At 44.1% G+C, this 140,335-nt stretch overlaps 4 protein-coding genes across 8 annotated transcripts; 1 reads left to right on the top strand and 3 right to left on the bottom strand.

The window, feature by feature from the left end:
- Positions 1 to 3,023: 3,023 nt before the first annotated feature.
- Positions 3,024 to 13,712, bottom strand: TMEM222 (transmembrane protein 222). Its single transcript, XM_081921002.1, has 6 exons — positions 13,247 to 13,712; positions 9,912 to 9,996; positions 8,718 to 8,749; positions 7,774 to 7,870; positions 7,258 to 7,388; positions 3,024 to 6,344 (listed from the first exon to the last, which is right to left on the bottom strand). The coding sequence occupies exons 1-6, from the start codon at positions 13,396 to 13,398 to the stop codon at positions 6,257 to 6,259; spliced, it is 585 nt and encodes a 194-aa protein (XP_081777128.1). The 5' UTR covers positions 13,399 to 13,712; the 3' UTR covers positions 3,024 to 6,256.
- Positions 13,713 to 18,414: 4,702 nt separating this feature from the next.
- LOC309375338 (uncharacterized protein) lies at positions 18,415 to 28,688 on the top strand. The gene is made up of 5 exons (XM_081921033.1): positions 18,415 to 18,676; positions 18,847 to 18,951; positions 19,273 to 19,344; positions 19,692 to 19,754; positions 28,537 to 28,688. Exons 1-5 carry the CDS (start codon positions 18,497 to 18,499, stop codon positions 28,543 to 28,545), a joined length of 429 nt encoding a protein of 142 aa, XP_081777159.1. The 5' UTR covers positions 18,415 to 18,496; the 3' UTR covers positions 28,546 to 28,688.
- PHACTR4 (phosphatase and actin regulator 4) lies at positions 21,424 to 103,930 on the bottom strand. 3 transcript variants are annotated; one of them, XM_081920615.1, is made up of 14 exons: positions 103,806 to 103,930; positions 82,539 to 82,585; positions 45,956 to 46,132; positions 45,127 to 45,207; positions 39,269 to 39,433; positions 36,860 to 37,237; positions 32,428 to 32,998; positions 30,272 to 30,489; positions 29,351 to 29,510; positions 28,697 to 28,752; positions 27,397 to 27,458; positions 26,310 to 26,447; positions 24,357 to 24,433; positions 21,424 to 23,871 (listed from the first exon to the last, which is right to left on the bottom strand). In XM_081920615.1, the coding sequence occupies exons 2-14, from the start codon at positions 82,564 to 82,566 to the stop codon at positions 23,856 to 23,858; spliced, it is 2,127 nt and encodes a 708-aa protein (XP_081776741.1). In that variant the 5' UTR covers positions 82,567 to 82,585; positions 103,806 to 103,930; the 3' UTR covers positions 21,424 to 23,855. The 3 variants fall into 3 exon arrangements, with proteins under 3 accessions (XP_081776741.1, XP_081776739.1, XP_081776740.1); XM_081920613.1 differs by lacking the exons at positions 82,539 to 82,585; positions 103,806 to 103,930 and adding an exon at positions 60,802 to 61,167; XM_081920614.1 differs by lacking the exons at positions 45,127 to 45,207; positions 82,539 to 82,585; positions 103,806 to 103,930 and adding an exon at positions 60,802 to 61,167.
- A 22,194-nt stretch (positions 103,931 to 126,124) lies between these two features.
- MED18 (mediator complex subunit 18) lies at positions 126,125 to 131,173 on the bottom strand. Of its 3 annotated transcripts, none has more exons than XM_081920977.1 (4): positions 131,031 to 131,173; positions 128,046 to 128,156; positions 127,767 to 127,852; positions 126,125 to 127,366 (listed from the first exon to the last, which is right to left on the bottom strand). In XM_081920977.1, the coding sequence occupies exons 3-4, from the start codon at positions 127,837 to 127,839 to the stop codon at positions 126,813 to 126,815; spliced, it is 627 nt and encodes a 208-aa protein (XP_081777103.1). In that variant the 5' UTR covers positions 127,840 to 127,852; positions 128,046 to 128,156; positions 131,031 to 131,173; the 3' UTR covers positions 126,125 to 126,812. The 3 variants fall into 3 exon arrangements, with proteins under 3 accessions (XP_081777103.1, XP_081777105.1, XP_081777104.1); XM_081920979.1 differs by lacking the exon at positions 131,031 to 131,173 and adding an exon at positions 130,857 to 131,002; XM_081920978.1 differs by lacking the exon at positions 131,031 to 131,173 and adding an exon at positions 130,590 to 130,791.
- Positions 131,174 to 140,335: the final 9,162 nt, after the last annotated feature.

Consider the following 140,335-nt stretch of genomic DNA (forward strand, 5'->3'; position numbering starts at 1 on the left):
TTAAAATACAATAAAAGCAAATCAAACACAGTAAGTTAAACCAAGTGCAGAATAAGAGTAAAAAAATGTAGGCAACAGCAGAGAGGAAAACTTCAAAACAAAAACTAAAGATTTAAGATAATTTTAACAACATATTCTAAATATTATGCAAGGAGGGAGCTGGCTAGACCTCTAGGGGTGGGGGTGGAGTTCTACACAACCGTGCTCCAAAAAAATTAGAATGGGTGTCCTGCAACTAAATTTTGTTCTAAGTAGACCTATTGAAAGCTAAAATTCTGAGTTTCTTGGGAGGAGGGACTAGTGGTTAAAGCACTCTGGGAATCGTGGCCCTCTGAGAGGAATGCAATTGTGCCTTGGTTTTCAAATGCCTTGGTACTTGTACATTTTAGCTCCCAAACGCCGCAAAACCAGAAGCAAGTGTTCTGGTTTGCGAACGTTTTTCAGAAGCCAAACATCCGACATGGCTTCCACTTGAGTGCAGGAAGGTCCTTGGTTTTTGAACGGTTTCAGGAGTCAAACGGACTCCCGGAATGGATTAAGTTTGAGAACCAAGGTACCACTGTTTGGGTCTTCTTAACAACTCTCAGCATGCTTAACAAGATGCAGCTCCCAGGATTCTTTGTGGGAAGCCAGGATTACTTAAAGTGGCAATGATATTACTTTAAAAATGTATGGTGCAGATGAGACCTGCTTTTAAAACCATTGCTTTTCTCTATACTTTAATAAATGTTCATGATGTCTGTTTGCCTTTAAACTTGATTTCCAGAGCGTTTTCTTTCAGATATTTTCCATGTTTTTGTGCAGACTGCTTGAGTACGTGGTTTTGTTTTTTGATCAAGTGGCTATTAAATCTTGTTTTAAAAATTGAATAAATGAAAAGAAATAACACATGAGGGGGCTGAGCTTGTGTCATGATCTGAACTCAAGCCTCCTTGCTCCCATGACTTGTCCAATTTGCATCAAAAGCATGCAGTCGTGATCTAATAACCCAAATGTCAGCTGGGACACAGACTTTGTAATCAATCAAGGCTGTGACAGTGGAGGTGGAAACAACAGCAAAGTGTGTGAACCGCAAGTCTAAGGAGGCAGCGGTTTAGAGGAACTTTAATAAAGGGAAGCTGCAGGGTTTCAGGAATGAAGCCAGCCAACTAAAAGCAACCTGCTTTTAATTAGGGGCAATGTCAGTGCTTAGCATAGCCATCCTGCCAGTGTGAGGTCTCCATGGACGGGGGGCCCTTGACATCTAAACCAATAAATGCAAGTAGAGAGTGAGCAACTGAAGATCAAGGCAGCTTTGCAGGTTACCCAGAAAAGCTGCTAGCAAGGATGGACCGTTCTTGTCAATTTCAGGCTCTCATTTTTCCCAGTGTTAATTTCAGTTCTCCACATCTGCATCCTTTTGCTGGTTAATACTTTTTTCTTGTCTTTATAGAAAACACACCAGCATTTTAGCACATTTTCCACCTGTATTTTGTATATATATATTTTGCAAGCAACCCTCCCCTGATACAATGTTTGTAAGCTATTTTAACTCATGTATGCTTTTTAGATTGAAACTTTCCCCCAATATATGTATATTTTTGGTGGGTTGAACTACATTGCCAAATTCAAGTAGGTGCAAATGCGGAGAGGTAAATTTTGTTTCAGAAGGTGCAACATACATAGCAGCTTCATAATAAAATGAGAAGTGAACAGAATTTCTGCCTCCACCCAGCTAAATATGAAGGACCCCTCACCTTTCCTTTCCACACACACATCTTCTGCACAGTAGGAAGCAACGGCAAGATGGGAAATTCCCGAGGGCACTTCTAGACTATTCCTAATTTGCAGGTGGAATTAAAGCATGTGCTGGCAAGTTCTGGCTGTGCAATTGAAGTGACTGGCATTCTTGTGCAATTAATCTGTTCCCCCACCCCTGACTTAGAAAAGTTATAGGAAAATGCACTGGAACATGTGGGGGTAACAATTGCTTGAGCTGGCTTAAACCTTGGCGAAATCCTCCAATGTTGCAGGTTCCACTTGATTCATGCATACAAAACAAGCCCCTGACAGGGTCAAGGGGTACCTGCCCATATTTCCTGAAAGCACATTCCAATGGAAATTGTAAGCCCATTGAAAGGGGTCTTCTCCTCTCCCGCCCCCCCCCCGCCCCATCAATGGGCTTCTGTTCACACTCCCCACAGTGAGATAACCCCCCTGCCCCATGTGCTGCATTTCGTGTCTTAGGTTGCTGTACCTGAGTTGCTTCCCCACACCTGCAAGCTCCCCTCCCAAACTCCTATTCAATGGAGCTGTCACCTGAGCATGTGCAATGGCTGACTCGGGTCTAAAATGCCTCAGCCTAACAGCAGGTTCTGTTTTTGAATCCGATGGAAGCTGGTTTGAGCACCAACGGGAGCATTTCTCAAGAAACTACAGGGTACATATGGTTTGTGGCTAATGTTATGTGTACATGGCTTTGAACAGCAGTGCACCGGCACCAGAGTAAGCAGTAATGCGTGCACAATCTGTAATTAAGACACATCTGTCCACCCAGGCTTTGGAGGTGTGAGATGTATATTTTTAGGACCCACCTTGGTTTTGTAATTTTTAGTTGTTTTCAACTAAGACCTTGGGATGAAGGGTTGGTAATAAATAACAATATGTGATAATAGTAATAATGTAGAATACACCTGCAAAAGAACACCATTTTTGGAGGGACTGTTAAGTGGGTGTGAACCTGATCAGTTCTTGGTTTGTATATCCACTAGGAATAGTTTCTGCTTTCAAAAACAGAAGAGGAAAAAACAGGATGTTAACCTTACCTTCCCCTCAAAAATGTTACAGAAATAGAGAAATTAAATATGCTCATCATGAGAATCCACCTTATTGGGGGGGGGGGAGAACGTTAATTTCTCTACAGTGAGTTTGATCATAGCCATGCAGCCGCTGAGCTCTCATCAATTCTGAACACAAGCCCTTCTCTCCTCCCCGACAGCTGGAGGGAGGGAAAGAGGCAGCCTGAACAATGAAGCCACCACTGCTTGGAGACATACACAGAAATGCATTTATTTTTCACCATCATCGGGATTATGAAATCACAGCAGCAGAGTTCAGTATATACAAAGGAATCCAGCACCCCCTGGAGAAACGACTCACAGGACAGAGGCCCATCTGGCTAATCATCAGCAAAGGAGGGGAAAGGGGGGGGACCCCAAGTGGCACATCAATGAAGCTTCCAGAGAAGAAAGGAAAATGAAGAGGCTGGAATGTAACAAAACAAAAAGCAAGAACCCTAGAAAGCCTCGACGGGGTAGGTACCAAATAAACAATGACACCTTTGAGAAGAACCTTGGCACCTAACCAAATCTCTGAAGACATCTAGCCGATGGGAATGCAGAATGCGTGCAGAGACAGTGGCATACAATGACCTCTAAACCACAGGTTTCTCACTGTCCCTGCAACCAGCAAATTTCTGGAAAGAAATGGGAGGCAACAGCTGTATGCTAGCGCATACACACACACCAAGAAACCCTCTGTGCTGCACCCTATGAGTGAGTGACACACAGGTGTCAAAAATCCCTGCGCAGAAGGGCTTCCCCTTAGAGGAAGGTTGTAACTCACACCCTTGCCCTAAAGAGGCGGCGTTAAGTGGGCAGCACAGTATTCAAAAATGAGTGGCAACTAAACAAGTGCTGAAAGAGGAGGGCCAATTCATTCTGCGGGGTGGTGGCTTACGTGATATACGGGCTTGTGGTGAGGATGTCGCAAATTTATTTCTTCCACTAAACCCACCCACTGCCATGGCCATGTCAAGTTTCAATTTTTTTCAGCAGTGCGGTAAACGAAGGCAGGGCTGAAATTGGGGTGCACAGTGGAGTAAAATGGTGGCTTTGTCATAAGGGGCAGAGTTAGATGATCAGCAACCACTTTAAAACTCACCACAGAAGACCTGCAGTGTGTGTTGGGGGCAGGCATGGGAGAGGGCAGTTGCTTCCCATCAGTTCTTGGTGCCCACCATTCCCAAATCCTTTGGAGTGGGATTCAAAACCCAGATTCGTAACTTCTCTGTGCCTTTAGTAGGTTAGCTCATTTGACTTCTGGGGTGCGTTGGAGAAGTTCCAATGTCTTCTCAATTGGTCACCTCTCTTCACCACTAAGCAGGCTGTTCAAGAATGTAGAAATATTATGAGAATGTAAGGGGGGAAAGGGAGGGAGAGAGGGGAGGGAGAGGAGTGATGGGAGTTTCTGGCATCTTTGCTCCTCCTGCATCTATTGCCAACTTTAACATGTGGCAAAGCTTGTACAGTTGCATCATGTCAGCAAAACACTTTTTAATTGACTCAAAAGATCAGTTGAGGCTACTGCTACTGTAGAAAGGAAGTAGGCTTTGAGCGCCAGGTCTGTGAGTTGCTTGGGTTTCCTGGAGCTCTTTTTTTTTTGGCAAATCACTGCAAGATTCCCCCCACTCCAACACACACACACACACACACACACACACGAGCAGGGAGGGAGGGATAGAGTCTCTCTATTCAGTGGACCTGGTCTATTATTTCCCTCAGAACTAGAATCCCCGCTGGGTGTGGGAGTGTAAGCGAAGCGGCAGAGGGGCAGCGGGATGGGCCACCGCACGCATTCACTTTGATCTAAGACCTTTGATCTCCAATCAGCCTAGAGCTTATTGATCAGCTTTCTACAGCTGCCGTTGTTCATGGTTGAAATGGCAAGGGTCCGACACCCAAGAGGACCTGCTCGGACGCAGGTGTTTTAAGGGGAAGACAATGCGCCGCTCCTTTGCACAGTGCAAAGTACTTGGCACTCCAGGGAGTTTGCGAAAGACGACTGGAAAGGGGGGAGATTAGCATGGGGAGGGGAGGGTGGGAGGGGGTGGCATGCAGCAGAGAGCGGTGTAGCACTTTCCGTCCCCTTTGGTTAAAAAAAGGAGGAGGAAGACTGCGCTTTTCATTGCTACATGGGCCAAGGCCAAAATTAAGTGGGCGGCACACAATTTTCTAGTGCAGCCTTCGCCACCCTGGTGCCCTCCAGATATTTTGACTACAACTCCCATCAGCCCCAGGCAGTATGTGCTAGCTGTGACTGATGGGAGCTGCAGTGCAAAACCTAACGTGGTCACCAGGTTGCTGAAGACTGCCCTGTTTTCAGGTTACCTGGAAAGCAGTACAAGAGAACTTGGCTCTTGAATGAATGGTTCTCTTCCCTTCAAAACAGACTTCATATGGGTAGGACTTCCAGCTTCACTGGGCTAGATCAGGCATCTCCCTGGGGCGAGTTTTGCTTCTAGAGTCTTTCAAGGCACAGTGCTGTGCAGAACTACGTTATAAGCCATAGAGTTTAACCATCAGGTGGGTAGAACACTCTGTTTCTATCACACACACGTGCGCAGAAAATCTTTGGGAACTGGTTTTATGAAGGGGAGCGAGATGTCTTAACTCTCAACAAGAACAGCTCAAGGTCACCCTTGGAAACGACTGCACCAAATTATCACTTAGGTTGGTGGGACCTTGCCGGGGGGGGGGGTAGAGAAATCAGCTGCTTTCAGAACAATGGCATTTCTGAGGAGCACCAAATTAAAAGCAAACAAAAAAATGAACTTATTGTGCAAAGGAGAAGAGGACACAACCTCCACGCTATGGTAAAAAGTCCTATCTGCAGAAGCGAAGCCTGAAGGCAATCCCAGCTCTCCTGAGCAACGAGGCTGTCATTTCAGGCTGCCAATCGCTGTGGTACCCAGTCACAGGAACACGGTTACGACCAAGAATGCCGCAAACCCCATTTACCAGCGCAAGCAGGTTTAAAAACCAAACCCCTCCACCTCTAACCCACAGCATCCACTACTATCAGTCCTCATAAAGTGCCATCGAGAAGCTTTCTGCAAGAGATTGGGGAAGCTTACAACCAGCCCCGGCGCCTGCTGCGACGTGCCCAAAGTCCTCGCCACACCACCTACAAATCCAAGTCCAGGTCGTGCATCCCCACGCAGGAACTTTGAACCAGAATAGACCTTTGGCGAGAAGCAAGATGCGGTGGTTCCCCCCTTTCCCTTGATGTTTGAAGGGAAGAATTATGAGGAAGAAAAGGGGGGTGGGGAGGGAAGAAAAGAAAGTCCACCAGGATAAAGGAAGAGTTGTTATTACGCAGCACTTCTTTTCTGCGGGTTTCTGGGCCACGCAGCTTACTTCCACAGCCTTCCTGGGCTCGGAGAGCCAGAGTTTTCAAGACTTGACTTCCAAAGAGGGGAGAACGCTGGCGTCGTCCATCATCGCAAGTGAAGAGTCAGGCTGACTATCAGGATAATCCCCAAAAAGAGGATGAAAGGAAGCCAGGTCTTCACAAAGCCCCCTATGCTGCAAGGCAGACAAAGAGAGATTTAGAGAACAAGAGAGGGAGCAGGGCCAGTCAGAGGTAGGTGGGACCATGAAGGAGATGGGGCAGAAACTGGAGAAGGTTGTTGGGAAACTGGAAGCACAGGAGGGGAAAACAAGCTGTGCCAGTCATCTCGGCTTTACTTAAGCCTGTTAAGGAAGGTTGTGCCATACATTCAAAGCACACAGCTTTCCCCAAAGAATCTTGGGAGCCTGTCCAGGGTTTGGCTCTGTGAACGGTAATCTACAGTTCCCAGGATTAGGGTGGGAGGGTGGCTATTTCCAACCTGTGTACGAGGTGGTGAAAGTGTTTGTGTGCAATTTAAGCTCAGCCCTACTTAAATCTGCATAAATACCAGGTAACTCAGGGGGTTTTTTTCAGCACAGGAAAGCTCAGTTTCCAAGCTGTAATTTAGAAAAGAATAGCTGGAGAAAATACATTAACTGGCTACAGGTAGGTAGCCACATTGGTGTGCCATAGTCAAAACAGAATAATAATAAAAAAAATTCCTTCCAGTAACACCTGAGAGACCAACTAAGTTTGTTATTGGTGTGAACTTTTTGTGTGCATGTACACTTGGCTGTGCTTTTTCAACTGTGCAAGTGAAGTTCCCAGCAGGTTTTGCCCACAGCCACCAACTTCCAGTCCATAAAGTTGGCCACTCATCACAAGGGCTTGCTGTTGACCCTGGGACCAAACCTGCCGTCCAGAAGGGCTTAATGTTGCAAGCACTATCAGATTCTATGAGCCGAATAGTTTTCAAATCCCAATAAACATAACCGGTCACCAGACTGCTACGTACTGCAGAAGCTCGGTGGAGATCAAGGCCCTTGATTGAAGTCTGCACCTCTGCACGCCACAGTATTCACAGCAACAGTCAAGCTTTCTACTCACCTTACGTACTTTCCGTATAGAAGGGAGAGGAAGCAAAGTTTGACCATATTCCAGGAAGTGCTGTTGTCATATCGCATGAGGTTTAAGGCCAGGGCTACGTGAGAGTGGCAGTTGTCACAGCAGAGGTTGTGCTGAAATGGTAAAAAGCACACTGTTGACGATACTTTTATTATTAAATACATATTCATTACCCACCCTTCAGCCTAAGGTCCCAGGGCAGGCTACAGCATTAAGAACAATATTAGAAACAATCTAAAACAACTAGCTGGGGCTTATGGGACTTGGAGTGTGACAACATCTGAGAAGACCACAGGTTGCCGGTCTGCGATGCGGGGTTTTCACAGTTAGAAGGGCTCATCTAAAACAACTCCTTGTTTATCTTCAGTAGCTGGCAAGCAAGCTTGTGTTTCCAAAAGGTTTCTTGATCAGCAGAAAGAGCCTTACTCTGCCCTCCCAGCCCCAAACCAATTCTGGGTGCATGTGACCCTGCCGATTTGAGTACTGAGGTCACCTCACCATACGGTGCTTGTACTCCTCAGAGGCGTCGTGCACCGCAGTATCCCAAGCATTAGGGCCACAGGAATACACTTTGCTGGGATCCAGCTTCCAGTATCTGGGAAAAGGGGGTGGGGATAGAGAGAGAAGAGAACGGAAGATGCCAGTTCACATGTTTGTTTTCAACACCCTGCTCCCTCCCCACACACAACATTCTCCTTTCTAATAAATTCTGCTGCTAGTAGGATTTTCAAATGACATCCTCAAATTTAGATCCAGAAACTCTGAAAGCAAGGCTGTGTGTATGTGTGCTTGTGCTGTGTGTGCATTCATCAGCCATTACTTGTGCTTAGGTAATGGAAGTGCAGAAATTATAACTGGATGCAGCATTTAACATCCTGAGAGACCCTTTCCCTACTTAAACTTGTTTCCCGCCCTTACTGCTGCACACACAATATAGAAAGTGCATGGGTGGAATTTCAGAAGCCGGAAATAAGATGGTTTCCAAAGAGGATTCCCAATGTACTGGGGATCTGCATCTTCTAGCCCTTCCTGCTCCTTATGCTTGGATCTGGGCACAAAGGGGGGGGTAGCTTTAAAGAGGTCTGATAGTTGTCTTCCCCATAAGAATTACAGATTTGGAATCTCCCAAAAGGATTCTGTTCATTCAGAAGTTTCACCAGCTTTTTGTCTTAGTCTGTGGGCACCAATAAATTACATTCCGTCCATTCTCAAAGCAGCAGAAATATTATTATTACACTGGAACCTCAGACGGCTGCAGGTTTTCTGCTTAAGGAGATTTCATGTTATGCTCCTCACTGAGAAGCACAGGTCCTAGTTCTCTGCTGCAATCTTTAGTCTGCCTTGATAGCTAAAATACAGCATACATTGCTCAGCTTTTCTGTGGATACAGTTTCTTTGCAAGTAAATGCATCAGGAGAGGGCGGAGAGAAAACAGCACTTACTTCACAGGCCTCCCAAAAGCCATGTTGTCTTCCTAGTAGAGAGAGCAGGAGTGAAAATAATAAGCACACTTCATTTCCTGAGTAGCATAGAATAATTCATATTACTAAATACATAATCTTAGGTTCTGAAGAATTACAACAAGGGCTGTTTACAGATAGGTAGACGTGTTGGTCTGCCATAGTCAAAACAAAAAAATTCCTTCCAGTAGCACCTTAAAGACCAACTAAGTTAGTTCTTGGTATGAGCTTTCGTGTGCATGCACACTTCTTCAGATACTTCTTCGTGCATGCACACGAAAGCTCATACCAAGAACTAACTTAGTTGGTCTTTAAGGTGCTACTGGAAGGAATTTTTTTGTTTTAACAAGGGCTGTTAACGCCCACAGAAACCTTCCCTACAAGGGCCCCTCCCCTTGATTGACTTGAAAAACACACACCATTCTGTTCTAGTCAATAGAACAGATGTTTGGATGTGCTTGATGCCAAAAGACTTACTCCAGTTTGAAATATTGCTGACACATAAGTCAGACAAATTAGCTACTACGCCCCTCTCTCTCCCACCACCAGCCCCCCTTCATGTTTTCTTTTCCTAAATTTGCTGGGACACTTGGAACAGGATTGTCTTCTTCAATGCTGATTATCTCTCAAGAGATAGAGAGAGGCCAAGAGGTTTGTGCATCTGTCTGCTTCAGAACATTCTGAAACTAGTAACGAAACATGAAATTTCAGAGCTCTTTGGAGCTACTGGAAGGAAAAGGAAACTAACCGTGGAAATCTATACACACTTAGCTGAGAATACATCCCACTGAACTCAAGAGAACTTGCTCTTGAGTAGAGAAGTGTATGATTGCACTGTTATAGCCTCCAGGTTTCGTGTACAAGAGGAAGGAGCAACCGGTGGTGGAGAGCCCAGTCTTATTCTTTACATGACCACCTAGATGAATCTCAACTCAGTCTTGTTATTTAACCACTTGCCAGGTTATCATAGGCAACTAGGAATTCCCCTCCCCACGTGCCCTCAGAATCAGCTCTGGAGGGTCCTCCAACCCCCTGGAGCAGATTTTGAGGGTGCTCAGGGGTGCGGCTGCTGAGAAGAGGAGGAGAAAGCAAGAGTACTGCTGTGATAGTGGAACAGCAGCTCTGGCCACGACTCAGTGGTTGCCAACAAAGCCACAGGAAAAAGCTTCTACTTACCGAGACATAGTATGGCCCTGCAAAGTCCCGGATGACTCCAGCTGAGGTACAAATGCCCATGTGACCAATAATGGGGAACAGCCATCTACCAAAAGAAGAAAAGAAAGTATCAGTGGGCAAAATTTTTGTCCTTGAAAGTAAGTTGCTAAAAAGATGCTGCAGTGGCTGCCCAAGGCCATGGCCTGACAGGACTGAACAGGGTGAGAGGCAGTGACAATTCTGACAGTCCATCAAAGCCAGCAGGACCTAACCTGGGCACAAATCAGATAGGATATTTGGTCTTTTTCCTGATTCAAGTTCCCTGTGCTCTGAATGGTTGTAGACTATATGTATTCCTCCTGAACACACAGGCTTCTAAACAACTACTTTCCAGGCCACAAGTCGATAAGTAGGAATCATCTCCAGGTGATCTGGTGGAAAAAAGCCTTTGTAACCTAGGGGCAGTTGCAGTCAATTCATTTATTGAACATTCATCCCGATTTGTTTTGGGGAGGTTAGATAATGTTGTGCCAAAGCAAGTGTCACCACACACTTTCCAGTGTGTTTCTCCATTAAGACTGATCTTTTGGGGAGGTGGATTTGTCGTGCAAGACCTCACAAGCAACTGATCTGCCAGTTTGTGATTGATTCTCACTTGAAAAATAGCAAGTCTGGAAGCATCCTAGAAAAAGAAAGCTGGAGCTTTATTCCCACCAGTCTTTAGGAGACATGGATTCATTTCACAAGAGCAGCCTAATTGTATGACCTAAATATGGTGGTATGCAATTGAATCCCACCCAAAGTACAGCAACAGTTGGGCAGAGTCCATGGTCTTTAAAGCCATCAAGCATATTTGCCAGAAGATAACTAAGACTGCAACTCTAATCCCACTTACTTGGAAGTAAGGCTGGCTCACTGAATTAAATGAGACTTACTTCTGAGTAATGGGACGCGGGTGGCGCTGTGGGTAAAATCTCAGCGCCCAGGACTTGCCGATCGTCAGGTTGGCGGTTTGAATCCCCGCGGCAGGGTGCGCTCCCGTTGCTTGGTCCCAGCGCCTGCCAACCTAGCAGTTCGAAAGCACCCCCGGGTGCAAGTAGATAAATAGGGACCGCTTACTAGCGGGAAGGTAAACGGCGTTTCCGTGTGCTGCGCTGGCTCACCAGATGCAGCTTGTCACGCTGGCCACGTGACCCGGAAGTGTCTGCGGACAGCGCTGGCCCCCGGCCTCTTAAGCGAGATGGGCGCGCAATCCCTGCCCGCACGGGCAGGGGTACCTTTACCTTTACACTTCTGAGTAAATATGGTTAGGACTGCATCATGCCCCACATGCCAATCTACAGAACGCTGTCAGTACCAGCTGAAGAGGTTGACACCCTCTGCAGCAGACACACAAGGTTTATGGCCAGGGAGCCCCAGAGGTTTGCCCTAGAAGATTGCATAAAACCCACACCTGGTCAGAAAGTTTAGGATCTTTTTTCTGACCTGTAAGAGTCAAGGAACATTCTCTTCTTTTGTCCTTCAGGCTTTCAAAATAATTTCTGAGTTATGTAAATACTTGCAATACTGGACAAATATAATTTCTGTATTTCTAAACCATGTTTGTGTTTTTACACCCCAGGGTGCATTAGGTCTAGGCACCAAAGCCTGCCACATTAAGGCCCAAAAAGACACAACATGGGAGATCATAGAGCTGGGAGAAACCTCAAAGGTTATTGAGACCAGCTTCCATCTTAATGCAAGAAATACACTCTTAGTTACCTGTGATAAGATCCCAAAGCTTTTCTTTAAATGCTATTCAAAGCGGCTGTGTGGTGCACCAATTTTAATTAACGCACTGGCTCCAAAGGCAGGTACCGGGATATAACTCTTTCCCCATAGACACTTTCCCAATCTAAACTGACATCAACACCCTGCTCCTATTTACTCCACAGAAGGGGGGGAAAAGAGATAATCCTAGATTTCCCCATACAAGAGTAGCAGCAATTTTGTGGGTGGGTGGGTGTGAGCATCTGACATTTAGGTCAGGAAAATGAGACCAGCAGGGAGAAAATGTTGAATATCTCTTTCTCCAGCACTACAAGCTGGGGTTCACCATGGCTTCTTTAAAGCCTCCATTCAAAGATCTGACTACAGAACTCCTACATCAGGGGTGGAGAACCTTTCTTAGTCCAAGGTCCACACTCTCTGGCAGGCAACTTTCTACACACTAGGCGAGGCTGGGGCCTGAGGCAACAAAATGGATGGAGCAACAAATGTGACTCTTATTTTTCTACATTCAAGCTACACAAAAGTCAGAGGTGTCTTTGCTGTGATTAACAAGAAGGGTTTTTAAAATTTATGTTGCAAAATGTTTCAGCTTCATCAGCTATTCTGATAAAAATGAAATTATGCTGTTTTTAAGGTGGCAATTATAGAGCTTTGAGGATGGAATGCTCAGATGGATTAAGGAATATTTATTATTTTAGTGATTAGCTGAATCCTAAAAATCCAGACTTATCTATCCATCTCTGTACACACATATTTATTTTATGTTTTTCTGTTGTTCTGAACCTACTGTTCATCTGAAGTGCACCAAGGTGAACCCCCCATGTACTATTTTTTGTAAGCAGGAAAGGAAAAAAAAGATGGAAAAACAAAATTACTAGAACAAAACGGGGGGGGGGGAATGGACCCAAGCAACAGTACCAGCTGTGTAGACAAAAAAAAATTAATCACACCACATTCTAAACTTTTTGTTTTGTTTTAAATTACTTCACAAGGGGGAACATTTCAAAAATGAACAGATCCCAATGCTCTACTTAACTACTTGATACTGCACAATTTTCTAATAAGCACAGTCTTATATATGATCCAACAGCCTACTTCTGAAGTTTGATTTTGCCCCTGAAGAAAAGTGTTTAGGAAAATGCAGAGAGGGACATCTTTTGCCTCTGCTGCTGCTGTTTCCCCCCCTCTTCTCCCCCACCATCCCGTCCCCGTTAAAACTGGAGCTATTGCTTCAATAATTCCTGGTCCGATCTTTGTGTCTTTTACACATTTTAGCTTAAATCATTATTTCGACCTTCCGTTTTATTTTGTGAGCGGCCCAGAGAACTTTATTCGTTAATGGGCAATCCGTAAACAACAGTGCTTTGAGCCCCGCTTCCTTCCAAAACCCATATCTTACCGTCACAACAACCCTGTGAGGTAGGCGAGACCCAGAGCAAGTCTTGCAAGACTGCCCGTGTCGCCCCCCACCCCACCCCAAAAAACCCCATTTCACCTTCCTAACAGCCCTGCGGGGTAGGCTAGGCTGAGCGGGGCAGGGAGGGGGGTCTCCGACGCGGCGTCCCGAGAAGGGGGCGGAGACTCACGTGAGCACGGGAATGGGCGTCCACACCACGCAGTAAGGGAAGCGGCAGCGCTCCGGATCCAGCCCTGCTCCCCCGGCGCCGCCGCCGACCCCCACGCTGACGCCGCCGTGAAACTGCTTCATCTTCCCCACCGCAACCTCCTCTTCCTCCATCACCAGGAGGGGGAGGTTCCGGCCCGGGGGCCGGGTGACGTCACTTCCTGGATGCGGGAGTGCCGCTTCCGGGACGGCGAGGGGGGGCGGGGCGAAGTCCGGCCAGCCTATCTAGTCGCCGCATCGGCGTTGTTCCTGAAGCTGCCTTCTGTCGAGGGTTCTAATGAGCTAGCCTGGTGACAGCACTGAGGGCAGCCCCGTCACTCAGCCGCACGTTCCCTCCGCCTCGCAGAGATGGGGTGGGAGAAGGGCTGGGTTCCTACATCTTTTATTAAACACTGATGATTTTACTAAGTTTCAGTTTATCTTGAGAAGTCCGTTCACCTTCTATTTGCTGTCCGGTCTTGCAGACAGTCAGCGGAGCCTCGACAGTTTTCCGGCGTAGGGGGGAGGTACTGCCCGTCATTTGTGCTGGGGATTGTTGTTTAGTCGCGTCCAACTCTTCGTGACGCCATGGACCAGAGCACGCCAGGCACTCCCGTCTTCCACTGCCTCCCGCAGTTTGGTCAGACTCATGCTGGTAGCTTCGAGAACACTATCCAACCATCTCGTCCTCTGTCGTCCCCTTCTCCTTGTGCCCTCCATCTTTCCCAACATCAGGGTCTTTTCCAGGGAGTCTTCTCTTCTCATGAGGTGGCCAAAGTACTGGAGCCTCAGCTTCACGATCTGTCCTGATTTCCTTCAGAATGGAGAGGTTTGATCTTCTTGCAGTCCATGGGACTCTCAAGAGTCTCCTCCAGCACCATCATTCAAAAGCATCCATTCTTCAGCGATCAGCCTTCTTGATGGTCCAGCTCTCACTTCCATACATCACTACTGGGAAAACCATAACTTTAACTATCGGACCTTTGTTGGCAAGGTGATGTCTCCGCTTTTTAAGATGCTGTCTAGGTGCTGGGATCGCCCCAGCCAATCTGCGGCCAGGGTGGGTGTGGCCTCGGGCCATTTAATTTTGGCGTGGCGCGCTCACTCCTCCTTGCCTTTTCGGAACAGCACCGAGCTTTACCTGCGGTTTTCTTTCGGTCGTTTTTTTTCCTGCTCTAGAAGCCTTTTGTTTTGTTTTGAACTTCGTTGCCTTCCCCAGCAGTGCTTAGCAGCCGGGCTGCAGCCACCGCTTCCAGCCGGCCGGCTGCCTGCAATCAGCTGTGAGGCGGGCGACTTACAGCTGGGGAGCAGCGCGTTTTTTCCTTGGGCTGCTGAAGCAGCGTCCACCGCCCTTCTGCTCTGCCTTTTGACTTCCCGCTCGCTAATTGCCAGGAGGCATTGCTTCAGAGGTCTCCCTTCACCACAAGCCTCAGATTGGGTGAGATGCTTTGGATCCCCTGTTTCCAGTTGCTTCTCCTTGCCTCTCCCCAGTGGCGTAGCGTGGGTTGTCAGCACCAGGGGCAAGGCAAGTAATTTGCGCCCCCTAACCCTAACCCCCAGATGTTGCGCCGGGTGCGGCCGGCCCCCCCTGCACCCCCACGCTACGCCACTGCCTCTCCCCCCCTTAACCCTTTGCTCCACACACCCCACACCTTGCTTCTCTGTGGATTTTGTGAGAACTCCGCCCCCCCTCCCCGCGGCTGTGCTCGTGCTTATTTGCATTTACTGTGTGGGTGCTTTTCAGGGTGTGTGCATCTGCCTTGTGTTGCTGCTGGTCGTTTTGGCTGTGGAACCCTCTTTTCATGCTTTGCTCTGCTATGATCTTGCTATGGCAGTTGTCAGTCACCATGTTGTTGGGGCCAGGTAGGAATGTTTTCCACGTGGCAAATTGACACCAGCCATTTGGTTTTCACCTACCTAGTAGCAACCCACAGCTTTTGTGAGGTTAGGTATTGGGTAAGCTTTTGTTTCGTTGGAAGAGAGGTTGTTGCCCCACCTCAGTAAGGGATCCAGGGTGTGAATACGGTCTAAAGCCTGGGCGTGGGCTAGGGCCATGTCACAGCCCCTACAGGGACCTATCTGACATAAGTTATAGGGCACTCCCTATCTGTGGTTTACTCTTCCCTGCAGACGAGCAAGAGTCAAGACATAGCCTGGCTTCACACCTGCACCTAAGCCAAACCACTCACATCTGTAACCAATAAAGTTGTGGTCTATTTGGACCCATATTCCTTGTCAGTGTGATTTATTGTTCTCCTGGGAACTTTGTGGCTCAGGTGCCTTGGCATGCAAGCACAACTTCCGAGTAAGCATGCATAGAACTGGGCTGTCCTCTGTAGTTTGTTAAACACAGATATACTTTTTATTATATTATTATTTATCTATTATATTATTTATCAAATTTACATACCGCCCTTCATGTAAGGATCACAGAGCGGTTTGCAGTAGAAAAAACACACACCATAAGTGTAACAATAACACACACACACACCCCACACACACCATTTAAAAGGCCATAGACTGTTTATTTCACAAAAGGTCTGGATGAGGAATGTTTTCACCTGGCACTCAGCTACTTCTGCATATGTATTTATAGGACTGGGCTCCATATGGCCCTTTGTGGGTCTGTAGCTAAAGTCTGCAGGAAAACAAAAGAGTTTGAATAAATATGCAGATCATCTCTCAGCGAAGAGAAAAGTAATCATGCTTTTTAACATGGCAGCCGGTTGGACTAGATGACCCCTGAGGTAAGGTTACCAGATTTTTTTTCAATGAATCCGGGGACACTTTTCAACTTCAATGGATTTTGTATGGGGACTAATTTGTAAATCCAGGGACTGTCCCCAGGAAACGGGGAGGTCTGGTAACCTTACCCTGGAGCCCCTTCCAACTCTACTGTGATTCCATGATTTCACGTGCAGATTGTGAAGGGCTCCACAAGAATCTCTCCAAACTGGGTGATGTTAAAATGGCAAATGTGTTTCAATGTAACTTAAGTGTGAAGTGAGGATGCACATGGAGCAAAATATCATACACACACACACACACACACACACACACATATATATGTATATACAATCAAATAAATGTTGTATAAAACCATTTAAAATAATAAATTCAACAAAAAATGTGAGCCCAAGGATTTTCCTTCAACAATAATAATAAAAAAAATCCTATTTCTCAGTGTCTCAGTACAGTTTGATAGGATTTCTGATGCTGCTGGCATTCTTTAAGAGGGGTTCACTGAAGAGCAGCTCAAGATCCAGCTGACTACTGTCCTTGTGGATATGAAAAACCAGGAGATGGCTGGATTGTGGATGAAAGCTCTGCAGAAGTTTTCGTCCTGAAGGAGGTCAAGGAACATGTGAGTGGGCAATGAGGTATCATAACACATAACCTTTGTATAGAACATAGTGGCAAAATAGTGTAACTGATCCCAGCGGGTTTTGCAGTTGGCACTGATGAGTTCGTTTTTGGCAGGTATTGGCTTCGCTTGGAAGTTCACAGTTGAAACCATGAGCTTCCTGGCTGAGCACCTTGCTTCTATGCACTAATTTATGACCAGGGACCTCTGTTGTTTGCTCCAACAGTTTATTAAGCACTTCACTGACAAAATGGTGAAGGTAAGGTGCTGCAAGGATTGTAGAGAAGAGACTTGGACCATTTCTTTTCAGTGTGTGAGCCAACCTCATGCTATTGGGTCCCATGACATGCAATGGAAGCACTTGCTTACTATTGTTTGTTCAGAGGGGCCTGACAATTTCAGGGCAAAAGTTTAACCAGGTGTCCTGAAAAATCTTGTTTTGTGAAAGGCAGAGTTCCCAACAAGTATCTCCTCTTGGCTATCAAATGAGGGGTACTCTGTGAGGCAGTAGAGGTCTAGTGCTCCCAAGTGTATAAACAACTACCTGACTTTTAGAAGACATCTGAAGGTAGCCCTGTTTAGGGAAGCTTTTAATGTTTGATGTTTTATCATGTTTTCATATATTCTGTTGGGAGGCACCCAGAGGGGCTGGGGAAACCCAACCAGATGGGCGGGGTATAAATAATAAATTGGTAATAGTAATAGTAATAATAATAATAGTAATAATTAATAATAATAATTTCTTTGCTGGCACAGATACTGGCAGCAGCACCCTCCGCTATGGAATCCTCATCCTCACGAAGTACCCCCAGGTAGCAGGTGAGGTAAATGGTAAAGTCGTTCTGTTGCACACATTTTATTATTTATACATTTACTGCACTTCTAGGCCCCCTTTATCTTCCAAGGAGCTCAAGGGTCTGCTCCTCCCCATTTCACCCTCACAACAACCCTGTGAGTCAGGGGTCAGCAACCTTTTTCAGCCATGGGCCGGCCCACAGTCCCTCAGACCATGTGGTGGGCCAGACTATATTTTGAAGGGGGGGATGAATTAATTCCTATGCCCCACAAATAACCCAGAGATGCATTTTAAATAAAAGGACACACTCTACTCATGTAAAAACGCGCTGATTCCCGGACTGTCTGTGGGCCGGATTGAGAAGGTGATTGCAGCCTAACTGGCCACATGAGTACTTTTTCCTGTTCTTTTTCAATGCACATTATAGAGGTGTGTGTGTTCTGAATGCAGGCTATTTATTCCACATTTTTCATCCCACTATTTGGCTCCTAAGAAGCCCTCAAGGCTTCTTCAAGTAAGAAAACACCACCCTAGAATAATGTGGACAATGGGATGATCTGCAGGGGTTTGCCACGCCATCCACCTCTTTGCCAACCAGATCAGGATGCGGAATGGTTTGGCTGCAACTGTTGGCCCCTGAGGATGTCACCCGCAGATGCCACTCACTTGTTCACAGGACCCACAGCTACAGCTCATCTGCGAGTGGGAGATACCCAAAGATAAAGCCATTCTCCCATGCTAGCATGTGGATTTGGTTCCCTCTGGTGCCCAAAGACAGGAAATGCTGGTCTTTGCCAGCCTGCTCACATTCCCTCCCCCTTTTGATCAGTGCGTCTTGTGCTCAGAAGAGAACTGTGGTGTGTCCACCACCCCCCAATTCGTCTCCTCAGGCTTGCCTCAGTTTCTCTTTGTGGATAGTCTGGACTGAGCCAGCATCTGACTGTGTTATTGTAGAAGTTTCTCATTTCGGTTTTTATCCTAGCTTCAGCACAGGGCTCCTCTAGACACAAGTGGAAAGGGAGCATGGATTTAACGGTTTCACCTTTGGAAGTGAGAAGGGACAATTTGTAGTCATGGTTCCTCTTGTTTCCTACTTTCAGGATGAAGCCCTGGTTCGCGCAGCGGCAGTTAGACACCTGGGGCTGCTGCAGGGCAGGGCTGGGCAGCAGTGGTGTCCCTGCTTGCCGGAGGAAGGCATTGTGGAAGTGGTGAATGCGATCATTCACCTGGAGGACACAGAAGAGGTGGCACAGGTGAGGGCCTGTATGGATTGTTCTCTGGAACCTCATGGACATGTCCACTTTTGAGGCCGACTAACCTCTCCAGCTTCCTCCCCTTCTCTTGACTCCCTCCCTCTCCCTATCTATGACTTGGGGCTTCTTCCTTTTGGGATGCTCACCCCGCTTCTCTTCCTGCATTGCAGACAGCAAAGGCTGTTCTGAAGCAGCTGGTCCCCAAAGTCATCTGGTGGGCAGAACCAAATGTGTTCCACCTGCACCATGCGCTGCATAAGGCAGCTAAATATTTGGTAAGATCACCTTTATTTTTGGGATGCTTCTAGCTGCTTAGTTGGCTTAGTTGGCTAAGGAGACCAGGGCAGCTTTGCGCAGGGTCATCCCGTTTTATCTTTCCAACCGCCCAGTCAGGTTGGTAATGGGAGCAGCTGTGCCAGAATCCTCTAGAGAAGCTCCTAGCCATGTGGCGAATTGGGCCCAAGTCTCCCTCATCCAGCTCCAGTGCTCTTAGTCTGTGCGTTAAATCACATGGGATGTCTTTGGCACTTAGGTTGGGTATAGGATATTCTCCTATGTGCACAAACCTGCCATTTCTCCATTTTCTTTTCTGATAGATCAAGACGTACAGCAAGGACGTCGTCTGGGGTGCTGGCAAGAGCTTATTGCAGCCTGCTGCCAACAAACAGGTGTGTGTCCCGAGTGGCATCGCTGCTTGTTGGGGTAAGTAAAGCAACACCGCTCCCTGGTAGGGAAGGATGGACCCACCTCTTGAATGATGGAAATTACAACCCAGGCATGTGACTAGGCAGGGGCCCAGGCACCTCCTGAATCTTTTTCTGAGTGCCCCATGGAGTGTCTCAGGATGGGTAATGAATTTCAGGAAATTGGATTGGTATGCAGGGCCACTATGCATTCATCCCTGCTCTGCCCCAGCACATCATGGCCCTTGTAAGCCACTCCTGAGAGTATCTACTTTCCTCCATTCCATTGGCCTTTCAGAGTGTGACCTCGCTTTTCCCCACTGTCCCTCTAGGACACCTGGCTCACAGCACGGCCACGTTCATTATGGAAGAGGATATGTCTTCCTACTGTTCCTGTAAGTGAGGAGAAAATGCTTCTGCTGAGAAGGGTGTTAAATGAAGAGAGTTTAATATTTGAAATGATCACTGCCCTCAAACATCCCCCTATTGAATGGAATGAGTTTGGGGTGGATTACCAAATGTTGTACAGTTGAAGTGAAAAGGGACAAGAATTGTCCCTTCTCCAAAACGGAAACAACCACTGCTTGTGGACACTTGCGATGGATGAACCTATCCATTTCCATTTCTTGTTATTTATGATGTAATGCTCTTTGCTTTTAAAAACTGAATTGAATTAAAACTCACCCAATGTTTCACTGCAGAAGGAATGGCACACAGGGAAAAAGCAAACCTAGACAACAAATGGTCAAATAGTATTTCTTAGAACGGCCAGCTGGCAGGGGAACAGTTCATGGCTAGGAGGTGTCTGGAGGAGCTGGTCCTGGAGCAGAGCTGATGGAATGAGCCCTGCTTCCTATCTCTCCCATTCAGGCAGCTTGATGGAATTACCAGGGAATAAGTTGCATTGAACTCAGTGCAATTAGTTCTGGGCAGACATGCAGAATACTGCACAGTTAAGTAGCTATTCCATGTTAAAAATGCAGCTTGTGGCCTTCCCTTTGCATACTACCCAGCTCCCCAAACTCAACACTTTGAAAATTTAGCACAATTCCACTTTGTTTGAAGCTCCAAGCACTCTCAGCTGCCCTTTCTAGGGGATCCAGGATGCCCTTCTAGAGGGGGCCACTCTGGCGTCTTTAGTATTGATCTAATTTCAGAAGATGCAGACCTCCTGTTCCTTTGAACTTTCTAAGTTATCTAACTTTTTATAGTGACCGTCCTTGCAGAACAGTTCAAGGCTGCCCTCTAGTGGGTAGAAAGTGTCTAGAGTGGAAACATGTTTTGGCCTGATTTTTGAAAGAACCCTGCACACCAGGGATGGGGAACCCTTTTCCGCCCGAGGGCAGCCTTCCAGGGGACAGGGGACAACGGCAGGCAGAGTGGACAGGATGCAGTTTTTTTGTATGGCACATGACATTCATAACACAAAACCAGGGGTTTCTGCACATATAAACTCACCCAATGCTTTTTTTTCTGGGGGAGACACAGGGGTATGCATACCCCTAAACGTTTTGTGAATCTAAATTTGGCCTCATTGATGGGAAGTATTTCAATATGAGTAGGAAAATGAGAGTACCCCTAAACATTTTTTAAGAAAAAAGGACTGAACTCACCTATATCTCCCTTTAAAAAAGAATAATTCTAAGACCGTTCAGGACAAGCAATTGCAGAGGAAATGAATGCATTGCACTGAGTAGATTTGATATAATAATCTCCACATTTCCATCTGTAAGACACTGGGGGTGGGGGTAGTATGTAGCTGCACTTTTTACAAGATAGTTTTTACCTCTACAGGGAGTGTAGAGGTAGCAAACCTCTTCTTCGTTGGAAATTTAAAAACCTCTCCTTCCTTGGAGGTTTTTAAGCAGAGGTTGGATGGCCGTCTGTCATGGATGCTTTAGCTGAGATTCCTGCATTGCAGGGGGTTGGACTAGATGACCCTTGGAGTCCCTTCCAACTCTACAATTCTATGATACTATGACACCCCAAATCACTCTCTGTATCTGGGAAGTGACTGCACAAGAGGTCGGCGATGCAACTGAGAGGGAGAAGAGAAGAGCAAGCTTTTTCTTTTCTAAAAAAAATTTATTCCATAAAATCTTATTGAAAGGAAGACAGCTATACAATGCAATGATCTGCTCTACAGAAATAAATTTTACACACTTTGAAAAAGCAGTTCTGGCATAGAGCGCTTCGGCACTCCCCTGATGTCTACAATAGCTTCTCTCCTTGCACTCTTCCTGAAGAAACGCTATTCAAGTAGCAGTAGGAATCCCGTGGGCTCTCCCAGATGCTGGTCTCCAACTCCCATAATCTCCAGTGTTTGGTCATGCTGACTGGGTCCCCTAGGAGTCCAACAAATCAGGAAGACCACAGATTGCCCATCCTCTGCCTTAAAGGCAACAAAGCCAAACTCCACCCCCCTCACCCCATGCAAAATATTCTCACCAAGTCAGTGCTCAAGAAAACAAAAGGATTTGGGGTGTGATTTGGGGGAGGGGGAGAAAGAGAGAACAAAAAAGGTCAGCTGAGGGGTAGGCGGTAAGGGGTAGAATGAAACCCTTGAGGTACAAAAGCAGAGTTTGAGATCTTTGTATCCCTGGTCTGCCCAGAAAGGTGACTAGGACATATTGGAATGGGGTTATTGATGCTTCAACACAGGGGTGGAGAACTCCCACCAGCATGGCCAATGGCCATAGATTATGACAGTTATAGCCCAAGATTACCTGGAGGCACCCACTTACCTGTCTACCGCTGCCTTTAACAGTTGTATAGCAAAGAGTGTTCCAGGCTTTTGTCCAAAGGTATTCTGCTGGATTCAGATAAAGTGAGTGGTGCAGTCCCCACTGAAATCAATGGTTTTTTTAAGTCTTGACAATCTTTATTCCTATGGATTTCAGTGGGTTCTAAATTCATTTAATCTGGATCCAGTGTCTCCTGACACTCCTTATTTTATGTGATTGTTGCAAGCTATAGCAGCCCTTCTTCTATTGCATCTTACCCACCAGAAGGTTTGGCAACTGGGTAGGCTTCAGCAGTATGTAATGGCTTCTTCTCAAGGCGAGGAAACATAGAATGGCATGGGACACAGCCTTTAGCCATCTGTGCGCTGCCTACCCACTGGTACAGCATCATGTTCTGCAAGGGTAGCTTGTGCAACCAAATCAGTTGTCAAACATGGAGCCACCTACATCCGTCTTCCCCAAACAGAGGCTTGCCAAGTGATGTTGAACTACAACTCCCAGCAGCCTCAGCTGGTGTGGTCAATGGTTGTGGGCCAACATCTGGAAGGCCTGAAGCTGGGGGAAGCTGACCTACGTTAACACGCATCCAAATCCCTCCCAGCCTCTCACACAAAAGGGTGGCCAGCCCTGCAACCCAGCAGTGGCCGGCAAAATCATCCAGAAACATTCCACAAGAGATCAAGGGGTGCTGTATTTGCTAACGTTTATAAATACGAAAAGGTCAATTTCAAGCCCTTCTCAAGCACGTGACATTTGGAACTTCCAATACATTTTGCTACTTGACTAAGAAAAGGCAAGTTCCACTCTAATTTCAGAAAGTTTTTAAAAAGAAAAGGAAGAAGTCATGATTTTTTAAAAAATATACAATATATTCCATGCCATCTGCTTCCTGAAGGCAACTTGTTTTAGGCTTTGCAGTTCCTGTTATATAGGACTAAATATGCACCAGGAAAAAAGAGGTCTCAACGTTACAAGTTTTTTGTTGTCCATCTTAAAAAAATTGTCTAAAAACAGTCCCCCTCTCTCAAAATGCAGCATATGCCATTTAAGAACTATACAATTTTAATGCAGGATGATTTAAAATTGGTCAGTAGTGATTCTGCATATTAAGTACATCCAAAAGACATAAGCAAAAAAAAAAAAAAACCAAACAAAATCTCCCATAATGTGTCAGTTTCCTGCTAGGACAGTATTTTAAAGTTTCCTTTGTACAGAACACATGCACGCACAAGCACGCACACACTCTCAGTCTCTCTCACCCACATGCACAGGCACACATTCTTGCTTCCTGTTCACTACCTACAAAGTCTGCTCCAATATTATCTCTTCCTTTGAAAAAGCCTATGAAACAGATCAGAACATACTATTTACAGCAGAACAGGAAGTGGGGGAGGCATTATCCATTCAAACGCTGGAGCTGTCCACGTCTGATGTGAGTCAGGGCACCCAGCTACAAGCAGGGGGTATTGCTGAATCATCTGAGGTATAGTGTTTCTCCCCCCGCCGTTGTGATTTGATGGCACTTGACAGAAACTCCTTCCAATGAAATGCAACTTTTGGACAAGGCTCTCCCCACCCCTCTTTTGTTTCCCTGAAGAAGGTCATTTCCTGGATACGATCTGAAGGCAAATCTTAGACAAGCCTCAAAGGTTCCTCTTCAGCTCAGGAGAGGGCAACCAGCAAATGCCTCAAGTCATCAGCAACCTTCTCTGGCACATCTATCAGTGTTGGGGAGCGAGTTTTATAAAAGATTCATGGCCGATGAAACCTGCAAGAGAATCACATTGTGCTTGTGAGAATGGCAATGGGCTTGGACACCTTCCTCCCCCCACTTTGGGTCTTGCATGCCGCATCCAGGTCATGCCCTCAGCACATGAGAACCACAATTGTCAAGCTCTCACTGCTAGATGGTGCTGGCCAACCATCAAATATTATCAGCAAATGTCTGCCTGTGTTGATGTCTCCATTGCCCCTCACCCAGAGCACACCCACTGCCTTCTTGGCTCCAGCCTGCCGCACAACGTTCACCAAACATGGGTTTATCAGGGGCATGTCCAAAGCTCACTAAAGATGGGGAATCCATGGGGGCAAGTTTCTGCCCTCTCCCCACCCCAAGATATCACAGACTAGAGAGGCGATGAGATGCTGGTTCAAACCTGACCATGGCAAGAAAGGCTAGTGGGAATGCTAGGAGCCACTACAGTCCTACGAAAGAAGCATGGGAAGGAAAGTGGGCGCCTCCCTCTTACACACCGTGTGAACTGCTTGCTCTCTTCGTGGACTTCCATTTCAGAGCTCTTGAACTCATTCAGCTCCTTCCGGATGGCAGCCTAAATGGGGAGAAGTGGGGAGAAGGAGCCCCGTCAGTTCAGATCTGAGCACTTTCATCCCTGACAGGTGCTATCCAATCAGCAGGGTGCCCCAGCTTTGTATGTCTGCCTTATGTCTATTTCATCCTATCAGAAGCAACCCAGCTTAGCCATTGTGCTGCACTTCCTCTTTGGATGTTCTGACCAGTAGCCAGGATCAAAGCACAAAAGGAAAGAATCTGTCAGGAGACCAGAAGGGCCCTGGGTGGGGAGTGGGGAAACAGCTGGCAGGAAACACTGGGTTTCTGGCAGCTTCATTACTTATGGGGGTTTCAGTATGGTTTATTTACTTACTTATTATTTTGGTTATGTAAGAATGCTTCCCCTGCTTTTCTAATGCATAAGCATCACTTATCACATTCCAGTATCAAGACAAAACACCCTGCGATATATATATATATATATATACACAAGTGTATATATAGTGTATAACTATACACTATACAAGGAAGCGCAGATAGAATATTCACTTCCAACAGAACATTGTTGCACAGTTTTCATGCAGCCACCAAGAAGGCACTCACTCTTGCCCAGCAAACAAGCTCCCCTATCAAAGAGCCTCTTCAACAGATGCAAACACATGGACCTATAAAATAGGTGGCACTTCTTTGTGTAGGTGTATCAGACTGTTATTTATAACAAGCTCTATCAGACTATAATCAGTGCTTTTGTGGTCATCATGGCATTTGGTTCTCCCTTTGCAATATAGCACAGGAAACCTCACTATGCAGGGGCGGGTGAACCGGATGGTGCTGCAAGAGGCATGAGACACAGCCGGAAATGGAGGCAACAAGGAGGATGTTCCTCACTGCCCAGAGGATGAGGAACAGAACAAACCCCTTGAAAGTTTGCACATAGGCACGGCTCAACTTACAAGATGATGAAGAACATGGTGGTGAAATATGGCACTCTCCCATGTGTATGGCACTTTTGCAGAGCACAAGAGAGCAGGAGGTTCCTTGAGAAGTTTAAAATCCAGTATCTTATACAGTGGTACCTCGGGATGTGAACAGGATCCGTTCCGGAGCCCTGTTCGCATCCTGAACATAACGTAAGACACGACAGCGCGTCTGCGCGTGTTGTGTTTCGCCACTTCCGCGCATGCGCATGGCGTCATTTTGACCGTTTGCGCATGCGCGAGCAGCGAAACCCAGAAGCAACGCGCTCAACCTGAAGCATATTTATCCCGAGGCATGACTGTACAGGTGAGCAAATAGAGAACTGCAAACAGACACAGGCAGGGGTGGAACGTGTATTTACTTCAGATGCACATACCTGAACCTAATTCAACATCCTGCCTTCATAGTGGCCGACCAGATGCCTATGGGAAGCCTGTAAACAGGATCTGAACTCAACTGTACTCTCCCCTCTTGCGGTTTTCAGCATCTGGCATTCAGAAGCCTACTGCCTCTTACTGTGGAGCTTTGATGGGAAGTAGGGATGAGGAACCTGTGTCTCTCCAGATGTTCTTGGACTACAATTCCCATCATGCCTGATCACCAGCCACACTGTCTTGGTCTGATGGGGGCTGGAGTGCAACAACATCTGGAAGTCCAAAGGTTCACCGGAACAGGAAGGCAGAGCAGAAGGCACAAAACCACAAAACAAATGGGGGTTTCATTACTGCAGGGACGAAAGACTTTGCAGAAAAGGTGGATTTTGAAGGAAATGACAGGTGATGTCATACGAGTATTATGAAAGGCAGCCCCAGTCCGTAAGGTGCAGATGAAGTTGTTTGAGAAGACAGGAGGCCTTGGACATCTGAGGGTGGCAGAGATGCACTGGGACAGGAGTGTGGAGAGACAGGCTGGGCAGAGAGAGCATTTGCCTTTCTCACCTTGTCAGCAGGGGTTAATTTGGTCCATGGCTTGTCTGCTCGCCTGTCGTAGTCCTGGGCATCTGTTACCTCCACATATTCATTAAACCTCAGGATCTTCCTTGCCTGCAGTTCAGCCACAGTAGGCCTTTGACTAAGCTAAAAGGCAGAGAGGGAGAGAAATTGTGACTTGCAAGTGAAATCAGGTGGCCTGCTTCACAAGGCTAAAGTAGATCCTGGCACAAGCACTGCACCAATCCAGTGTCACAAGTCCTAGCATGGCAGCACTGCATATCCAGGTAGTTGCTCCAGTCCAGTGACTTGGAACAGTGTGGGTTGCCTTGGTGCATCTGTCTGGTGCAAAGCCTCCCAATAGTCAGATATGGAAAGAGGGAGTGTGGTGTATGGACAGGGTGGGTGAGTGGTTTTGTGAAGAGAAAACTCACTTACGTCAACAAAACCAAAGATGTCTCTTGCCTTGGTGCAACCTTGCAAAATAAGGATTAACCCAAAACCCATGAGGAGCAAATGTCACCTCCTAGGCATAATCCTGGTGGGCTGACTGGCTTCCACTAGTGCAGCTGGTGCAGAAGGAAATGTGAACAAAGTCATTTGTTAGGGCAACTCAGTATGGTTGGGGGTTTTCCCTATTTTTATTTATTTATATAGAAATTAGAGACCTGGATAAATTACATCTGGGGCAGGGCTCTCTCCGATCATTTTATGCAGAGAAGGAGAGCTATTGGGGCATCTCAAAAAGGGGTAGGTTTGAGGTGGTCTGCTTTCTGCTCTTCTACTTCAGAAATATGGGGCAGCCTACTCTGTAGACTCTCAGGCTCCACTGTGCAGAGGCCACGTGGAAGTTCGTGGAAAGTGGGGTAATGCATGAGGTGCAGGATCCGTGCCACAAGATGACTCTTCACATGCAGGAGAGCAGTGTTTACAATATTACATTGGTGGATACTGCGCTGTGCTTTGTATATGTTTGTAAATTAAATAACTTTGTGTTGTTTTCTTTGTTGTTTGTAATGTTTAATGAAACTTTTTTAATTAAAAAAATATTAATAAAGCAGTACAGAATTCCCAGCAGCCCATGATGCTCCAATACCTTTCTGGTGAGCCTGCGCTTTATTTCCCTTTTTTCAGCTTGCCGGTCAGCCTCATTTTTTTCTGTGAAAGAGAAAAATGATTGATGATGTCTGAAACTTCTCTTTCCTTCCAACATAGTTTAGCATTAACAAATAAAATGTTGCAATTATTGATCTATGACTGGTACACACCTGTCAGTCAAGTGCTTCTACAGATTTGGTCTCTTGCATGAAGAAGGTATTAGGAACTTGGTGTGTATGTGTGCATTTGATACTATATAAAGGTAATATGGGTGCCCATCCACACCCAGCAAGATTCCTTATGACCCTCCATGCAAAAATCTGTTCCCTTGGAAACAATTCGACCCACTGATTTTACTTTAGACCACTCATTCCCGGCACGAAACAGTTTATTAAATGACTCTGGATAAATCCAAGCAGAGGAAACCAACTAGATTTATGACCTGACAATCCCTCACTAGAATTGTGGAAGAAGAATAGCATTTATCCCTTAGTCCACAGAACGTAGCAGCATGACATTACTGAAATGCTTCTTCTACACAGGACCTGTCAACTGGTGCAAAACACAGCAGTTTGATTTCCTGCTTGGCCCCACCCCACCCCCCAGGAATCATGTTATTCCCACATCGCTGACAATCTAAATTGGCTGCCAATGTATTCCTGGGTCCAGTTTATGGAGAGTTTGGAGTTTGTTTTACATTTAAAGTCCTATGACTTGGGCTCTGCCTTCTCCACATGTCCTCCTCCTTAGGTTATCTGGGGAAGACTCACTCGTGTGTGGCATCCCTCTTAGCTCAGGTTGGAAGGCCTTAGCAGGTAGGGCTTTTTCTATGGGGCTAGAGCCACGGCTGTGGATCTCTCAGCTCAGATGAATTTAAAAACAGATACAGCTAAAAAAACCCACCCACACACCAGTTATAAATATTTTTTTAAAAAAGCAGGCCGCCATATTAAAACAGCATGGCATATTAAAACAGCACTCTTCCTCCTCTTCCTACACCAAAAGGCAGTTCTACCACCTGCAGTTGCCAAGTGGGAAGAGCTTGCCCTGTGCGCTATTCATTAATTGAAATCCAGATCACCTACTGCAGCATATGGTCTGCTGGAAATTCAAATAAAACTTTCCATGCAAATCACAGGTACGGTAGCAAGAATGCTGCACGGCAGGAATAGCAAGCAACGTTGCAGCAGCACAGTGTTTGGGACAGCAGCCAAGGGACAATGCCTCGGAGCCAGAGTGCTATAGAAATGATCTGAAGACTCCTTAGAAAATAAGCACATGGAGAAGCTTCTACTTACGTTGAAGTATATTCCTTTGCTCCAATTCCTCTGCTGTTGGTCTCTGACTTAATCGCCTAATTTAAGAGTAAGCAGGGGCAGAAAGGCAAATCACAATTGCATCCTTTTAGGACAAAAGCACAAAAGAAGACTCTGACACCGACTACAAGAAAACCTGTAGCTTTCCTCATCTTTCTTCGCACTAAGGTAGTTTGCACGTAACCATGGTTTAGCACCATGTGGAGGAGCCCCAATGAGCCCGAGTGAAGTGTCATGCTCACACACACTGCTCTTTTCCTGTACAGCTCTAGAACAGCAAAGATGGTTATATTTTATTCCTGTTTTACTGTATTTTGTATTTCATTGCCTTGTATTTGCATTACTGTGGTTAGTGACTTTTGAGTACCATTCGGTGGAAAAGCAGGATATAAAACACAAGAAATAAATGCATACTTAAACAGCAGAATGTCTGAATGGCTTTGATTTCAGGAAGCACAGAAAGTATCCTCCTGCTTCCAGTGCTGGCAGGCCAGATGTGCAAAATCTGCCTAGGACTGCAGCTGGAGGGGTGGCTGTGTTTAGTACAAATTCAGAGAGGAAAACGGCACCTACCTGGGACATTTCCCACACGATCCCTAACCGAGCCCTATTGTACACTTCCTTCTGCCTTCCTACCTGATCAGTGTCGTCCCAATCTGCTGGCGGATTTCCTGCCACTCTTCCTTGCTCTTCCGAGGAAACGTGGTGTTCTCTTCTGGTAGCTCCTGCCTGGGAGCCATGTTGCCCAGTTTCATGGCTAGGGTATCTTTCCTCTTGACTTTGTTGGCTAGTGCAGCTTTGGAAAGAGAGAAAGAAAAGGAGATCTTGTCACAAAACAAGCAGAGTGGCTGACCCCCAGCCAGCTGTACCCTCACTTTCAGATCGCATTACCATTTTGCTGACAGTCACAGCATGGATAAGTCACAAAGCGGGAGGAATGTGCCACTGCAGCAAAGGAGCACCTGTCTGCTAATGCAAAGCATGTACAGATATAGGCCTTTTTGATCTTGCACCTCAGGGCCAAAGTAAATGTGACATAACATTTATGTGTGTTGCTTAAACACACACACACACTGCATTAGCTGCAGGGAGAGGCCCTGATCATTAATGGGGTCACAGCAAGTGTGGGGAAGGAGAGGTGCGCTGTTTATTCTAGGTCTTGAAGAGGCTTCCAAAGAAATATATACAGGACTTAAAACAGGAATTAAACCTCAAAAACACTTAACCCCCCTGGATATATATATTTTTAATAGCAGATTTTTTTTAAATAGCAGAGCAGCATTTGTAGATAGAACAGGTGTCTGAAACTCAGCAAGGACAGTGGCCTGTCTGACTTCTAGTGGGAGGGAGTTCCACAGAGCTGGGCCCACAGCACCTCTCCTGCTGTGGATGTGAGGTAAACATCCCCCTTGAAGTTAGTGTTGGCACTGAAGAAGAGGAAAAACACACAACATCAAAGGGGGGTTCCCTGTCCTAAAGAAGGGAAAGGGTTAAATTCTCCCCTGCATTTTAGTAGCCCTCTCTGGAGTTAGTTTTGTCCAAAAGTGAGAGCCTTACTGTTATGGCTGTCATCGTCTTCATCCTCTTCCTCCTCCTCCTTGTACAGAATAGGTCCCTCGGAGTCTGAGTCACTTGGACCCTCCTCTTCATCCTGTACTGTCTGGAGGCTGAGCCTGGGAATGACCGTAACAGTGGGAGACTCTCCAATGTAAACATGGGAATTGGAATGATGCACATCCTCTTGGACACCTTCCTCCTCTTCATCATCGTCTGGACTAACAGAAAGGCACACAATTGTGATTTTTAAAACAAAACACTCCAGGTCAGCCTTCTACAAGCGTGCAATTGCATGTATTGAGGTTTTATTTTCTTCCCTTGGCCTTGATTCAGTAGAAACTTATGGTTACCCTTCAGGACTCCTTTCTGACCTCAATACCTGAAGAGCAATTAACCGCCAGTGGCTTCTCCCAACCTGGTGCCCTCCAGATGTTTGGGACTGCAATTGTCATCGGCACCAGCATGACCAAGGGTCAGGGCTGATGGAGGGAGGAGGGACAGCAAGCTGCCCACAGCTCTGGCAACCATTTCCCGCTGCAATGACTAGTCAATGTGTATTACACAGAACATGCTTTACAGATTTCATACTGCCTGCCAAGCTCTATTTTCAGGGCTCAGAGTGCTGGATATTAAAATCATGCCCCACTTGTGAACACCTTAATAATTATACAGTGGTACCTCGGGTTACATACGCTTCAGGTTACAGACTCCACTAACTCAGAAATAGTACCTCGGGTTAAGAACTTTGCTTCAGGATGAGAACAGAAATCGCATGCAGCAGCAGGAGGCCCCATTAGCTAAAGTGGTGCTTTGGGTTAAGAACAGTTTCAGGTTAAGAACGGACCTCTGGAACGAATTAAGTACTTAACCTGAGATACCACTGTAATTAATTAACTAACTAACTAACTAACTTTGTATAGCGCTCTTCATCCATAGATCCCAGGGTGGTTCACAACATAAAATTACAATATAAAAACCACAAAATGCATAATAAAAATGAGAACAGCAACCAATAATCCCCCTCCCACAACATTTTTAAAAGGGCATTGGATGTCAATCAGCCCAAGGCCTGGTTGAAGAGGCAGAAGTTATCCTTCATGCCACGTAAAACAAACATCCAGAAGCTGCTTAGGACTGAACAGCCCAAGAAAGACTATACCTAGGCAAGTTAATACAATCTTACCTTGGTTCTCGAATGTCTTGCCACTCATACATTTTGGCTCCTGAACGCCGCAAACCTGGAAGCAAGTGTTCCGGTTTGCGAATGTTTTTTGGAAGCCGAACGTCCAACATGGCTTTTGCTTAAGTGCAGGAAGCTCCTGCAGCCAACTGGAAGCTGCACCTTGGTTTTCAAATGGTTTCAGGAGTCGAAAGGACTCCCAGAACGGATTAAGTTCGAGAACCAAGGTACCGCTGTAATAAAATACTGTATTTTTTGCTCTATAAGACTCACTTTTTCCCTCCTAAAAAGTAAGGGGAAATGTGTGTGCGTCTTATGGAGCGAATGCAGGCTGCGCAGCTATCCCAGAAGCCAGAACAGCAAGAGGGATTGCTGCTTTCACTGTGCAGCGATCCCTCTTGCTGTTCTGGCTTCTGAGATTCAGAATATATTTTTTTCTTGTTTTCCTCCTTCAAAAACTAGGTGCGTCTTGTGGTCCGGTGCGTCTTATAGAGCGAAAAATACGGTAATAATAATACCAAGTTAAGCATTAAGGATTTTGGTGCTCATGCATCACAAAGTTCTTTGTGTGCCTCCCATTTGTCCTCACCATGGAAGTTCTGCTGGCACCTTCATTACACACCTTTTGGCACCAGGCAAAAACCTTCCTTTTCAACCAAGCCTTTAGCTGATTAATATTCTATAGCCTTTTAAACATGCTTGGGAGAGAGGAGTGGGGTTATTGTTTTATTGTTTCTGTTTTAACTATTTATTTGTGCTTTTAACTTGCATATCTATTTTGGGAACTGCCCTAAGATTTTTTGATGAAGGGCGGTATATAAATCTAATAAATAAAAATAAGTAAATAAGAGTTCAGAAATAATAGACTATTTCAATAAAGTGTTGGGCATGCAGCAGCCGAGAGACTTGGAGTGGGAAATAAAAGGACAAACGGACTGCACAGAACTCCAGACCAGCAATTTCAAGTGGGACTCACACTTTCAGCATCTCAATAGTAACCGGCAGTGACTTCGTTCTGCCCAGGGTCCCGTTGTCGTCATAGCAGCCTTCGTTCTCAAAGAGCAGCGAGTGTGCCCTGTGTGAGCCTTCTGCTGGTGGGGTTGATGGCAGGGGGCTCGTCAGCGCTTGCTGGATGCGGATGTGGAGCGGGAGCGGGGGCAGCCGCGAAGGCATCCGAGGCTCTCCAAAGCCCTGCTCAGCCATCCTCTTGCCTGCATCTAGCACGGAGAGCCCTTCCTGCAGGGTTTCTGCCCGCAGTTCGGAGGGAAGGGGAGGCTCTGCCCCAGGGGTGGAGGAAGACGAAGGGACATGGGCGGGTTCTGGAGGAATGTGCGAAGGCAGAGGTGGCGAAGGAGAAGGTGGTGGGTGATGTGGCAGCATGTGCGCCGGTATCGAGGAAGGGTAGGACGACCTTTCATTAGGCGACTTGGGAGCAGCAGCCGATTCAAGGGATGAAGGCAAGTTTAATGGGATGCCTCTCTTGGGAGGCAAAGGCGGAGAAGGCTTAGACAAAGCTGTGCCACTACTGATTGCTTGAGTCAATTCAGCTAGAAGAGAAGAGAGGAACACTTGTTAGGTATGGTTACAGCAAGCACCCCAGATCACACAAAGGGGACCCAGACCAGGCAAATTCCGGAGAGAGGCAGGACCTTTTCATGCCTTCAGTCCTCACCCCAATGGAAAACAATTTGCCAGGTACCTACAGGTCATTGGGTGGCGCCGTGGTCTAAACCACTGAGCCTAGGGCTTGCCAATCGGAAGGTCAGTAGCTACCGTTGCTCGGTCCCAGCTCCTGCCAACCTAGCAGCTCGAAAGCACATCAAAGTGAAAGTAGATAAATAGGCAACGCTCCGGCGGGAAGGTAAATGGCATTTCTGTGTGCTGCTCTGGTTTCACTAGAAGCAGCTTAGTCATGCTGGCCACATGACCTGGAAAAACTGTCTGAGAACAAACGTCGGCTCCCTCGGCCAGTAAAGCGAGATGAGCGCCGCAACCCCAGAGTCATTCACGACTGGACAGGGGTCCTTTACCTTTACCTTTTTACAGTTCATTGGCAGACAAATGGGGCAGCAAGGTCAAATGGATAATGAACAGAACTGTAAAGTTTTGTTTTTCCTACTCATCCTTTTATTGATGGCTTTTTCCTCTTTTCTTGCCTCATATTTTTAGGTGCTGCTGTTTACACACTGTTAATTTACAGGGTTTGGCTGTTAATGTTTCGCTAGCTTAGTTAACCAAGCCATGATTTATTCAATGAGGGTTTCTTAAACTATGGTTTGTTTGATCAACTGAATGCTGCCCGGTGGCTTAATTACTGTATGTTTAATGCAAACAAACCACAATCTAAAGTCATGTTTTCATTGTTGACTTGCAAACCTTAAGTTTACTTTAATGATAGCTTGGCACTAGATGCAAAACCACCACCCTTCAGTAACCATGGTTTGTTTGGCCACATGTGGGGTGCCTCTGGCCCTCTGGATGCTGCTGAACTATAACCCCCATCATGCCTAGTCACTGGCCATGCCTGCTAGAGCTGATGGGAGATGTAGTTCAGAAACATCCAGAGGGCCAAAGGTTTCCCACATCTGACCCAGATGCTCACTCAACTATAAAGCCACAAGGGGCAGCTGAAGCTGGAAAACAAAAGAACTTTGGAGATACAGGCTATGGTTTCTTTGATCATCTGTGGGGAAGCTCCTGATAAACTTGTGGTTTGTTAAGGAAATCAGGGCCTTCCCCAACTTGGTGCTCTCGAGCTGTTTTGGACTACAGCCCCAGCCAAAACAGCTAAGCTGCAATGTGACAGTTTTACTCTTAAAAAGTGGGGTGTAAAGGCATTTAATAAATAATAATAACCATTAGATTTAGATCTGTGATCAAACCCCTGTTATAATTTTGGGATGTCACTCTCTCAGCCTGAGTTCCTCGACTTACCCCCATCTCAAAAAATTAAGAGAAAGCAACAACCTTGTATAGAAAAATGACAGCTTTAGATCACACTCGTACACTGAATACTGGATTTTTACCTATTATTCCACAGCAAGGTAATTTCCAGTCCACAGGCCAATTCTGGCCCACAATGCTGTTTGCCCCAAACCACATCCACCCGCCCATCAACTGAAGTGCCTTGTTACATCAGCTGATGGGCAGGATGATGGGATGTAATTCGACACTGGATGCGAGAGCAGGGAACAAGATAATGCAGTCAAGGCTGCAGGATTTAATCCCTGCTCATCACTCATTCATAAATATTCTCTTAGCCCTTTGTTTTCTGCCTCTCCTGGGGCTTTCTTGATCACATCAAGCTCTATAGCAAAAGCTCAAATTGTGACATGTTCCTCCCTGTGGCAGCCCAAACAGGTTCTAGGGGAAGGACAGACTACACCCTACTACTCCTTACCCTCCCCTTTTTACATATGTATTGACTTAACCAGAAGATTTCATACACACCTGATTCACCACATCAATATTCTAACATGGATGCCTACATACTTCATATTAACATGGGAAGCTGGGTCACCTCCTTGCTTACTGTGTTGTCTGATGGCTCTGGTTTCTGCTTTTAGTAAAGAGTGTTTTCGTTCCCTAGGGTTTCATCCACAAGTGTGCCATGTTTATTTCCATGGGATGAGGCAAGTCCTCTTTGTATTATATTATCTGAGTCAGTCGTCCCAAACTTCGTGCCTTCTAGATGTCGCTAGATTCCCACTCTTTCCGGTCCTGGTCAGCATGACGAATAGGCTGGGGTGTTAGAAGCTGGAGTCTAACAACATCTGGAGAGTCACATGCTTCAGGAAGCCTGATCAAAACTATACCTACAGACCAATCCATTTCTGTTTCTGAAGTTCTACATGCATCCCCCAACACACACACACACACACACCAATCCCAGGTGCTATCTGGCCAAGTCCCTTCTCATCGCTTTATATTTATGCTCTTCACTTCATATGAGATTGTAAGGTAGGGCTCTGCAAGCGATACAGTATAGAATTTCCTGCTATCATTACCTTGTTTGTCAGAAACAAAAGGCACACTACACCTTACAATGTGAGTACATGTGCGTTCAGAGTAGGATTGTGAAATCTACCACACACTCCCACTGCGAATTCTCAGCAGGTGAGCAGGAACAGGTGCAGTCTTGGAAGATCTGTTTACGTTTCACCCCTCCTTCTCCCCACACCCTCAAACCGCAGGTGTTGCATAGCCCTTCCCTATATACTGCCAGGCTGTGAGTGCTACAGACATTCTTTCCGAAAAGCTTATGGCAACCTGCTCTTGTTGGTTACATTCCCTTGCCTTTCTTCCTTCATGGCATTCCATTTCTAAACAGCTCAGGTGAGTGGCTTTGTTGATATACCTTTGAACTGTGTTAAGAGACACATTGGGAAATACAGCACTGGCTTGGGCCGCATATTCCCCACCTATCCTTTACAATATATGAAACGACCACGAAAAAAGCTTTGCTTCAGAGAACTAAGAGTTCTAAAGCCTGACCAGCATCTAGAGGGGAGGAACAGCTAGAAATCCCATGAACAGCTGTAGACTTGCGGGATGAACACTACACAAGTACACACACCTACATGAATGCAGTACTGTGCTGAGCTGTGCTGTGTACACGGCACATTTCCGCAGGCTTATGCAATGGATCCTTGTTGTTTGGAATGGGAATGACTTACCAGGAGCATTGCAGAAAAGGTAGGACAGTTAAGTCTAAGTCACAGAACAGTCCTGCTCATGCTGGCCATGCCAAAAGAACAGCAAACTTCACAGCCAATTACAGACATATCTTATTCCTGATGTTACCCAGGAGGGTAACCTATTAAAGCACAGAGGCTTGAGAGTTTAGGACTGCCTCGCTGTCTCTTTCTCTCTTACACGCAAAAGATGGTCTTATATGCTCCAAGTTCTAGTGCTGTGTCTTTGGAAAAGTCTCCTAAGATACTTACAACAGAGGTATAAGAAGAAAGGAAAGTGGCATCAGGAGGCCTAGCAAAGCAAGAGAAAGGAATAAGAGACTGTGTAGAGCGTGAATGCAAACCAGAGCCATTCAGAAAAATAAAAGATCCAGAGCGTGTGTGCCATGATCCACTCCCAATTGGTAACAAATAGACAAGAGTGAAACAATTATTTCCTGTATCTCAGCATAACACTTCATGCATTTGATGAAGTAGCCCTTGTAGACTTATACCACAATAAATGTGCTAATCTAAGGACAAGTACAGACATTAAAAAGCAAAAGAAAAATGTGGAAAACTGAGTGATTATATATATATTTGGTGCTTTTTCTTCAGACTTTGCCCCATCCACACTGAGCTTGTATCAATTACAACTGCAGTAAGAATCGAGGAAGGGCCTGGAGATGGAACAACACACATTGCATACACAAAGAAGAGCCAAGAGCCACTTACCTATTAAGGGGTTGCTATTCCTATTCATTGGCTTGGGAGGTGGAACAGGGGGTTGCTTGGCTGGTGCTGCCGTGGTAGCATTCGTAGCAGCAGTAGTGCGAGCATTTGTGAAAGCAGAGGGCACAGTCCTAGGGGCTGGGGAGGGAGCAGTGGAAAAATTGACCCCTTTCGCTGTGCTGGTGGCAGCCGCAACTGTGGAGGGAGGCATAGTCCTTGCGGTGCTGCTGGGAGGGCCAAGATCCCTCGCCTGCATGTTGCTCGTTTCCTGAGAGGAGGATGACAAAGGTCGTTTTGGGGGAAGCAGAGGCTGTTTATGAGCATGAGAATCATGATGGTGGTGGTGCTCCACTTCTGAATTGGGATGGCCATCCAAGGTTCCTGCAATGAAACATATTTTGCTTTTGTTTTCAGCAACATTATGACAATACCTAGAAAAGAACTTCTCATCTCAGGGTAGCTCTCTGATCATTATAGGGAGCATCATTAAACGGAGCCAAACCTTTTAAAAGTACTGTTATCTGCCCACTAGACATAAACCCCTGAGCTTCCTTACATGCGTGAAGGAGAGGGTTGTGGCATCTTAGAGACTAATTCATACTGCTGAGTATGAAGGTTTGGACCACAACCTACTTCCTATATAACACAGACCTTCTGCCTCTAATGTAGCTTTCTCACCTGGTATCCTCCGGATATTTTGGATTCCAACTCTCACCAGCCCCAGCAAGCACAGCCAAAGCATCTAGCAGCCACCAGCCCACAAAAGTATTGGCCACTGTAAACCAGCTGGCCTTAAGGTGCCTCACACCACTCTCTTTGGATGGCTGCAAGCCAAGAGCATATCCAGACAGTATGTTTTGCACTCCTGATTGGGCACAGCAGCTGAAGGTTCCTACCCACGACACCTCCAGCACAGGGAGCCTAAAAAGCTACCATAGACTACATAGATACCACAGTCCATACTGGTTTCTGCCAGCCATGCCAATCAGTAATCGTCAGCAGAGTGTTTAAGACCTTGCATGCCTCTGTGTGTGATACAGATCAAAACCAGCAACAGTTTCCCAGTTCCTGTATTTAGAGCAAGGGTACTGTGCCTCTCCATACATTGTTGGACTCCATGATCCCTGACCATTGGCTATGTTGCCTGGGGATGATGGGAGAGGGAATCCATCAATTTCTGGAGGGCCTGAAGCTTCTCCATCCCTGACTTAGAACTTTAGCAGGGATATCCTGAAATTTAAGCATTTATGAAAATCAGTAAGTAGGATTATTAATATGCTAACCCTAACTATGCTTTGCTCCAGCGACAGGATCACCTCATAGCACCCCAGGAGTCCCTTCAGGCACTCCTTCCATGCATATATGAACATACAACCTGCCATCGCCAACTGTTTTGTGGCCTGTTTGTACATGGTACATTTTTTGGAATGTTTTTAGGTTTCGTGTTCAAAATTAAACTTCCTTGTAAGCTGCCATCACATGAGATGGAAAGGGCTTAAACTAATAAGTGCCTCCACTTATTGGAAAACAGGAAGCAACCTTAAGCTGATTCAGATCTTTGGTTCATCCAGTTCAGTATTGTCTACACTGGCTGGAAGTGGCTCTCCGTGGTTTCAGACAGGGGGTTTCTCCCACCTCTACCTGGAGAGGCCAGGGATTGAACTGGGGATCTTCTGCTTGCAAGGCAGATGTTCCACCACTGACCTATGACCCTTCCCCAATGAAACAGCAATAGAATTAGGTGATTTTAAACTCTGGATTTAGTTGTTTTATTGAGGGAGCCCTTTAAATGGCAATGCTCATTTCTTCAGAATGTAGTTAGCCAGACCCTCCTGCTCATTCTACTAAGTGAAGCACTGGACTTCTACCTCCTGCCCCAGCCCTGCCTTTATGGCACCACAGACTTGAAGAGCATTCTAAAAGTGCTGAGTTTTTGCAAAGAGGGCCTCTTCCTAGTAGTCAGGAAAAGGATCCTAAGCACTGTTCTCTGTTTCCACCCAACAGTTCCAAAGAATTCTGATTAAGCATTAATCAATTGTCCCTGAAAGGGGTGGGGAAACTGCATTGGAAAGTCTTTGCAGTTATTTATGTGCTGTTTGTTGGAGGAAACTTAAAAGGTTTCTTCCAATTTCCAAACTAGAGTTCAAGGTGAAGGCTGGCACTCAGCAGCAAAGCGTGGGCAGGAGGAGACAGAACGTCTGATAATAAGAAAGATAAATTGGGTGGGGCTAACCCCCTGGAAGTGAAGGTGTGAGTCGCTTGTGTTAGAAACTTGTGTGAGAATGAGGAAATCTTCATGGGTGGGTGTGCTCCACAGGAGAGACCCAAAACTGGTATTTTCACAGTGAAAGCCTGATAGTTAATGAAAAACACTTCTCAGAGAGCCACCACTCCTGCATCCCGGTTTCTCACCTTGTGATTTCTTCAGCTCCTCTAAGGGAACAGGCTTCTTAAGGCTTGTTCTTTTTCCAGTCTCTTCCTCCAGGTGTGCAAGGCTGACAATCCCAGAACCGTCAATGGGGATAGTGTGTCCATTTTTCAAGGCATCGTGGCTGAGTTTGTCTGGCTCCTCCTCATCTGTTTTGGTTGTGGGGGGGGGAGATAGATTAAATAAATAAATAAATAAATAAATAAATAAATAAATAAATAAGAGTTAAGGAAAGCACAGACAGGCCTGAAGATTGAGGCAGAAAATTGGTCAGGAAGGAAAAGGTGCACATACCATGTAGCAACAAGCCTGCCAGAAAAACACCGAGTCTGCAGGTGGTGGCTGAGGATTAAATATTGGTGTCTGGGATTTAAAGAAAGAAGGCACCTTTGAATAGGCCTTAGCTGAGACTCCTGCATTGCAAGGGGTTGGACTAGATTACCCTTGAGCTCCCTTCCAACTCTACAATTCTATGATTCTGTGATAACACCTTCAAGTAAAAAGGATTGATGAGTGGCGTTGTTAAGGTAAAATAACATCTGGTCCATTTGTCATGACACAGGTGGGGGAATCCCAAGTATAGCAGCTGGGGCAGCCCTTCTCATTTTCTAGCACATTTTTCTTCAACACAGTCAAAAGGCTGAAGGCCCTATTTATTTAGACCTGACATGGGAAGCTTACAGAGGAATGCAGTCACACTGCAACTGATGGAGCTATACAGCCTAGGAGCTTTCATCTATTCTAATTAAACACCAGAGAAACTCAAGAGACAGCAGCCAACAACCCCAAAGAATTCATAATGTGCCTCTAGCCTTGACAAAGGTGGGAAGCTTTTCCCCACTGTCTGTGTTCAACAACTGGAGTCCAAAGCTTTCTCTGTTAGTGTTATTCTCATTAGAAAAGAACGAAGAGTCTACTGGATAGCTACAATAAAGATCTATGATTCAAAGAGAATTTAAGACAAAAGGTGGCATCCAATGTTAGCTATACTCAGAGTAGACCCATCGAAATTAATGAACATGGCTAACTTGGGTTCATTGATTTAAATAGGCCTACTCTGATTAGAACATAGTTAAATACAAAGCTAGCAGGATGCATCCTATTGGTTATAACATCAAAGTGGTCCAAGATACAAATATAAAGCATTATTTATTTTTAATTGATCTATTTGTGTCAAGGTTCAAGCATTTGTGCACAAATCCACAAGAGTCTTGCCAGGTATCTAATCTTTTCATTATTAATGGGGTCTAAACAGCAAGTAGTGGATAGATCAAAAGGCAAGCACCTGCCACCTCTTACTGGTTGGTTTGATAAAACATGGAAACTTTTAAGTTACAGGCAATATTTCAATCCAAATTAAAGGGGTGTGTAACCTGCTCTGTTTCTAGAAAAATGTTTTCTATTTATTACATACGTAGACTTGGCAAAAAATATATATGCATAGAAGACCTTTGCATCCAAGTTCAATATTTATTTTGCACTGTGAAAGGAGATGGGAGAGCAAAGGGAAATGCTAAAAGAAACTGCTGAAGAAATGTAAACTTTTGCAGCTCTTGAACTTCAAATGTACAGGCAACAATGCTTCTCTATTTTGTAGCCACTCTTAAAAAAACACCTCTTAAAAATAAGTCAAACCAGGGAGGGGGGGCAGGGAAAGAAGTGCAAGACTTGGAATGCACAGTCACATAACACTGACTAGAAAAAATACTTAATCTTATTCTGGTTTGGAGGGAACAAGTTTGCTCAATTGCTTTGCCAACTCATAAAGTCACAATTTTTTACATCCAATGACATAGAACTGCACCCCAAGAGCACCTGTTCCTGCATTGCTGCATGCACATCTGCCAGGGCCCTGTGTTGCAGGTCCTTTTAACACGGTATTCTTAATGAAAGCACTCTGAGGGTTGTGCTAGGAAGTGATATAGAGAGAGACTTGAATAAATAACGCTCCACATCTGCTCATGTATTGTGCTTAATTCTTCCTGCACTGTCAGCATTTGGTGTAGCAGCCCAGGGCAAGGCCAGATCCAGAGGATGGCAACATCGGGCCTTTGCTAGAGCAGCAGAAGGCTCGCCACTCATATCAGTGCTACCTTTTCCACTTTGGAGAGTATCCAAGAAAATCACCTGCAGCCCCAACAGCTTAACTACACGTTGACATTAACATTGTGTATTTTTAAAAAGGAGCCCAATTGTCATCAAGATTGCACTGCATGGGGAAGGAAGGTTTAAGCCTTCCCTCCATGGCCATAATATACCGTATTTTTCGCTCTATAAGACGCACCAGACCACAAGATGCACCTAGTTTTTGGAGGAGGAAAACAAAACAAAAAAAATACTCTGAATCTCAGAAGCCAGAACAGCAAGAGGGATCGCTGCACAGTGAAAGCAGCAATCCCTCCTGCTGTTCTGGCTTCTGGGATAGCTGTGTAGCCTGCATTCGCTCCATAAGATGCACACACATTTCCCCTTTCTTTTTAGGAGAGAAAAAGTGAGTCTTATAGAGCAAAAAATACGGTATGTGAAAGTCACCACATTCATTCTCTGCCAATATGAGGAGGTTGTTTTTTTTTTCCCTAGTGGCAACTTTTGCACTTGGTAAGATCTCCTTCCTGCACTTAAAAAATAATAATAGCCGAAACTCACGCAAGAATTTTGCACATACCCCAAGCCAGAAAAATACATTTAAAAGAAGCAGTAAAGAGGGAGAGGAATAATAAAGCGTCAGTCATTCCCTCTAATGACAAGCGATATATTACTTTTTGGAGCACTGTTCTATTTGCCTCTCTTCCTTGGATCTTCTACTGTCTAATTATGTCAGCGACCGAGCAACGGCGGAAACAAGCCCCCAGTTCTCAAGGGGCTCGTCTTCTTACTCTACTTCCGATTTACCTCTTGACTCAATTTGTTCCAAGTTTGGTTTACTTTGGGCAACTGAGAGTGAGTTGTTGTGGTTTGCTTAAAAAAACCCAAAACTATGATAAGTTCAAGGGGAAAAACCCCCATTTGACATTGCTTGTGCCTGGAAGATTTTAAATGTTTTAAAATTGTCTGCCGTAGTTCAGCTTTATCTCTCAATGTACTTATCACATTACACCAATGTACCCTTGAACCTTGCAAACATCAGTTGCTCAATCAACAGGTATACATACCATTAATTAGCAACAATTTTTGTCATATACTGTTCCGGGTTTTTGGTTTTCTGTGGGGGTTGATTTGGGCTTTTCCACCACACCACCCCCAGTACTTTTTTCTGCTTCCAATTTCTCAGCATGCTTTAGTTTAAGGAGGAAATTAAGGCAGAAGTTCAGACAATTATCCTGGCAACATATAAAGGCAATGGCTTTTGATGCAATGCCCTACAAATGCAAAGCAAAAAGCCTCTGGCATATGATGGCTTCTAAAACTGAAAGCTGATGAGAGAAAGTGAAGAAACGAGTTGTTTTTGTGAGGGATGGTGGATGCAATGAAATATGTTCTTTGAAGACTAAAACCTATATGAATGGGATAAAGGAGCGTAGCAGTAACTAGGAAAAGGATCTGGAAGATAAGCTCAAGGTAGGAAGGAGCACAAACACCCTCCCACCTCTGAATTGGTGTGAATGTCCACAGAACCCACATCTGGAATTAAAGTTCTCCAAGGGACAGGCAGGAAGCACAAGCTGCTTCAAGCTCACTCATTACAGTCCAGCTTTCTGCAACCTGGTGCCCTCTAGTTCTTGGCAGACTCTGACCTCCATTAGCCCCAATCAGGATGCCCACTGGTCAGGGACGTGTAGTGAGTCATTTAAAAAACTGTTCTGCATTGCTTTTTAAACTTTTTAAATGTTACTGTATGCCACCCTGATGTTTTGTGAGAGGGCTATATATAAAGGTGATGGACTCTCCTTCTTTGGTGGTTTTTAAGCTGAGGTTGGATGGCCATCTGTCATGGATGCTTTAGCTGAGATTCCTGCATTGCAGGGGGTTGGACTAGATGACCCTTGGAGTCCCTTCCAACTCTATAATTCTATGATTCTAAATACTTAAATAACTAAATGGAAGTTGTAGGCCAACAACATCTGGAGGACACGAAGTTGGAGAAAGCTGCCTAGGTTTTATTTTTGCCAGCTGGGAGGGCTTCAAAAGCATGTTGCTGTCTCTCTTTCTAAAAAACACTCACAGAGAAAGAGCTTATTCCTTCAATAGAAAAATTAGTCCCTAAAACAAGGGGATTGAAACAAATCTGCCAAGCAGCTATACTGTTCTTAACTCTAAATTGTAGAGGTTCAAAGTTACTTTCAACCATCCATCAAGATATAAGAAGACTCATTCTAAAAATTTAGAAATTCCACTAAAATGGTTGTTCCCCTTCTACAGCTATCATCCTCCTCAAACTGGATTACCAGAGGACACTCTGTGGTGCAGCAGGATAAGAGATTATGTGGATATGAAGTATAAAGGAAACTGGTCTTCTGTGGCTCCCACTTACAATTAGCCAGCTGTTGCCTAGGCACTCAAGTGTCTCTATGGCAGGGCCGAGAGCAAAACAACCAGAATCAGCAGACTCTGTTCCAACAGCAAGGCTGATGTTATCTTTCTTCCCCTCCACCCATCTCTTTTAGAGTCAGAGGGGAGGGCTAGGAAGGGAAAGGGGACTAAGCTCTCATTCTATTGAGAACCTAAGAGGAAAGGGTATTTCCTTTGCTATCTTTTCCTGTGGGCAGGGCTGGATTAACTATTATGCTAAGGCCTCTACAGAGTACGGTTCAGTTTAATGGTTTGACTGCATGCAAAAAATGTGTCCAGCTTGCTTCTTGCAAAATTCCCCATAGCTCAGAACAGGGTGTCTTTCCCCACTAGCACAATGCAGGGGAGTACACTTCCTAGCTGGAGGAAAACAACACACTGAGCTTAGCCAGCCTGAACTTTTTCCTGCAGAAGACTGCAAGGGTGAGGTGCAGTGGCGTTAGGGAAGCTGTGTTCAAGGTGATGTATTGGTCTGCACAAGTTTTTTTTAGTGTAAAAATCATGGCAGATGAGAGACAGAGATCTGCAAGCGTGAGAAAAAGACTCCCAGGACACGACTTTGCTTAGCCCCCCTCCTGGGACTGTCCTTCAGCTTAGCCTAGAGGGGAGGAAGTCTGAGTTATTTGTACTCCAATTTGTTTCAGACCTTCCTGCCTCTAGTAAAACGACAACCAATTATTGCCATGCCGTAGCCAAGCAGCCACACTTAAGCAGGGACTTGTCTGAGCATCTGCTTTAGAATATAAGAAGCTGCCTGATATTCCTGCTTGGTGATCCATCTAGCTTAGTATGTCCTACACTGACTGGCAGGAGCTATTCCAGAGTTTCAAACTCCCCACCCCACCCACACTTCTGTTGAGCATTGATACATGCTCCTTTTGCCCAGACTTACCTGCAGATTTTCGGCATTGAACCTGGGACCTTCTTTATGCAAAGCCACTAGGCTATGTTTCCTTCTCTTTACCGTATGCACATGAAATCCAAGAGAAAACCTTTTCTACAGAGCTCACTACGTGAACTTTGGCAAGACACAGCCTCCCACGCTAAACTACCTCATAGGAATGTGGTTGGGGCTAAAATGTCACACTGAGTCCCTTTGGGGAAGGGAACAAAATAAAACAGCTGTTCACCTCCAAGAATGAGCAATGTCTATAGTGAGAAAAGTTTAAAAGGCAGAACAAGGATAAAGAATCACATGTAACTGATGGGGGTGGGTGGGGGCAGAAATGGCAGGGTGGGGGGCTGCACACAGGCATGGAATCCCAGAGGTGAGGTTTACTGGAGAGTCAGAATGGGCAGTGTAGGGTGGACAAAGGAAGACGGGTAAACTCACCCTGTTCAAGGTCTTCCAACAGAACCCCTCTTTTAATGAGCTCCTCTCTTGGCTTTCGCATTGAAATCTTTCGTTCTAAAACTGACATTACATTGGAGAAAAAAACCAGCACTCAGAATACAGGGAAAGTCGGAGATTTTGAAAAAAAAATCCTTTAAGACACCATATGTGGCCTAAGTGACTGTTTTTTTTTAGGGCTGAATGTTAAACTACTAGAGAGTCCAGACTGTTTGTGCTTATCTAAAACACTAGGAGGGACACAAACTATTTCCCCCAAACCATATCTCTGCAAGAAAAGGAGCTAGCAGCATCTTATTGCTAGCCTTTACTTTCAAGCACATAGCCTTTACTTTCAAGAAAAATACATAGCCTTTACTTTCAAGAAAAGTATTTCTCAAACATCTTTTCAAGAGAACCTCTGTCTGTGGTTGTGCCTTGTTCAAGGCTTCAGTCCCTAATGTTTGACCAGTTTTGAGCGTTTCCCTAAATTTGTGAAAACGAACATTTTTCATCCCACATCACTGTGTATGACATCTTTTACAGCTCCATTCCACCACCACCATCACCACCAGCCTTCTCCAAGCACTTAGGGCCTCCACGACCATTATGTGATGAAGTACAACTTGAGAGAGACAGTTGCAGAAACAGCTGTTCCCTTGCATGAGTGTAGATTACTTCTTAAATTTAAGTTTAAGATTTGATACGGGCCAATTCTGGAATTTTGCTAAAGCAGCTGAGGAAGGTGGGACCTAAGAAGGACAAATCCATTCCATCGCAAAGAACCCTCATAGGCTTGGGAAGAAGGGGATACAAAAGTTTAGCGTATTACCTTCTGAAGTCTCCTTAAACTTGCCACTGCTTTTCTTTTTTCTCCACTTCCAAGGTTTAAAGATCTTGCCAAAACCTGAAAACTTGCTTTTTCTCTTGGAAGGAGGTGTCGTGTCACCAGATTCCAGAACATCAGCCCCCATTCCAGCATCTTGTGATGGCTGATCCACCTCCTCAGCTACACAGAAAGGAAATACAGAAAAATTCATTACCTCTACAGTGGAGATAGAAATAAAGAAAAACTGTCTCTCTTGTTCTGTGTTAGGAAGATGCCTTATACCAGGTCAGACTATTTGTCCATCCAGACCACTATGATCTGGCAGCAGCTCTCTAGGATCTGAGACAGAAAGAGGTCTTTTGCATCACTGGCTACTTGAGCTTTTTAAGTAGAGATGTCAGAGACCTACTGCATACAAAGAATGACTTGCAGACGAACCCATCTTTGTAGGCAAAGCCACTTAGCTCAGCTGCTTTCTCTTAAAGGTTTTCTAGTGCTGCAGATCTAAAACTATTTTGCATTGGTTAATTCATAATGGTCAGCTCTTGTCTTCAAACGTCTTTTAAAACAAAATATTTATTTTATTTCATTTATTTATTTTATAAGGACATTTATAAACTGCCAAGGAAAGGAAAGAATCATGGCAGTGTACCGTAAAATCATAAAAACATCATAATGGTGTAAAATCGTTACATACAGAACAAAACTAGCAACACTTGGGAAAAGCAAAAACTTTTTCAGCAGGTAAGGAAACATTATAACTGTAGGTGCCTGTTTGATTTCACTAGGAAGTGTTCCCAGTTATGGCACTGTATTTTACGTAAGCTGCCTTGCCTTAAAAGAAATGTTCTAAATAAATAAATCATTTGCAGATTCCATCTTTCCATCCTCAAAGCCAATCCTCCAACTGACCGACTAGCAGAAATACAGGCTACATAGACGCCATACATTTCAAATCACATTTAAAGCCCACATTTAAAGAACCCTGGGAAATGTAGTTTGTTAAGGGTCCTGGGAACTGTAGTTCCATGAGGGGCAAGCTAGTCTCCAAGATTCTTCTGGTGAGGGTGTACTTTGAACATGCTTCCAATGTATGGTGTGTTCACAGCCATAATGTAAGTGGAAGGGAGAAACAGAGATACAAAGCCAGACAAGATGACTCTGAAACCTTCACACAGCCAGGCATTGTCAAACAAGAGCAGCAAGGAAAACAGCAGATATGCAAAGTCCAATATGTGTGTGCAAGAGAAGGTAGAAATGTGTTCAGAAATCCATTATGTGACCTATGGTTCACAAACAAAAATACTTTCTGTTGTTCTGCTTTGCAGGACGATCTTTGCATCAAACCAGCCAAAATTATCTACTTTATCAGTAAAGTTACACTATTTGGTTTTTTCCTTCCTATTAAAAAAAGAAAGAAGGTGCTGATATCCTGGGCCAAGAGTAACAATCTCAGGAAAGCAACACAATAATCGCCTCCTACTCCACCTACTGTTCCGGCATTTTCCAAACATTTTCAAAAAGGAAAAGAGCTCAGGAGGGGAGAGTTGACTTGTGGGGAAAGTGTTCTGCAATTTCAAGCACCCAAATGAGTACAGCAAAACAAGCAGGACTTGGATATGAATCCTGAGCCCAGATAGATTAGCCACTCATGCAGAATATTTATGTTTTCTGCAACCTTGGTTTGATTGCCCAACTGCAGAATGGGGCGGATGGCTGGGAAGGGGGAAGCTCCTGAAAACACGGATCAACTGATGGCAAGGCTAGCTGCACAAATGCCTCCACTGGCAAGCAGGTGCCCATTTCATAGACCCCAGGTTCACCAATAGCTGCTCCTGCCTCTGTGTCCCTTTTTAAAATTATTATTACATTTCAAGCACACTTTGATCCTACTTTTTCCAGTTGGAAAAACAGCTACCAATGGTTAAAATATAATCAGTTAAAAGGTTAACAGGGGCAGCTAACCTTTTGTGGCCATAAGGCCATACTCACTCTTGGGCCAGTCCTGTAGGGGGCTTCTTGCCAGTGTTATGTATGTTTACCCCACACTCTTGCTCTCTCACACACAGGTATACAGCCCCACCCATGCAAACCAGCTGAGGTGGGGGTTGTTCTCACCTGTTCTCCACTCATCAGATGATCAATCAATTAAATGAAGAGGGGCACTTTACATACCCATCAAGACACTGGGCTGGCTAACTGGTTTAAACCTCTCCACCCACCCCAGCATCATGTATACTCTATATCAGGGCTAGTCAACCTTTTTATACCTACCGCCCACTAATGCATCTTTCTTGATGGTAAAATTTCCTTACCGCCCACCAGTGCTCGATGGAAGGATGCCTTAGAACCCCCTACCACCCACCTAGAATCCTGAAACGCCCACTAGTGGGTGGTAGGGACCAGGTTGACAACCCCTGCTCTATATTGTATGTGATTTTTGCAGCCACAAATTTTGGTGAGGTCTTTGGTGTGGGGTATAAATACTGGCTTCATGTCCAGATGAGTCCCCCACCCCAAGAACACGTTTGCCACTCCTAACACAGAATGAAAAAGAAACAATTAAAAGAGAGGGGGAAAGGAAGGGGCCAACCAAACAATAATCAGCAGACATAATCAAAGAGCAAGGCTAGCCTTTGAAATATTACCCACCAAAAACAGGAGGAGGGGCACTCTTTCCTATTGTACTATTTCAGCCACTACATTTTTTGGGCGATGTAGCTTTAATGTTGTGAAGTTTCATTTTACTTAAAAGTGAAAAAGGTATCCGTTCCCAATAAATAAATCAGGATACTATAGGAGTCCAAATGTCACGAGTCCCCTAGTTTAGGAGCTCAGAGCAAACATTATACCCTATGGATGGAAAACCCTAGAAAGATAATAGCAGCACTATTTCCTCATATTGTCACACTTTGCATACTATAAAATATTCAGACAATCAACAGGTGTTGGACACCATAAAGTGCTGTTACACAAATCCTTCCAGCTTTTTCAAGTGACTATACAGTGGTTTGTGATGCAGTGAAAGTAGACTGCAGTGGATAGGGTTTGAACATTATAAAATCAAGCTTCCAATCCCCATTTAAACCTCACTTAATTTCCTTGACTAAATCCTCCTCTCTCAGTGTTACTCACAAAGCATTTTTACAAGAACAGCAGCATGGCACACTGAAAACCATAAAAACCATACGGAAAACCACTTTAGAAATACAGTGGTACCTCAGGTTACATACACTTCAGATTACATTTGCTTCAGGTTACAGACTCCGCTAACCCAGAAATAGTACCTTGGGTTAAGAACTTTGCTTCAGGATGATAACAGAAATCGTGCTCCGGCGGCACGGCGGCAGCAGGAGGCCCCATTAGCTAAAATGGTCTTCAGGTTAAGAACAGTTTCAGGTTAAGAACGGACCTCCAGAACAAATTAAATACTTAACCCGAGGTACCACTGTAAATACATTTACTCCTCTCTCTCTCTCTCTCTCTCTCTCTCTCTCTCTCTCTCTCACACACACACACACACACACACACCCTGTATAGGATGTCTATCATCTTTGTGGCATATACTAGGGAAGCTCAAACCAACAGGATACTAGATAAAGGACAATAAAACATTCCAGAAAAAGAAGACTGAGCAAGGAAAGCATGATTTCCACATCACATTTTACTCAGAGAAGAACAATTCATCAGATTCCTTTGTCTAGCTAAATGAATGCCATTAACTTCATTAAAATGTGCAGGCAGGAATGGCGAGGAGGTGATCAGGGAAACAGAAGCACTTCCAAGATGCACTGTCTCCCCTCCTTCTGCTGTGACCTATAACATTAATCTGTAACGCAGATGCTGACAACCTGGATCCAAACATGGATCAACTAAGTCCTCTGTGCAAAGCCTGCTTCTTTCCACACACAAGGGAAGAAGGAAGGGTACTACCAGAAGAAAGGAAGGAAAGAAAAATTCATTCTGCATCAGGGAGATGCCTGCCAGCAGTCAGAAACATTCAATTGCCAAGAAGTGTATTCACAATGCTCATTGGAGCATTCTGAACTTTTGTCTGGCAAGAAATGGTGAGCAAACATTTCCAAGCCTATTCATGGCCAGTAATGGTGCCATGCAAAACAGCAAACACCTATGTTGTGACAGAAGACCAGCTAAGTTGACCTCAAAATATATTTGGGGTGCACTTCAAGTACTTTTTGAAACCCAGGATTTGATAGGACATTCTGGAGCAAAACTAGCTATGTTCCCTCCTTAAAATAAGTTTTCTGATCCTCTAATTAATGGGTGGCATGCAAAGTTGACCCGCCTGTCACTTCTTCACTTTCATATAAAAAGTTAGGAGTGTTTCTTTTTTCCCCTTCTGCAAAACCCTCTGGATGTCAAGATAGAGCACTAAACAAAATGATCAATTAGGCAGTTTACGTGTCACAATTAAGCCTGCTTTTGTGTTTATAACAGCTGAAATTCAATACAATGCCTGAATTGCTTAGAATGCACAATCAGTTTAACAATTCTGCTTTTTACTCTTGGGCTTGTAACATTCAGAGACACTGACAAATAACATGTAAGAAGCGAAAAACAACAACAGCATGGCTACAATTTAAAATAAAAAGATAAATGCATGGCCAAACCACCACTTAACCTAAGGCATACAATAGTTTGCCCTTTATTCTGGCTAGTTTATAATTAAGAACAGTTTTTCATCATCCTAAACAAGACTGACACAGAATTATGCTAAAATGCCCAATGAAGTCTAATAAAAACTTCTAGATGCTATTCTTATAGCTCAGAGTGAAAACAGATGTGACTTGGGAGATCTGGGGTTTTGATTTCCCACCCCCTCCAAGTTATTACCCAGCTGGAGAAAAATAACACAGATATGATACAGGTAACTGTCTTTTCCATCAGTAGGATTAATAACAGCAGGATTGGGGGAGGGGGAGAATGTAGGTAAAAGATTACTGCCTGTTCTAATCCATCACCACCATTGCAGCACACAGCTGCTTAAGTAAAAAAGAAGTCAAAACAGTTCATGGACCTCCCACCCACACCACGTCTCTTTTGGCCTTTAAGAGTTTATTAACATTCACTTCCACTTATTTATTTAGAGCATGTCTACAGTCACAAATGCTCCCAGAGTGGTTTACGTACAACCATTTGTAGCAAGACAGTCCCTGCCCACAGGCATATAATCTAAAAGCATGGCACAAGAGGAAAGGGGGACAAGGAGGGAAGAGGAAGAAAAGGAAACAGTTCAGGGGCATGAGGTGCTTTCAGAAGAGCTGATGGGATGAGTGGGATACCACTGACACAAACAGAAGAGCCACTAAAAGATCCACCTTATGAAGCAACAGTGTCTTCTGTTTGTTCTGTATGATTAATTAGTGGGTGAATCAGCTGCTCCCAGTATGCTTTAGGACTGAGGCATTTCAGGTAACTGCATTACTCAGAGATGGCTTATGCACTGAGGTGATGAGGCGTGTGTTCCCTTGGATTCCCCCTGGAACAAATCTGGATCTCGGCAAGAGCAGAGATGAGGCACGTGGCAACCCAAGGAAACAACTGCACATTGGCATTTCATGTCCAGATTTGTTCTTAAAAAAATAAAATAAAAAATAGAAGGGCTTGTATAAAAGCCCCTCTCGGTGCCGATCAATCTTTGTTGCGTAAGAAAGAGCTTCAGAGAGCACACACCAACTTCACGTCTGAGTCATGAAGTTGGGAAAATAGACACATCAGTGCCTTCCAGAAGACACAACAGGTGGAGCTGAGAAACGGGAAGGGCTGCAGCTCAGCTTTCCCTGCCGATGGGCCCAGATTCAGCTCTTTGCACTTCCACCTCTAAAGGATCTCAGGTAGCAAGTGGTAGGAAAGACCTTTGTCTGAGATTCAAGAGAGCTGCTGTGTAGACCTCACCAAACTAGGTAGGCCAGCTGTCTCACTCAGTAGAAGGCGGCCTCTCAATGTATGAATTTATTCTCGTGTTGAGTAAAATAAAAACCACAAATGCAAACACTAATCAAAGTGGTTCACAAATCAAAACATATTCCAGGAAAACAGTATAAAACATTTAAAACTCTTGGAATACACATATCCACAACATTACAAGTATAACACATGTACTACAACAGATGATCACTACAATACCAGATCAATCACCTGAGGAAAATTTCCACCTTTTAAGAAATTCTTATATTTATATAATGCCTTTCCTTCAAGGAGCTCAGGTACATTGCCCTCCTCCATTTGATCTTCACAACCGCACCTTGTGAGGTAGGTCAGGCTAAGAGTATGTGACTAGCCCAAGATACAGTGAGATTCAATGTTGGATGGGGATTTATACCTTAACTCTAGTGTCCAAAGTATATGAAAATATCCAGTTCAATCGCCCTAGCAATTACGGTAATTCTGATGCCAATTCAGCTATTTAACTTTTTTGCCACAAAAATTCTTTGTGTAAGGTAGGAAGGAAACCCAAATAAAACAGATGTTTAAAGGTCAAGCAGAATAAATAACTGCGACCTAGGACCCACTTACCTACAGGACCACCTCTCCTGGTATGCCCCACGGAGGACCTTAAGGTCCACAAATGACAACATTTTGGAGGTCCCAGGTTGCAAGGTGGTTAGATTCATCTAAACTAGGGCCAGGGCCTTTTCAGTACTGGCCCCGACTTGGTGTAACGCTCTGTCACAAGAGACTAGGGCCCTGCGGGACTTGACATCTTTCCGCAGGGCCTGCAAGCCAGAGCTGTTCCGTCTAGCCTTTGGTTTGGACTCAGTCTGACCCTTTTGTTTCCCTCCACTTATGCATTTTAACCTGTATTTTAAATTGTTTTTTTCTTTTACTATTATGTTTTTACTGTAATTTTACTGGTGTTAGCCGCCCTAAGCCCGGCTCTGGCTGGGGAGGGTGGGGTATAAATAAATATTATTATTATTATTATTATTATTATTATTATTATTATTATGCATAATCTTGCTATAAATTTGGTCCCAATGAATAAAGATACAGAGCAGGTAAGATCAGTTCTTATATCAGACCAATGTCTCCTTCCATTGGAATATTCAAGCTTTTGAACTGCACAGATTCTGAGAAAGGTGAGTAGAATATCACAATCTGTATCATATCATACTTTTTTTTTTTAACAGTGCTACTGTGCCTGTGATTCCCAGTAGGTGTGAACTTTTAAGTACATTTGGCAACAAGGTTACCAGAGCAGACAATCTAAGTAAGTGTACGTTTATAAATTCATGACCATCTTTTAATCCCAAACAATTTCGTACAGCAAATCAAACATTTTACTATGTTGGTACATATTCTGAACAAATACAGATTTGTTTATTTGTTGTATTTATAATCCACTTTCATAAAAGTATAACATGGTGGTATACAACATACAAGATTATAATGAAACAAGTAAAAGCACCAGTAAAAACATCAATAAAAACACCAATAAAACATCAGTAAGTATTGGTTGGTTTAAAGCATATTGCAACGACCTGCCTAAATAAAACAGTTTTCAGGAGATGTGTAAAAGTAGGTAGGAACGATTCCTGCCAATCCTCCACTGGCAAGGAGTTCCACAGGGCCGAGACTGCCATACTAAAGGCCCTAGTAAAGGCGAAACAAATCTCAGGACAATGGGGAACCACTGGGGAAGTGCCCCATCAGAAGATCTGTGATTGAGAGTGGAGCACTTCAGCAGAGGTACAATGAAGCATCATAATTCTATAAGGATTTATTCACGTATGTCATCAGCGAGAGACACACAAGACAAATGCGCCAACAATCACACTTACTGAGAGGCTGACACTTGGGTGACATGGCATTTCTGTTGAAGATTAATGCTCTTGCATATACCAATAAATATGAATTATGAACACTGTGAAGAGGGTCACTGGGACCTCAGCCTCAGAACCGAAGGCAATCTAAACCAAGGAGTGATTTTCGTAAGCATGGCTCACTGGATAGCAATTGCTGGATTTGGGAGACGAAGTTTCACCTACAGTGAAAGACATTTGACACAATGCTGTTTCAGCATTATATGTGTAAAGAAGAACCTAGCAGGACCTGCAACAAAATGTTGCAGTATATCCTCATTTTCCACATAGGTGTACTCCAGTGCAAGGTGCCAGGTAGCCTTAGTGTCACCCAGACTGCACCATAAGCATAGTTTCCTGTTCTCTTTTCCAACTGACCCTCAGCATTCCATGGCTGCTGAGTATGCTTGGTGCCCAAGAAGATGTTTTGGTGGAAGGGTTGCCCACTTGGCTTTGATTTTTAAAAGAAGTTGTGGGGTTTTTTGGGTACTTCCACAGACCTTACTTAATGTTCCCTCAGTGGCCCTGTTTTTGGCTCCACTCCTGACACCACCCACTACCTGAATTTGCTATTAAAGGGAGCAGTAGCAACACGTTTGATAGCTGACAGGAAGATAAATTTAGAGTACTGCAAATACCCACACACCAAAATATTTTTTATCGAAGGACGGTGTATCACCATTTGCAGAAGCCATATCAGTTGATCAAGATGAATTATTTTTAGAGTTCTATATAATATAAGGCACTACCATGGTATATTCGGTCTTAATACGAGAGATTTATTTTAATTGTTTCTAAGCTGCACAGTCAGATAACACACGGTACACCCATCTTGCTGAATCGAAACAAGTCTGAGTCTGATCAGTGCTAAGATGGCAAGCTGTCTGAGAACCCCTTGACCTCAGTGATGGAAGATATAATAAACATAATAAAACAATGTACCTTAAACACCTTCATATATCTTATTAAACAAGAAGCTGAAACTTATGTGAACACCCACAGCTTTCACACCAAGGCACATTTTTCTATTGACAAGTTGCTTCAAATTACAATATTCAATTATAGTACTAGGCAAAAAGGCAATGGGAACATTGATATTCCACTGAATAGTGGTTCTAAAGAGGCAATTCATTGGAAACACACAATGGGTTGGCACAGGTGTGTAGCGACGGCATTCAACCGCAAGTAGAGGGGAATGGAACAACAACAGTTAAATGCAGTAACCCTAATGAATCAAATCACCACATGTGGTCAAAGAAACTGGCTCACTCTTATTTTTAAGGATGTTATGAATGGCTGGATGACAGGGACTGATGCAGTTGAGATTCTCGTATCCCTTCACCATTCAAAGACTTCGTGAGCATGGGCTGTCTGGTTCTATCACTATTTTACCTTCTTCTTCTTCTTTTTAAAGCTTTCTTGTGTTATACATTCCAGAAGGGTAGCAAGGTTAGTTACACAACAAACACAGGAAGGAGTCCCATGGCACCTTAGAAACTACCAGTTTTTATGAGGCACAAGCGTTTGTGGGCAAGTGTTCACTTCATCCAATACATTAACATCAGCAAGTAAATTAAACATACAAATATAGATATGCAAACAGACGTGTGTATGCACTCATAATTCAGGTGAAGGCAGCACTTCTTGCATTTGATGAAGTAAGCTCTAGCCCTTGTAAATGTATGCCACAATAAATCATATAGTATTTATTAAGCCACAGGGCTCTATTTTGTATGACAAGTTGTATGTCCCCAAGTGCTGAAAAAAGAGAAAGATCACAAGTGCAGAGCTATATGCTTTGGTAAAGTATAAAGCACACTTGCTCCGTAGCAAGTGTATTTCTTTCAGGCCCAATACCAAGACCACAAAATTAGGTGTAAAATTAGCATATTGCATTGCACCAGCAGCAGGTGCCAACTTTGGACATAACACCAACACAGTCATCATGCGGCTAATGTCACCAAGCCAAGAAAACCCCATGATGACAGACACATCAGTGAAAACCTGTTATGCAGCACAGTAAGCCAGTAGGCCTTGGAACAGGAACAAATACAACTCAACGACACTTCACCTTTGCATTTGCTCTCACCTGAAGCCAGCAACAATTCTTCTGAGGTCAGTACAAAACAGCACGCACTTTGCACCCTAAAATGCAGCAAAAGAGGTCTTACTCATACCAACCAACAGTGCAATAAAATCTAGGAACATTGGAAGCTGCCTTATACTGAGTCAGAACACTGGTCCATCTAAAAAAAAAAAGGGGGGGGGAGAACACTGGTCCATCTAGGTCAGCATTCTCCGCACTGACAGGCAGTAGCTCTCCAGAGTTTCAGGCAGGGGGTATTCCCAGCCCTACCTAGAGATGCTAGGGACTGAATTTGGGACCTTCTGCATGCAAAGCAGATGCTCCACCACTGAGCTATGGCCTTCCCCATGCAAGCCTTTTGTACTGCACTGATGTAGTAATATAAAGGCAGTGGTATTTCCATTTTTGCTCTTTCATTAAGGATGCCTTTTCACATGCCCTCGACATACCTTCTGCCAAAAGTCATATTTCTCATTCAGAAACTGCAACTCCCATATGATTAAGAGTAGCAGTCAGTTTTGAGACACCTACTTCATTCAGGCATCTGAATGATTCACAAGGAACACTGCTCCCATTTTAGACATGTCTTGCCATCTACATGTTCCATCTGAATACTTCCTTGTTTCTTGACAGCAAAATAATATTTTAAAGAATTTGTCATAATTATTTGCCTATACCAGAGGTTGGGAACCTGCGGACATTGTTGGGCTATGGTTTCTGTCATCCCTGACTAGTGAGGTGGGTCTTCTGGAAAAATTCGAATTGGAAACCTATGCAAATTACTGGATAATTTCCATAGGTTTGGGAATATGTCTAATGCCCTAAAGAGTGGTCTAATTTAGCATGTTTATTTTACTTGTACTTAGCAAACAAGTTAAAACAGTTTGAAACTGCCAAGATTGCCTAATAATGAATTTGCAATTGGCATTCATTCATTGTTACTAAAGAACTTATGAAAGAAAAAAATCCCCACGGAAAAACAAAGCAGTGGAAAAATTTCCACCGCCCATTACTGTCCCTGACAGTTGCCATCCCAGATGGAGTTGGAAGTCCAGCAACTTCTGCAGGGCAACAGCTTCTCCACCCCTGGGCAATACCCAACTTTTCCAACACTGCTCACACCATTTCACAAACGATCAACTTTAAGTCAGATAAGATGTAATTATATGTCCTTTAAATGGCTATACAGAAGTTATACCAAAATTCTGGCAGACAAATACATCACAGGCAGTTAACATTCTTATTTCATAATGCTTTGTGAGCGTTGCAGCCTAGTAGGAAAAGGAAATCACTTGTTTCCACAGCTGCTTAATTATACTCTGAAGTTCAAGCTCAAACATGAGAATCAGTTTGGGTGGCACTTCTTTTCACAGGGAACCTAAGAAGAAGTCAAGGATGAATCTCTTACCTGAAAACTGGACTGCCTCACATTATGTTTGCTCAAATGTTTATACAACTATCATGATCTGAGTGTGGGGAAGTTCATCCCCACTCCCATCAAAGGGAAAGGGCCTATTATGTTGCTTCCATGGCTAAAAATGAAAATAATAAAAGTGTATGCATCTGGCAGATCTTTGCAAATTAAATAGCACTTTTCCAAGGTATTAACAACTTATTTAAAAATGGTTGTTTCCATCATTATAGAGTCAGTCAACACTATCCACAAAGGCCACATACACAGGCTGCATTAGAGATAAAATGTTTTCTAATTACTTGTGAAAGCACAAGCAGATATAACTATTTGTGTGCCACAGTAGACATAGAATCATAGAATCATAGAGTTGGAAGAGACCACAAGGGCCATCAAGTCCAACCCCCTGCCAAGCAGGAAACACCATCAGAGCACTCCTGGCATATGGTTGTCAAGCCTCTGCTTAAAGACCTCCAAAGAAGGAGACTCCACCACACTCCTTGGCAGCAAATTCCACTGTTGAACAGCTCTTACTGTCAGGAAGTTCTTCCTAATGTTTAGGTGGAATCTTCTTTCTTGTAGTTTGGATCCATTGCTCCGTGTCCGCTTCTCTGGAGCAGCAGAAAACAACCTTTCTCCCTCCTCTATGTGACATCCTTTTATATATTTGAACATGGCTATCATATCACCCCTTAACCTCCTCTTCTCCAGGCTAAACATGCCCAGCTTCCTTAGCTGTTCCTCATAAGGCATCGTTTCCAGGCCTTTGACCATTTTGGTTGCCCTCCTCTGGACACGTTCCAGTTTGTCAGTGTCCTTCTTCAACTGTGGTGCCCAGAACTGGACACAGTACTCCAGGTGAGTACTCCTAGATCCTTTTCACGTGTACTGCTCTCAAGCCAGGTGTCACCCATTTTGTATTTGTGCCTCTCGTTTTTTTTGCCCAAGTGCAATACTTTACATTTCTCCCTGTTAAAATTCATCTTGTTTGTTTTGGCCCAGTTCTCTAATCTGTCAAGGTCGTTTGAAGTGTGATCCTGTCCTCTGGGATGTTAGCCACCCCTCCCAGTTTGGTGTCATCTGCAAATTTGATCAGGATGCCCCTGAGTCCATCATCCAAGTCGTTGATAAAGATGTTGAATAAGACCAGGCCCAAGACAGAACCCTGTGGCACCCCACTAGTCACTCTTCTCACATGTTAGAATTCCTCCAGGTGACACATTTATCAAGCATTTGTTCTGATCTATTTTTATTTACAAACATTATGTGGGGGGTTAGATTACATTTGGCCTTTACGGAGTATTCATTCTGATTTGTTTGTGGGGTGGTTATATGACAATGAATATTCATCCCAATTTGCCTGCAGGGGTGTTTTCCCATTATTTGTTTACCAAACACATTTCCCTGCCACCTTCTACATTGCTAAAAGCCCAATTCTTTTTTTAAAGTGGTGTGCTGGAGCAAAGCAGTCATAGAATGGTAGAGCTGGAAGGGACCCTGAGGATCAGCTAGTTCAACCCCCTGCAATGCAGGAATATGCAGCTATCCCATATGAGAATCAAACCTGAAAGCTTGGCATTATCAGCACTACACTCTAACCAATGGAGCTAGCCACACAGTTAAGTCCTTTAATCCACTAACTATGCAAACCTAAAGTTCTGGTATATGCTTGAATACCAGACTCACTTTTTCCCTCCTAAAAGGTAAGGGGAAATGTGTGTGCATCTTATGGAGTGAATGCAGGCTGTGCAGCTATCCCAGAAGCCAGAACAGCAAGAGGGATTGCTGCTTTCGCTGCGCAGCGATCCCTCTTGCTCTTCTGGCTTCTGGGATTCAGAATATTTTTTTTCTTGTTTTCCTCCTCCAAAAACTAGGTGCGTCTTGTGGTCTGGTGCGTCTTATAGAGCGAAAAATACGGTGCCTCCCACAATACATTGGTAGCAGTCTGGAGGTACCCTTAGCTATAGCAAAAGCATGGCACACACACAAATATTGTGGCACTAACAGTTTTATTGCACCTTAAGCTTTCAGGAACTAGAGTCCACTTTATCAGCTGCCTCTGAGGAAGTGGGCTTCAGTCCACAAAAGGCAAAATACACCTACTAGCCTTTTAAAAGCCAAAATACTCCTCTTTAACTACCAATGTACCCCCCCAAACAGCCAATGAAAATACAAATAAGGTGCTTACAAATAAATAGGTTAATACCAAATATAGCATGCTAGGGGCTATGGCACAGATAGCCAATATGGTACTTCCCAGATGTTGCTATAACTCTCATCACCCCTAACAACTGGCCGGAGTCTAATAACATCAGGAACACACACACCATGGTGGCTCCTCCTGATGAAGTATGTCCTTCCGCCTGCCCCCACAAAAAAGCGTCTTAAAAATCAGATGAATCACACAGAAAGCTAGCCTACAACAGAAGCCATGTAACTCATACAAGTCAATCTAGAAAATATATTTAAAGTCCACAAACCATCTGAATCAGTCGTCACCTCAACTAAAACCATCTGTAAAATATTTGCAGGGTCAGTTTAAGGAAAAACTAGTAATTTGGCTTGGGTTACTATGTAAATGTTTGTGGTAGATATACAGAAAGCCTCAACTGCCAAGCTCCCTTATCCAGCCCTTATAGCAGGGAATGCCAGGCAACAGGGTGAGGCCCACCACGCCATCTGGGGAACGTTACAAATGGGATCTGAAGTTGCCAGCTCTAAGTAGGAGTGGGAAAAGACGACAACTGATGCCACCCCACTGGAAGAATAGTGATAAGCCACATGGGAAATCTTGAAACAAAAAAAAATCCCCAAATCAAAAACTCACTCTGCTTCCACTGGACATTACTGGCTGGAAGTTTTTCATTCAAATGCATTCTCCTCCACAGCCCCTTTGGCAAAGTTAGGTAATCTTAGACTCTGGACTTTAAATGGTCTTACCAGCAGGGGGAGGGGGGGGCTTCTCTAAATGGTAATGTGTTTTACTTCACCGCAGCCCTCCCCCAAATAAACTCTTGTACTTCCAGAACATCAGATCACAGATGCAATTTAGAGCCAACACAGATTAAAATATCCAAATATCAGTCATATCAGAGAGGTAAAAAGATAACTCAACACCTGAACCTTAGTATGAAACGCTTAATTCCAGCCCAACGCACAACATGTTGCTATGCTTGCTGCTGAACTCTTTAAAGCCAGCTTTTCCCATCATCTGACCATTTTGGCAGGAAAAAGCGAGATCAAAAGGACTGGTTCTTAACAATGTGGCACAGAAACTACAACCCCCCCGCCGCTGCCGCCGCCCACAGAGCAGCAAGTTAAACAGCAAAGTGTATTCCAACCCAAAGGCCTTTAATAAATAATATTATTTTTCTGGATTAAGAAAACAATCCCTTTTTGTCACTTGTTGAGAACTGGAAGCCCCTCTGAGCTGAGTGCAGGTTACACAACCCTCACATTCTTTTTTGAACATGCTTCACCTGCAACTCTCGCCCTGCCTACAGCCGCAGCTAGACCCTCCATTACTCACCTGAGGGAGCTGGATTTACCGGTCTTGAGTAGCGTGTCTGCCCCATTATGAGAGTCTTCGAGGTAGCTCAGGGAAGGAAGAGAAAGAAAAGAGAGTCTATTCTGGAAGCAGACATTAGCCTTCGGAAGATGACAAGCCAACTCCACAGGGTGAGAGCGACGGAATTGTCTGGAGTCCGGGGAGCAGAACAACAACAGCCAGAACTCAGGAAACGGCCGGGGTGTAGGTCGAAGCACAAACCCCTCCTGTATTTCCTGTACCCCTGGGCCGGACACTTCACGATTCTCATAAATAAGCTCCCATGCCAGCTCCTTTCAAGGAGGAATGCCTGTCATTCCACAGTGCGAACTCTGTTTAGGGCTGGATCTCGGGAAGGGGGGCGGAGTCTTCCAACCCCAGAAGCCAAATAAATCAACACCCCTTGCTCTTTAAAAAGCAGGAGTTTAAATGCTGTAAGGGAGTGGAGGAAGGATCAAGAGAGCTCAAAAGAGACTTCAAAGGCAGAACAGCTTTTACAAAAACAGCCCCACTACCTAATTGCCACTGTTTTGCTATTCGGAGAAGAAACCTGAGCTTCCCCAGCCCCGTTGAGGGCAGATTAGAAGACCAGTAGACACAGATCCAAAATAAGGCTCTTATAAGGTGCTCTGTGTTGGTTTGACTCTGCAGAACAATAAATAAAGGCTTAATTAAACAAGAAAGATGGGATTTTATTGGGTGTAGGTGTGCTTAATTTCTTCTGTACCAGCATGGACGTGGGCACTGTGCTCCGCATGAAAAGGAAATGTGAGCTGAGGGTGACAGTGACTTTGCTAATACAGTATATCAATTGTGTGTGCCTCCTATGGGACTCATAAAGCTTGCAAAATGTGCAAACAATTAATTGGGCTAACCAAAGGGATAGTTTCGTTCTTATTCAGTATGTGTTGTCTTATTTAACATAACACGTCTTGTGTAAGACACGTAGTATGTGAGAAACAGAATTCCCTCTAGTATCTGACTTAAAGCACTGTATGCGTCCATGATCTGCCAATAATTTAATTCCCACCATTATGAAACACTGATATAAGCCCTGTGCATGCATCTGCCAGTGTACAAACTTTCAATTAAAGTGGTCCTTCCTAAGGAGATGGCATTTGATTTCATGGATTGTGGCAAGTTAGCCATAAGACATAAAGTTAGTGTGGAAGAGAAATATTGGGGTGGGGGAGCAGGGGGAATCCCACACCTCTGGCTTCAACGCTTACTGCAGTTGTTGAGCTTGCTTTTCCTTCCAGTTGAGATTTCCAACCTAACAGATGGATAAAACCCCAACTATTCCAGATTCCAAGACAGATTCAGCTGCATTGCACTTCACAAGACTTGGAATCTGTATTATGGTCAATTAAAGAACTCAGCTTCATCAAGACACTTAATTTAAAGCTCAAGTTGTTTGTTTTGAAACATACAGTGGTACCTCGGGTTAAGTACTTAATTCGTTCCGGAGGTCTGTTCTTAACCTGAAACTGTTCTTAACCTGAAGCACCACTTTAGCTAATGGGGCCTCCCGCTGCTGCCGTGCTGCCGGAGCACGATTTCTGCTCTCATCCTGAAGCAAAGTTCTTAACCCGAGGTACTATTTCTGGGTTAGCGGAGTCTGTAACCTGAAGCGTATGTAACCCGAGGTACCACTGTACAAGAAATCACCCAGACACTAAGTGCAAAGGTGAGGCAGCAATGTTGAGTCTTCAAAGAAAGAAGAGTTTGGGAGAATGGATTTCCTCAGCCAAAAGGGATGATAGATGAAATAGATTGATGATAGATCAGTGGACAGTTGTCTGGTGGCCCATTCTCAGAGAACACTGAGGTCTATTTAAAGCACTAGGTGTTCACTGTTAAGATACAGGTTAAATCCAACAGATGAATTTCAAAATGACCAATTCCATTAGTCATTTAATTTTTTTAAGGGGGAAAATATTTGTTTTCAGTTTTTGTGATAGTGAGCTTCTTTTATACGCAACGTTTAATACTGAATCATCCTAGACTCAGTTGAAAGTATACTGCACCAAACATGTGGGATGAACTTCCAAGTGAATGTGCCTAGGATCGGGGGTGAGACAATTTGTATCTAGAAATATTTGGCTTGCCATAGGTCCTGTAAAATGGTTCACAACTTCCTGTGTTGCCCTGGCAAAAGGCTGGTTTGCACACAAAAGCAATGATGAACCCCCCCCATTTCTACAGTAGCTAACTTGACTATATTTTGGTTAATGTCTAAAGGGCATTCATGTGTCTCAAAACACTTAGTAAACATGCCCTAGGAGCCTGTGCTAATTGCTGCTCTTTGGGACACATTTACCACACCTTTTCGGTCATGTTAATGCCTTTTGAACATTCACAATGGAAATGAAGACTCTGCATTTTGCTGATATCTGAAGCAACCTTGATTGAAGTCAGATATTACACTTCTCCTGGCCCAGTGTTTCAATAGGCCAAAGAGAAGCTGACCCTGTCAGATGTCAAAGCCTCATTAGGGAATGTATGGGGTGTTAGGGGAGGGATAGTACCTCTATAGTGGGGGACACACCATGCTCCTTCTGGGGTAGTTTGCCCACCTTTGGTCCCCACCCTGCAGTTATCTCTCACCTGTGGCTCCTATCAGCATGTGACAGCGGCCGCACCTCACAAACAGCTTCGACTAGCAGGCTAAACCAGGTGAAGGTAGCCAATGGGTCTCAAACCCTCAGTGAGTTAGTATGTGAAATTAGCATGAGAAAACATGCTCTGGCAGATTGAGCAGACAAGATCAATAGTGGGTCCAACAGTCAAGAAGGCAGCTTCTGCATGTGTTGTAGAGGGAAGAGAGGCAGCTGGTGCTTGTCAACTTGGGAAAGTAGCCCATCTAGGAGAAAGAAAACTCTGATCCTAACCCTCCACTACCTTGCAGGGTTATCTATGGGGGAAGAAAGGGCTAAGAAGTAAACCCTACACAAATCTGGAGTGGAGTCCCTAAGATGGTTGGATGGCAGCTTGTATGCCTCCTTCCAGCAACTCCTGCAGCCAAATTGGTGCCAAACATATTGCTCTGCTTTCCTTTGGACCACATCAGCATGGCTGAGATGAGGGTCTTGTTGTCTGTACAGCCCAGGACCTCCATATACACTGCCTGGGCTTGCACCTTGGGGAGGTCACTTTGGTGCTGCTAACGCAGCGGTTTGATTTCACCCCCAGAGTCGCACTCCATTGTCTCCTGAGACAGACAGGGGCCAACAATTAGGAAAGACAGTCTCATACATTAGGAATCACTGAAATATTGAGTGGTCTCCCACAACTGCAGAACTGAAGGATAGAATTTCCATTACCACCTCAAAAATTGTATCTTAAAATAATGAGGCTGAACTTCAGACTTCAAAGATAAGCAAATTTATTTCAATAAGAGAAGCAAGGTTAAATGTGGTCAATACAAGTAAATAGAGCAACAGCAGCTTTCTCTGCAGCGATAGTCAATCTTCAAAGCCCTTCAGCAAATTTTATTAAAACCAGTTTCAGCTGGAAGACCTGCGTTCAAATCCGTACTGTGGCATAGATTTACTGAGGGGCTTTCCATGATCTCTGCATGGTTTTCTAATAAATGAGGAACTAAGATCTCCCTTTTAAAAAAGGTGTTATGAGGTTAAGAAAAATGTTGCTACTTGTCAAAAGTTGGAGGGAAGCGATGGGTTTCACCTTTAAGTCATCCTCAAGATAAATTACTTCATTAAAAAAAAAAGAACCTTCTTTTCTTGAGCATATTGGGAATACTTCATTATTGTGTCACTGGGCTGCCCTTGAACACTATCCAGAGGCTATACTGAACACAGTTGTGCTTGCATCTCTTAGGAGACAAACTCCTTCTCTATATGTGATTAATACACTTAATCTACATTTCTGCCCAATAGCATAGTTCTCTAGAAGGCTCACAAAGATATAAAAATATAACAAACAATATTAAAAATATAATAAAAATAATTGCTGCAGAAACATTTGGAGCACAGGGACATCTAAATCCAAATTGAAAATCAGTGGGATAGCTATCAGATTTTTTAAATAAGCCTTGTGGGGGGGAGTCTTCATCTGACACTGAAATTACCTCAATAAAGTTGTCAGGAGAGTCTCTCTTGAGGCTGGTGCGTTCTCTCTCTCTCTCTCTCTCTCTCACCCACACACACCCATGGTGTAGGGCAGGGGTAGGAAACCTAAGGCCCGGGGGCCAGAGATGGCCCAATCGCCTTCTCGGTCTGGACCGCGGACGGTCTGGGAATCAGTGTGTTTTTACATGAGTAGAATGTGTCCTTTTACCATATTTTTTGCTCCATAAGATGCACCTGATCATAAGACACACCTAGTTTTTAGAGGAGAAAAACACGAAAAAAATATTCTGAATCAAATGTTGTACTAAACTATTTAAAGCAGCAAAGCGGGCAGCTCCTGTCCGCTTTGCTGCTTTAAAGCGAGCCTCAGAGGAGGTAAGGAAAGAAAAAAGTGTGTCTTATGAAGCGAAAAATACGGTATTTAAAATGCACCTCTGGGTTATTTGTGGGACCTGCCTGGTGTTTTTACATGAAGAGAATGTGTGCTTTTATTTAAAATGCATCTCTGGGTTATTTGTGGGGCATAGGAATTCGTTCTTTTTTTCCCCTTTCAAAATATAGTCCAGCCCACCACATGGTCTGAGGGACTGTAGACCAACCATAGCTGTCAAGTGTCCCTTATTTGAAGGGACAGTCCCTTATTCCAGCGCCATGTCCCGCTGCTGTCCCTTATTGATGGATGTCCCAACACATGGTCTGAGGGACTGTAGACCAACCATAGCTGTCAAGTGTCCCTTATTTGAAGGGACAGTCCCTTATTCCAGCGCCATGTCCCGCTGCTGTCCCTTATTGATGGATGTCCCTTAAATTTCAAAGGAAGCAGCTCCTCTCCCTCCCTCCCTGCCGGCCAGGGAGGAGGGAGGCTCCAACTGTGTTGCTTGGCTGTATTGCTCACCCAATAAGAAGTCTAAGAACGACTGGGGGTGGAGCTTGCATGCCTTGTGTGTCGCTAGTTAATGCAAGCTGAGGGGGGTTTTGAATGCTGGACGCCATTTTGTTGCACATGCTGCTGCAAACTTTGGGGGAGCCATCTTAAGTTGAGGCTGCATAGGCTTTGTGGTGCATGTGATTCAGATTCTATTCAGTTGAACCTCTGGTTACAAAGTTGGTTGGACAGTGTTCTCAAAGCTACCAGCATGTTTGACCAGACTGCAGGAGGACAGGAAGACTGGAGTGCCTGGAACAGGTGAGGCTGCAGGTCCCTTATTTTGGCTGCTGGTCCCTTATTTTCAAGGCTGCAGGTCCCTTATTTTCAAATCTGTAAGTTGACAGCTATGAGACCGACCCATGGCTGAAAAAGGTTGCTGACCCCTGGTAAAGGGGCAGTTTACAGATCCATGCTCCAGCAGCCCTTTGTGGATCCTCACTTCTGCCTCTAGGCCTGAAATCCCACTTGGAAGTGGGTTAAACATACCTCCTTTACTCAGTAACAGTGTTCTTGATCATTGCCTTCAGCAGAGGTATACATATTTCAGGAAATGTTAAGTCATTCATACAGTCAGTACCAAAGAAATGCCACAATAGCTGATCTGCAACTATTCTGAACCACCCATCAATAAGACAAGCTATTTATAGTCATTGGTCTCACTAGGCGGGAATCTGTATACAAAGCAACTTTCCTAGAAGCAAGAATCTTAAGGTTTAAGGAAGTTTGTATTAAGCATTAATTACTTCTAAGGGTCTCCGGGTCTAACTGAGATATCCATCTTTACAGCACACATTCAATGGCCAAAGTCCAGTGGCAGCACTAACTCAGGGACCTCCATATATCAAGGTGACTAGCTCTCATCCCCCAGTTCACAATGTGCATATCAAGATATACCTATAGAATAAACAAGACCACATTACTCACACATACCAAGCCATGCACGATAAGCGAAGGCAAACACCACCAAGCTGCCACCACTTATGGAAACTAGAGCCTTGAAAAACACAAAAAACATATGCCTTCCAACATGAGACCTAACATGAGACCTAAATACTGAAGAACTCAAGTGAACAGATATCAACTCTGGCAATATTTTTAAAGGGCATCTTCAAATTCTTTCCAAAAAGAAAAAAATGGTGCTATAAAATAAAAGAGAGAGAGATACTAGAAAAATTGGGGCTGTCCCTATAAATAGGAAAAGTTATAACATTTACATATTGAAGAAAAAATAATGTTAGTACCTCATACCTTCTAAGAAAAAGAAACTGCAACCAACCCTTTCAACAGAGTTCAATAAAAATTAGAGAGCCTTAATTGCAAAAGTAGTACCTACAGAAAGTTGCAAAAAGTTCTCTGATTTGTAATTTTGTAAATAAAAAAAAGGGGGGGGACGCAGGTGGCGCTGTGGGTTAAAGCCTCAGCGCCTAGGACTTGCCGATCGAAAGGTCGGCGGTTCGAATCCCTGCGGCGGGGTGCGCTCCCGCTGCTCGGTCCCAGCGCCTGCCAACCTAGCAGTTCGAAAGCACCTCCGGGTGCAAGTAGATAAATAGGGACCGCTTACCAGCGGGAAGGTAAACGGCGTTTCCGTGTGCGGCTCTGGCTCGCCAGATGCAGCTTTGTCACGCTGGCCACGTGACCCGGAAGTGTCTCCGGACAGCGCTGGCCCCTGGCCTCTTAAGTGAGATGGGCGCACAACCCCAGAGTCTGTCAAGACTGGCCCGTACGGGCAGGGGTACCTTTACCTTTACCTTTAAATTTAAAAATAGCTTTTTATTGGTTCTGGAGGGGGGCGTCTTCTGGGTTGTTTTGTGGCAGGCTTGCTTGGATGTTTTATTTCAAAAAAGCACAAGGAAGAAAGTTCTGCTATTCCACCCACCACAACTGAATAATCTGAATAATAAACATCTGAATAATCTAGATAATCTTAGACCTACAGATTGACAGGGATGAGCAAAGCATGATTATTTCCCATTTTAAATTCATCCATCCCCAAGGATGGCTGGAAAGACCCTGCCTAAAGTATCCCTGATGTGGGATTTTGGAAAGTCTTTCCAGCAGCCTTTAGAGAAGGATACTTGTATGGAACATTTGTGCTTTGCCCTTCACCACCCACCCGTGTGCTCAGGAATCCAGTACTGGGCTTCTAGGTATTTTGGCTAATACCTGGGACCCACAGGATCAATCCCCTACACATATCCATAACCTGCTGAGGTTGTACATGTTCCCCTCACATCCTCAGTGAGCCCTTGGTCATGGCCCCAAGTGGTTGCTCACACTTGGCACCCAACACTAGCAAGCTACCTAAGGTAAAGGTAAAGGTAAAGGTACCCCTGCCCGTACGGGCCAGTCTTGACAGACTCTGGGGTTGTGCGCCCATCTCACTTAAGAGGCCAGGGGCCAGCGCTGTCCGAAGACACTTCCGGGTCACGTGGCCAGCGTGACAAAGCTGCATCTGGCGAGCCAGAGCAGCACACGGAAACACCATTTACCTTCCCGCCGGAGTGGTACCTATTTATCTACTTGCACCCGGAGGTGCTTTCGAACTGCTAGGTTGGCAGGCGCTGGGACCGAGCAGCGGGAGCGCACCCCGCCGCAGGGATTCGAACCGCCGACCTTTCGATCGGCAAGTCCTAGGCGCTGAGGCTTTAACCCACAGCGCCACCTGTGTCCCTGCAAGCTACCTAGTTGTGCTTAAAGACAGGATCCGTCAGCCCTGACTGGCAAAGTTTAACCCGCATTTGAAAAAAGAGAAAATGTGAACCAATACCAATCCCTCCATTCTCTTCAAAATCCTCCCATTAATGTCACAAAAAGGAATTCAACATTTAATTGCACTTGAAGCTTGAAGTTTAGAAGTTGCTTTGAGGCCCCCTGGAGCCATCTGGAGGCCCACAGGATACTACAATAAGGAATGACTAACATTCTTTGCCTTCACTATTGCAACACAAACATTTTCAGTGACTCAAACAATCAAACACATCAGATGTTAACATGGGAGGATCCTTTCGCCAGTCCTGAACTGTCAGTTCAGGATCAACAATGATGGAGCAATTGCTTTACAACTATCTCGGCAACAGGGACCCCACAGATTAGATAGAAGATCCAAATTGAAGAAAGATTTTTTAAAAAGATTCTTATTGTCCGATGAATGCAACACTACTGGATTTATAAACATTCCTGGAGGGAGCTCAAGGCGGGGAGAGGTGGAAACCAATAGCATTCTGAACATTCTTAAATAGTTTTGCTCTGTTTCATCAGGTTCTCCCCTCCCACCCTCCCCCTTTCCAAGTGCCCACTTTGAAGGGCTTTTAACCTGCTTGTTGGATTTTCCTCTTGGCTTTCATATTTTACTAGACCAAGCTTGTGACACCTGTGGACCTTCGGATGTTGCAGAGCTACAGCTTCTATTAACCCTGACCATTGGCCATGCTGGTTGGGATAGATGAGGGTTGGAGTCCAAGAACATCTGGATGACCACAGGTTCTCCATCCCTGACAACTGAAGGCCTGCTTTCTCATGTTCAAGATTTGGGTGCCCACACCTTAAGTCTCAAAAGAAGGGCCAGCTAATGTGGCATCTCCAAATACTGTTGGGCTCCAACTCCCATCTGCCTCTGCCTGCAGCATGGCCAACAGGTGAGGGATGATGGACACTGTAGTCCAGCAGCATTTGGCCACCCCAACTTCTTAAATAGTATGGAAAATGGAAAATGAGAATATAGCACTTGCACTCATTTCCCCACAGTATTTGCATTCCCCTAACCCTTGAGGAAATAAGGCTGCCACCGTATATATATATGTGTGTGTTTGTATGTGTATGCGCACACTTTTTATGCAGTTGGTAACAATTAATACAACCACATTGCAAAAGCTCAAGAAGAACATTTTTCATTTTGTTTTTTGACAAATCCCAAAGGAAAAGAAAATGACAACTTCTTAATTTAGCAAAAGGGAGCTTTTAGGTATCCCCCCCAAAGGCAGTATTTAATATTTCCCCATCGAACTTAGCAAAGAAAACATTCCAAATTACAGTAATGCAATAAAGAAAAATGACTTCTAAAAAACAAACAAGTTCAAGACCCATTTGCATTATAAAAGAAGATGCTGATTTGGAGACACTGACTTCATTGGTATCACACCCCTTAAAATATTAAAGACTGCAATGTTAGAACCATGACCACTAACTACCACAAGCTTACCGAACGAATTCAAAACTCCAATCTCTACCAACAGCTTCCATAGTCCAATAAATCCAAAATTCCATCAGAATGGCTCAACTGCAACCAGAAATTCAGCATGAAAGGGAGCCAAATTCACTTTGGGTTCACTCAGACACACTGTTCATATTATTCCAATTACTAGAGAGCTCTGAAGGACACACAGGTGTCTAAATTTCACAGTCCTTAAACAAGCTTGACAGCTTTCATCTTTCAATGCCAGGAAGTGACAGTCAAACACAGATAGAATAAGGTTGTGCCAATAAGTATTCAGATTGGTTGGCTGAATTCATGCACTCTGCTTCATTAAGAAAAAAATAGAATAAACCCAACAGAACTGCTAGGTCTAAACATGAAATATGGTCAGTCACAGTTTGCAAGATACATTAATGATTAAAATCAAATCAGTCAATTTTAATGTCCCAACTATTTCAACTTGATTTGCAATCTGATTTGACAATTTCATGGCTGGCTTTTAAATCCAACTCTGTTTATGATTTCCTTCCCCTCCCCCTGCCACCCCCAAATCAAGGGTGTTACTTCTCCCTGCCCCACCTTCTTATTTCACTTTTAGGCACTTTTTCAACAGTACCTTCCTCCAGATACCTGGTTTTTAAAAGAATAATATCCCTCAAAACCAGATATCTGGAGGAAGGTACTGTTGAAAAAGTGCCAAAATTCGTTTGGCAGCTGTGAGCCCATAACTAAACAGGAAATAGAAAGACTTCCCCAAATCTGCTGGAGGGGTAATATATGCCAAACAAAATCATACCCACAAGACTTTAATGAAAGTAGAGAATACAAAGTTTTTGTTTTTGGAAACACATCTGGGAGGCAGAATGCACAGCACAGACTAACTTTCCCTAACTTGGTTTGCTCCAGATGTTTTGCACTACAACTCCCATCAGCCCAAGATGGGAGTCACAGATCAACGTCAGAGGGTAGGCATCAAGTTGGGGAAAGGCTTGTATAGGCAGATGTAGCTAACTTCACTAGGCCAAGGAATAAAATGGTGGATGGTAAGCAATGTGCAAAAAATAATAATAATTAAACAAGCCAAAGTCTTCAAAACAGGGAACTAATCCAACCTCAAACAAGTACGTTCAGGCATATGTGGAACTTTCTGAAGATCTGAAAATTGAGCCAAAAACCACAGAAACATAGACGGGAAAGGGCAGTGATGCAGAAACCAGGTGACAGAGCTATCCAGGAGCATCAAAAGGCAACCAGACAAAACAGCATGTTTTTGGAGGGAAGCATATTAACCATAGTTTGCATCAGTCTGCACACAACTGAAAGAATTCCTAACGTAAGGAATGCAATGAAAACATTCCTCAGAGGAAAAGATGAGAAAGGAGTGATCATGCAAACCATAGTTTCCTAGGAGTCTCCAATATACCTGGCACCAGGCTTTTCCTCTATTACTTATGCAGGCAGTGACCATTTTGCACACGTCCATATTGACGTACCCACACCGGCAAGGGCAGGGCAGGCTGACGTATGACCGCTGACGTGCAAATGACCCAGAACACAACCCCCGAGCAAATGGGGAGCTTCCTGTACCAATATGACTCCAATTCAATGTTTTCAGGATTGGGTCCAAGAAGCTTTCGAATATGAGAATAATAAACAAAGAGCATAGCTTGGAGGAAGGGCATCCGCTGTGCATGCAGAAGGTCCCAGTTTCAATCCCCACTAGAGCTGGGAATGTCCTATGTCAGAAACCCTGGAGAGCTGCTGCCAGTCAGTATAGACAACACTGAGCAGTATAGACAACACAAGGGTCTGACTCAGTCTGAGGCAGCTTTCCATATTCCTACTACTAGCAGTGTTTGCTCTTTTGGCTTAGCTATCTAACGCCAAATAAAAGCTCTTTGATTTAGCTTTTGGGAAGCAACCAATATTTACAGGCACCTGCCCTATTTTACTTTCTAACTGGACTAGAAGCTTATTAAAATGCGAAGCAAGTTCAGCATATGCAAGCTCAGCAGCTGATCACTTCGGAAAGGCTTTGGCCACCACTGGTAAGTAATTGAAAGGAACTTTCAAACAAGAAACTGGTTAAACTCTTTCATTTTGAAGAGATAAATTCGGGAGCAAAAATGCTCTTCACATTTCGTTCTGTAATCACTAAAACTTTCTCGGCTTTCACAGTAGTTCACTTATTTGTCACAGATACACACAAGCTGCTTTTTGCTAGGCTTTCCTAATTGCATGAATCTAACCATAATTACAGGTTTGGCCTCCTTGTACATTGCACCAATATACCTTTTGAAATGATTTATGAATAAATAGTTCCCCAAAGACAGGATCAGCGCAGAAGAAACCCTTCCAGTTTAACAGCCTTGTGATTCAGGTTACTACAAGCCCAACAACACATCTGCCTAATATGAACATCACTAAGTTGTGCCATCTCAGAGATGATCTGGTTGCTTGCTTAGCATCCCAAGCTACTTCCCCATGCCAAATGCCAAGCTCGACTAGAACCTTATTCTCCATGAATTCGTCTAATCCCCTTTTAAAGCACTCCAAACCGGCGGCCATATCTACATCTTGTGGTAGCAAGTTCCAGTTTAACTACACACTGTGTGAAGCACATAGTTCTGTTTGTTTTGAATTTTCCTACTATTCTGCTTCAATGGATGAGAGAGAGAGAGAGAGAAGCATTTCTCTTTCTACTTTCTCCAGACCATGCATAATTTTATCCACCTGTATCATGTGTCTTCCCCCACACACACCCCTGACTTGATTTTCCCCTAAGCTAAAAAGACCTGAACTTTGTAGCTGCTTTTCATAAGACAGAATGAAAATAAACAGGGCAGCAAAACTACGCCAGAGAGAGAGAGAGAGAGAGAGCGTACCAGGTGACAAATCAGTCCAATCCAAAGGCCAGATGAAATAAGATAGCCTTAGTGGTCCAGTCACAGGCAAACAGCATAGGGGCCACACAAACATTCCTTGGGACAGGGGCACAATCTCAGTCCCAATGTCAAAGTGGCTGTGTCCTGTGCAGTCACATTTACAAATTCTTCCTCTCTACTTTAAAAACACACAAAAAAATTCTATTCAACTTGAAAAAGATCTCCTGGTCACCCCGGTAAAACAAGACAAAGGTGTTTTGCTTACTTAAATTAACCCCAGAGCCAAATACAGAAATCTGATGCCTAACCCAATTTAATGAGGATCAGTCAAGCATGCTGGCAATGCGGGGGAGGACAACAAAGATCCTGCATAATGTGGGTCCAGCCCTACCGACACAATGAAATAACAGCTGCTTACAATGGAAAGGCCATTCTGCAGAGCGGGATGGGAGGGGGTGTGGAAACTGGCAAGTGGTGATAACAGGGACTGAAAAACAGGTAGGTGCAGCACTCCAGCATTATGAAAGAAACAGCTGCAAAAACGTTATCCTTCTCCAGATATGATCTTTTACACTTCCTGAGATACTTGGCTTTTCTCTGGAAACAACCCCCCCCACCTCACACTTTCAATTCTACAAGAACAAGATGCACACATTTGGTTTCAAGAGGTTAGCAAACTCTCTTTGTGTGGGCTTTCTAGACTTTGCTCCAGCTTGCAAGTATAGGCAGCCTGTGGTTGAAGTGAATAAGCAGTTAACTTCTGAATCCTGTAGTGATCAGACTATTATTTACGCACACAAACACACACTGAATGTATGAAGCTGGTATTTGGGAGGGGTTTTCATTTTTATCTTCACAAGCTCCCCTACCAAAATTTTAAATGTAAGAACTAGAAATCATAGGCAAACACATAGCAGGTATGGAGTCCCACAAAAAGTTGCTAGAAAGAGAGAAGCAATTGAGTTTGAAAGCAAGAGCAATTGGGGGCATTTCAAGTTGTCAGGCATCAGTATGTTGCGCAGAAGGCTAAAAATTGAAGCTTGATCTCACCTCCTCAGTCATGAACTCCCAAGGCAGTCTTGTGCAAGCTACTATCTTTCAGCACCCTAGCTCACCCCCATCTGTCGCACGGGGCAAAAAACACAGGAAGTTGCCTTATACTGTAGCTTACATACAATGGATGGATAGATTAACACCCAGGTTTTTGCAGTTATATCAAAAATTACTGATTTGGTTATACTATTAAAAATGCATACAGATAATTATGAAATTATTCTGAGGTTAACTGTTTATATTTAGACAAGTTTTCTGCTGTACTTTGTTGGAAGGAGAAAAACAATCATTTCCTTAATAAAAATTTAAACAATTTATTTAACTAAAACAATAACATTATAGCATATGTATCCATGTTTGTTAACTGATGTGGTTAAATGGTGTGTTTTTTTAAAAAAAACTTAGACTGAGTTTTAGCACACATGAAAAACTTAAAACAAATCCTTATTTCCTGATGAATAGCCTTTGGACTACGTATAATGTAACTTAAACAGAAAACTATCTTTAGAAAGATTTTTCCTCCAAAAGTATTTTATTTTAAAAATCCAATTTAAAATTTTAAAAAATCTGATTTAATTTTTTAAAAATCTGATTATTATTATTATTATTATTTTAAATCATTGATTTTTATCCACCCTGATATTACCTGGGGTAACTTGCACAAGCATGTTGCCCTGTGGAGCAGCCTCACTGCAGCTGCTTTTTCAAATGGTCCCTGAACTACTGGGTTGTCTGCATGAATCAAGTCTTAGCAACATTTGTGGGACCAGCTACCATCAGTCACCATATCCAGGTTTAAAAATATAATCAAATGAATATTGATTCAGTCACCAAGTGTATCCATACTTCAAATGTGGCAAGTAAGAAGAGAGTCTAAGTCGGGCTTCGTCAACCTCGGTCCTCCAGATGTTTTTGGCCTACAACTCCCATGATCCCTAGCTAGCAGTGGTCAGGGATGATGGGAACTGTAGTCTCAAAACATCTGGAGGGCCGAGGTTGAGGAAGCCTGGTCTAAGATCGCATATATGGCAACAGTAATAGCTTGGTGGATAAGCTTCTGAACTTCCATGGTAATTGATGGAGAACCATATCATCTTACTGGAAGGAACAGCAAAGAGACAGAGGAAGAAATGTTTAAATGTCAGTGAAAATTAGCTCATCATCCATCCATACAAAGCTACGAGTTAATGCAGGGAGAGCCTTTTTGGTTCAGAGAATACGCTAGCACACTGCTGTTTTGCACTAGTACAGTACAGCTTGCTTCCAATTTCAGCTAGTGCTGGGTGAGCAAATTTCCAGATAGAGAAATAATCCCAAACTTATTTCAAAACAGAAAAACACTCCTTTTTGGTGGAGAAAAAGAAAAAAGCCCTGTACTCAAATCAATAGCCATTTTGAACAAATTTCCTCACCTTGAAAGCTTTAGTCTGAATTTCAGCAACAGGTTTTTGCTGTAGTAGTAGGAGAGGTCCAAACAAGCTATCAGCAGTGACAAACTATAGGGTAAGGAACATGACTAGAGTACCATGTCAGGGTGCATGGATACAGGTGTGTTTGCAGAGCACAGGGACTCTTCACCATGGAGAAAGGCTGCCCGCAACTTTGGAGGCCCAATGCCCAAAACAGAATTAAGAATCTGCAGATAACATTGAGCACTAAATGTCATGTATCTGTAGAACTGAAGGAGAGAGTCGTCCTTAAGTATGATCATCCTTATTTTTTTATTTTATGTAGATGTTCTGATGTAGCATCCGATGGCAAGCATTGGAGCAAATTCCTAGGCTTTAAACAGTGAATGGGAAAACAAGTGTCAGAGGGGAAGGCTTCACTTACGTCAAAGGTGCAGGCCATTTTAAAGGTTTGTTTAAGACTTTCAGCAGATGTATTTTTTTTAAAAAAAAAACCTCCCAAAAATTACTCTCCCAAGATAGAGGTTAACACTCTATTCCAAGATTCACAGAATTGTAGAGTTGGGACACCCTGAAGATCATCTAGCCCAGCTCCCTTGCAATGCAGGAATATGCAGTTGTCCAATACAGGGATTAAACCTGCATGGCAAAAATAGTAGGAAGGGGGGAGCGAATGGCTGCCCTCCGTTGCCCCCTCCACTGGAGCCATATAGCCAGGGGCTAAGGAAGCCTCTCCGGCACCCACTGGCAGAGGAAGAGGAGTGTGTGGGGAGCACAGCGCGATCCTGGTGGGGTGCCATTGTGACTGCCCCCCTGCCCATGCTGGGCACCACAACCCCAGGATGTTGTCACGCCCCTGTGGGCGGTGTGCCACACCCCCGGGACACGCGCCAGCCCCATCCCCCCTGCTCTCCGCTCCCCAGTGCCGGAGCATGAAGCTCCGCCACTGTCAGCACCCAGGGCATGGACGGGCGCCACAGGGATGCAGCGGGCCATCTTGTTACCCCCCCCGGGTGGCACGTGGGGTGAGCCGCCCGCCCACCCCCTCTTCATATGCCCCTGCATACAGCACCCATTGCAAACAGCAGAGGGGGAGATCTGATTATCTCAGATTTATAACAGAGGATTCTTCTATGTACAGTGGTACCTTGGGTTAAGAACTTAATTCATTCTGGAGGTCCATTCTTAACCTGAAACTGTTCTTAACCTGAAGTACCACTTTAGTTAATGGGGCCTCCCGCTGCCACCACTGTGCAATGTTCTCATTCTGAAGCAAAGTTCTTAACCCAAGGTACCACTGTACATAGAAGAATCCTCTGTTATAAATCTACTTCTGGGTTAGCGGAGTCTGTAACCTGAAGTGTCTGCAACCCGAGGTACCACTGTATTCTTATTTTGAACTGCATTGTTAAATTGTTTTATACAAGTTTAAGTTTTGCTTGTCACCTAGAACATATGAATTTAAAATAAATGAATAATGCCAGGTTATCAAGGTGAAGACATGTGCTCAGCCCACTAGAAGCGCCTTTCTGTGAACATGGTGAGCTACGAGACACTTGCCAGAAGTACACAAGCCCCTTACTGTGCCTCTGCTGCAGCAACAGTCCCAGAAGACAAATAACTGAAGAATGAGACCAAAGGAAGGGCCACTGTGAGTTTAGTCCTTATACGTGAACCACCGCCGCCCACATAAAATAGGGTGGTGATATTGCTACACACACGAGAACAGTAAACGAACATGAAATAAATTTGGAGCTAACGGAAATAGCTTCCCACACAGCACCATTCGAAACTGCTGAAATGCACAGTTGACTCCCACTGGCCTGATGCCCTTTTGAGAGAGATGTTGTACCTCACTTACAGTGTTTCAGCAATTTGCTAAGTCAGTGTTTTTTATGCCAATTACAAGGATAGATATAAGGAAGAAAAATTACTTAGGTCCCCCCCCACCCAGCTCACTAAAACATTAAATATGAAGCAGAGCTACACTTAAGTTTAAGACAACACCAAACCACCTTGTCAAGTGTCAAATTTCTATTGTTTCATAAAGAATGGAACACAGAGCAATTTCACATGTAATTTCAGTAAAAAGCCCATGGAAGCCCTTTACACCAGGGATAGGGAACCTGTGGCCTTTCAGGTGTTGTTAGACTACAGTTCCCATCATCCTGGACCACTGGCTATGCTGGCTGGGGCTCATGAGAGTTTGGGGTCCAACAACACTGGGAGGGCCATATAGGTTCCTCAGCCCTGCTTTGCCTCATGGGTAGAGAAGTGGCAGCCCTTTAGATGTTGTTGGGCTATGACTCCTATAATGTATTTTTTTACTCACTAAATTTATATTCCACCCATCAACCCAACTTTTATAACAAGATTTATCCCGTATCAGCTTGTCCATACACTGAAGATCCTTCTGAGAGGCCCTGCACTTTGTGACCCCACCACCACCCATATCATAGATTATCATGCTGGTCAGAGTCTTTTCAACACTGGCATGAAAACTGGAGCTTCCTTCCAAATGAGGTCCATCTCATTCCATCTTCATCAGTCTACAGCTATTACATGGAGGGGTTTCCCTGCCTTTTAGAGTTAATTGCTGAATGACTGACATTGCTATAATTCTATTGTCTATTTTGTGGTTGCTGTTGCTGAGATGTGCCTTGTATTTTAGCCATGATGCTTTAAAACAATATACTAAAACAATCAGCATTTTCATAGTTGCTTCATGGAACCACAAATTGAAAGGATGTGGAAAAAATATTTTAACAAACAACTGTAAACAAAAAAGTTCTCATGAATGAATGCTGACGTTATACCTTTGCACTGAGATAGCCGATATAGTGCCTTCTAGATGATGTCTGACTCCCATTTCCATCAACTTCTGTCAGCATTGCCAATGGTAAAAAATGAAGGGAGTTGGAATCCAACACTAGGAAGGCACAACAATGACTATTCCTAGCTTAACACTTGGAAGCTGAACATAAGGTAATATCTTCCATTAGAATTCTAAAAACAACTCATTACAAACAAGAAGCAGGTATTTTTTGCCACACAGGTAGAAAGCTCAAAGTGAAGCCTGCCATCTAGTGTCTCGAGAGCAGAAGAGCCTGACTACACAACACATAACATGAGGCACTTATATAATTGGAGCAACCAGAAAAATTGGGCATGAATGCCAAGTTGAGGCTTGTCAGACAGGCAAGTGCAACAGGAACAACAACATTCTGACCAACATGCCTGCAAATCTTGAACTGAAATAATAAGGGTGAATTATAGTCAGCAGTAAATTTTGTTTACAACTGCCACAGATAAGGCTTTTGCCAAATATGAAGACTCTGTGCAAAAGGCAGCAAATCTATTTTATTCCATTTTTAAAATGTGTATGCCATATCCTTGCCATCATCATTACCAGTCAGAGGCTTAACAAGATCTCATTAAACTCTGCCCTGCCTTTTATATGGGACCGGTCTTAAGAATAAGACGTGAATATTGGGAGACATTCCTTTCACTTTCACCTCACCTCCCTATTGACCTTCCCACTCCCACCATCCCAATGTTATTCTTCTCACAGGTGAGCTTGCTTCTAGGATCAGAGCTCAGTTGGGAGGAATAGTGAGGCTGGTGCTGCATAGAAACAGACAAGCTGGGCTCAGCCCACCTTGAGGATGTGTTTAAGGAAGAGGAGAGAAGCAGGGCAAACACTGAAACAAACACTGACACAAGCATAGTCCATGTCCCCAAGAAGCCTGCCATCTAAAATCCTGGAGGCTTTATCAACAAAATAGAAATTAAATGTTGCCAGCACATCAGTGCAATACCATTACAATGCTGCATAGTAACATTAAATGCATTTCAAAGGCCTGGTTCACATGTAACATGAAGTCAAAGTGTGGCTTAGCAAGCCTGTAATATCCATGGGGGAAATTGCAGTCTCTTCACCTCTTCCCTGGTCCTGCTGCTGCACCACCCAGAGGTAAGCAATGGTTAGGTTTAGAATTACATGTGAAACCAGGTCCATGGTTGCTTAAAGAGAACCAAATCATGAGCCTGACTTTGGACAACACAAGTCAAAGCTTGCTGCTCCTGGCACAACTAAAAGTAGAGGAGGAATGAAGCAGGGATTGTTGTGCATCAAAACTCTGCTCATTTGCATTAAGTCATAGCTAACCATTAACTAAGCCTTAATGTGACATTTGAACACAGCAGCAAAAGATTTACAAATATACCATTTCCTCTAGTGCTGTGTCCTCCAAATCAAATCCATTCTGTAAAATTTGCCCCATTTTCAGTTATGCAAGGAAGGGAAAATAAAAACATACGACTTCAGAATGCTGCTGTAAGAGTAAAAAGTTTTCCAGGAAAGCAAGAATGACACAGCAAGCTTTTAATAGAGACCTGCACCAAAAAGGCATTGCTATGCTGATTCACATTAATCCTCACTGCATCATAAAACCCAGACAACTATTATGTATCCTCCTCTGGAGGGTTTAATATCCACAAGCTTAAAAAAATTAATTAATCTTTTCATGAGAACACAAGGCAAAACAAAAGCTCAATCTAATAGATTTTATCTTATTATCAGCCATATTACTCCATAAGGCAGCAGATTAGCTGCAGCAACCAAGCAGAAACTGCTTCTTCCTCACAGTTTCTTCAAAAAGCAGCCAGGGAAAAACTTTCCTTGGGATCCCCTCGTGGCCAACAAGGTGCACAACAATGCTACTCAGAAGACTCATAAGGTCTTCTAATCTAAATAGCTCAGCACCTATTGTGCAAGCGGTAAACAAACAAATGGCAAAGGACAGAAATCAATCCAGCCACCTGGTTGGGAAATACATGTAAGTAAATAAAAGATGGGGGAGAAAGTGCTGAAGTCAACAGAGCTGGTCTCAAAAGACCTGGACTGCAAAGCTCTGCTTCATGGCCACTCTGGCCTCTGCCCAGAGCCCTATTTGCAGTAGGTAACTGATACTTGGTGGGAGGGAAGTAGCCTCATCGTCCCCCAAGCTACATGCATTCAATTTAATGTACACATCTACAAAGATGCAACTATCTGCATGCAAGATTCTCTTCCAGGATTCCTAATTACACAGGGAGAACCCTAGGCAGGAACAGCTGCAAGTACACAGACTCCATGCAGGCACACAAGACTCCCCATGTTCACTCTATGTCGTGAGTACAAGGCTATAGAGACCTTAAATAGTTACTTGGGAAGATAAAACAGCAACATGCAAAGAGCTGCATCAATTGCTCCTAGCAACTGAAATCTAGCATTGCCAAGCTGGGCTGTTTGTGGGGAGGGGGGCAGTGTTAAACCCTCTGATTCAAAAGTCGCAGGAATTTTGGCTTTAGCTGCATTAACTCAGCCATGAAAAGTTTGCAGATTTAATCACTGCACCATGAAGACATAGATTACTATGGGGGGAATATTAAATACATCTGAGTAGTGCCTTTTTTCTCAAAAAAATGTTTAGGGGTTCTCTCATTTTCCTACGCATCTTGAAATACTGCCCCTCGATGAGGCCAAACTTAGATTCACAAAATGTTTATGGGTATGTGTACCCCTGCGTCCCCCCAGAACAAAGCACTGCATCTAAGAATAGAACCTTTACAACAATTATCACTTAGATTATCCAAAGAGCATTCTGCAGTACAGCGTAGCTTGCATCAAATCTCAAGGGAAAAGAAATGGGGCAGTAACACTAGTGAAACATCCAATTAAAGGAACAATTACAGCACATAATAGTAGCTCTGCTGTCATCAGGAGCACCAACACGAAGACATTTCAGTCACGGATTCCAGCATAGACAGGAAACTGCAGTCATGCCAACCAAGTCATTAGGGCCTTGGAGACCGATTTCTGCTGTGTCCCAAGCTGGTCTTTCCATAACTAATCCCTGTCATTACGGGCACTGGGACAATGCATGACAGAACAGTGCCTCCTGGTTCCGAAGTCTTGGACTACAAAAAATAAAACTAAAAATCAATGGCCACTGCGCAGATTTGGGGTCACAAACTTTTTAAAGGCTGCAACAATAAAACTAAGTCAGAAAATCTCTTTGCCATATCACTTAGGGGGGAGTCTTTTTAAAAGGACAGAATGTATAGTCTATATCATCCACAAAACAAATAGTTTCTTGCAGTTATCTCTAATAGAACAGGCAACACCAGAAATGTCAAAAGGCAGATGGGTCACTTGCAAAAGTAATTGCCTTTGCTGCACATTATGTATTGTTAAGAATTTTGGCAAAAAAAAAAAAATCAGATGGAAAAGAGTTTACAGCATCTTACTGGCAGCTTTGCACAAATTTTGAAACTTGCCAAATCCTTCTCATGCCATCAATTAAAGTCACTTACATAGGTTAATTTGACCTGGGAAAGTCATATAGCACAGACAATAAATTAGAGAAGTGCTTCTGAACCCAAATAAATCCTTTTCCTTCTCCATTGGTACACCACAACCATTGGTCCATTTAGCTCAGTACTATCTACTCAGAATGAAAGTAGCTCCCCAGGTTTTCAAACAGCAGCTTTTCCTAGCCTTACATGGAGATGTTGGGGACACAACTCAGGACCTTCTGCCTGGAAAGCATTTTTTAATTCTACCACTGACCTATAACCTCTCAACCGCAGAACTGTCATTGTGACCCAGAAGCTGTTTTGAGAAGAGCTTCTGGCATCATAACTGCTTTTCACAGAAATTTTTGAAAAAGCTGAGTGTGCATAAGATCACATGCTTGCAAATTTTTCAAACCAAGGGAGAAAATGTCTTCCAGGTCTAAAACTCATTCAGGTCAAAATCTTAAACTAACAGCAAACTCAGAGCTCTTTATGTACTTGCATGTAGGGTCAGGCATTTGCCTGGTGAAGGACTGATCAAATTCTGTCAAATAATCAGATATACTTCATGAATTAACTTTATAAATTTAACTTTAGAATTCTAAGCACAGTGACTGCAGTTTTATGCGTAAACCAGCTCAATAATTGAGTGTGGGCCATAATATCTGACTATTCAATTGACCACTGTGCCAATGCCATTTGTGCCAGTGTGCCAATGCCACAATTAAGACTAAAAGTGAACTTTAAAAAATGAAAATTTAGAACGATTGGGGACAGAAGGGATTGCAAACACTGGTTTTGGATAATCAGAAGAACACTTACCAATGCTGTCTTCCGTTTCCTGTGACATGCTTGGTTTTTTAGCAAATCTTGCAAAAGAAAAGAGAAATTAGAAATTTTATTAAATCATGGATCTGTTGAACACCAGAAGATTTGACATCTGAGCAAAAGCAAAAATCTCCAGTCAAAAACACAAACTCATATACAGTGGTGCCTCGCAAGACGAAATTAATCCGTTCCGTGAGGCTCTTCGTATAGAGGTTTTTTCGTCTTGCGAAGCAAGCCCATTGACAGCTTAGCGGATTAGCGCTACAGCTGTCAAGCGGCTTCCAGCGATCAGCTGTTAAGCGGCTTATCAGCGGAACAGCTGATAAGCGGCTTAGCGGCTTAAGAAAAGGGCAAAAAAAGTGAAAAAAAACCCGTGGGGGGATGCAAGATTTTTTTCGTCTTGCGAAGCAACCCCATAGGGGAATTCGTTTTGCGAAGCGCCTCCAAAACGGAAAACCCTTTCGTCTAGCGGGTTTTTCGTCTTGCGAGGCGTTCGTCTTGTGGGGCACCACTGTACAATATGGTCAAAGAGCGTTCCTAGGAACTTTAGGATTTCCTTCTTACATGCAAAGTTCCAACTTAACAAGAAGGTTGGTGGTTCAAGCACAGCCAGGAACAGCTGTGGGAAGGATTCCTACATTGCAGAGGGTTGGACTACATGACCAACCCACTACAAAACTCCATTGAACATAATGGAACTTACTTCCAAATACAAATTGTGTTGAAGGACAAAATCAGGGTTCCGGTGACAACACATTATGTCGCTACCAATGCCAGACAAAATGTGTGGACCCCAAATTACATTTAAACTTTAAAATCATATTATTTTCACTCTGCAGGACAAATCTTTAACCCAGATCAGAACAGAACTTCTGCACATCAGTAATAACCCTAAAAACACATCAGTCCATTTCTCTCTGGGGTCATTCCACATCAGTTCAACGCGGTCATGCCACCCACTGTCTCAAATTTTGATGAAACTTGGTGTACACCCTTCCCTTATGATTGAAAGAAGCCCCTTTTCTTGGAGGAAAAAAAATAAAATGTACACAAGGCCGAGGATCTCAAGAGGGACAGAAACGCAGATTTCATGAAACTTTGGAGTGCTATAAAATCAAAACCGTTTGTGATAGAGGGGGAAAAAATTTAAGGGGGTTTCTTTCAACCAAGGGCAATTCAGTCACATGAGCACCAACCTGCAGTTTGAAGTGGTACTTCCTAAAAGACAGGTTAACATTTAATTACCCAAATTTTTAAAGTCCCAGGTTTGGGAAACCCTGTCTTATTGCAACATTTAATTTTCTAGATAGGTTATGATTTCATTTGTATCCTTAAGAACAGGGGTTGGCCCATGGGGCACAAGCGGCCCATGGGGGTCATTTAACTGGCCCATGGACCCCTGCTGCCAGCTCAGGGACCTCACCGCCCACTTGGTCAGCTTCCGGTGTGGAGCAGACAGAAGACTATCTTCTGCGACGTTGGCCAGCTTCCCATTGGCTGCAGGAAGCTCCTGCAGCCAATGGGAAGTTGTGCACGTCTCCTCCGTGTTGGAAGGTGTATCGAAAATAGCATTTGCGCATGCGTTCGTCCTTCTACTCCGGTGTCTGTGGGACCGTGAACCGGCCCAAACCACAAAAACCTTGCTGACTCCTGCTTAAGAACCATTCACAAATGAAGTTGCATATTAAGCTATTTTTAACCTGGTCTTGTCTGCAGCATCATTTTCTGTGCTTCCAGTTTGGCTCTACTGACAAACCAAGTGGGCGGAAATTTTAAGTAGAAATGTATCCTTTGGGCAAAACAAGAGAGGGTACCCATCTAGCTCTTCCTTGACCTGAAGGAAAGGCAGAACAAAGGAAAGGAGGCTTGTAGAAATCACACTGGGCTATAGGTTTATTGCTAGTAGCAAAGGTTTGGTCTCCAGCAGCATTAACACACAAACTGTAATGCAATTAGACAGTGAAAAGTTTTCATCTCCTAAGAAATAGCTCTCATGTTGGGAAGTGATACTAGGTAGGGCATTCTCTCTTATTTATATCCAGTCCTTCCACAAAGGAGTTCGGGAAAGCATGCCTAGTTTGTTTCCCACATTTAATCCTCACAACAACCTTGTGGGGTAGATTAGCCAGAGAGCGACTGGCTTCACAGATGAGAAGGAATTTGGCATGCGCACATAAATTTGCATACATGGGGGGGGGAGCTCTTTCAGTCTATTCAAGATTGAGGACTACCCAATTTTAAGAAATTAAGATGATCTGGAAGTGACCTTCTGTAGAAAACTACTGCCAAATCCCCTACAGGTTGCCACTTGTTCAGAATAAATGTGCCATGAATCAGCCACATTCTTTCAAGTTTATGCTTCAAAAAATTGATAGATAGTAGACCTAATTTATATGGACACCACGTTGGATTTTAGTTTCTTTCACAATAAGCTTCACCAGAAAGGTCAATTTGCACACAAACAAGCAGTTACCAACTCCCCTAACACAGTCACAGGACAGGCCGATACACATGCTTCTAAATTAAACAAGGAAAAACCACCAACTCCATGAAAGAAAATACTGTAGTATGAAAGCTTGCAACTTCCAAAAGGGAAGCTTTCCTCACAATAGGGAACATCTGAGCCGCTACTAGTGCTAAATTTCAAAGGTAGTCAGAGTTACAGCTAAAGTAACAAAGTATCTGCAACATCATCAAAACCAAACAAATGTACCACAACGTTCTCATGGCACTTTTTCTCTATGGCACTTTTTCTCTAGGCTGTGCACACCTGTGTATACCACAGGAAAGCAGCATGTAAGCAACAGTTTATCAGCTATTAGACAACTCAAGAAAGCATGAATCCTCTGGACAATATGCATATTACTATTACATTAGCCATATTACTATTACATAGTTTAAAACACACTCATGTGTTTAAGCAGTATGGTTGGAATCAGGTCTTATTTGAGAAGGCCCCCAGATTTTCATGGATATGCCAGTCAACTCCCAAATGTAGTTCATGTCACAGCTGCTCCCTAAAGAAGTTCCCCCTGCATTCCCTGATAACTATGATTGTGAAGGCTATGACTACCCATAGTCAGCTCCATCTATTCATGTTAACTCTTAAACAAGATGAAGCCATTTGTTCTTGAACTGTTGAGCCAGCTAGGTAGCATCAAAGCTTAAGCATTCACACCAAATATCTTTGTTTTGTAATGTAAATTAGCAGGGATGGAGACCCACCACTGGGGACCAAATACAGCCCTCCAAGTCTCACCATCCAGCCCATAGGAATGTTCTCAAGCCACATTTCCTCTCCCTATGTCACAACCCCCACTGCCCCTCCTTAAATATTTTTGACTGGCTGGAATGTGTCCTCTTGGTTGCCTAGATGGCAACATGGTTGTATTCATCAATCCAGGATTCCCAGGAACTCTTCAATTAACTCAGTGAAGTGAATGTATAACAAGGAACCAAGCTGGCCAACAGCTTATTGTTCACCAAGAACAATAAGTGGCTTCCTAGCAAGTGGGACTCAACATGTCTTGCAAAATGGGTCATTTGCTCCATTTGCTAGGCCTTTTGAGCTAGTCAACTAGTTAATGCCTCTACCTAAATGAGGAAACTGTACCCTAGAATCCCAGATTCCCCATTTTTCAAAACAAGAAAGGATGTGAATATGCACACAACTGACTGCAATTCTACCTAACAGTGTGATTCTACACTCATGATTTCAGGTCCTGATTTATAAGTGCCAGTATCTAATGTTCACATCAAAGCAGCTTGGTACTTGGAACTCTGCCAGTTTTATTTAGTGATACTTCCATAAACCTAAAGCCACAAGACATGCAATAGCCATTTCAGAAGACCAGCTCTCATGGTTTGGTGAAAGACATCAATGCTTTGCAGATTCACCTGAACCCAAAATACTGTGGAGCTCAGAAACCAAAAGGCAAAGGTTTAAAAATCCCAACAAGCTACCTAGCAGTGGCAGAGAACAAATAGCCAAAATAAATAAGTACATGTTGTAATAAATAAAAAAAATAAAAAAATTGTCCAATAGCACCTTAGAGACCAACTAAGTTTGTTCTGGGTATAAGCTTCAGTGTGTATCATGCACACGAAAGCTTATACCCAGAACAAACTTAGTTGGTCTATAAGGTACTACTGGAAGGATTTTTTTTTAATATTTTGTTTCGACTACGGCAGACCAACACGGCCACCTACCTGTAACTAGAACTACCTGACGCCAAGTACATGTTGTGTTACTCACATATACAGTTTTATATGCAAAGTGTCAGGAGTAATAATTTCTTGAGAAAGTTTCCATTTCTGATTTCCATACATGAAAACTGCTTTTGTGAGATAATGCTTAACACTCTCTCCACAGGACACTGCACGTAAGTGACTGAAATAGTTACCAATATACCCAAAGAATGCCAACAAACCTCTTGCTACAAAATGGGATCAAATTTATCAAACAAGAAATGCTTCAATTTGTTGCTGGCTAGTTCTTAAACCAACATGACTTAAAAAGGAATGATGCTTGTGCATCTGGAATAATTTACTCGGGTGTACACTCACCTGTGAGCCGATTCAGAAGAGTAATCAAGCTAGAGGGAATAAAAGAATCATAAACATGTAGAGTTCGAAGCGACCCCAAGGGTCATCTAGCCCAAATCCCTTGCAATGCAGGAATCTCAGCTAAAGCATCCATGAGAGATGGTCATCCAACTTCTGCTTAAAAACCTTCATGGAAGGAGAGTCCACAACCTCCCAAGGGAGTCTATTCCACTGTCAAACAGCTCTTACTGTCAGATACGGTAGTTTTTCCAAACCTCAATATCCAAAAAGGCCAAATCTGAGAAACGGGTCAAGATCCCAATAGAAAAACTTAAGATTCAGAATTTATTCCAATCATAGATTGGGAGGAGTGTTTAATGCACGTATGTATGTATGTATGTATGTATGTACACTTCTGTATATTAGGAAAGAGAGATCATTCAGTTTCAAACATAAATGTTTCAGATTAACATTTTAGCTTTATTGGTGCTATAGCTTAGCAGGGCAACAATATATTTCATTTTAATGGAATAAAAAGAACCAAGCTTAAAAAAGAACCCCCTCGACTCCTAGCATTTTGCAACCTGCTCTACCCTGCACTTGTCTGATCCACAGCAGGACCCACTGCAGTGAATGCACTGCCTCCTCTGTCCTTTCTCCTGCCTTTGCAGCTGGGCACCTGTATGCTTCAACACACTCAATCATTTTGTAAAGAACAAACAAAGGCAAAGAAGCCGTTGAATCTGGCTAGGTCACCCTCCCCAAACACATTGGGTTAATTCAGAGTAGCAGCTGTGGCAGAAGCACTCTACTTGTAGCTGCCTGATAATCCCTTCAGTTCTGCTCTCAATTCCACTCCCCCCTCCATCCATCCAAATGAGGTCAGGTCAGAATCACTGTAAACAGCAAAATTAGGCAACCACCCCAAACTCCAGCTAAGAACAGGAGCTGGAGAAGTACAGGTAAGACACCAGATGATTCTGTTCTAAATAGCCACTTACAGTGATCAAAATCAGAGCTTCTGAACATCCTACACATTTCAAAGGAATCTCCATTTTTTCCAGGACATGCAACATGAATGTATGTAGGTGGAAGGAAGCCCATCTTTGGCATGGAAAAGGCAACAGATTCCCTTTAATCTATAACACCACAACACAGCTCTTTAATAGATGCTTTAGAGAAGGAATAGGCAAACTCGGCCCTCCAGATGTTTTGGGACTACAACTCCCATCATCCCTAGCTAACAGGACCAGTGGTCAGGGATGATGGGAGTTGTAGTCCCAAAACATCTGGAAGGCCGAGTTTTCCTATGCCTACTTTAGAGTGTTGTGTCTCTTAGCTTATGACATTTTCATCCAATAACATCACCACAGGTGGCTGCAACCACACTCAAATTTCACAGCTATAACATCCAAGCACAACAAAGCAATAGCACTTCGCTACACAGTTTGTTGAGCATGCAGCATCAATAGTTACTTCCTATTTCCCTTTAAACACTGCACACAACTTCTCTCACGTTGTCTTCTGGCCTAGTATTTGAGGCATTAGCAAAACAGACAAGAACATTGGGATACAATATCAGGGTATTAACAAGACTGGTGATGCAATAGTGAGACCCACGAGAAATGAATGTTCAAAGTCTAACCAACTGGGCAGGCAGTTTTTGTTCTGTTTTGGCTTTTTGCAAAGGTGCAGTATTTTCATTTACACTGTCAAGTCATAATGCACAGCACTGCCAAGGAGCTGCCTGCACTGCAGTCAAACCCTTTCTGAACAAGTAAACCAAAGAAGCAAGCTACCAGTGTGAATGAGCCACGATGGTAATTAGCAATGGCTGAATTCAGCTCTTTAAACAATAGACTTTTGGACAGCATGTTAATTATTTTAGCATTAATAATGCTAATAATGCATAGAATAGCATTATTCTATGCAACCATCCCTCCTTTAATTCCCACCCAAACATTGACCAATCACAACAGGCACACTTTGAACTAAGCACAGAGTAGTCCTCCCAAAAACACACCATCTAATAATTGATCCCGAACACATGAACACACACATTTAAAAGGTGTGGTCTATGAACAACTGTTACAGAAATTTAAAGCAAAGGTTGTCAAAGTTTAGCCCAGTTAGTTTTCCTAGTTCCAAATAAATAAAATAACAGGTAACTAGATCTGACAGGTCAGCTTTGGCTGCAAGCAACACAAGCAGTGGCCTGCATCCTAACAGCTGAGCCCCAGTCGGATGTTTGATCATGGGGAAACCCCTCTACATAGGGCTTTGTAAAAGAGAAGAGGCCATTTAGGTTCAGTTGTAAACCTGCTTGTGGATGAGAGTGCCAGGTCTGGAAGCTGCAAGTGTCAGGCAGGATGTCCCCAGGAGACAATGATAACAGAATAAGGGCATTAGCATCGAACAATAAAGGGTATCAATCAGTTGCCAAGAAATCAAAAAAGGCATATTTTAAAATTCTAGTCATCCTGAGGCCAGAATCCCTTTGGCAAGGTCCTGATTTTCTCACATGTTGGTTTTGACTTTTAAAACTATTAATAACTTGGGACAAGGACATGAAGGATCGTCAGTCTCCACATTTACATACCTGGACCTTAAATTTTTCTTCTGTGGCTCTTCTTTGGATGTTTCCACTAGGCAAGGTGCAATGAGTGGCTATTAGGTAAAGGAACTTATGAGTGGTGGTACCTCTACTACAGAATGTCCTCCCCAAGAAAACCACGTCTGTTGTCTACCTTTGACAGCATATCAGCACCAGGCAAAGGCCTTTTTACTTTCCCAGGCTTTGTAATCTGCTCCCGGTCTTACGTCAATTAGTTTTGTCTTTGCCATTTTTTATGCAGCTTTCATACGCTTTATTGTTGACCTATTTTACAGTTTGCATTTTAACTTGCTTTTATTCTTCTTGTAAGTGTCCCTGAGGACATTTATAATGTTTAAAATTAAGAAAGAAAAAAGGTTGTGCATGTTTACACCAGTTTCTGCAGATCCTACTGGTAGCAAATTTGCTGTGCAAGCAAACTAAAATGGTATTTACTTCCCCTTTCTGCACATAAGAATGCAATTCATACCCTGTGTCCCTAGCAGTTGTTCCAGTGCAAGTTTGATTCCCAGCACTGCCACAAAGGCACTAGTTGTGCTTTCAAACTGGCCTTCTAATCCCAATTATTGATGTACTTTAAGTACTGCATGAAATAATAAGATACTCAGCAAGAAATTAGTTATTGACTATGCAGTCTGGAAAGGCAGAACATGGTCCAGAAAACAACTTCCTGTCCGCAGCCCAGGTTCATTGTGCGAAATCTATTAGAACCGTTACATTTTATGACAAGGGAGGGGAAAGCTGATCATTGACCTCCAAGGCCAGCAATACTAATAGTGATCACTTTTTAAATTGCCACTGATTTTTAAACAGGTTACAAAAGTCCCCAAAAAACTTTTGTAGCACACCCAAATTCTGCATGCAGAGCTATGACAAAATAAAATGGTGTGGGTGGATTCAACAGGAGCGCAGCTTAGTAGACGTCACCTTTCCTGTACTTCCTGCAGCTTTCTAAGAAAGGTTCTACAGTGGGCTGATAAAGTCCATATTAGAACATCTGTCAACACTTTTAACTGCATTAGCTCCTGGTCCATTTCTGGCCCAATTCAAGGTGCTGGTCATGACCTTAAATGGCTCTGAACCATATACCTCAAGGGCAAACCACATTATACAAACATTGGCCCAGGTGTTAACCTCCTTTTGCTGTTAGAAGATGCTGGGATCGGTGGGCAGCTGCTCCATGCCATGAGCCACTGAATTGCAGGCAGCAACTTTTGGGTGAAGTGCCCTCAGGCTCTGGACTTACTCTGCCCACCCAAGTTGGCCATTGGCTCCTTTGGGACAGGAAAGAGTTTAAGAGGGCTTTCTGTTGCAGTTGCTTAGGCAACAAAGTGCTCTGAGCTCTGGTGTGTTCCTGTATGCTTTGGCAGCTATTAAAATGGCATGCTGCTGAATCCTGCCTCATTTCATAGAACTGTAGAGGGGAATGGGTCCCCAAGGGTTATCTAGTCCAATTCCTTGCAATACAGCAATCACAGCTAAGAGGCCCTGGAAGATGGCCATCTAACATGTTTTAAAACCTCAAATGAAAGAGAGTCCAGCACCTCTTGAGGTAGTCCGTTCCACTGTTGAATAGCTATCTATTACCATCAGAAAATTCTCCTTAATATTTAGTCATTAGCTCTTTTTTGTTATTTGAATCTATTTGGCCAGGTCCTATGCTGTGGAGCAGCAAAAACAACCTTGCTCCATCATCCATGTGACACCTCTTCAGATATCTGAAGATGGTTATCCTATCACCTCTCAGTCTTCTCTACTCCCAATTCCCTCATAAGGCTAGCTTTCCAGGCCCTTTAGCATCTTGGGCATCTTCCCCTGCACACATTCCATCTTGTTGATATCCTTCTTAAGCTGTGGTACTCAGAATTAGACAGAGTATTCCAGATGGGGTCTAACCAAGGCAGAAAAGCGTGGTACTATTACTTCCCTTGATCTGGACACTATGCATGATGTTGATGCTGCCTAGAATTGAATTAGGGTTTTTTTGCTGCTGAATCACACTGCTTACCTGTTGGTTCCAACTACTGGCTTTATCTCATACCTCCTGCTCCAGGAACCAGCCCCAAAACTCATCATCTAAGGTGCGGTAGGGTCATCTCAGTTATAACACCCTATCCTTGGAATACATTCCCCAGGGAGGCTGACCAGATGCAGACTATCTTTTTGGCATTGTCCAGGTTTTAACACATTTTAGTGAGAAGAATGGCTTTATTCAGCCTTTGCTTTCCTTCCATTGCAATATAGGATGGTTTAATTATATATATATCTATATATATATAAGTTTTTAGGTGGACAGCTTTGTAAAGTTTTTCTTAACCTAAAAGGCAATGTATACCAACCTCAAAATAGCTGTTTGAATCCAGGTGCCTCTAATAAAAAATTACATCCTGTGCCCTCTCACACAAGTAAAATGGACCAAAAAAATTTGAGCAAGTTGATACTTCCTTGGCAAAGTTCTTTGAGAACAAATGAAAGTATTTCATCATTCTACTGACTTTTACTGATTATTCGTACTATAAAAGCAGAACTTGCTTTGCTATGAAACATTATACACACCTGCACTTCCTAGGGAAACTCCCAGAGCCATTAGCTTGAAAGAATTGCTAGCAGTCAGGAAAAAGGAAACGAAAACATCTGAAAGTCACCAATACGGTTAAAATATCCACATCGTGTTGCAGTAGTGATGGTGAGTTTAAGTATGTCTTTAGAATAAAATTCCTTACCAGAATTAAGTATAAAACCATATGTACACTCTTCAAACCAGGTTGCAGTGAACTATGGACCCCACCCTCTTGGTAAATTTTCAGCTGCTACGGAAACAACAGGCGGTTGTGTAGCACCATGAAATGAGTCAGCTACTGTACCTGGAACTGAGGTGCACCTGATTGGGCAGCAGCTAAAGAGCAGCCAGTGCCAAGAAAACTCCCCTCACCGTTGGCACCAATGCTCTGTCATGAAAAAGCAGTAATGTCAATATTGCTCAAACAGTTTCTTCCCGCTTTCCCTATTAAATAAACAAATGCATCTGATACTCAGAGGCAACATCATTCCCCTCTATTTCCAGTGAGAGCCAGTGTGGTGTAGTGGTTAAGAGTGGTAGACTCGTAATCGGGGAACCGGGTTCGCGTCTCCGCTCTTCCACATGCAGCTGCTGGGTGACCCTGGGCTAGTCACACTTCTCTGAAGTCTCTCAGCCCCACTCATCTCACAGAGTGTTTGTTGTGGGGGAGGAAGGGAAAGGAGAATGTTAGCCGCTTTTAGACTCCTTTGGGTAGTGATAAAGCGGGATATCAAATCCAAAATCCAAATCCAGTGTCTAGGTTAGGTGTGTCATTGCTTATATTTAGCCAAAATGGTACAAGTCAGGTACCATCAGAAAACCTGGAGGTGCCCCAATGTTTTAAGAAGTATTTAAACAATATTTAGAAAAACTGCTAAGGGGTGAGAGGATGGAACATGATCAGTGGCCAAACAGTGCTGATTGACTGTTTGGAGGGCAGGTAAAACGGAGTTTCTGAAAACGTGGACAGGAAAACTTCACATTTTGTTGCAGGTCCAAATTGTGCCACTAAATATCAGCCCCTGAAGAGCAAGATCGAGGGATAAGCTCCTGCCTTCATACCCTATTGATGGGTTTCCTATCTCCAGTGTAGGGCATAGGATGCTAGATTAGATGAACATTCACACTCTGAGGATAAAGGTAGGCTACAAACCTAAATTAAGGAAACACCCTCAAATGGTATTATAATCCCCTTGAAAAGGGTTGGCTGATGCCATGTGCACAATTACAGGAGGATGATTCGGAGCCAAAGCATTTTTCAAAGGCATATGATGCAACAACCTTGTTGAAGCTTAGGTGGTTGATGCCTAGATGGAAGAATGTTTGGGGACCCTATGTATGGTGCTGAGTTCCATGTAGGAAGGAAGAATTATAAAATGTAACATATCAAGGACTAGAAATTCATTTTATCACATTACCAGAGTTCTTTCTATAGTACAATATGGTCCTGAACAAGAATAAGGTGATGATCAGATTTCTCATAGGAAACATATCCTGAGCTTATCAGCTACTTTGCATATATTCAATTAAGATAAATTAGTTTTGAATATACATGTAGTTCTGCACCTGCAATAAACTGGCACATGTCAACTACTGTTGGTTGTTATCTTACATTGAAGTAATCCTGAAAGGTATAGTGCTTTATGTTCAACCTTAAAGAGGGAGGGAGGGATATACTGATACTACAGACATAGGATGGAAGTTGAAAACCAGGAGTTTCCTTTTGTCTTCCTCATTCCTGTTCCTCTGGTGTTACTGCTGTCATATTTTCAATGCACACACTGCATTTAAAGGAATAGAATTGTTTTTAGGTTTTGTTAAGGCTCCAATAAATGGTTATAGACCACCCTTGAAAGCTTCTTTCCCACATAATGCTTCTGTGTATTCAACATGCATTGTCTGTCCAGTTGTCACCTCCCTCCTCCAAACAACCAGTTTGTGCCTAAGAGTGAAACCACCTTTAGCACAACCATCACACAGAATGCTTCCAGTCAGACAGACAGGGAAATTTCACCACAGGTTTGCAGCCTGGAGGCTCAAATGCAGCAAAGTGGATTTCAAAAATGGTTTTTATTTCTCCATCACTAATGCTGCCAAATCAGAATAAATCCTTCAGAGAGAGGAGATAATCTAACTTATGTGCTAACTGGAAATGTAAGCATCCCCAAAGCTTTCAAGCCATCCTACCTGCCTACTTAAGGGAATTAGTATTATTTGTTTATTTATTTTTACAAAGAAAGGGTGAAAATGTTTTTTAAAGACAAATTAAGTTTATTTTTTCAAAGCACGATGCTAAAACATAAAGGGCAAATCCTAGCCCTTCTGCATCCTAATAGAACCACATTTATTTAAAAAGGCTTTGTGGTATTTATATCATTCAGATCAAGGTAGGGGAACCTGTGTCCCTTTCAGATGTTGCTGGACTGCAACATGCAACATCCCGAGGCAGCATGACCAATGGTCAGGGAGGCTTAGCTGCAGCCTGTTTTCATGACAAATTTCCAATGCGGACTAAGGCAAGCATTAGATATACTGGGCACTAGTTATTCCCCACAGGAAACTTAATGTGATTTATCCAATGCTCTGCTGATCTCACAAGGCATCAGCTTCATTTGGCATTTATTTAAAATGCACTTCTACAATTAATTGGCCTCAGGCACAATAGCGAGCTCATAATAGATGAGAGCAGGATGGGGCAGAGAGGAAATTGCATCTAAACACTATAATTTGGTCTACATCTCAAAAAAAATGAGATGCAAGGAACTCAAAAGGCACACAGTATTTCACACACACTGGAATTTTTATTGTATTAAGTAGTCAATACGGCCGTAGCAGATGCTTCTCCATGCTTTGTTTCCATTTTTATATCTCCAACCACCACAATGAACAGCTGCCTCCCTCTACTTAAAAAGAACATAAATGCACAGGCAGGTAGGTACACGTTGCTCAGCTAAAGCCAGCTGATTAACTTAAAGCCATCATCATCCGGTTAAGAAGACCCACAAACATACAGATATCACATCTAAAATGCAAAGCAGGTCACACATTGACACTCCTACGCTTGAGCAGTAGATGCTTTCTGACTTCCTCCTGGCTCTGATTACAATTTTAGTCAGCTAGGGGATTTCAGCACACAACTAAAGCAAAAGGGAATGCATCCATCTTAAGGGTCACATTGTGGGTTAATTTTCCTGACATCTGGAATATCCTGTTTTACACGGCAGGTATATGGATCAGGAGCCGCAGCATGGACCCACAGCATAATGCATTTGTTATAAAATACACGCGGGTGGCGCAGTGGTCCAAACCACAGAGCCTAGGGCTGGGCTTACCGATCAGAAGATTAGAAGTTCAAATCCTCATGACGGGGTGAGCTCCTGTTGTTCGGTCCCAGCTTCTGCCCACCTAGCAGTTCAAAAGCATGACAAAGTGCAAGTAGATAAATAGGTGCTGCTTTGGCGGGAAGGTAAATGGTGTTTCTGTGCACTGCTTTGGTTCGCCAGAAGTGGCTTAGTCATGCTGGCCATTTGACCCAGAAAAACTGTCTGTGGACAAACGCCTGCTCCCTCAGCCAGGAAAGCAAGATGAGCGCGCAACCCCAGAGTGGTCCACGACTGGACCTAACAGTCAGGAGTAACTTTACCTTTTACACTTTGTCCCTACTAGTTGCAGGTGTTAATTTCCAAGCCAGAGAGGAAAAAAGGAAAAGAACAGTTCACGCTTTGAACCCTAACCCTGAAGAAAGACACTCTCTGTTGTTACTCTGTTGTTACTGATTTCAAATATTTATGTAAGCTACTACTGCATGAATTTTATTGTTGTAAGATGCTTTGAGACATCTTGGTAGAAAACAACAAATAAACTCAAATAATATATAAAATCAGCTGGAATGGTACCTAAAGCAAGTGTCAGGCTCATCCTCTGAAAGTGTTTTCTTTCCTGGGTCCAAATGTGCCCTTAAACTATTTATGATGAGAACTGCCTTTCATAAACGCAATTGCTTCCTCTAAGAAGATTCACATGTGGCAGAACTTGTTGCTTCTTCCCCTGAATCACATGTAGTCTCAAGGCCCTGCAATCTGCAGCTATGCCATACCTGCATGAGCCTCACCCAGGATGTGATTAAGGTTGAAAGCTAGCACAAGGACTGACATAGTCCAGAATGGGCTGAGTTTAGCAAAAAGAAAGGGGGGGGGCTGCAGCTAGTTCAGTGGATTCTTTCCACTGACTAGTGAATGGCATTGTTATCCTTCGCTCCACACCTTTCTTTCAGTTTTGCTGGTAAAACTCCAAATAGGCCCTGCTCTACTACAAGACACTATTCCATGCCCAGACTTAATTAAGCAATTACAAATTGCATTTCATAATCCACATACCACTGGCACAAAAACAACAGAATAACATCATTTGCAAAAGTGCTTTATCAGATCTTTCCTGCCTTCCCCACATAAAATATCAGAAGCAGCGCAACAGCTTCCCATCTGCCTAAAACCAATGGGAGTCTGTAAAGGCCTGTTACTTTACCAAGTACTGCACTAGTGCAAGCTAGGAACAACTGTACCGTGTCAAGGATCCATTGGCATAGAACAGCCAGGAGAATCAGGCAACTTTGAGCCACTATTTTAATTGACCACAGTGACCCAAAGTGATATGTCAAAGGCATTACCGGAAATTATAATGCTGCTCCTAGCCTCCAAATGTAGGTGGTTAAGGCAGGTTTTGGCACTGCAGCTCCAGGAACTACCCAAGGATGCATCATGCCAGCACCAAGCCTGGGGAAAGCTACTCTGCATTCACTTTTCTTTTTGCAGTATCAGTTGCTTACAAGTGAGGGTGAGGGTTGTGGATTGAGTAAAAGTATCTCCTCTAAGAGTTTTCTGGGGAAAGAAGAGAAGGAAGAGAGGTGCAACATGATACAGACATAATAAGAGGGAATTAAAAGATATAAAGGGCATCACTGAAAATGAGCAGAGTTAATGAAGTTGCTATAGTGTCCTGTGCATTTGGCGAGAATTGATATTAAAACCGTACCCTCAAGAAAAGAGTAATCCCTGGAATAAATTTCATTTCTAGCACATGACTTTTCTCCCCTTCTGACCCCTCTTTTTTCTTTGCCTTTGAGATCAGGAGATGGCCACACTTTTAGAGAAGTGAAAGTCCCAGACAGGGATAATAAGGGCCGGAAAAGGGCTGAATGTTATTGCTCTGGTGGACAGGGTTGCACCTAATAGTACCCTCTCCTCCATTGTGTCCCATTCTGCCTTGCTAGACAACTGGTATCATACAATGCCTCCTATACAAGGCTCCTTCATATGTTCACAGATGCAGTCTGGCTCACGCCACCAGGAGAATATTTTGGGAGAGCATGGTTTCCACCCGCCCACTCCCCAAAGCATTGTATGAAAGAGTTTTGGTGACAGTTATTAGGAAATGAAGACAATTCAAACAAAGATTAGTATGTCAATAAGGATTTAGCAAGGTCTCTGGGCAGAGATCAGTTACCGTAGATAGGCATGCCAGGCTAAAGTAAAGTCCATAGCCACGAGTTTTCTTTCATTTTTGAATCTGTGATAGGATAAGGGGGAAAGCGCAGATTTTTGTTTACAACAAAGCACTACACTTGATTTCAAGTCAGACATTTCTAAAATATGGGAGGGGTGTTCTTTATGACCTTGAGAGGGGCAGGGGAAGTTGTCTTCTCTTTAACAGCTCTAATCTACATTTAATGGAGGGAAACTATAAATCAGCTGATCAACATACATACACACACTTGTATTTTTTTTTACAATAATCACTTTGATTAAACATTGTGACCCTCAACTATTTACCCTATGGTAACAAATCTCAAGGGTGTATAAATGCTCTACAGTTACAGGAAACAACCTAAACTGTGAAACATTGTTTTACTAGGGCAAGGCTAGTTACCAAGCAGTAAGCAAATGAGATATGATCCAGAGACAGAATTTATAGGTACTCTGCTGGAAGCATACACAAGGTTTATAGCATCAAAAGCTGTTATTCAGAAAGAAGCTTTTAATGGAATTTAACTGTCAGAGCTTCCTCACTAAATTAGAGCGCTGGGCCACTTTTTCATTAAAAAATAACAACCCCAGAAACTGCATCAGAAACAAGCAGTTAACTACCCATATGTAGCTTAACTATTCAGTGACTACCCCACCCACCACACTTATTTAAAAGGTGGATTTTGCATCACTATTCCTAATGCTTGGAAGAAACTGATTACATAGATCCATTCCAGTCTGGCTTCAGGCCCAGCATAGCACTGAAACCATCTTGGTTGCCTGTTGGGTGACATTTGTTAAGAGCGAAATAAGAGGAAGTGCAGCTCTGCTTTTTCTCCTTCATCTCTTGGTGGCTTCTGATATCGCCGACCACAGTATCCCTTCTTGGGGGAAGTGCAGATTGGGGGGGCTGTACTTCAGTGGTCCCACTCCTACCTCTAGAGTTGTTTCCAGAAAGTAGTTATGGAAGGCTACTGCTCAGCATCATGGAAGTTCTCCTGTGATATCCTGTGGGGGTCCCCCGTGCCATTTAATATCCATATGAAACTGCTGGGGATCGGTCATTAGGAGATTTGAAGTGAGGCAACACCCATATGCAGATGATGCCCATTGATATCTCTCTGTTCATTCTGAATCAGAAAAAGCAATTCAGGTGCTAGACCAGTGCCTGGAGATGTTGAAGGACTGAGATGGGGCAATAAATTGAAGCTGAGCCCTGAAAAGAAAGAGGTGTTAAGTGCCCTAAATTCTTAAGTCCAGGAGGTGAGGAAGTGGCCTGTCCTGGATTGGGTTGCAGACCCCTGAAAGGGACAGGTCCATAGTTTGCGGGTGCTCTTGGATTCAACACTGTCACTGAAGTTCTCAGGTAGCATTGGTTACTAATAGAAACTTAACTGGCTTGATCCACACCTTCTGGACAAACATGTAGTAAACATAGTAAACATTCTAACTGCAATCGTTATCATATATGATCAGATCAACACATGTGTCCAGGAGGTATGGATCAGGCCAGTTAAGTTTCTGTTAGAATTCACAGAAACTGAATTTCACAAGCATCCCTACTGACTGTACCAAAGCCTTTAGCAACCTTGTAAATATGCCCACAAAAGTCGCTAGCCTCCAAAACTTTTTACTAGCCTGCTGTGTGTTAGCAGAGGTGTAATGTGCAGCTCTTGTCCCTCTTGTAGAAACCTGCTGCATCTCTGTACTGGAAACCAAAGCAGGGGCTTTCTTCCTCTGGCAGCTTGATTAGTTTCTATGCTGAACACAGAGGAGGGACAAAGTTTTCAGTCCCTCATATGCCTATACATAGCTCACTTACCTGCACCCAAGTCCATTTCAATTATGGCTCCCAGGCTAGTGTTCAAATGCAAGACTGTCAGTGCCTACAAACACCCTTCAAGAGAGAGAAAAATACTAAGAGGTTTTGAAAGCACTTTACAGGGTGGGGTGGTGGGCAATGATCTTGATACCGAGAACTGGAAAACAGAGAAAAGGTTGAAGGCAGCAAAACACAACTATTACTGGTAAGTTGCTTCCCTGCATCCCATAATGATTGCTACCAGTAGCCAAGGGTGGCTTCCTAGCAATTCCTTCCACATGCCATTGCCTGCCATTTTGCAAGCTGCTCTCTGGCTTTTGACCCACCCCACTTTCTCCAGACACTTTATAAAAGTTAAAGCCTTTGGCTTTCCAAATGCAGTGTTCAGAGTTATTATCTGAGCAAACATCTGGTCAAGAATGAAGAGAAGTTCTTTCAGTGGCTTTTTTTAAATACCGCAATAAGTCTTGGTGAATAGAGGAAGCCAAACACTTGAAATTAAATAAATAAATGAGGCTCACCACTTAAGTCATTCATAACAGCAGCACCGCTACTGTCATACAGCAACACCCAAAAACAACCCTTATCTCAAAGGACTCAGTGAGCACTGCTAATTAACAGCTAAAAATAAACGTTAGGAAAAGCAAGTTCTTTACTCAAAGGCAAGCTCTGATTGTCTCAGAACATTCTACCTCTCATGTGCTTTAAAATAAATGCAACAAAAGAGTGATATACATTTAACAAAGGGGGTATTGATCTAAGAGACATATTCAATAATGGAGCTATAAAACTTTGATGACACAACCCAGTCACAGTTGAACACTTTGAAGTCCAAAGATACCAGGAGTGCCTCTTCTCCTGAAAATTAAGCATGTGCTGAGATATCTCCCCCTGAAGTTAAAAGGATTTCAAACTTTAGTTGGGACATCTCTTTTGCATGTATATATCTCTATCTCACCTTTCTTTCATGGAGCTCAGGGTGACACATATTCGCTTTTCCTTCCTCCATCCCAATTTCATTCTCACAACCACCCTATGAGGTAAGTCAGGCTGAAAGAGTGTGACTAGCCTAAGGTCTTATGATTGAGAGGCACAGCTGGGATAGGGGGAATTGAACCCATGCTACCCAGCCTAGCCCAATGCTCTAACCATGACATTAACTTATTTTCAAAGCATTCATTACTTCCTGCAGACTTAAAAGGGAAACTCTGTGACTTACTGATTAAAGACCTTACTTTTGCACTTCCTAGTTCATAAATTTTGAGCTCCTTGCAAAGAATATCCCTTCTGTTTGGCATGCATTTCACTGTCAATAACAAACTAGCTTTAGTTAACTCCTCATGTTTCCTTTATTAAGGTTGGATTTTCTCAGGTTTATGCCACAATAAATCTCTTTTTAAAAACATATTGATTTTGAGGCTACAGACATAACACATATCCCTCTAGAATTTATATATCAAGTTAACAGCAATTGTCACCTAATTTTATTAATACCTCAACATCACCAATCTCAGTGACTACCATCAAGAACAGCCGCACATGACCAATATACAGACCTATTTTGCTCGGTAGAAGTGATTTGCTTCCCAAGATTATCAAATTAAACTAGAGATTAATTTAACTGGTGGTCGAATGAAGTAGAAAGTCTGCATAATCACATACTTCTAATCCGAAAGCACAGAAACAAAGATGCAATCACAGTCTAGATCAGCTCCTCAGCAGCAATTTATATTCCCACTCAGATCTTCTAATGGAAGCTCTGTCTTCTTACTATCTATGACTAGCTAAAACTAAAAAATCTCAATGTACAACTGAAGAATCACAACCATTATTTTCCAGTCTTCATTTTCAGAAAACAGTAGCTGGCTGTGTGTTGATTTGACCTATTTAACATGCATTCCCTCCATTTTGTGGAAAAGCATTACTTCCTGCTCCATAAGACTGTAAGAGTTAACACATTAAGCATTTGCACACCTCTGTCTTACTTCCCATATTTGGGGTTAGGGAAGAACATTCTTGAACTTGATAACTGAGATACAGAAAAAGGGACCTGAAACAATTATTTCATTCTTACCGACAACCCAAACTTTGGCACACTGCACAAGTATGACATACCCCAGTCAAGCCCAACCTGAGGTTGGCACGACACAATCCAAGGTACTCAAAAGGGTTTAATAATCCCATTGGAAGAAAACAGTAAAAAGATAGCATGTTTAGTCCACAGCAACAATATGTTTACATGAGTCATGTGAATAAAAAGACTTGATTAAAGACACACCACATGAAAAAGACAAAAGATACCCCAGGAAACCAACATTGAAGTGCCTAAATAAGTGACCCCCTTTTTGAAAAATGTAGAATAGTCATCTCCCAATTCAGTATTCTGAGAACAAGGACACTTCCCTAAGTAGGTAAAAATATGTTAAGAATCTAATCTTAGATACAGATGCCTAGAAGCACAGATCCTCCACTGCAACATAAAGGATAGCAATTTCCATATCATGGGCCAACATCCATTTAATTAGGTCCAAATGGGATGGTGGGCAGCACAGTACATCTAAAGGTTGGGAAACTCTGGATGAGGCAAGAATTGACTAAAACATTCACTTTTTATGGGGGGGGGGCAGATTAAGACATAGTTTGAATACTCCCACTTTTGCAAATGTAAGTATTTAATTTTAAAAAATAAATACAGTATGCTGCCTCTCCTGAGGCTTAATGCAGCTAGAAACATTAAACGATTAGGGTTGCTTCCTTTTCTTAGTGTAAAACAGAGGAAGATACCAGCATCCCAAAAGTTTACTGTCTGTCTCACACAGATTCCTTCCAGTAGCACCTTAAAGACCAACTAAGTTAGTTCTTGGTATGCGCTTTCGTGTGCATGCACACTTCTTCAGATACACTCTGTATCTGAAGAAGTGTGCATGCACACGAAAGCTTATACCAAGAACTAACTTAGTTGGTCTTTAAGGTGCTACTGGAAGGATTTTTTTGTTTGTTTTGACTATGGCAGACCAACACGGCTACCTATCTGTAACAGATTCCTCTGCTTAAGTTCAAGCAAGCCACATCTATTCTTCCCAATAAATTTCATAATTTGTTTACAAGTTAACAAACATGCTCAGATCAGTTCATTAGGGTAAAAAGAGAATACAAAGACAAGTCTCACTTTCTGAGCTACAAAGCAACCACAAATCAACCAGCTACCCTTCAAATTGGGTCTTTTGAGGCATTCAAGTCAGTCTTTTGAGGCATTCAACATATACAGCAACATATTTTCATCTTGTACTGGCAGATACATGTTGAGACAGACACACAGACACACACACACTTCCAAAAGTAAATACAGGACATCACTCTTGATTTAGTTTTTTGTAACACACTGAAAACTCAAGAGGAGAGTTCCCTTTTGAAATGAGTGGGGAGAAAGAGCCAATATACTTGATAAAACACAACAGTCAAAGTCAGGGAGGGGGCAGGGAAGACGAGCAATGAGTGAGGTGTCATGCAAGTCACTCAGAATGCATTTGGGGGGCGGGGGCACAAAAGGGAGGTCACCTAGTGACAGGAAGGCACTGACAGATCAACTACCACCTAATATTAGGAGAGGTGGGTTAATATCAGAGGCAGAGAGCGAGAGTGAGAAATAATGAGAAACTCCCAATTTTTTTTAATGATGGGTGCAAGATACTATAAGGGCTGAGGGAGCTGAGAGAATTCAGAAAAAGGACAGTGAATTTGGACGGGCAGATGTATTCATTTGTTTAAAAGAGTTACAGCCCGCCTTTCAGAAGCCTCTGCAAAACCAGCCACAACACAGATCATGTCAACCGATTGAAAATGAGCGGTTAACAACACGGGGAAAGCAGATCTGTTGATGCGAATGCATTAAAAACTGAAAAAAAAAAGCAGCAGCAGCAGCAGCTCCGAAGGATTAAGAAGGAGCAGGAAGCAAAGACCCTTGCAGCGTCTGAAAGGGAGGTTGGCCAATTAGAAAAGCGGGATGTTTGTGGTGGGGAGTTGGCTGTAGGGATAAAAGAAAGCAAATGCCCCACCCACCCCTCACAGAAAACTAAAGTAGCGAAAACAAAACAAAAGAGTATTGGGGGGCTGCGAGAGAGACCCCCTCGCTTCTCACTGAGAGCGGGGGTGAGAATTAACTGTCGGCTAAACTTGTTCACTTTCCTCACTCGCTCACCTGGAGTCAGATGAGGGGAACCAGCAGCACCTCCTCACCTGGCGAACTCCTGCCTGGACGGCCGTGCGGCCGGCCCCTACCCTCACTTCACTCCAACTCACCTCACCTCGCGCCGCCAACGCCGCCGCCTCTTTCTGAGAGTCCCTCAGGGGCTGAAGGTCCCCGTCGCCACCGCCGGAAGCCCTGCTCCTGGGAAGGGGGGGGGTGAGGCGCGCGGCATGACGGGACTTGTAGTTTACGGCGAGGCCCCGCCCCCGCCCGCGGGGGATCAAGGACGCCGGACAGGTGAGGTCAGGAAGGAGGACGGGCCAGGAGGCCGGGTGCTTCGTCGTCTGGTTTCGTGCGGAAAGGAGGCTTAGTGGGGGCGGGGCGGGGGATGCTGTCTTGTCACTAGACGGACGGGCTTCTCGGGAGGGAAATAAGTTCAAGTTATATATATATATATATATATCAATCTACTTTCGTAGATTTTCACGGGTACAGGAATGCAGGTTTTGGTGTCCTCGGGTGTCTTCCCGTGTAAAAGTTGGGGTGTCTAGGCGACGTTTCGACGAGGTCTCACTCGTCATCTTCAGGCTGGTGCTTTCGGCTTCTTGTTACTGGAACAGAGCTCTGTTCCAGTAACAAGAAGCCGAAAGCACCAGCCTGAAGATGACGAGTGAGACCTCGTCGAAACGTCGCCTAGACACCCCAACTTTTACACGGGAAGACACCCGAGGACACCAAAACCTGCATATCAATCTACATATATATAGCGCAGAATACATGGGATGATGATGATGATGAGTTATAACACGCGAAGGCTTTGTGGCGCCTTAAAAACTTGGCAAGGGTATGAGATTTCGTGGGCCATCTAGTAAACTAGTTCACGAAAGTTTACGCCACTGTAAGCCAATGCGGCACGAGAGCCCTTGCAGTTTTTGCTGCAGATGCCCGATATGATTCCCAATAATAACAACAATAGGTCAAGGGTGCTAACTTGAATAAAATATGGGGGGCAGGTAAACACAACCCCACATAATCACATGGAATGGCACATCCTCAACTTTGGGGGGGCAGCCCCCTCAAACATTTTATTGGGAGAGGGGGCACAAAGGGACCAAGATCCCTAGGAGTTTGCTCCTATGTAATAGGTACAGCGGGTGACCCTCAAAATTTTGCTGTACTTCAGCCCCAGCCAGCAAGGCCATTGGCTAGGGCTGATGGCACTTTTAGTCCAGTAAAATCTGGAGAAGCACAGGTTCCCTCTCCTTGAGTTACAGCATAATGTCACCCATGCTTGGCCAGAAGTAAAACCCACTGTGTTCAGTGGGCTGGCGCCAAAGGCTAAAATTGCAGTTTTCAGTGCAATCCTGTACATGCCTGCACAGAAATATGCTCCATTCGTTCAGGGAGCTTACTCCCAAGCAGATAGGATTTGCAGCTTTAGTTGATTAACAAAATAAAGTTAAGCTGGTATCCTAAGGGTTCTGTTTGTTTTTCATGGAAAAATGTGAATAGAGGTGAAATACTGACACAATTGCCTTCCCATTTATCTTTAAAATACCTCCCACAATCTGACTAAACACAAAGGATAACTTAGCTTGTGCTGCTAATAACAGGAACTTGGTTATTAAAAATTTTGCATGCTTATAAATGAAAACATACAAATGACACCTCCCTGACTTTGAAGCTACTGCAGACAGAGTTTATAACTCAGGTTTCAGTCCAGCCTTAAGTATATACACTCCAAGAACTATTGTAGCTGCAGGTCATCCAAGTTCCACTCACAGTTGCCTCACCTTACAGAGGGAGTGGGTGGAAATCTGCAGATGAACTTTCTCCTTCAAATGCTTAGGCATCCCTTCCGGCAAAAGTATGACTCAGGTACCAGGAATGCCCACAGGATTCCTCTTCTTTCTTTCTTTCTTTCTTTCTTTCTTTCTTTCTTTCTTTCTTTCTTTCTTTCTTTCTTTCGACTCCTCTTTTAAGGAAGAGCATGTGATGATTTCTTTTTCTCTGTTAAAAAAAAAAGTTAGCTAGGATAGCTAAGGAGTACTTATGACTAGTGCCTTAATGATACTTAACTCATTGAGCTTGCGCATCAAAGTGGCTAATACCATAAACCAAATGCTTTTTTTCTAGAAAAATAGGTGCCGGTACTCACCATGAAGTTGTTACAGTCACTGCCACACTTTTTAACCAAAAAGGGGGGTGCTGGTACTGCATACCCTTGAGTACCCTCTGAAAAAAAGAGGATTGCATAAACCTATGAATGTTTGCTCAAAAGCAAGCTCCATGGAGCTTAATCTGAGGAAAGTATGCATAAGATTTTGGGCTTATGGGCCCCTCCAACCTGTTGGGGTGGAGGGTATATTTTGCAATAATGGTGTTTTAGTAGTGGATTTGTGCTGGACTGTCCACACATTGTTTTGCTATACAGTGGTACCTCGGGTTACATATGCTTCAGGTTACATACACTTTCAGGTTACAGACTCCGCTAACCCAGAAATAGTGCCTCAGGTTAAGAACTTTGCTTCAGGTTGAGAACAGAAATTGTGCTCCGGCGGCGCAGCAGCAGCAGGAGGCCCCATTAGCTAAAGTGGTGCTTCAGGTTAAGAACAGTTTCAGGTTAAGTACAGACCTCTGGAATGAATTAAGTACTTAACCCGAGGTACCACTGTACTTGTAGTTCTGTGATGCTTCTGCAATGTTGCTTCATTATCGCTGTCTGGAGGGGCACTCTTGTGCTACAGTGCTACAAAAGCAGGACAACACCACCACCTTGGAATGGTCAAAAACTTACAGAATGTCAGCAGGAATTTTTCAGGACACTCACCAGTTGGAAACGAAATTGAATGAATGGGTTAACTCCAGTGTAGGGCTAAGTTAAAGTCACTTAGCAGTATATTTGTTCCACAGGCAAAATGTCTTCTACAAAAAAACTGTGCAAGAGACTGCAGAAGCAAGTTGCTGGCATCTTCATTGTACCATAGAGTGAGCAGTCTATTGCACAACACTTTTCTACTAGTGCAACGGTTGCATTAGATTCCTCTGTTGTGCAAGATTAAAACTTGCCCATCTGCTACCACAAGAGCCCTTGAGCTAGAAACATTAGATACAGCCCTATGTCCACCCCAACACTTTTGCAAGTAGGCACAAATAGTATTGAAAGCGGAATCACATATAACCACCCAGATACAAGAAGAAGAAGAAGAAGAAGAAGAAGAAGAAGAAGAAGAAGAAGAAGAAGAAGAGGAGGAGGAGTTTGGATTTGATATCCCGCCTTTCACTCCCTTTAAGGAGTCTCAAAGCAGCTAACATTCTCCTTTCCCTTCCTCCCCCACAACAAATACTCTGTGAGGTGAGTAGGGCTGAGAGACTTCAAAGAAGTGTGACTAACCCAAGGTCACCCAGCAGCTGCATGTGGAGGAGCGGAGACGCGAACCCGGTTCCCCAGATTACGAGACTACAGCTCTTAACCACTACACCACACTGGCTCAAATAATTTATTATTTGTACCCCGCCCATCTGGCTGGGTTTCCCCAGCCACTCTGGGCGGCTTCCACAAAGACCAAAAATACACTAATATGTCATACATTATAAACTTCCCTGAACAGGGCTGCCTTAAGATGTCTTCTGAATGTCAGGTAGTTGTTTATCCCTTTGACATCTGATGGGAGGGCGTTCCACAGGGTGGGTGCCACTACCGATAAGGCCCTCTGCCTGGTTCCCTGTAGCTTTGCTTCTCGCTATGTGGGAACCACCAGAAGGCCCTCAGTGCTGGACCTCAGCGTCATATGCACAGATAACCAATGTATAATAAAATAACTTTTGGAGGGACCCAAATAAGCTCAACGATCTGGAAGTTCCCTTTTGCAATTCTACTTCTGCCATGAACCCACTAGGGACAGCAATCCTTACAAGGAAGTAAGTCCCATTGAACATATACTTCTGAATAAACATGCATAAATTTAGGCTGCATTTGATCTTAAGCAAGCCCTAAAAGCATAAAGAAGAATGCTGATGGATTATTTATTCAAGTTGGCACCCCTGCACTTACTCACCATAAGGAAACTGGTCCAGATAGAGCTGGATTAATGACACCCAGCTCCATACAGCTTTATATTAATGTTGAACAATATGGAGGACAAAATGGATCTCTGAGGGACCCCATAATGAAAATGTCATGATGCAGAAGTAAGATCTTTATGGAATCCACCCTCCAGGTAGGAGCAGAGCAACTTAGAAGAAGGTGCCTTCATTCCCCAACCTCAGTGATATAAAATGCTACCAAATGATCCAGTAGAACCAACAGAGTTGAATTTCCCCCTTTTATCTCCTGGTGTATGGCACCCATCATGGTGGTCAAGCCAGTTTCAGTTACAAATCTGGGCCAGAATCTAGATTAAAAAATGGATCCATCTAATCAGTTTGTGAGCATGATCAATCCATCAGTCAAATAAGACTTCTTAAAACTGGGTGACAGAAGTAAATACAGTGGTAAAGGTACCCCTGCCCGTACGGGCCAGTCGTGTCCGACTTTAGGGTTGCGCGCTCATCTCGCTCTAGAGGCCGTGAGCCGGCGCCGTCCGAAGACACTTCCGGGTCACGTGGCCAGCGTGACGAAGCTGCAGCTGGCGAGCCAGCACCAGCGCAACGCACGGAAACGCTGTTTACCTTCCTGCTATAAAGCGGTCCCTATTTATCTACTTGCACTTAAGAGTGCTTTCGAACTGCTAGGTGGGCAGGAACTGGGACCAAACGACGGGAGCTCACCCCGCCGTGGGGATTCGAACCGCCGACCATATGATCGGCAAGTCCTAGGCACTGAGGTTTTACCCACAGCGCCACCCGCGTCCCTAAATACAGTGGTACCTTGGGTTAAGTACTTAATTCGTTCTGGAGGTCCATTCTTAACCTGAAACTGTTCTTAACCTGAAGCACCACTTTCGCTAATGGAGCCTCCTGCTGCCGCCGTAGCACGATTTCTGTTCTTATCCTGAAGCAAAGTTCTTAACCCAAGGTACTATTTCTGGGTTAGCGGAGTCTGTAACCTGAAGCATCTGTAACCTGAAGCGTATGTAACCTGAGGTACCACTGTACTAGCAACCAACAATATCTTCTCTCATGTCGTAAATATCCTGTCATCTTTCCTATACATAAACGTGAGACCGAGCCACTGTGATACCAAAGGTGAACTACATGAGCAGAGAAGATTCAGGAACTTTCGCTTCAGGACAAAGTCAATCAGTAACTTGCTGCCATTAGCAAAATTAGGAGTCGGGCAAACCATTTGACCTTGATCATGCGGAAGAGAATTCTGTTTACGCGGACAAGAGCAGGCTGTGCAGAGAGACATATAAAACCACACGATTACTTTTGCCAACAATGCCTGTGCTGAAAATTATTATTATTAGTTACATTTATATACCACCCTTTGTCAAAAGAACACAAATGTCAATACATAACATAATGTGTATGCAATATGAAAATCAAGATGGTTATATAAATACAATTACAAAAAGAAGTAATGCATAATTGGATACAGGTTATCATAAAATGCAAATTATCGTAGCAACAACAGTATAAAAAACAAGGAGGAGAAAACTAGCAGGAGAGTATCTAAAATATAAAAACAGTGAACCAATACAGAACCTTCTTTCTGTACAAAGGCAACTCTTAATTCTGGCTCCCACAGAAAATGACAGACCTTCTCAGCTCTCATCCGAGTCATTTCCATTCCTTTCCCAGTCTCTTACCCTGAGAGATCTTCAGCTTCCCAACTCTCACTCAAAGTCCTTTTACCATCTAGCTGCCACTTTTATGTGGGCGCAGTACTTAGCCCCCAGTGGCACCTCAGAAGGGGAGACACCAGAAGGATAATTCCCTGTGGTGTCTTCCCTTCGAGGTGACTTCCACTGGCATTGGCCTACCACTGGGCTTATCCCTTTGAATGCCAACGACAGAAAAAAGGCAAAGCATGCTACGATGCCTTAGAGTAGGGTTACCAGATGTCCCTGGTTCCTGGGAACAGTCCCCAGATTTGCAGATCTGTCCCCGGAATGTCCCCAGATTTGCAAATCCGTCCCCAGGAAACGTGGCAGCGGCAGTCTCAGCAGCCAGGAGCCAGCCTGGTAGCGCAGTTGGCTCTGGCTGGCTTCAGGAGCTGCCCGCTGCCATGGCGCCCACCATTTTTCCTCTCCGGAAGTCCCCATATGATGTGTCTTGTGCGCAACACATCAAATGGGGACTTCCGGAGAGGAAAAATGGCGGGCACCACAGCCGCGAGCAGCTCCTGAAGCCAGCCAGAGCCAACTGTGCTACCAGGCTGGCTCTGGGCTGCTGACTGCTGCTGCCGCCGCCACTGCCTAAGGGGAACTGGAGATGTCTGGCAGTACAGATCTCCTGCCCCCTTCCCCCTTTGTTTTGACTGATTGGGGGTCGAGTGTCACGGGCGGGCGGCCATTGCCCAGTTTTTTAAAAACTGCACATTTATGTTTCACAGGGTGCAAAAGAAGAGCTTTGCACCTTGCCCGGCAGAGAAACCGCGTGCCTTGCGCCCCTCATGGGCAACAGCCACCCGCCCACAACTCCTGAGCCTCCCCTGATCTGTCAAAACAAAGGGGGAAGGGGGCAGGAGATTGGGGAAGGCTCAGGAGTCACAGGCACGCAGCGCGCTATTGCCCAGTTTTAAAAAAATTCTGTGCATTTATGTTTCAAAGGGTGTGAAAGAAGGGCCTTGCACCTTTATACAATATGCATGTGTGCTTGGGCCCAGGGTCTTTTGCCTCACCATCCCCACTACTGACTCCCTGTTGCTAGATAAAGGTAAAGGTAAAGGGACCCTTGACCATTAAGTCCAGTCATGACCGACTCTGGGGTTGCGGCGCTCATCTCGCTTTATTGGCCGAGGGAGCCGGCGTACAGCTTCCGGGTCATGTGGCCAGCATGACTAAGCCCCTTCTGGTGAACCAGAGCAGCGCACGGAAACGCCGTTTACCTTCCCGCCGGAGCGGTACCTATTTATCTACTTGCACTTTGACGTGCTTTCGAACTGCTAGGTGGGCAGGAGCAGGGACCGAGCAATGGGAGCTCACCCCGTCGCAGGGATTCGAACCGCCAACCTTCTGATCAGCAAGTCCTAGGCTCTATGGTTTAACCCACAGCACCACCCGCATCCCACCTTTATACAATATGCATGTGTGCTTGGGCCCCGGATCTTTTGCCTCACCATCCCCACTACTGACTCCCTGTTGCTACTCAGCTTTTTTTTAAAAAAAGTGTCACCGGATTCATTGAAAACAATCTGGTAACCATACCTTAGAGGTCATGGATTTTTTTGTGGGCTGACTTGAGTTTTCTCAGGCCACAGATGAATGAAGCACATGGAGGAAATGGGTGGTGCACAGGGTACATAAGCGAAAGAACAAGGAAACTAAATGAGACAGGTAAGACCAGCAACAATGCAACAAAAGGTCGGTGGTGTGGAGTGCTCCTGTTCAAGGTTCCAGCCATGAAAAAGGCCAACCATTCCCTTTCCCAGGATATACCATTCTACCCCCCCCCCCACCTCAGTGGTTTAGCATCCCACTCCTCTCATCAGGTCCTAGGGCTGGGAGAGAGATCCTGCCTGGAACCCTGGAGAGCTGCTGCCCATCAGTGTAGACAACACTAGCTGCTCTCATAGTCTGTCTATACCTTGTGTTTTCCTGCCAATGCCTTCTTCAGAGTCCATGTGACATGGAAACCTCTTTGGCTGTGGTACCCAGGTGTAGAACACAATCCCCAAATAGCCTGGTACAAAACTAAAACCTTTAGCTTCATCACTCTATTCTGATGAAGGCTGGTATATGAACAAGTCAGGCCATTGGTCCATCTAGCTCAGTATTGTGTATAGAGCCAGTGTGGTGTAGTGGTTAAGAGCGGTGGACTCGTAATCTGGTGAACCGGGTTTGCGTCTCCGCTCCTCCACATGCAGCTGCTGGGTGACCTTGGGCTAGTCACACTTCTCTGAAGTCTCTCATCCCGACTCACCTCACAGCGTGTTTGTTGTGGGGGAGGAAGGGAAAGGAGAATGTTAGCCGCTTTTAGACTCCTTCGGGTAGTGATAAAGCGGGATATCAAATCCAAACTCCTCCAAACTCCTATACTGACTGGCAGCAGCTCTCCAGGGTTTCAGGTGAGGGTCTCTCCCACCTCTACCTGGAGAGGCCAGGAATTGAACCTGGGACCTTCTGCATGCAAGGTTGATTCTCTAGCACTGAGCTACGGCCTTTCCCCAAGAAAATAATGAATACCTAGGTTCCACTCACCCATTAAACTCGCTTGTCTCTCAGTCTGTCCTACCTCACAGGTTGTGTGAATGAAATGTGGTGGCGTGGGGGAAACCATCTATGCCTCGCTAAGCTTCTTGCAGCAAAGGCAAGATAAAAATGTTAAGTTTTTTGGCTCACAAACCTGAGTGTGGAACAAGAAATAAGGAGAAACAAATTTCTGGTTCCAGAAATTTGAAACAGAATTCCTTCCCTTTGTCAATCCAGCAGAAGATCCAGAGTGGAATGAGAGGTGCATTTTTGCTGTTTGCCCCTCCCCCTGAAGCTCCTGATGCCTCCCCACCACAGTGATCTGCAGGATCAATCCTCTGCAGCAGTTTGGGGTCAGGGTGCAGGGAAAAGAATTAAAATTGACAAAATTTGCCTTCCTTTCTCTCTGCCCCCACCCTTCTCCAGCATGAGAGCTTTATGTTTATGGGATTTCTGGATCCAATACCATAATTATAGTGAGAGAACCACCCCGGAATCCTTAAAATGCTCTATGAATTGCAGTTTTGCTCATGCTGTTGTGACTGGCACCCAAAGGTGGGAAGCCTACAAATTCCTCCTTTGGCACATTGACTTCCTCCAGGTTCCAGAGCTTCTGCAAAATACAAGTAAAAATAAACGCAACTGGGAAAAGAGGAACAAAGGAAATTCTGGCAGATCAGCAAATCTTTCAGTAGTAGAGAACTGCTATATATTTATATCCCTAATGACCTTTTAATAAAGTGTAACAAACACAGAGGCATTATTCTGAATCGAGTTGGCAGTGAGACTGGCTGACTCTGGAATATAGATGACAAATACTCTTTCAGTTTATTATCTGTCTGTTCCAGCAATTTTGAGCTACCATGATAAAAACTGTAACAATGCAAAGCCCTCTATTTTGAAATAGATATAATCAGAATTGCATTTGAGAGGAGCAGCCTCTTAATCTCTGACCAGTTGAGGCTCCATCTATTTTTAATGCAGTTTGGGAGGGAGGGATATGTTGCCATTTTCTTCTACTTGTGAAAAGGTTACTGTGCCTGTAAGAGCTGTGTCACAAGCAGATATTCAACAGACATTGTTCTCTACATTTCCACAATGTGAAATCATTATCTGTTGAATATCTGCCTGTCCTGTAAGATGTTAAATGGGAAGGAGTCGGGCAGGAAGACTGACAGCCCTGTTAGGAAATGATGACGCCATCACTTTTTAAAGATTCCAAAACCTATCGTAGAACTAAACTGTCACAAAAGACGGAGCAAACTTCAGAGTACTGTACACCAGAAGTCTTCATCAGCTTGGATGTTGAGCAAAGGAGCGGAGGTGGAGAAGAAAAAATATTGCCTGTTTACTCAGCATTAATCCGGATTTACTTGCACAAATCTTACACGGCAGTGAGACTGTGTCTAGTCTTTATTGAGCATTTGTTCTGAATTGCTTATAGAGTAATTATATAACCTGATTTGCTTGAGGAGAGTGCATACATCTTCCCATTCATCATTCATTCATCCCACACTTCATTCGGTACAGTTCCCTGCTACTTTCCAAACCACAAAAAAAGTCTTTTTGTTGTCCTTTTAAAGTGGATTTGTGGTGACAGAGCACATTAATCCACTTTAATTGCACAAACCTAAAGTTCCTATAATATACTTGAACACGCACACCCTGAAAATTACTGAAAGGCACCTTAACTTGATGAGAACTAACCTTGTAATCTAAGGCTTGGTAGGAGTTCACCTTAATCTGTATTGGTCTCAGCCTTAGTGTAGGAAGAGGTACTACTATGCAGTTTCAGGAGACAAATAGAGAGGCTGGGAAGAAGAAACACACAGCTTTCCCCCATTTTTTAAATAATGAAATCCTGCCATTTTCTGCCCCTGTCTCTAGCCTTAATCAAAATGCAAGAGGTTATCGTAGATAGCAGAAGTAGGAGAAACGTGGCGATTTTTACATTAGCAATACGGGAGTTGCACTTTAAGTAGTGTACTAGATAAACAAAATCAATGAAAACGAAGCAGATCCCACCCTCTCCCTTGATGGTCAACTTTGACAGGTGGGCAGGATTGATAGGTAGGTGACCTGCCTTGCTTGCAGGGTGGTATTGGTGGTGAGATAAAGTTCTAATCAGCGGTGCCAAAAAGCTTCCCCACTCCTGACCTAGTGGCTGTGGAGAATGTAATTTCAAAGAAAAAAGTCCATGGGATTCAAAACAACGGCTTTGGAAAACCAGGGATGAAAATAATAAAGAGAGTCTCCTTTTCTAATCATACTGAAGTGGTTAAGCACAGTGGTTTAATCACGAGGTTGGGAAATGTGCAGCAATAAAGTACCAGCAATGTCCAGAAGGTGGCTCTGTTGAATAAAAAAAAGCCTTAGTTTTTTTTTGTACAGGATTGGATCACTGTACTCTATGTTCCCCGCAGAAAAAACACAATTTTATTCAAGGTACTTTACCAGCAGGACGTTACAAATGGTGACAAGGGCAAGGTGTCAAGGAATGCAGTAGATTAGATTTACACAGGGGGTACGAGCTGCAGATTGGACTAGTCAGATGAAGACAGCATGTTTGGGTCAGTATTCCTCCACTGGTAATCCTTCACCCATCCAATCTTTATCCACCCTGTATAAATGCAGGAGTTTCATCCTGTGCCCTCTCTAGCAATCAAACCCAGCTTCTCATGCTTTTAAAGAAAGAAAAAGTGGGCAACTTGTGAAAGGATTCTTCTCGTATTTAATAAGTACTGCTATATGGGCCCAGCGCTAAACACTAAATGACATGTTTTGCATGCAAACAGATGCAGGGGACAGGATACTGCTTTTTATTGAATCAGGCCACTGGTCCATCCTCTTCAGTCCTGTCTGTGTGCATGAGCAGCAGTGTAGTGGCAGGAGTCTTGCCCATCCCAGTTTGGAGAGGCTAATAGATGAGGACGGAATCCAGGACTTTCTGCATGTAAAGCAGGGGTGGGGAACCACCATTCTGTGATTTAGCTCACCAGGCCTCCCCAAGTGGCCCACTTGCCCATTTCAGGCAAGCCATGCCCACCAGCCTGGTGTCATATATGATGTCAGGAGTGGGGCAGGTAAGGACAGGGTTTGGCCAAAAGGGGCTCTGTACAGAGGTTCCTAAATCCCTGACAGCCATATACTGGGTACTGGGGAAGCACTGGGTAAAAAAGGTAAAGGTAAAGGGACCCCTGACCATTAGGTCCAGTCGTGACCGACTCTGGGCTTGCGGCGCTCATCTCGCTTTATTGGCCAAGGGAGCCGGCGCACAGCTTCTGGGTCATGGGGCCAGCATGACTAAGCCACTTCTGGCGAACCAGAGCAGCACACGAAAACGCCGTTTACCTTCCCGCTGGAGTGGTACCTATTTATCTACTTGCACTTTGACGTGCTTTCAAACTGCTAGGTGGGCAGGAGTCAGGACTGAACAACGAGAGCTCACCCTGTCGCGGGGATTCAAACCGCCGACCTTCTGATTGGCAAGCCCTAGGTTCTGTGGTTTAACCCACAGCGTCACCCGCGTCCCAGCACTGGGTAAAGTGCTTTGCAAATCAGCGCTCTGCACTTCCCAAGCGCCACGCATGGGGGTTGGAAAGCTCGCTCCGCCTGCTATGCAGTGCTTCCCAAATGCATGACAGTGAAGCTGGCTGAGCAAACCCCATCTTCCCATCCCACCAACCAACCATGACAAGTGTCAGTTGCCTGGCATCATTATAAAACTGTATGATTGACAGGTAGGTAGTCCCACCCAAGCTGGCCTGGAGACAATGCTCCAGCCCATTGGGTGAAAAAGGTTCTCCACCTCTAATATATGCTGTACATATCTGTAACTCAGGTATAACTCAGATTTTGTGGGGAAGGGGAGACCTGGTCTGTTGAGGGACAATCCAGGCTCCTTCCATTAAGACTGAGACTTCATTTAAAACAACAACAAAACACACATCTAAAGCACATTAAACTCACATTTAAAGCATATGGCTTCCCCCTACAAATACTGATAAATGTAGTTTGTTCAGGGTCCTGGAAATTGTAGCTCTGTGAGGTGGAAACTACAGTTCCCCTGATTCTTTAGTGGAAGTCATGTGTGTTAAATGTGCTTCAAACCATGTAATAAACCATATAATAAAAAATTATTGTATTGCATTGTGGCTGTTAGCTTGTTCCTAAATTCGTCCCCAGACATCTTTAACTTAAAAGGATCTCAACCAGTGGGGTTCAGAAAGACCCCCACCCAAGGCTAGTTGGGAAAGTGGCCTAACTCATTATAAGGCACAGAAATAAGAGTACGATAGTGTTGACCAGCACCCAGTACCCTCCTTCCTCGATATTTATACTGTGTGGGCAGTCTTACCAGCTTCCCCTGTTTCTGGCTCCAGTGTGGAACAACAACAGCCAGTGTCAGTAGATTTGGCAAGAGTCTATTATAATTTTGGCAAATGAATATAGGCAGCTCGTCCTATTAAATATCAGCTTAACCAGATCCCGAGGAAGCAGCCAAGCCATTTTAAGAGCAACAAGGTAGATTTTGTGCCAGACTATTTACTGAGACAGTGGGAACGAGAAACGGGAAGTGCCAGGTACAAGGGACTGTTTCACCTCAAGGCACTTTGATGGAGGAATGTACAGTGGTACCTCGAGTTAAGTACTTAATTCGTTCTGGAGGTCCATTCTTAACCTGAAACTGTTCTTAACCTGAAACACCACTTTCGCTAATGGGGCCTCCTGCTGCCACCGCACTGCCAGAGCATGATTTCTGTTCTCATCCTGAAGCAAAGTTCTTAACCTGAAGCACTATTTCTGGGTTAGCGGAGTCTGTAACCTGAAGCGTATGTAACCTGAAGTGTATGTATCCTGAGGTACCACTGTACTACAAAAGAGCAACGTCTGTTAACCTGAGTTTCATCAAGTTACTTTAAGAGAGGATTGGACAAGTTCATGAAGGGAGGTAACAGCTCTGGAGCATGACACCTATGATCTGCCTCCATGTTGAAGGCAGAAATGCTTCTGATGACCAGTTGCTGGAAGTCCCAGGATGGGCGAGTGCTCTTGCACTTTGGTCCTGTGTCCAGGCTTCCCATAGGCACTCGGGTGGCCCATGAGGACAAAATGGCCAGAGTGCTGATCTAGCAGGCTCTTCTTGTGTTCTTACCCTCAACCAGGTATACAAGGCAATGGGGGGGGGGGGTTTTAAGATACAACAAACCAATACATCTACTGTTCTGTAACACAATTCCTTCCCGACTTTAGGGTGTTATTTATAACTATACACATACATACAGTTAACCTCTGCTGCCTTGCAGCTATAGTCATTCCTGAGAAAGGCTTTGGTAGTAAACTCCTGAGGAAAAATTTGTGCCCACTGCCTCGTGGGATATCTTCAGAAGAAAATGCTAAGGCAGGCTTCCTCTGTTGGAATTCTGGCCCGTCTTGACGTATGTGCCTATCTGTTCAGGCACCGGCTGAATTCCTTAGACCTCCCTCCGGCGACTCCCGGCAGGATAAAACATATGCGAGGTCCGTTCCGGCGATTTTCCTCAGGCTGTGAGGAAAACACACCAACTGCTCCTCTCTCCCCTTTGGTGTCCCCAGGGAGGGGAAAGAAGCAGACAGAAATCTATTTACATCTTTTATTCCTGTCTTTTACTTCAGTACAGAGAAAACATGTCTGCACTCATCAGCAGTTAGAATAAACTCCTCCCATGTCCTTCCAGCACAGGTCATATGACAAACCCACTGAGCTAACATCCGGTGCTCAGTACAGAATGGACTGCCCCTTTGTTCCTATGGCAACAGTCACAAACTTCCTGTTTGGCTTTCCAGCCACAAGCAGCAGTCTGGGCTGCTAGAGCCTTTGCTTGCTGCCGCATTGCTGCTTTAGAATAACATACTCCCCCTAAAGTATCAATGCGTGCTGCGAGCAAAGCGTCATCCAGAGAAGAAAACAAACAGTTGTTATACTTATAACATTCCCCTGTTGTTTCAGTTCCACCCTTGGAACTACCCGCCACTGGTTTTACCAATGTATCTCTCTGGTTGTGTGACTTCCAAGGAATGAGTGCATCTGCATTACCTTGGTTAGCAACTCTCTGTTGTGCCTTTGTCTCTGACTCAGACACAGCTTCAATTTGACCTTGGTCGTTTACAACAGCAACACATAAGTTAGCAAACTCTTGTGAATACCTCTTGGGTGGTACACCCTTCGTTGCTCTCTCAGACCTACGTAAGAGGTGCTGCTCTTCTCTACTTTCTGGTTCAGCCTTTGGACTCTTTGGAGAACCAGTACCAATTGTAAACAGTGGTTCATCCTCCTCTTCTGAGGGTCTAGTCATTACGTGAGATTTCCTCTCAATGACCGTGACAACTGAGCTGTCTGAGCTATCGCTGTCATCATCAGTACTACTGAACTCAATAAGATCAAACTCATCATCATCATCAGAATCATTATCACCTGTGGGAAATGTGTGAACTATCACTCGCTCCTGTTCAGGAGCACTCTCTAGAAATTTTGTGAGAATCACCTGACCAGATTCAGACAAAATTACTCTGTAGAGACCCTTTTCATAACCCACAAAAATGCCTCTGGCATTCTTTACTCCACCTGGAGCTTCTGTTCTCACATGAGACCCAAAAACCTTGAAATGGGCAACAGAAGGTTTTCTGTGGAACAGTTTCTCAAAAGGAGAACATCCCAACTCTTTTGAAAACTTTCTTAACCACGTGTAACAGAATGACATTAGCGACTCAGCCCAGTACTCATGTGGCAAACGTGAACTTAGCAATTGCGCATGCATTCCCTTTTGCAATTCTTTGTTCACCCTACTACAGACACATTTGTTCCAAGCTTCTTCGGAACTAGCAATTTTGTGTCTTATCCCTTTCTTCTTCAGGAACCTCTGGAACTCCTGTAAAAGAAAAATTGGCTTCTTATCTGTGCAAAGACAATCTATGTCAGCATCATGCATATTTTTAACCTTGTCACAAAACTCTTTAAACCTTTCTAAGGCTTCTTTCGGTCTCTCCAAAAGATAAAGCCAGACAAAACCTGTAAAAGAACCAACACATATTAGGTAATACTTTGCATTGCCTCTAGATGGTGCTAAAGGACCAATCACATCAGCATACACCCGCTGAAATGCCTTGTCGACCCTCGAGGTGACCTGCTTGGTGTTCTTCTTGGCTACACCTGTAAAAGAGATCATGTTAGAATCACAAGAATTACATTTCATGTAATCACTTTGATCAAAAGTCAGCAAATACAGTCCATCTTTCTCTTTGGCAGAAAGATACAACTCTCCATCTTTGTAGATCTCGCAGTTCTGATCATCATAGGACAGTTTTAGTCCCTTCTTGGCAATCTGCGAAACGCTGAGCAGATTGTACTTCAACTCTGGAACCAAATAAACATTGTTTATAGTTAAGTTCAGACTTTTAAGATACACAGTCCCAATTCCGTTCGCTTCCAGCTCTTGACCGTTGGCTAGTTGCACCGCGAAGCTTTGCTTCTTAAACGTAGAAAATAGTCCTCTGTGTCCTGTCATGTGAACTGTGGCTCCAGTATCTAGGACAAAGAAGTTTCCCACCTCTGGTGTGGCTTTTAGCGACATCAAAGCTTTTGCAGTCTTTGCCTTTGGCTTGGTGTGACTTTTGTCTGACGCCTCAGACTTTGCGGAGCTGGCCTTGGCTCCTCTGTTCTTACGTGGCTTCTTGCAGTACCGCTGAAGATGCCCAGTCTGGTCACAATTGTAACATCGGACAACGTTTAAAGCTACAGCGTCTTCTCCAGTAGCAACAGCAGTAGGGGCGTTAGAACTCCGTTCTTTGCTCCCCCTGTCCTTGACTTCCAGGGCGGCAAGTCTGTCATGTTCACAAAGAACCACGGCAAAGACCCTCTCCGAAGTCAAATCCGCTGCTGGGAGAGACCCCAGCTGACTGGCAACTCTTTTGTAAATCCGATTCAGGCTGTTGATCACCATGAAGCAAAACACTTCCTCATCCAGACGGAAGTTGCGTTCCACCATCTGTTGACGCAGAAATTTCATTTCCGTCAGGTGCGCTTGAACATCTCCATCAGGCGCAAGCCTTAGGTTGGTCAGCTTTTCAAAATACAGCAACGCTGAAGAACCTGCATCTCTCTGATGTGTCCTTCGCAGCGTGTCCCAAACATCTCTCGCGTGGTCTAAATCTTGTATGTGGATCAACTGCGAATCTGACACGCACAAAATTATAGCAGTTCTGGCCTTCACATCCTGTGACTCCCAAGCACGCGTTGGTGCTGCTGGAATGGGGTTTTCAATCACCCCAAACAGTCTCTGATTCTGCAGCAGGGCCTTCATCTTAATAGACCAGGATGCATAATTGTCACTAGTCAGAAGGGGCGGAGAAGGCAAAGCTCCCTTCTTTGCATCCATCTTGAGTCCTTGCATTGACTCTCAAACACAAGCCTCTAAAATCCAATAGCTGGCTTGTTTACAGTCTGTGCCACCTGGCAGCTCTCAACGCTGGCTGCGTTGGAATTTTCCAAGAGCTCTTCAGACTGTGTAGTCAAAACATCCATTTTAACTTTCACTTCTCCTCTCTGAGGCATGGCCTTCATTGCTAGGCAACAGCATTCCTTTTCCTTGAACAGGAAACCACAGGAATGTTTGGAATGCGGTTTCTCTTTTGACTGGAGCTGTTTTGCCAGCCACTGCTCCCCGTGAAGCAGAGAATAACTCAATCTGCATTCACTCCTTTAAGCCCGAAAATCTCATACCTGGGCTCCGTTGCATGGCTTTCAGATTCTTCTGGTCAGCTTCTGGCTGCAGAGAATCAGCCTTCTCACCTCAGGCGTCCATGGAGGCCACTTCCTGATGCAGAGGTCGATGAAAACAGCAACCGGCGTCTGCTACCATTGTTGGAATTCTGGCCCGTCTTGAGGTATGTGCCTATCTGTTCAGGCACCGGCTGAATTCCTTAGACCTCCCTCCGGCGACTCCCGGCAGGATAAAACATATGCGAGGTCCGTTCCGGCGATTTTCCTCAGGCTTTGAGGAAAACACACCAACTGCTCCTCTCTCCCCTTTGGTGTCCCCAGGGAGGGGAAAGAAGCAGACAGAAATCTATTTACATCTTTTATTCCTGTCTTTTACTTCAGTACAGAGAAAACATGTCTGCACTCATCAGCAGTTAGAATAAACTCCTCCCATGTCCTTCCAGCACAGGTCATATGACAAACCCACTGAGCTAACATCCGGTGCTCAGTACAGAATGGACTGCCCCTTTGTTCCTATGGCAACAGTCACAAACTTCCTGTTTGGCTTTCCAGCCACAAGCAGCAGTCTTGGCTGCTATAGCCTTTGCTTGCTGCCGCATTGCTGCTTTAGAATAACATCCTCAACCTCAGCCTTCCAGATATTTTGAGACTACAATTCCCTTCATCCCTGACCACTGGTCCTGCTCGCTAGGGATCATGGGAGTTGTAGGCCAAAAACATCTGGAGGGCAGAGGTTGAGGACACCTGTGCTAAGGAGTAAACCCTACACATATCCAGAATGGAGTCCCTAAAACAGTTGGATCGCACCTTGTACGCCGCCTTCCAGCAACTCCTGCAGCCGAGCTTGTGCCAAACATATTGCTCTTTTCCTTGGGACCACAGCAGTGAGGCTGAGAGGGGGTCTTGTCGTCTGGGCAGCCCAAGATATCAAGCCCCATACCCACTGCCCACCTTGCATTCTGGGAAGGTCACTTTGGTGCTGCTAATGCATCAGCTTGACTTCACCCCTGGAGGCACACTGCATTGTCTGTCAAGACAGACATATGCCAACAACAACATACACAGTAAGAAGCTTACCAATTCATTCTCAAGCAGCTGGAGCAGGAACACATTTTTTCCTCAAGCCGTACAACATGGAAAGAGAGTTTGTTTTCGATTTAATAAAAGACAAACAGAACTATCAGATTTTAAACAAAAATAAAAGCTTCTTCCAATTGTCCCGAAACTTCAGAGAGGGGGAACACATACCATTAAGCCATGAAAAATAAGAAGCAAACCCAACAGGAAGGACGAAACTTTGATGGAAAGTGCATGTGTGTGTTTGATTGACTGGAGCGTGTTGATCACGTATGGGTGTGCTTGAACTGAATGGAACGCTTTTTAAACTGAAGTCAGATTAAGTTGTGTTTCTTGGGCAGAATCCAATGTCCTCATTCTGTTAGCACAAGGATTTGTACTTGCACAAGGAAATTCCCTCCCCCCCCCCTCAAATCTGCTCTGGAGGATTGGGGTATACCCTAGGATAGATTTAAGAGGGTGCACAGTGGTAGAAGAGGGCAAAGTTCTGTTGCAAAAGCAGAAGTATTTGTGCTGACCAACAAGTCGGTTTGTGCTAATTCAGATATAACTCTTAGTTGCTAGGAATTCAGTGGGATTACTGTAGTTTAACGGGGACACGGGTGGCGCTGTGGATTAAACCACAGAGCCTAGGACTTGCCAAGCAGAAGGTCCGCAGTTTGAATCCCCGCGACAGGGTGAGCTCCCATTGCTTGGTCCCTGCCCCTGCCAACCTAGCAGTTCGAAAGCACGTCAAAGTGCAAGTAGATAAATAAGTACCGCTCTGGTGGGAAGGTAAATGGCGTTTCCGTGCGCTGCTCTGGTTCGCCAGAAGCGGCTTAGTCATGGTGGCCACATAACCTGGAAGCTGTACGCCGGCTCCCTCGGCCAATAAAGTGAGATGAGCGCCACAACCCCAGAGTCGGTCACGACTGGACCTAATGGTTGGGGGTCCCTTTACCTTTTACCGTAGTTTAAGTATATGTTTGATTGGGCATACAGTGGTTGAGAAGAGCAAGCTGATCTCTCTTTTGCATAGCTGTCAGTCATGCTATTTATAGATGCGAAATGCATGGTTTTAATTTGTAGTCTTTTGTTTCCTGGTGTTTAGAATATGCTTTGTTTGGTTGTTTATGTTTTGCTATGTGGAACTGCCCTTGTATTTTGTAACCCATTTATATTTTGATGCTAAACAGGATGCTCTTAGTAGCTAATCATGTTTTATAGACTGTGGAGCTTCCCCCATCTTTTATTTGCTTTAACTTGCGCTGTAAACTGCTTTGAGATTTGTTTAAATGTTAACATATAAGTTGTCAAAAGAAGAATGGGGCAACTTCAGGAGGCAGCTGGAGGTGCATAAAATGAGTTGCCTGATGTATTGGTTTATCCACCTGCAATGTCATCAGGATTTATTAAGCTGCTCTTAACTTGTGAGGTGTTAGCTGTGAGTCTGTTTTGACGTTGGATTGACTTGTGACAATGGTTACCAATTATGAAAGTAGCAGAAAGGCATGTATGACACACCAACAATGTATAACTTATCTATCACAAGAATGAAGAAATGGTGGACAAAAAATGCACACAACTGACACATTCACAACACATTACGGAGAGGACCCCCAATATATTGTTTTCTGTTTATGCAGCATTTTTGGTGTAGATTAAGAAATCTATCCCCTCCCCCCCCCACAAAAAACCTGACTGGCTTTTGAGAATCATAATAACTCTTCTATAACCCATCTCCTTTTCTCTTGGGAGAAAAGCAATGTCAAACCTAGACAGCATCTTAAGAAGCAGACATCACCTTGCCAACAAAGGTCCGTATAGTTAAAGCTATGGTTTTCCCAGAAGTGATGTATGGAAGTGAGAGCTGGACCATAAAGAAGGCTGATCACCGAAGAATTGATGCTTTTGAATTATGGTGCTGGAGGAGACGCTTGAGAGTCCCATGGACTGCAAGATCAAACCTATCCATTCTGAAGGAAATCAGCCCTGAGTGCTCACTGGAAGGACAGATCCTGAAGCTGAGGCTCCCATACTTTGGCCACCTTATGAGAAGAGAAGACTCCCTGGAAAAGACCCTGATGTTGGGAAAGATTGAGGGCAAAAGGTGAAGGGGACGACAGAGGGCGAGATGGTTGGACAGTGTTCTTGAAGCTACCAGTGTGAGTTTGACCAAACTGCGGGAGGCAGTGGAAGACAGAAGTGTCTGGCGTGGTCTGGTCCATGGGGTCACGAAGAGTTGGACACGACTAAACGACTAAACAACAACAACAACAATAACCCATCTCCACACATGCCTACCCATACTCTGAGAACTTCATTAGAGACCCTCCTCTAGGCTCACTGCCATCTAGTATGGCAAATGGTTTCATCAAGGAAAGGGTCTTTTCAGTGGTTATACCTTGGTTTTGGAACACTCTCCCCAAAGAGGACTGCTTGCTGCTCACTTTAATATTTTTCACTAGGTACAATTTTTTTTTATATTTCCTGACTTTTAAACTTTTGATGATTTTGTGCATGCATGCACAGATCTTACATATTTTACTGGTTTTCTTAAATTGCTGTTTTCTGGCTTTCTAAGTTTTGATTATCGGTTGGAGGGGAAGGTGACTTTATCATGCACGTTTTACTGCTGCTTTTATAAATTTGGTATTTTAAGAATATTTCTATAGATGTTATATTTTACTGTAAGCCACTCTAATTGTTTAATTGAAGGGCGGAGTGAATATAATAGACCCTCAAGAACATGTCTTTGCAAGACAATGCCATACAGCTTTACTGGGAAGCAATTCCCATTAAGCTCCAGTCTGAAGTATCTGGAAACAGTTAGGAGGAGGGTTTTATTTTATTTGGACATGACAAGTGCATTAAACATTTACTACTCACTTAGCTATAATTATACTAATTATGATTAGTGTTAGCATAATGGAAGCTCTTCAGTGGAGTAATTATGGCCGGTTCTGAAACGATCCAGCTCAGAGAGGATGAGTCTTATGCCAATTACATAACAAAAGAGCAGCGTAATTATTCTGTAAGGGACAAAGGATTCTGTAGGCATATTTTAGGTCCTGAGGCAAAGTTACATTCTGTTCCTATGAAATAATTAAGTGTACCAAGCCAAGCTGCAGTGCAGGTCTCACCTTGGATAAGCACAGCTGGTGTCATTGGTCATTAAAGTGCCTCTGTGCAACACTTGTGTCTCAATGGCAGCAGCACCTTAGATGTGACATTCTGCTCATTCTTTAACAATGTACAAAGAGAAAGTGAGAGAAATTCCTGGGGAGAGAAGTCACTCCCTTCCTCTCCTGAATTCCTGTGCCTTTGCTGGCCAGGTGGCATGATAATCCAGTCTCTCCAAAGTTAATGCAACAGGGGTAACTCCTTCTATTATTATCACCATAAAAGCATCAATGTGCAATGGCAATGAGACAAGGATACATCCTGTCCCCTCTACTCCAATTAGTCTACTAAATTCTTATTGTAATAATCATTGTATAATAGCCAGCAGCTCAACCCAATATGTTTATACTAAGATGATGTCCATTCTTCCAACCTTACTTTTTCCCCATATCTTATTCTATGCTCTTAGTTTCAAGTAGCAGGGAGAGAAGAGGAGAAAAACGTGTTAGAACTGAATAAACTAAAATCCAAAGGACATTGGTCGAAAAGGAATATCCAGGTCTAAAATTTCCCTTTCCCCAGTACTTGAATGAGTTTCTCATTCCCAGTCCTACTTCTAACATTTCCCCCTTACCCCAAATTCATATGAGACAAAAAACAAAAAAACCATGCCTATATAGTACTAAGCAGTACAGTAAGCCCAAAACTTATCCACATTTAACTTGTGTGCATTCAGCTTTGCATGAAAAAAAAAAAGTAAGATTTTTCAAAAGGGGGTGAAAAGGAGGTGGGCATTTGCGAAAAAAGATTTTGGCAATCCCACCCACATTGAATCCGATGTGTTTTGACTACACACAATTCTGGCTTTAGGCATTACTCCTGGAATGTAATCCCTGAGTAACTTGCAAGCTTCCTATACTAAGATTCTGGGAGAACTAGTGTGATGTAGCACATAAGGACAAACCTAGGACGTGGGAAACTTGGGTTCAAATACCTGCTGAGAGATACTTGGGATCATTCCCTCCCAGTCCAACTTATCTCACAGGGCTGTTGTGGGGATAAAATGCTGGTAGCAGGAAATCCATATGCATTCTGACTTAACTGAAACATGGCCAGGGCAACATTTTATTCATGAATGATGAAGAAAAATCACTTGGCAATGTGGGATGGCACCAGATAAGTAACACTAGGTACATTATTTGTCTTATGATGTGGGGTGTGAACTGAAGAAAGGGAACAGTACGTGTAGGAAGTTGCCCATTCTTTTGTATAAACCAGGCTGAACCCTCCATTTGTTGCTGGACTACAACTCCCATCAGTTCTAGCAAGATATAGTAGCTGGCTCTGCCCCCATCCTGCCAGAGGAAGATTTGATTTTAAATTACAAAAACTAGATGCCCCAACTCCAAAATGCAGTAAGAGAAAGCCAGTTGCAATACTAATTTTATTTGGAATCACCAAGTAATAATAATAATAAAATCCATTATTACTTAGTAAGAGACCAACCCAACCTTCTGAATTTTGTTTTGCTTTCAAAGGTCTGAGCAAGATAACTCTTATCAGTATTGGTTAAAGCAAGAGTGGGGGACCTGTAGCCCTCCTGATGTGGCTGAACAAAAACTTGCATCGCCCCCAGCAAGTATGGTCAATGGCCAGGGATGATGGGAATCATAGTTCAGCAACACCTGAGGAGCCAAAGGCTCTCCACACCTGCGTTAAAGCTTTCTGCAATTCCTCAGTCTCTGTAACAGGAAAGAGTCAAGCTTTAGCTGCTGGCCATCTTGCTCACATCAGTCTTTTAGGATCAATTTTCTCTAGGTGAACTAGAGGCTTTAGCTGCTCAGCAAAACTCCTCATGTCATCAGAAACCATGTCTTGTCCTGCTGGTGCTACAATGCTGAGCTCCACAAGATAAGAGAGGGACAAGGGCTCAATGTTATCAGTGTTTCCTGGAATCAGGATGCGGAAGATCTTGTACACCACAATCTTCATAATGCCCTTGCGGAACACGTGCCCCTTGGCAACAAACTCATGGTCCATGCGGAAGCCCATCTCCACCAGGAACTCCGTCAAGTTCTCAGATGTGGCAATATCAACACAGTTGCGTACCAAGGCATGGCGGTTTTTGTCGCCCATTTCTGGCTGCCCAAGGTACCGCAAGTGCCAGGGAGTGCCTGCTTTGTCCATGGAGCGCCGAGAGCGGAGAACAAATGGGCTGGCCTGCTGCCCCTTGAGCAGAAACACCATCTCATGATCCAGAAAGGTCTCAGGTTCCATGTTATCACATAGGCCACGGAGTCGATGAAGGAGGCTCTCCAGGCTTTGATCCAAAACACTCCCTAGAGGGAGAAAGGAGGGATTAAGACAGCATCACTGAACAGGTAACCATCCTCATTAACAAATGGAAAGCACCCTACTGCCCCAACAGTCCAGTAGCATCATGCCAACATTTAAAAAAAAAACACCTATGGCAACCTGCAAACAGTACAATAGCCTTGCTGAACGGAACATGGATCAGAGAACCACAAAGCTCTTCACAACTTAGGTTTGTGGTTTTATTTGTGGAAAGACCTAAGAGTTGTCCACTCACAATCTCAACAGTTGTACTGTTTCTTTAACTGTCCTGAAGCTATAAAAGAAAAACATCTACATTGCTAAAGAAACATATATTCTTCCAGTAGAATGTCATCTGGAATGAATCAGATATTACAGTTAAGCCAAGTCTTGCCCGTGACTTACCTTGAAGTAAATATTCCATCATGTTAATAGTGCCTCCAGTGACAGGCATCATGGTGACGGGAGGGGCCTCCATGGTATTTTCTTCTCTACAAGCAGCAGGATCAATAAAAAAAACAAGCTGGTCATGCAGGCTGAACCATTAGATAAATGTAAAAACATAAGAAAAGCCTAGCAGGATCAGGCTAAAGGCCCATGTATTGCAACCACAGCATGCTTATTTCAGCAAAGCAGAACCATAACATATCCCCAGTTCAAGTACAACAGCTGCCCCTTCTTTACCTTTATTACTGTGTGTGTATATAATACGGTCCAAATATCAATTGGGAGACAATGAATCCAGAGCAGGGTTTCTCAGATTCATGAGCTTCATTCAGGGGGTCCACGGAGTGCCTGTAAAAATACAATTAAAAACCATACAGCATCAAAGACAGTGCATTATAGCTGTTACAGAAGGCAGAAAAATCATTACGTGGTCTGTCAAGAGAACTTCAGCAGAGAAGGGGGGGGGGGGAATTAGGTTCAGAAGAAGCACTCCCTCGGGGTCATGTTCTTACCTCCCCTGTGTGGAAGATGCATGAATCAAGACCTAATTCCTCCTGCCCACCCCTGCACCAGCTTTCCCCCCTAGCAGCAGGACAGGGAAGCAACCAACCTTTTCCCAGCTCAAGGATAAAAACACATGGCCTTGCAGATGTTGCTAGATTTCCATCTCCCATTATCCCCAACCAGCATGGCCAATGGGAGCTGTCAACAACATCTGGCGAGCCAACAGCTTCCCCATCCCACTCCTAAAATAAGGCAACTTGGTGACAGACAATCTCCAGTGTAAAATCCCATAAGCTCAGACAATTCAGAGGCTCTCCTGGGGTTACTGGCATGTATGACCATGCATCTGAAATGAACTTTCCACAAGTTACTCATTGGCCTGACCAAGAACAATCATAAGTCATACAGCTCCATTAGGTCCAGTTACAGATAGGTAGCCGTGTTGGTCTGCCATAGTCAAAACAAAAAAAATTCCTTCCAGTAGCACCTTAAAGACCAACTAAGTTAGTTCTTGGTATGAGCTTTCGTGTGCATCTGAAGAAGTGTGCATGCACACGAAAGCTCATACCAAGAACTAACTTAGTTGGTCTTTAAGGTGCTACTGGAAGGAATTTTTTTTTGTTTTAGCTCCATTAGGGTCTACAATATACTAACGGCCCACTCCTAATCAGGCATACTTGGTGGTAGCTGTCTTTGATCCAGCGGAATTCCCTTTCATTAAGTAAGCATGCTTAGAATTGCAGCCAGCTTCTCCCACCCCCACTAGAAAGTGCATATGTAAATATTTAATATTAACAGCTTTATCTTACATACACATAGTAGTAAGCCCTGTGGATTTTTGTAGAATATATTGACAAGTAAACATCCATAAGGATTTTAAATACACTCAGCAAGGTAGCCAGTGTAAACAGACTTTTCAGCTTTATGTTTTTAAGTTGCTCTCTTAACTGACTGATTTATTTTGTTGTTGTTGTTTATACCCCGCCCATCTGGTTGGGCTTCCCTAGCCACTCTGGGCAGAATACAGTGGTGCCCCGCAAGACAAATGCCTTGCAAGATGAAAAACCCGCAAGACGAAAGGGTTTTTCGGTTTTTGCGACGCTTCGCTAGACGATTTTCCCTATGGGCTTGCTTCGCAAGACGAAAGCCCATAGGGAAATCTCCGGGGACCTCTTTTAAATGCTGGCGGTGGGGAGCAAAGCCTTTCCCCCCCCCTCCGGACTTCAGAAGAGGTCCAGGAAGGCCGGCGGGGGCGAAAGGCTTTGCTCCCCACCGCCAGCATTTTAAAAGCGGTCCGGGATAGCAGGGAAGCGCTTCCCGCTATCCCGGACGGCTTTTGAAGGCAGGCGGGGGGGGAGCAAAGACTTTTGCCCGCCACCAGCCTTCAGAAGAGGTCCAGGACCTCTTCCGAAGGCGGGCGGGGGGCAAAAGTCTTTGTCCCCCCTGCCTGCCTTTCTGGGAGAGCGGGAAGGCAGCGCTGCGTTTTCCGCTCTAATGGGAAGGCAGGCAGGGGGGAGCAAAGACTTTTGCCCCCCGCCAGCCTTCAGAACAGGTCCTGGACCTCTTCTGAAGGCTGGCGGGGGGCAAAAGTCTTTGCTCCCCCCCGCCTGCCTTCAAAAGCCGTCCGGGGGCTTTTAAATCGCCCCGGACAGTCCTGGGGCGATTTAAAAGCCCCCGGTTAGGCAGGCAGGGGGACAAAGACTTTTGCCCCCCGCCCGCCTTCGGAAGAGGTCCAGGACCTCTTCTGAAAGCGGGCGGGGGGCAAAAGTCTTTGCTCCCCCCCGCCTGCCTTCAAAAGCCGTCCGGGGGCTTTTAAATCGCCCCGGACAGGCAGGGGGGACAAAGACTTTTGCCTCCCGCCCGCCTTCGGAACAGGTCCTGGACCTCTTCCGAAGGCGGGCGGGGGACAAAAGTCTTTGTCCCCCCTGCCTGCCTTTCCAGGAGAGCGGGAAGGCAGCGCTGTGTTTTCCGCTCTCCCGGGAAGGCAGGCAAGGGGGAGCAAAGACTTTTGCCCCCCGCCAGCCTTCAGAAGAGGTCGGGGGACAGACTGTCCCCGGACCTGGTCTGAAGGCGGTTTCCATAGGAACGCATTAATTGATTTTAATGCATTCCTATGGGAAACCGTGCTTTGCAAGACGAAAAACTCGCAAGACGAAAAGACTTGCAGAACGAATTAATTTCGTCTTGCGAGGCACCACTGTATAGCGTATCTAAAAACATAATAAAAACATCATGCATTAAAAACCTCCTGATACGAGACTGCCTTCTAAAAGTTACGTAATTCTTTATCTCCTTGACACCTGAAGGGAGGCCGTTCCACAGAAGGAGCGCCACAACTGAGAAGGCCCTCTGCCTGGAATGTGGAATACGACAAAAAGAAGGCTGTAAATGCTCCTTATTTCACACCAGTTTCCCGTAAAAGGATTCCCTTTGTTCCAGAGATACGATCTTCATTGGGATATGGGGGGGGGGGTGAGAGAGGAGACACCTCCAGTATCTCCTGAGAAGTTCTACTTATCCCAGCTAAATGCTGTCCGAACTAACCCTCCCTCTGTAGGCCTCAAAGCCCCGGTCTCAATTAGTATCAGCGGCGCAAAAACCTTATCTCCGGCTCGGCTGAACTAGTAACTTCAGGCGGGGGCTGTGCGCACGGCCTAGGAAGAAAACTTCAGGTGTTGTACAGGGGGAAGTCTCCAGCAAGGCGGAGAGGCCTATTACCTGCAACACTCTTCGCCTCACCGTTTGGAAGCACTCTTCCTTCTCTATACAGCCAGTCAAGCAGCGCATGCGCGTTCTCCTCCCCCTCCCGCGCTGTTCATGGGCATCGCCATCTTTTTCCTGACGTCACCGTACGGCACGTTCTCATTCATTCTGTGTTCGCTGAAAGAAAACAACAACAACATCGCGGTTTGCGGTAAGAAAACTCCGCCGCAGGCGGAGTGACGTTGCCGCATGACGTTATATGGCTGCGCCGCCGAAAAGCAAAATACAAACCACGCCGGATCCCTGTTGAACTGTAGCTATGCGGTGCCCCTCCCGGGGTTAGGGTGCGTCTCAGGCTATGAACGATCTAGGACCAGTCTTTGGAAATCCTTCAGGCAACCCGGGGGGGGGGGTTACTTTTGAGTAGACCTGTATAGATTTGGGCCTCTCCTCCTCCTAAAATAATAAGTAGTAGCCCCAATCCAGAACTGTGGTTCAGCATCCGGATAATTTGTCGACATGTTTTGTTCCCCACCACCACGAAATTTTATTTTACTTCGAAACAAAGTTAATAAATTAAAAGCTGCAATCCTGTCTTATGCTCTTACCCGGGAGTAAGGCCCGTTAAACTCAGTGGTTTTTCCTTCTGAGTAGTCTTGCATAGATAGGATTGTGCTGCAAATGAACGAATAAAATCCCCGATTAGACTTCTTCGCTTCATCGTAGGGAGTTACTGTTGAAACAGCTTAAGGAGAAGTTCAGTTTTGGTTTTTGAAGACCGCAGGTGAAAGGCTGAGTTTGGGTGTTTAGAAAGACACAGCTTGCAGTGAACTTAAAAACAGGAATATGGGGGTCGAAGATTGGTGAGGCGCAGAGCAGTACTGGTAAGGCAATGGACTTGGGCCAAACCCACAAAAATCTACTCTGCGTCATGACATCCTCTCCAGGCTTGTAAGGCAACTGTATCTATTGCTTAGTTTCTGTCACTGTGCTGATCAAAAACAATTACTATGCCCTGACTATAGTGAATCACCATATTTTCAGAAGATTGCAAAGCATTTTTTTTTACAAATAGCAGTGACTCAGAACAGGTGTTTATTTTCTTATTACATAATTTGCACCTTTCTCAGAAGTGTCCAGACTGGTTTGCATATAGCTTCCATTTAGGCTCTTTAAAAGACTCGGCCAGTTCAGCACCAGCCATACAGGAACATTGCATATCTCTAAGCAAGTGGCAAAATTCTGTATTTCTGCATTCAGAGGAAAGACTGCAACTCTGGCAGAGCGCATGCTTTGAATGCAGAAGGCTCTAGGTTCAGGCCCCAGCATCTCCATGTAGGACTGGGGACATCTCCTGTCTGAATACCCAGAGAGACCTGCCAGTCGTAGAATACTGAGCTCGATGGACAAATGGTCTGTCTGATTCAGTATAAGCAGTGCTGTTTTTCTAGAAAAAGAGGTGCTGGAACTCACTATGAATGTCTCCCGTGTTCTCTTAAAATGGCAATAGTGCCCACCTGAGGGGTGCCAAAACTGAGTTTTGGTGAGTTCCGGCTGAAAAAAAGCCCTGATTATAAGGCAGCTTCCCACACTCTCATGGTATGAAAGTACCAAACTGCATTAAACTGCAATTTACAGTTGTTTACTTGCCTCTCTGTTGGGTAGCTTGTACTTCAGGTTTTGCTTAAGTAATCCACTGAGTAGCAACTTCTCCCATCCCTTTGTGATCTTTGGTTTTTACAAAGCAAAAACATGGAGCAACTGATGAGTGAATCACAACCTTTCCTATCTCCAGATTTACCTAACCCTCCCCTCCCCAATAGTGTTAAGACACTTCTAAACATATTTTGGAAATTCTCTTATTTCCTTCGGATTTCTCAACACCCACCTTTGTTTGGCAGAATTTTTTAGTCCACATACCCTGCTGTGGCAAAGCCTAAGTACATTGTTTTGAATGGATGACATCTGTATGTCTCAGGAGACAATGGAAGATTGATTGATTGATTGATTGATTGATTGATTCATCGATTGTTTGATTTTCTATACCACCCTGTAGCTGAAGGTCTCAGGGCAGTTCACATAAATACCATTTCTCTTCTCCTTCCTGCTGTCTCTTGTGATAAAGATGTAGATTGTGAGTTCCTCAGGGCAGGGACCTTTTATACTTAGCAAAAACACCATGCACATTGCTGATGTATTTTTATTATTAATGGTGTTGCTATTATTAATGCTCCAATTTCTAATAAAAGCTATAGACAAGTATCCCAGGAGATTACATTCCTTAATGCTGTCATCAAGCTTCTGTCCTGAATCTCCAAGTAATGGTTTCATTCACAATTTCACAGTAAATCATGGTTCAGTGGTGGTAAACATCCTTCTCCTGATGTTGTTGTCGTTGTTTGTTTATTTAATTACCGACCCTTACCCCAAGGTCACAGGATGAGTTACAGCCATCTAAAATAAAACAAACCAGAAAACCAGACTCGGAGCAAACTATAGTATGCCCTGACATGTGAACTGGGCCTCTATGTCCTTACTAATGGAGTCCTGGATTTCATTCTGCATAAAAGGCCAAATAGCTGTTACCATTGCATTGTATCTATTAGGAACATAGGAAGCTGCCTTATTTGAAGTCAGACCATTGGTCCCTCTAGCTCGGTACTGTGTACACTGACTGGCAGTAACTGTCCAGGATTTCAGTCATTAGATACCCAGCCCTTCCTGGAGATGCTAGGGATCGAACCTTGGACCTTTAGCATGTGAAGTGGGTGCTGTACCACTGAGCCCTTCTGCATGGACTCCATGGACTTCCACTTTACAGCCCAGCATGTTAAATTTCTGAACACCTTAAATCACCTGCCTTTTTGCCTTCCTTTTATTACTCTAAAGAGCAGGTGTCTGTAGAGCAACCATCTGAGTATAACTGTTGTTATCACCCCCATGTCTGTCTCCTATTGAGTGCAGTTGCAAGAACAAAGTGATTTATAGCTACCTTCGAGGGCACAGAAAGGGCAGCTTGCTGCCACACAAGCTGCAATCAATTCTGTTACGTTCAGTTGGAAAAAACTAGTTGGGAGAAGATGCTTCTGAGAGTTGTAGGACTGAGTCATATAACACAAGTCTACCTTCCTCCCTGCCAAGGCCTGGCCTGCTGTGCCTGTCACCATTTTGCCATTTGCTGATGAGTTCCTAAATGCACATGCAAGTCAGAATTCATCTCCCTTTGCTTTCATAGGCAATTGCATAACAGTGATACAAATACCACCATTGCATAGCCGTGGCAAAAGGTACACTGTGGTTTGCAGTGCAGAGATGTGAAAGGGAAGGGCTGTAAGCTCAATGGGAGAGCACAGGCTTGTCAGGTTTAATCCCTGGCATCCTGGTCAGGATGAAAGCTCAGACTAGGGGTAGCCGAAGTGCTGTCCTCCTGATGTTGCTGGACTACAATACCCATCATCCCTGATCATTGGCCATGCTGGAGTGGATAATGGGAGCCGTAGTCCAACAGCATCTGGAGGGCACCACAGGGCTTCCGCTGGTCTACATCGCCATAAGTGTTGATAAGACTGAGCTAGGTGAGCCAGTGGTTTCACTCAGTATAAGGCAGTTTCTTATGTAAAGGCAGGTGACGAATGGAGATGTGTTGTTATAGGAACTAGCATGTACTCAGGGCATCATGAGAGCACGTGGCATATTTTATTGAAGGGTGCCTGTGCCAGCCTGACAAATTGCTAAGGAAGGCTTCCTCAGCTCATCCTACATACTAGCAATAAATTGAGCTCATTTTCTGAGGCTCCACCACCTGCACTACCCATTCAAAGCAGTAACATATCACTTTAAACTGTTGCTATTGCTGCAATTTATTACCTGCCCTTCACCTAAGGTCCCAGGGTGGGTTAAAAGAATTAAAACACAATATTGTGCAATATTAAAAGCAGCAATATAAAATTGCAGAAATAAGGTGGGTCCTAAAAATATACCTCTCAAGTGTCATCTCAAGGGAGTTTTTGAGGGTGGTGGAACCACCAAGTGGGCTCTCCCCACTGATCTTAGCACCTGAGAGGGTCTGTAGAGAAGGAAGCGGTCTTTCCCGTATTTAGGGCCTGAGTTGTTTAGGGCTTTAAACACTGTACTAACATGAGCACCTTGAATTGAGCCTGGAAACAAACTGGAAATTATGGCTCCTCCCCCCCAAGAAACCTGGGAACTGTAGTTTATTAACAGTGCAGAGAGTTGTTAGAAGACCTTTGTCCCCCTTACAGATGACAGTGTGTTCATTTGATGTATGCTACTGCAAAATCAATAAAAATATTTGAGGAGAAAAGTATATCTGGTTCTATCTGACAAAGAAAGCAAGCTTGTGAAATGGTATATAGTCTCACATGCTGTTTCTTTCTCTGACAGCATCTGTTTCAAAATCATTTTCAAATGTTTTTCAAACTGTCTCTTCTGCTTGATGACCTCAGTATAAGACATATGTCACCCACAAGCCATCTGTCACTGGCTTTTGCTCTGTGGTTAAGATAGAAACTGGCTGTTTTGTTTTACAGCTGGCGATCTTTGCCCGTCTAGGAAGAAAGCGCACGCTGTAACTTATGGACGAGACCTAGTTGCAGGTGGACTTAGAACAGCTCACCTCATATATTTGCATGGCCCTAAAAGGAAATACTTTTTTGATGACTGTCAAGAAAAGACTGCAAGTTTCCTTGGGTGGCAGGGACGGTGTCCATGATTTCCACCCCTCACTATCTATCAAAGAAGAATATTGTCAGCCTAGTGAAGCTGCAAAATAAATCAACCAAAACGATTGAGGGGCTGGAGCCAGTCCCACACAAGGAAAAGTTACACATATTGGAAGTTCTTTTGGTAACTAAGCAGGGTAGGGGAAACACACATAGCAACAAAAGAGGCCTTGGAATGAAGGTCAATGGAGACTGTGGCATCTTTAGGATATGTGGTTTTATTTACATACATGCAACCTGAGCACAGGGTGGGAGGACTCACAAGCCAATAGAGTTTGCCACCCCAGTTTCCAGGGAAGCTCTGATCCATAGCTTTGGTTCCAGCTCAGAGCAGTACCAGCTGCTGTGTCTCCAGGCTCCAGCATCAGCCAAAACTCGAACACCACAAATGATGAATGGCCAACTGTTCAGAGACGCAGGAGGCAACTCGATAGAGCTGGCCTTTTAAGCATGGCTGATGGAATGAGCTCTTTTCCCCACCTCTGCAGGCCCATACACTGTTTATTTATCTATCTCACACTTTTGTTATTATTTTCTGTGAATACTGAGACCCCAAGCTACAATTATCTTGTAAGATGTTTCAAACTGTTCTGAATACAGTCATACCTTGGGTTACAGGTGCTTCAGGTTGTGTTTTTTCAGGTTACACACCTGCCGAAACCCGGAAGTACCAGAACGGGTTAATTCCGGGTTCTGGGGCTCGCACATGCGCAGAAGTGTTAAATCACGCTTTGCTTATTCGCCCAATCGCAACCCGCGCGTCCATAGATGTGCTGCTGCAGGTTGTGAATATGCATCCCGTATGGATCACATTTGCAACCTGAGCATCCACTGTGTAGTGTTTACCTTTAAAGGGTGGGGATAAGATAAGAAGGTAAGATAAAAAATGTAGGTGTAGCCCTCTCTGCCCTGAATGCCATCAGCTGTAGCTATTGTAGGACTGATTCCCACCTCCAGTTAACACAAGGAACCCACTTAAGCCATTGGAATTGCCTTTGTCAGGCAAATGATGGAATCCCCATGCTCCAGACTTTGTCCTTGGTGAGAGCTGTCTGCCTGTCTCTGACCCAGATGGGACATAATCTCCATCTGCACCTTGGAGCCTGCACATTATTATTGGCGTTGCAGAGTCCAGAATGCCACACTGTCTGCAGAAACATTCCTGAGGCCGAGAAATTGGTGAATGATGGGACTTTGGCTGGGCCTACCCAACAGAATGCCTGTGTTCACTGCACTTTTTTAATGGATTTATTCAAATATCCCTTCCTACTCCTTTTACCTTTTTGTTTTCCCTTTTGTATCCTGTTTGTGGCTCATACAGACTATGGGATTTGCATTGGCTTTTTAAAAAACTATGTACTGCATTTAGTGGTACATTCAGCATAACAACCAAACGCAGGCTAGTGGGCATAATAATATTTATATTTCAGTTACAGCAGTTCTTTTTGAATGCATATGCTTATAAATTAGCATGCGCCCATTTTATGCAAACCTTGGTTGTTTTGGGAGCAGAATAGCATTGCAAAATTCAGAGAAGTGCACATTTTGAAGAACAGCTTTGTTTTGGTTTGCATTTCTGAAATGTGGTTCACCTTTAAATGTGATCTGAATCAAATATCTCCCCCATTCTTACCTTAGACTAGTCAACTATAAGTTCTTATTGTGAAATCAGTACTGCCCATGCAGGCAAGATTCTGTTTTCCACCCCCTCCAGCATCTACGTAATATTACCAGCATCAAAATGCCTGCCTGTGTTTCTCCCCATCCATTCAGGCAGGATTTACCCTTGGTGCAGAAAATCCAATAAGTTACTTTACAGAAATACAAAACTGGAATACCGTAATTTGGAGTGTGAAATCCCCATCTGGAAGCCCCTGATCTCTCACCACCATCTACTTCACAGGGTTGTTGTGAGATTAAACTTTGCAAAAGGAGAAGTGGCATGTGACATCACCCTGCACTCCTTGCAAGAAGAATAAAAATGTTAAACATACAAAAAAATAAAGCATTGGGGTGTTTATCTGATATGTCAGGCTGTTATCCTTGCCTACTCATTCCCCTTCTGTTTATGGAGAGATATAAGCCTTATGCAGTAATCGCAACCCAAGGTTCCCAATGTATTAAGTGGGGGAAATTCACAGATGCAAACGGCAATCCGCACACAACTTGATTGTTGAAATCCTGCTTTGCAAAGAGGCCTGATTGCTCAATGTGTGATCAAGCCATCAACTAAGCCCGCTTGTCTCGTGCTCTTGGAGACTAATGATGATGGGAGTCACGTGCTGCTCAGAGCGATCATGTGGTCCCCCGGCCATTGGAGACATCCCGCACGTATTGGCTCTGTCAGCAGGAGCCGTTTTAAGACGTGCAAACAGTAGCTGTCAACAAGAGGCAAGGCTGCCCTTGTTTAACTAATCACCGGAATCGGAAGAGATTTGCAACTGTTACCTCTTGCGTTCATTACAGCGGAGAGGAGAGGCCGCCATTTGGCCAAGACCACCCAAAGAAGCCTAAGAGACAAGCCCCCATCCCAGCTGCCACAAACTCTCTCCTCACCCATGGCTGGCATCAGAGGTTGGCACCGTCAAGATATTATTGGAACCCTGACCCATTAAGGCCAGGAGGGGGAACTTTTTTCAACTGCCCTGGAAAAACTGGGACGTCTTTTCCCCCACAAGAGCACGGTGGCCATTTGGGGCACCTTGCCCTTGCATGATTTCAGGCCAAGATCTCTCCCTGGGAAAAGCGTTTTTTGGGTCCACAGTCTTACACAGTTCACGTGACTCACACAAGATTTCGGACCCAGATTTTTGGGCCACGTCATTTTGGAGGGTATGAGGCGTACTCCCTTCGGGGGGGCGGGTCGCATGGCATTGATGGGCATGGCCAGAGGCAAAAGAGGGTGAAACAACAAATGTTGATTTTACCTTCAAGCTATAGGCTAGTTTCTATACATGCTCACACACCACTATTATTTATTTATTTACAATATCTCTATACATCCAATAGAAAACGTTGTCTGAGGAGGTTGCAGTGAATAATAGTAGTAAAATAATAACAACCATAAAGTGGGATCCTGCAACCTGGGGCTCTCCAGGTGTTGTTGGACTACAACTCCCGTCAACCTTAGTCAGCATGGCTAACAGTCAAGGATGATGGGAGTTGTAGTCCAACAACATCCGGAGAATGCCAGGTTGGGGACGGCTGCCTTAAAGTACGGAAATAAAACATATAAACAGGAAAAAGCAGCAGCAGAATAATACCAACGTAAAATAAAACCAGCAACTGGTGATAACAATAGTGAAAAGGATTTGAAAATCTCTAAATGCTTTTTAAGACTGACACGCCTGGCATAGGAAGGTGGTCTTCACTTAGTGGGCCTCTCAAAAAGGCTTTGAAAATCTCAATAGGATAGCTGTGTTGATTGCATAGGGACTATCCAGGTTTAGGGAGGAGGAAGTGTGGGACAGCAGTAGGTGGAGAATGAAAATCAAACTCTTCTATGAGCAAATTAATCTGGCCCTTTGGCCTAGTATCTACTAGTGCACTTAATAACACAAAGCACTGCTCACATAGTGTAGAATCAATAATCAGGCCACAGAAGAGCCCTCCCCCCCTCACCCCAGCATTTAAGGTGATATATTAATGCTCTGTCTGCAGTATTTTATCAGTGCTGATTGACACAAAAGTAATTGCTTGATACTGCCATCAGGAACATTCATGTGTGAGCCCTCAGGCTATCTGCACCCTACCTTTTAGCTCTTATCACCTTGGAAACTTGCTTTTTTGTGTGTGTACTGGTTGATTACATCTTAAAAGCATTCAAGGGTTTGTTCATGGAAATTAGGAAAAGCAAAAGATAAGCTTTGGAAGAGTTGATCTTTTTACTTTAAAGCAATCATTTGCAAGATTTCGGCTCCTGCCATACAATTGTCAAAATGTGTTGTACTTGCAAGCACACAACTGCAAGATATGTAGAATCAGAAACATGTATGACTACCCTTCATCTAGCTCAGTAGTTTTCTATGCTGCTGGTAGTGTTGAGACTTGAGGCTTTTTTTTAGAAGCCAGAGATCCACTGACCAGAGCCCAATGCAAAGTAGTGGCTTAGCTGGCTGGACATATGCTAAGAATAAATGAACAGGGTGCCTCTGAGCATGCGCACCCCAGGAATATTCTATCCATGCCAGAAACAAGGTTGTTGTTGTTGTTGTTTAGTCGTTTAGTCGTGTCCGACTCTTCGTGACCCCATGGACCAGAGCACGCCAGGCACTCCTGTCTTCTACTGCCTCCCACAGTCTGGTCAAACTCATGTTGGTAGCTTCGAGAACACTGTCCAACCATCTTATCCTCTGTTGTCTAACAAGGTTAGAAAGCTCCATTCCTTGTTTTCTGTTTCAGAAACCTCATTTAGGAGAGTTTTTTGTGCCTTAATAGTAAGTTATGGATATTGTTAGATAACCCAGAATAGAAACCATTGCAAATCAGATTCAAAAACCTACCAGTAGCTTCTGAGCTACTTTCTGCCCATCTACATACACTGCCTGGAGGTAGCTCTCCAGGTTTCAAGACAGGTGC

This window comes from Podarcis melisellensis, assembly GCF_964234715.1.
Source record: "Podarcis melisellensis genome assembly, chromosome: 8".
Taxonomy (NCBI): Eukaryota; Metazoa; Chordata; class Lepidosauria; order Squamata; family Lacertidae; genus Podarcis; species Podarcis melisellensis.

What these genes read in the sequence shown, in the direction of transcription:
- TMEM222 (XM_081921002.1), bottom strand. Translation starts at nt 13,398, where the DNA reads ATGGAGGAAGAGGAGGTTGCGGTGGGGAAGATGAAGCAGTTTCACGGC. An exon ending in AGGAGTACAAGCACCGTATG is followed by an intron (nt 7,389 to 7,773) that starts GTGAGGTGACCT and finishes TTACCATTTCAG; the next exon opens with CACAACCTCTGCTGTGACAA. An exon ending in CTATACGGAAAGTACGTAAG is followed by an intron (nt 6,345 to 7,257) that starts GTGAGTAGAAAG and finishes TCTGCCTTGCAG; the next exon opens with CATAGGGGGCTTTGTGAAGA.
- LOC309375338 (XM_081921033.1), top strand. Translation starts at nt 18,497, where the DNA reads ATGGTTCCTCTTGTTTCCTACTTTCAGGATGAAGCCCTGGTTCGCGCA. An exon ending in ACACAGAAGAGGTGGCACAG is followed by an intron (nt 18,677 to 18,846) that starts GTGAGGGCCTGT and finishes CCTGCATTGCAG; the next exon opens with ACAGCAAAGGCTGTTCTGAA. An exon ending in ATAAGGCAGCTAAATATTTG is followed by an intron (nt 18,952 to 19,272) that starts GTAAGATCACCT and finishes CTTTTCTGATAG; the next exon opens with ATCAAGACGTACAGCAAGGA.
- PHACTR4 (XM_081920613.1), bottom strand. Translation starts at nt 60,847, where the DNA reads ATGGGGCAGACACGCTACTCAAGACCGGTAAATCCAGCTCCCTCAG. An exon ending in GAATAGCAACCCCTTAATAG is followed by an intron (nt 32,999 to 36,859) that starts GTAAGTGGCTCT and finishes CTTCTCTTCTAG; the next exon opens with CTGAATTGACTCAAGCAATC. An exon ending in AGCGCAGGCTCACCAGAAAG is followed by an intron (nt 26,448 to 27,396) that starts GTATTGGAGCAT and finishes TCTGCCTTTTAG; the next exon opens with CTTAGTCAAAGGCCTACTGT.
- MED18 (XM_081920977.1), bottom strand. Translation starts at nt 127,839, where the DNA reads ATGGAGGCCCCTCCCGTCACCATGATGCCTGTCACTGGAGGCACTATT. An exon ending in GATGGAATATTTACTTCAAG is followed by an intron (nt 127,367 to 127,766) that starts GTAAGTCACGGG and finishes TTCTCCCTCTAG; the next exon opens with GGAGTGTTTTGGATCAAAGC.